Consider the following 137,721-nt stretch of genomic DNA (forward strand, 5'->3'; position numbering starts at 1 on the left):
TAATTAGAAAGCACAGAAAGACTATAATTATGTTGATAAAGAGCATTTTTGCATTGTAATTTGATAAAAATTAGACACCATTAGTAGCCTTCCCCCCCCCCCCCCCATAAAAGTGATTATTTGGATATAAGAATGGAGCAATGACTTCTAATTCCATTTTGATATTTTTAATTTGAATTCTTTGTCAAATATTAACTTTAAAAAATAAAACTGGCAGAAAAGGCAAAGTGACGTGCAAGTACATGTATATAAACAACGTACATATATACCAAAGTACACTGCAGTGTATAAAGCTACATACATGTATACGTAGGCCTACATACTGTACGTACAGTACATAACAGATCTTGTGAAACCTAATTTTATTCTACATTACATTATTGTTAATTGAAAGCATCATTAATGTAGAGAATCAACACGCCAGCGTTGACATCACTGCAGATGTGTATTATGTGCTAAACAGATGCATACCAGGTAATGTGATATACATGTATGTGTGTAATACATGAACATCTGTCGTTGGATTTGATTCATAAATATGATGTAATGTGCACACATACATGCAGTGGTGTGTGCACACATGGTGGCTACTAAGGAGTCTTGATGCATGCGCTGAGATGAAACGAGTTGATGCATCATCATGTTAAATCACTTTTCTCCTCCGAATGCCTTCAATGTCCATGTACAATGATGTACAGTATGAAGCACAATCATAGCTTTGTATCAAAATGAATTTAAACGTATACAGCCTGAAGGCTTCAATAACAGATCTGTTTGAAAGGCAACTGTAGTACGCATGCTATAGCCTACCTACATGCAGAATTTTTGCCCAGCTTCACCACTGCACCCTCTCAGAAATGCTCTGGTCCTACATGTACATGTAGCTTGTCTAGACCTGGCCTGTGCCTGTTCTTTAAAAGCAGTGCTAAAATAGCGCAGACTTCATGTTTTTTTTACCTATCGAACATACATGTAGTTTAATATTTTTAAACTGGGCAAAGAAAAGGTGTAGACTAGTCGCGGTGAAAGGCACACATTACAGTCCATTTGCGCTCTGATTTTTTAACAAGTGGAATGCCTCTGGCCGTCTCACCTGCATCACGCGATTCAATATAGCAGCAGTGCTGATTTTGAAAACTACTATAACTCGCACAAGATGTTCAGTGAAACTTGGTTACTCTTATTTCCATGTTTTATGAACTAGACCAATACACAGTTATAGAGATATGATGGCAATTCAACAAATACCCCCAACGTGGCCAAAGTTCTTTGACCTTACATGACCTTTGACCTTGATCATGTGACCTGAAACTCGCACAGGATGTTCAGTGATACTTGATTACTATTATGTCCAAGTTTTATGAACTAGACCAACACCCTTTCAAATTTATGGCTGTAATTCAACAAATACCCCCAATGTGGCCAAAGTTCATTGACCTTAAATGACCTTTGACCTTGATCATGTGACCTGAAACTTGCACAGGATGTTCAGTAATACTTGATTACTATTATGTCCAAGTTTCATGAATCAGATCCATAAACTTTCAAAGTTATGATGGTAATTCAACAGATACCCCCAATTCGGCCAAAGTTCATTGACCCTAAATGACCTTTGACCTTGGTCATGTGACGTGAAACTCATGCAGGATGTTCAGTGATACTTGATTAACCTTATGTATAAGTTTCATGAACTAGGTCCATATATTTTCTAAGTTATGATGACATTTCAAAAACTTAACCTTAGGTTAAGATTTTGATGTTGATTCCCCCAACATGGTCTAAGTTCATTGACCCTAAATGACCTTTGACCTTGGTCATGTGACATGAAACTCAGGCAGGATGTTCAGTAATACTTGATTAACCTTATGGCCAAGTTTCATGAACTAGGTCCATATACTTTCTAAGTTATGCTGTCATTTCAAAAACTTAACCTCAGGTTAAGATTTGGTGTTGACGCCGCCGCCGCCGCCGCCGTCGGAAAAGCGGCGCCTATAGTCTCACTCTGCTATGCAGGTGAGACAAAAATGTAATAGCATCTGATATGAACGTTCCAAAAGTAAAATCTTATTAATTAAAGTTCTGGATAGTTTTGATATTCTAGGCTTTTGAAAGCTTCCCGCAGGAATAACTGGTCATATATTGTGATCTTGCCATCAGCTGCAATTCAAAGCCAGACCAAGAGGCTTGTAGAATTTGAGCAGAATTTCAATTCTAAATGTAGGGCTACATGTTGTAGTATCCCTAGCATAATTCCAAACATCAAAGATAATTTTTCTTTAATATACTTGTACATGTAGCTTTTCTTATTACCGTAATGCAAATCACAATTTGTTATTGGGTCAAAGTCGCATCACATGGTGTACGACAGACTTTAAGAACAAGCGCTTTAATTTTGTAGGTCTACATTTTAATCAAACATATCTAGGCCTACATGCACCTACAACATGTAGGCCTTTACATGTAGTATGCAGACTTTAATTTCAGTGCCCTACGCATGCTATCTGTAATGGGAAATGGGAAAAATCTACCAGGACTGCTCTTTATATGAACCTGACTGTTTTATCACTTGCTGAATGTCAGAAGGACATTAACCCTTTGTAAAAATGCATGATTTAAAACCTTTTAGCTCTCAGCAGATTTTAAATAGAGGTGTAAAATAAGAGAGCGCCTTTATTCTGATTCAAACAAAGGGCTAGCTTTGTTATACAGTACTACATGCACTGCATTACTACTATTTTTGTGCCACTGACCTTGGACACAATGCCCATGTAAATGCCTGCAGTTCTAGCCTACCATACTGTACATACATACATGTACATGATTGCTTCACAGACCTGGAAGTTGTAGGCCCAATGTTTATACTGCCCTAGATCTATATTGTGTCAACAATGGAGGTTCATAAATGATTATAAGAAGTTCATCATTTCGCTAAAAAATGTCTTTTCCATTAAAGGAAGTAATTAAAAATGTAATGCAAATTTCTCTTTCATTATTTCAAATACAGTCCTGCAATAGTACTGCATTAAAGCACCGTAGGCAAACGTAGGCCTATAGCTGAACCCGGGGGCGACCATGCGTGACCATGGGGTCTCGAAAAGCACACTAAACAAGTATTTTACATATTCTGAAAATGCACTCCTTAACAAGTATTGGCGTGTGAAACCCTACCCTTAACAAGTATTGGAAACAAAACGATTCCCTTGGCAAGTATTCCCTGAATTGAACCTAAAATAAGTACAGCGATATTTTAACTGTTATATGTCAGGGACGTCGGTTTTACCTTTACCTCGTGCAAATCGGACTCTAAACACGTAGGCCCGTATTCTGATAGCAGGTTTAATTTAACCCTAGTCTAAAGTTAACCCTGGTTTAACTAAACCTCCTCTAAACCTCACCTCTGGTCTAAGTGTAGTTTAATTATTTTGGTATTCTGATAGCCAGGTTTAACTAAACCTGGGTTAAACCCGGGTTTAAAATTCTTTTGGCAATAATAGCCCTCTTTTAACCAAGACTAGCACTTTTTTGGTAAATTACTGCTGCAGGGATGACTGCAACAAAGTTGAAAAAATGTTACTAAAGTTGTTTTTTCTTAAAAATTTGGATTTTATGGAAACTAATTACAACTATTGTAGTGAAAGAAAAGCATTCATCATCAATATATGGTAAGAAATTTCCATTCACTTTATCTTAATTTTTGTTAATTACTAAAACATTTCAACCCCAAACCGAGTGACCTGCACAGTTTTTTGTGTATCAGTCCCATTTATTGCTTTTCATGTTTTTCAAAATCTAAATTGACTAGATTCCCCTCACCCACTCTAGTCTAGATTAGAGTCTAGACTCTAGTCCTAGATCTAAAACAATAAGTTAAATGGTCGACATCTTTATTCTAACTTTAAGTAAGGGAATTTTTTTGGTAACTTTTGAGAGTAGTCTTGGGTCTAACATTAGGCCTCTAGTTAGATCTAGCCTAGGTCAATTGTTTGGAGGAGAATTGAAGTTGAACATTGTTTTGACTTTTTTACTTTCCTGAAGCAAAACGTACGGTACCGTACCGTAGTCTATTTAGTGGAGCAACCAAGACTGTAGACAGGAATAACCGTCGTTTCTGGGGATTTATTCAACAATTTCTGACATTTTACTGTCGTAGTTCAGCGGAACAACCAAAATATAGAGACTGAAGCTTTTGGTCTACCAAGACTGAAGCTACATATTGGTCTAGGCTAAGAACAACATTCAGGACTTCGGCTGGCTTAGCCTTGGGACAGGGATAGATATAGAATGCTTTTCTAACCTTAGATCTAGTGGAATAGATCTGATTTGTCTTACATAGACAAAAAGCTTTGAACAGTCTCTGCATTGGTTGTTCCGCTGAACTATGACAGTCTACGTTGGCCTCTCTCACCAAGGCAATGTGATATGACAGTAAAATGTTAGAATTTTAAAAATAAATCCCGTTAGATCTGACTATCGCTGCATTGCTTGCCAAGTATTTAAACTAGGCCTGGCAAAATTTAGAATTAGTCCTAGACATCTCTCTAGTCTCTACTCCTGTTTTAGGTCCATATCTGTTTCTTTGAAGTTTTTTTTATTTAGGGGCCTAAACATTTTTGGGGACTCGTTTATTTAGGTTTCCAGGTCCAGGACTAGAAAACAGGCCTAAACCTAGACCAACGGCTCAGTCTTGACTAGACTAGGCCTGACCTAGATTTATGTAAGAATTTAGATCTAGGCCTAACGTTAGTCTGTGATATCTATTCATTCTATTTCTAATTTCTAGATTCTATTTCTAGCCTAGCCGGTAGCCCTAACGTTAGGACTGGCTGATCTAGTCTAGCCTACTGTATGATCTAGAATCTCTAACGCTGGCCTAGGCTAGATCTAGACTAAATAACTTAGACTAAAAGTAAGACCCTATCTAGACCTAGAACTAGATCTATATCAATCTAGGTCTACATGTAATAGGTCTAGATCTAGAGATTTGTAGACTCTCAACATGCTCAATGTATGTAGATTCCTAAATAAAAAAGTAGTAAATGTAGGCTAGTCTACAGTAGATCTTAACGTTACTCATCTAACGTTAGGCTTTTAAAGGAAGTAACGTTAGGCTAGAGATCTAACGTTGGATTATTTCTATTGCTAGATCTAAAGGATCTAGATCTACATGTAGGCCTAGATCTAAAGCTAGGGACTGTAGTTCGAGATCTAGAGGTCTAGCACCCCCCCCCCCCTTAAAACTAGAACTAAGCCTACACTACAGCTACATGTAGTTCTCTGTGTAGCCAAACAAAAGTTAGCATTGACCATTGTCTTAATCTTATTTTGGTGTGTGTAGTTACCATACAAACACATATTTTGATGAATGAGAAAATGTGTCTTGCAGATTATTTTACCTCAGTCAAAACCTACAAGCTACATGTTTGTGTTCTAAATTTCGTGAGCATAGGCCTATGTCATAAAATGAAGTAGTTCAATCCATTAGATGTATTTACACATAATATGCTGTCACCATGGCAACACAGTTTCCAACACACACAAATATATGTCTTGCAGATCTATACCTCAAAACCAATGTGTGAGACAAATTTTATAAGAATTGGTTGAAAACTAATGAAGGAGTCCAGATTTTCACCTAATTTCTTTATGTAATATGTTGTTACCATGGCACATCTTCAACTCAAGACTAATGTGTGGGCCAAATTTTATGAGCATTGGTTGAAAAAAGATGAAGGAGTTCGAACTACAAAATTTTCACCTTATTTTCGTTATTTAATATGTTGTTGCCATGGCAACATAATTTCTGATACAGGCAAAAATATGTCTTAGACATCTTCACCTCAACATTAATGTATGTGCCAATTTTTAAAGAGAATCGACCAATTGGAAACTGATAAAGTAGTTCAAATCACTAGATTTTCATCTAACTTTGATATTTGATTTGTTACCATGGCAACTTGATTTTTTTTATTACGTCATAAAATATATTTTGCACATCTTCACATCAAGACTAATGTTTGTGCCACATTTCATGAGAATTGGTTAAAACTGAGAAAATAGTTGGAATTGCAAGATTTTTAAATAGTTTTTGCCATAATATACCGTTACCATGGCAACACAATTTCCGACACATGCAAAAATGCGTCTTGCAAATCTTCACCTCAAGACTTATGTTTGTGCCAAATATCATGAGAAATGGTTTAAAAATTATAAAGTTATTAATATACCACAATTTGTTCACCTAATTTTCGATATTTAATATGTTGTTACCATGGCAACGCAATTATATACTTTAGGCATAGAATATGTTTTGCACATCTTCACAATAAGACTAATGTATGTGCCAAATTTCATGAGAATTGGTTAAAAACTGAGGAAGTAGTTGGAACAGCAAGATTTATACATAGTTTTTGCCATAATATACCGTTACCATGGCAACACAATTTCCGACACATGCAAAAATGCGTCTTGCAAATCTTCACCTCAAGACTTATGTTTGTGCCAAATATCATGAGAAATGGTTTAAAAATTATAAAGTTATTAATATACCACAATTTGTTCACCTAATTTTCGATATTTAATATGTTGTTACCATGGCAACGCAATTATATACTTTAGGCATAGAATATGTTTTGCACATCTTCACAATAAGACTAATGTATGTGCCAAATTTCATGAGAATTGGTTAAAAACTGAGGAAGTAGTTGGAACAGCAAGATTTATACATAGTTTTTGCCATAATATACCGTTACCATGGCAACACAATTTCCGACACATGAAAAAATGTGTCTTGCACATCTTTACCTCAAAACCAATATGTGCGAGCCAACTTTCTTGAGAATTGTTAGAAAAGTGATGAAAGTATTTAAAACGGCAAAATTTTGGCCATAATATACTGTTACCATGGCAACACAATTTCCAAAAAAGGAAAAAAAAAATTCTTACACCTCCTTACCTTGAGACCAATGTGTGTTTCAAATTTCATGAGAATCGGTTACAAACTGAGGAAGTAGCTTGTAATGCAATATAGGCATACATTCTAAAAAAATTGTTGGCCATGATTTGTTGGATTTAAACCAGGCTTAAACTACCCCCTGCGCGAGTTTAACTTTTTGAGGATTTATTACCACACTTAGACCAGGGTTAACTTAAACCTTGCTATCGGAATACGAAACTTAAACCTAGGTTTAAATATGACAGTTTATTACCACACTTAGACTAGGGTTAAGTTAAACCACGCTATCAGAATACGGGCCGTAGTGTTGACTTTTGAGACAAAAAGTACATCCTTTATAGAACATTTTAGTCTTTTTACCCTCGCAAATTTGACCCTTAACGTAGCTTTTCTAGCGAAATAGATACCCTTTTTTCATTATTTTAATGTTTTTGACACCCTTATTACGTTACGTACGTTACATGCCCTATCTTGAGAAAGACATCCTTTTTACATGTTTTTGGGGTCGCGCATGGTATCCGCGCGGCAATGTAAGTGCCCAGCCCTCCCCCGGGAACTGAACCTGTAAGGGTCATGGCTATTTGAAAAAGCAGTAAATTATATTGAAAAGAGGGTAAGAAAGCAATAGGTGGAGAAAATGCTTGAAAAGCAATGGAAAAGCAGTAGAGTTTGTAGGTATGAGTTATGTGTATTTTGCTTTTGTTTTTGTCTTGTCAATCATTTTTAAGATTCATTCGATAAAGTGCATCTATACATGTAGGTGTCTATTTGCAAAGTTATCTATTCTTTTCAAATATTTTTGAAGGCCCCTATCAAATCACAATAAAATCCATTTTAATCTATTGGTATACAGTATGTGTATCTCTCACACTTCACAGCATTTAATATGAAAGGCATCAAGTACAATTAAATTATAATTGAATTACCACCAATTCCTATTCACACAATCCATCAATGGCATGTAGACTACCCAATTTCATCAACTGGCATTAGGAAGTTCAAATCTAATTTGGCAAACAGCCCACTAGCAATTGTAATTCTTCCCCACTTCACTTGATAAAAGATTGTCATTTTTTTAAAACATGTTCATTTCTGATTTTTCCTGATGGAGAGACTTTGATCAAAGCTAATTCAAAGCCCACATTCATTGCACATGCACACAGTATGGATGAACTTTTGTTCCTGGATTGATCATCTATCCCTTTAATATTTCAAGACGTCTCCATCACCAATGACTATTCCTCAAGACTGCATGTACATGCAGTCCTGAGAAGGCATCACACGCTCTCCGCATCTGATATTAGCCAAGCAGACTCGTGACCCCAGGCACGGCATGCAAGCAATAATATTGCGCTTTTCTTCCTCTACATCTAATAATAGTGTCCTAGAAAGTACAATATTAATTTACCACCAAAATGTCAAATCCCCATGCCTCATATGAGGGCTAAATCGGTTTTGAAGTGTTGGACACTTTCTGGCCAATGGGGATAGAATACAGTGTACATGTACATACATGTACTTGATAAACCATGTTGCAATATACGTACTTGTTCTTTATGAAGGGTACAATGTATTCTTATTCTAAACACTAAAAATCTTCTAACAAACAATTGTCTTTGAGCTGACTGGACTTTATGTATGCAGAGATATTTTTTTTAAGTCAATTTTCTTACAAGGGATAGGGGATGATGCAGGGAATTACTATGCATTTTATGTAGGTATTCAAAATTAGTAATTACCCCCAAGAATAATCTGATTTCTTACAGTTTTTGACAGCGAAATTTAACTGTAACACATTTCATCACCCCTGATCTTCATACATTTTCATGGAAAATTGTTAAATGCCATAAAAGAAATGAGAATTTAACTTTTCTCAAGACATGTACATGTACGTAGGCCTAAATGCTAGTACAATGTATATCATGACCAATTCATTTTTAGATGTTGCTAGAATACCAGTGTTGCTCTGCACATAATCCAACTATTTTGGATATTAGATGTTTTCTTGTCGTCATTATCAAGATTAGAATAGCCCAACTGGAATATTGATACCAAAACCAGTATCTGAATCTGAAGTGAAAACTTTTTTTTCTGGAAGAAACAAGGAAACCCAACCACAAGACTTAGGGCCTTTTCACACATGAATCTTGAATCATCATTGTAATGATGAATGCAATTTGTCTTTAGAATCATCGGACCTTTCACACTGAAAATTTGTACAGTATGTTGAGTGAAACTTAACTGGAATTCACCTCCAGAGTAGAATTTTACTTTGTAATTGTGATTAGCATTCGTGATTTTAGTTTGGTTTCACATGTGCTAAAGATTTGTCATTACAGTATAGTCTTATTTTTCACTGGAATCATCATTCAAATTACAATTTTGTTTTACGTGTGAAAGGGCGGAAAGATTCCTGCAATGGATTGGTGATTAACCATTCATATTTTACACTCTAGACACTTTTTCACTTCATATCAGATGACATGGTGAGCACGGGAAGGTTCATCAAGTACAGGTAAAACATATTTTTAAGTCTGAAAATGATATCGCCCTGCTGGTTTTTCTTGTGAAATTAGAGATCACCACAAAATTTAACTCCCATGGAACCTAGACTGTATAATTCACAAGTGGTCATCAGGGGCCCGTCTTATAAAGAGTTGCGATTGATCCGATCAATCACAAATATGGACGGCCAGCAACGTCAACATCTAAAATGCATGAATGTTCAAAATGTTTTCTAGATATGATGTAAATTACATTTATAATTCATTGTTTTCTTGACAATTTGGTGTTTGCCTTTGTTTACAAAGTACATTTTGAAAATTTTAAGTAGAAAAATTATGACACTTATGGATTTCCATAGAGTTGCGATTGATTGGATCAATCGTAACTCTTTGTAAGACGGGGGCTGGGGCCCCATTTTACAAAGAGTTGCAATTGATCCAATCAATCGTAACTCTATTTTATATAACTCTATGGAAATCCATCAGTGTCATATTTTTTTCTACAGGAAATATGCACAATGTCCATTGTAAACAAAGAGAAGCACAGTGAATTTTCCAGAAAACAATGGATGCATGAGTATACATCATAGCTGGAAAATATTTTGAACAAACACGCATAATAGATGTTGACGTTGCTGGCCGTCCATAGTTGTGATTGATCGGATCAAATGCAACTCTTTGTAAAGACGGGGTCCAGATGTTTGCGAAAATTCTTGGAATTTTTGGAGTTTATAATCATATTTCTATGATGCCTTCATCCTTTGCTGTGTACAAGCATTAAAAAGTACAAGTAGCAATCTTCATGTACATTATATGCAAGCCTGTATTGTGTATGATTTGTATAAATTTGGTTTAAGGCATAAATTACTGAAAAAAGAATGCATGCATTTTAAAAGAAACACTCTTTCTATCTTTAAAATTGTGTGCTTTCTCAACTTTCAAATACTATATCTACAACAACTGTAGATGGCTCATGAAAATAACATTACAAGTCTGCCATTATAAATTTGATAATATCAATAGCTCACTTGTTAAGCAAGGTTTCCACTTTGGCGAGTTAACATCGCGAGTTATGGCGAGTTATAGCGAGTTGCCAAAATGAGGCACTCGCGATAACTCGCATAAAGCTCACCATGAAACTCGGGATAACTCGCGACAACTCGGCATGGCTCGGCGGAGCTCGTTCAAGCTCGGGACAACTCTCCTTGAAATCGTGAGCAGTTTCAAAATTTTTGAACATGTTCAAAAATTTTGCTAACTCGCTGTAACTCGTGCTGAACTCACCTAAACTCGTTATATACTCGCAGTACTCGCAATAACTCGTAAGAAGCTCGAGATAAACTCACAATAACTCGTAATAACTCGCCAAATCTTAGTATACGCGAGTGCGTTCCGAGTTTTCAAGAGCGAGATACGAGCATTGCGATCGTTTTACGAGTCAACTGGAGGTGCCCACGAGATTAGCGCGACTTTAGATCGAGCACCCCGAGTTACAGCGAGTTTCGTATGAGTTTATTCCGAGTGCGTTGCAAGTGCTCAGAGGCATGCCAGCTGAATGATAAATGTCCAGTGATCTATATATCCCCCACATATAAACCCCTCAAAAAAAGTTAGGAAATTTGAGTTTGGCCATTAATTTTTCCCAACTCCAAAATTTACACATTGCATATTTGACATCATCAAAAGGTCATCCAATTCTCTTTACAATGATACCATGCTTGTTATGATCATGCCATCACGAAAAGAGCAGGATTCAAAAGTGTTGGATGAAGTCTGAATTGAAAAGCTGCAAAACGAGCAAAAAAGTTTGGAAATCTGAGTTTGGCCATTAATTTCTCTCTACTCCAAATTTTACACAATGCATATTTGATATCTTTCAAAAGATCATTTGATTCTCTTTAAAATGATCCCATGCTTGTTTAATGATCATGCCATCAAAAAAAGAGCAAAATTGAAAAGTGTTGGATGAGGTCTGAAGTAAAAAGCTGCAAAACGAGCAGAAATAATCATGAAGGGTCAATACAGAACATGATTCTTTTGTCTGTGTCAATAAAGATGAAAATCCATTCAAATCAAACCCCTGCTTTTTCATTTCATAATGTTTTGTTGTGGCTTATGTTTGTTTGTTGTGTGTTTGCTTGTGCAGAGGTGTGTTTGATTCCATTTGAATGTTGATGTTAAGGTGCATGAAAACAATTGCTGAGAATCTCACATTTCAAGGCACTGCACCTCCATGTGAGCCAAAATCATATCATGGAAAGTATCATTTTAAAGAAAATCAAATGATCTATTCATTGATATTAATTCAACATTGATATTTACTAAAACCGAGGCGAGATTACCGATCAAACTCAAAAGAAACCGCTTAAAAACTCACTCATCACCACGGAAAAGGAACAGTAACTTTCAATATTGTGTAACTTTGCAACTTAAGTTTGAATTTTGACCTTGCCCCACATTTCAAGGCACTTCACCTCAATGTGAACCATAATCATATCATGTAGGGTATCATTTTAAAGAAAATTAAATGATCTAATCATTGATATTAATAATAATTGATATTTACTAAAACAGAGGAGGGAGTTTTGATTAAAGTCGGATTTCCAAACTTTTTTTGAGGAGTTTATTTTAAAGTGAGAGCACATTTTAACTGACCCACGCAATGTACACGTACTTTTAAAAAGGCTGTTGCAACTGCATTATTACAACTTTCAACAAATAAGGAGAGAAATATGCCTCGATCCAAAAGATCCAAGAGTTGTGGCCATTCAGGTAGGGAAACAGCGAAAGAAGATGACATTCAAACAAGGGTAGAAGAAGTGCAGGAAGAGACAATTGAAACGGAAGAGGAGGTCAATGACGAGCAGAGCCAAGGTAAAAGAACAAGACATCAAACTAGACAAGGTCCAAGTGGAGCGCCTCTGGCATTCTCACCTGCATCACGCTATCCAATATAGTAGCAGTGCTGACTTTGAAAACTACTATAAAATAATTATTCACAAAAACACCATTCATACAATGATACAATACTACGTTCATTGACAATAAATGACATTTGACCTTGATCATGTGACCTAAGACTTGTCAGTGATACTTGATTACCCCTATATCCACATTTTATAAACTGTATCTAAACTTTGAAAGTTATGACAGCAATATAGTATTAATCTCCAAAATGGCCAAAGTTCAATAACCTTAAATGACCTTCGACTTTGGTCATGTGACCTGAAACTGGCATGATATTTTCGGTGATACTTGACTACTCTAATATCCAAGTTGATGAATCATATCCATAAGCTTTCAATGTTATGATGGTAATTCAACAAATACCCCCAACATGGCCAAAGTTCATTGAACTTAAATGACCTTTGACCTTCGTCATGTGACCTGAAACTCGCACAGGATGTTTAGTAATACTTGATTACTCTTATATTCAAGTTTCATGAATCAGATCTATAAACTTTCAAAGTTATGATGGTAATTCAACAGATCACCCGAACATCACTAAAGTTCAATGACCTTTGACCTTGGACATGTGACCTGAAATTCGCACAGGATTTTTAGTGATACCTGATTACTATTATGTTCAAGTTTCATGAATCAGATTCATAAACTTTTAAAGCTATAATGTTAATTTAATAAATACCCCAATTGGCCAAAGTCCATTGACCCTAATTGACCTTTGACCTTAGTCATGTGACTTGAAACTCAAGCAGGATTATACTTTAATAACCTTATGTCCACGTTTCATGAACTAGGTTCATACATTTTCTAAGTTATGATGACATTTCAAAAACTTAACCGTAGGTTAAGATTTTGATGTTGATTCCCTAAACATGGTCTAAGTTCATTTACCATAAATGACCTCTGACCTTGGTCTTGTGACCTGAAACTCAAGAAGGATGTTTAGTAATGCTTGATAAACATTATGGTCAAGTTTCTTGAACTAGGTTCATATACTTTCTAAGTTATGATGCCATTTCAAAAACTTAACCTTCGGTTAAGATTTGGTGTTGACGCCGCCGCCGCCGGCATCCATCTTTGAGTGCCAAATATGTGCATATCCCGCCCCTTGGTCGTATGAAACTCTTATCACTCGTAACAAAATCTTTATAACTCGTTCATAGCTCGCTTTAAGTCGTATAAAGGTCACCGCAACTCATACTAAGCTCGGCCTGACTCGTTTCGCGCTCGGTTCACTCGTACAACGAGCGTAGTGAACTCGATGTTGAGTATTTTGTCACTGAAGCAAATTCCAGGAAAAAATGTAAATTTCACTAGAGCTTGTGCGAGCTAAGGCGAGTTAGAGCTCGCGCAGCTCGCGTATGACTCGCAACTCCAACTCGCCAAAGTGGAAACCTTGCTTTAGTGACTACCGTTGTAATATTTTTTTTTTACTATTTATAAGACCTTTTTATACAATAATGCTGTTTACTGAAACAATTAAAAAATCAATATCTACAGTAGATTACATATTATGCTACATGTGTGGTTATAGTACACACCACAATACATGCTACATACAATGATACATGGAAGCCCTTAGAGGGATGGTCCGGGCTGAAAGTATTTATAGCTTAATAAATAGAGTAGAATTCACTGAGCAAAATGCTGAAAATTTCATCAAAATCGGATGACAAATAACAAAGTTATTGAATTTTAAAGTTTAGCAATATTTTGTGAAAACAGTCGTCATGAATATTCATTAGGTGGGCTGATGATGTCACATCCCCACTTGTTCTTTTGTATTTTATTATATGAAATTAGGTTTATTGAATTTTTTTCCTCCAAGAACTAGAAAAATTGGATTGACAACTTATTTAGTGCATTAGATATTCATTGCTGCAACTTATTTCATTATAACAGAGACATATTATTCACACAAGTATAAAATAATGAAAAAATTATGATTTTATGTAATAACATAAGAAAACGGAAAGTGGAGATGTGACATCATCAGCCCACCTAACGAATATTCATGATGACTGTTTTCACAAAATATTGCTAAACTTTAAAATTCAATAACTTTATTATTTATTATCCGATTTCGATGAAATTTTCGGCATTTTGCTCAGTGAATTCTACTCTTTGTATGAAGATATAAATATTTTCAGCCCGGACCATCCCTTTAACACTTGTCTCAATATACTCACAACATTGTCAATTTGAAATTTTTTCTTTTATCTCATTTTTGAAAAACAACTTTTTTTATTATTTCTTGTCCAATGTCTTTCAGACTTTCACTGTTTTCCTTGTTTTCTCCTTTATGAACAAAAATTATTTCATTTCCAAGGTAAGATTTCTTTTTAATTGGTGCTGTGCCAGTAAGAAAACAAATAATTGCATTAAAAATGGTACTTACCAGAAAGTCGTCTGGCTGAATACCAAAGAGTTGTCTGAAATATCTGAATGCTATGGGAGCGTAGGTTTTGAATCTAAACTCAGGATATGAATGAGCAGGAGTGATGTTACTGCCCTCACTGAAATGAAAAAAAGAAAAGAAATAAAGATACATACAGTAAAATAACAAACTTTCAAGGCCTAACTGGTTCATCATATTATGCAAAGGAAATTTAATTTACAGCAAGTACAGACAAACACACAAAATGAGATAAAGACACCATAAATAAAACCAGCAGACTAAAGTATTTTATGTTCAGACCCATTGAACATGATTTTATACATTTTTTGAAAGACTAGACTGCAATATGTGTACTCCGTGCATGGTTCACTTTAAACAACTATGACTGTATACAAGTTTATCTTAAATTGTTTCTATAAAGGAAACTTTACTTGCACAAATTCCACTTAAAATCCATGTAGTAGAATATCCCATGCAGACTCTAACAACAATGATGAATTATTTCAATTTCTGTAATTGCATCAACCTACTATGTACAGTACATACATGATGTGGGAGGATCATGTTTGCAATCAACACACACACTACAACACACCATGCTGTCTGATAATATTTCAAATGACAAAGAGGGCTCTCAATTACCAGTATGATGTTATCTAATGTACTGTCATTAATTTTCCCCAAATCCTCTACGTTTGCTGATTTTCAACATGAATAAACCACACTTCCTCTCCAGATTATAATTGGTGATAAAAATGTGAGTTTATTACCAGCGTTCCAGGGCAGATATTTCCCAGTTTTCACATGATGATGAAGTTGAATTCAAAATTGCTATTTCAAACAGGTTTTTTTTTCCAAAATCAATTCAAATTCACTTTATGTAGGCATACTTCGTATGCACCCCTTTCAAACACGGCTTTGATTTCATATCAATAATATAATAAATATTATAAATATAATCATAAATATAAATCTCCCCAGTAATGTACATGAAGAACCATTGTTAGAACTGTTTAAGTCCCTCCTGAAAACCCACCTATTTTGATAAGTTTCACAATCCCATCTTTCGCTTCCATTGTGTTTTGTATGCAATTATACCCCATCAGTTATTTTGCATTGTTAATCATACTGTGTTTAGATTTTTTAAGTCGGATTATGTTCTTGATTTAATTTATTATTTGAATTTACTCACATAATTATCGACCCGTTGTATTTAAGTTGTGTTTTTGCCCATTATCTGTATATTTTGTACAGATGTATGTATTATTAATTTTCGTATAAAGATGTTTTCACTTTCAGTTTCTCTGTTGTTCCTTAACTGAGATATCTTGTACATATATTAGCGCTTTGAAACGCCTGTATACAGCGCTTTATAAATTTTGTATATTATTATTATTATCAAATTAAACTTACATTACTACATATTGTATCAGACATGAACACTATTAAAGTGGAAATGGTAGAAAAAGTACTGGCAGCCTGGTACACACAAAAAAGAAAATATGTACACTCAACCTGTACTTTACATACTGTACAAAAGAAATCATACATGGTACATGTAGACCTTGGCAACAACAACATCACTTCTTCATCTTAAACTAGGTCAATGCCTTACATAGGACTCTCTTGGATCAATATGTATTAACATGTGGGCTAATATCAGCTGACCTATGATTTGTACATGATCAAGAGCCATTTTTACAATGATCATTTTAATCAAGCGGATGATATCTCTGCCTAAAACGGGGCACACCCTCTTTCCACTCAGAAGGTAAACAAGTCATATGAAATGAGTCACCTATCACCATGATGTATACGTGTGTATTTTTTTACATGAATATGAGCTGGTTTTTTTAATATATTGTAAACTTCTGTTGAAATCTTCTGAATCTTATTGCATTATTATTTATTAACCACACTGTCCCCTCCTACATTGATGAATGAGTTGGTCCCTCCCCCCCAAAAAAAAAATTCTTGCATCATGGACACTGACTTGATTACTGAAATAAATCTTTGATGAAATTGTGCAATGTGTTATCAATTTTTTAACTATTCAATAGTTGCCTCCCAATATGTTTGTGTTTCTAATATCAACACCCACTTGTGAACATTACTACTCTGCAATTAGGATGAAAGGAAACACCCACTACAAGAACATATGCACCAACCTCAAAATAATGATGGAAGTAGTATTGCATTTACATGTACATAGATCCAAACATGGAGCAGTTGGAAAATATCTCATTAATCAAGGCAACTTTTGTGATTATTGCAATTTCATTCATAATACCAAAACTCATTAACCATGGACCTACTACTCTGTCAGAGTAGTAGGTCCATGGTATAACTGACTATGTACATTCAAAGATGGACGCTTAGATCAAACAATAAGAGTTTATTTCCCCCCCCCCCCTTTTCCAGTGTCCCAGTCTCCCAAAGAAACTAAATACCTAGTAGAGTAGATAAAGGGGGAAATGACCAGCATCAATATTGCTCTACAGTAAAGCAGAATCTTAATTCTTATTTAAAAGGAATTTGACAAAAAACACTTCACACTTTTTTCCTCAGTTGAAATCAAATAATCCTTTAAATTTCATTAAATTTATTGATCTTTTTCCATTCAATTATTTATTACCTACATTATCTTTAGTATTAACTCAATTACTAACTTACTACTTACTTAACTTTTCTATAAATGTACCGTACGTATTCATTTTCATTGATTTAATTGTTTATTCATTGAGTGATTGATTCATTTATTCATGCAATATGTAGTTTTTGTCGGTGCTTTCATTCATTTATATACTCATTCATTCTCTACACAGGTACGGTAGATAAGATCAGAATTAAACAGTTTTGGTCCTGGGCCCCGTCTTACAAACAAAGAGTTACGATTGATCCAAACAACCTCAACTGTATGGAAATCCATCAATGTCATTATTTTTACCTACTGGAAATTAACAAAATGTCTTTTGTCAACAAAGAGAAATACATTACATTTTAACAAAAAACAAAGAATGTATGAATATACAGCATATCTGGAAAATATTTTGAACAACCATGCGTTTTAGATGTTGACGTTGCTGGCTTTCCGTAGTTGTGGTTGATCGGATCTTTGTAAGACGGGGCCCAGGTGTGTGAATTGTGATTCATTAAGCTGGTCAATCTTACGAGTGACTTTACGCACAACGGTTGACCCTTTCTTGTGCTAAATGATAAATCCTTATGTATTACCAGCTTAGCACTAGCACTTAGCACCTACATGTACTATCAACATGTTCCAATTGTGCATAAAGTCTTGCAACTTTACAAACAGAATATGGAACACCCACCAGGTATTAAATGATCTAATTAAATCAATTTCCATGTTGTATGTAAAAAAAAAGTTTTAGCTTTACCTTGGAAAGAAGACACTTTCCACAACGGTGAAATCTTGCAGTAATACGTCTCTCTCCCTCTGATCTTTCTTGGCGGACAAACTTCCTACTGAATGGCCAATACCCAGTTGAATGGCGGCCATAAGAGTGGACGAAGAGGTCTGGCATATGATAAAAAGATCATTGTTCAATGCCACAGGTTGAAGCATCAATGAGGAAAGACACTGATGATTGACAACTATATCATCCATAAACATACCATGGACTTTCATGTTGGAAATTAAGAATTCAGCTTTTATCCAGAAGAATCATATGTATACAACTAAGTATGACAGCCAGCAAATAAATGGATATTAAAATGACAGGACAATATTGATAATGTCCAACATGGTTTCCTTTCTGGGCAAGCCTGACATCAAAATCCTGCTTCTTACTATGAAATGAGAACAGACAGATCTGTATTTTGGCAAGGAAAAATACAGACAGGGCCACAAAACAGGACAATCAGATTACAATTTCCACTTGTTTCATTTTCTATCATGTTAATATGAGGTGCTGACGTTAGTTCAGTACCGAAAAGGCTTTGACTTTGAGATGAATGTAAGTGATAAAGTTGCTATCATTTGAGCTAATTGGGGGTTATTGGAAACAAAGTATATTTAGATGGAAGTGTTGGAAAGCATGTATTTAAAATTAGCAGGTTTTCATGGGAGGAATTGTGGGAGTGATCTATAGCTGTAACACAGATTTTCACCTCCCTAATGAAAGTGATTGATGCTTGTAATTTAACATCAGATAACATCTCCATCATGATCAATTTGTGATAAAAATGAATTTCAGCGAGTTGTTGTTTATGCTACAATGAATCTGGGTTGATGATAGCTACTCCTCATTGAATTATTATTTATAAATCACAAAATCTGTAGAAAAATATATACATATATATACTTATTGATGAAGACACTCATTGAAATGAAAAATTTCCTTCACAATGAGCTCATTTCACATAATCTCTCTTTTATTAATCAAGAAAAAGCTCTTTCCTTCTGTTGACATAAAACTCGGTAGTTTTTTTTTTTTTCAATCATCCATGGAATTATTTTCCTGGTATCATATCACAAATTGCTACACATTTTTTAAAGACTGCTTCACAATTGTATTTTGTTTAAAACATATGTTTATATAAAATTAGGACTGTACAGAATTTATGTTGAGAACTATTCTGTTTATGACCAAATATGCTATTCAAATTTGGTAAGCATAATTTTCCATCACATTTTTTTTATAAAGCTTCAGTATGATCATTTCAGGAATAAAAAAAAGGGGCACAATCGGCAGAGATTGGGAAAAGGGAAGAAGAGTAGAGAAAGGCAGAGGGAACACTACGGAAATTATGAAGGTAACCGTGGCAAGACGGTAGGTATGATGTTCAAAAGGACACCAATGCTCCTCACCTTTTTATAAGTAACCTGTCCATGTGTGTCCACTCTCCTGTGACCAATCTTCTTCTGCTTATTGGTGCTCCCAGCACGGGTGGCATCAAACTCTGAAGTTGTCATGCTTTGCTACAAATGCAAAATATGCAAAGAGAAAATAATAATCAAAATGAAACGTTACTTGAAGATATACCTACAAGCACCATCCCCGACAACAGCCACACATGTATGCAGAAGTATTGCAAGGTGCATGTAGACTTTAGAGATGCAATAACGCTGTTTTGTTTTGGTACGAGTGGTTACAAAGTTTTGAATTCTTAAATCATTTTAAAAAGGTCATAGCCATGTGTCATCATGAAAGTTTACACTCTCATAAAAAACACAGTTGAATTCCAATTCAACACATGACCTATAGCCTACATAAATGTCATTTGCCAATAATAATGGAAGGTTCTTAGATCATCTAATATCACTTCCTGATGAGCAAATGTGTGTAGTCGAAGTTTTGATACACCCTGTATTCCTAAACTTGCTGCTCTAACAGTACATTGACCCCTGTAGATGGTGTTGACCTATTTGACCTTGACCATAGACCTGCCACCTATGGCTATGTCCATGCCTTGACTTTGTCAAAATATGGCAGCCTCTAGGAGAAACTCCTACATTGTACACTGTACTTTTATGCACATGCACCATCTGTAAATTTGTGTAAGGCTACATGTACTCTGCACAACTTTTAATGTTTTCACACAGAGAGACAGGAAATACACAACCTTATTTCAATAGACGGTGATTTAAAAAAAAATACATGTATAAACATAACCTCTATTTTTTAAGCCATCTTGTTTCATTCTTGTATAAAGAGTTATGATCTGTTCCACAACCAAACAAGTAACTGATGTTATTTCTTTAATACATTTCAATGAATGAAAAAAACATACATTCTTTTACCCTTCTGCCACATGTTACTTGATGAATCAAAAGTAAATTTTTATGGTTCAACCACTTCTGCTTTTTTTAAACTGAAAATAAATCAAATATTCTTTTTTAATCTTTTTTTTTAAGTTGGCATGAGTGTGATTACATGTGTAGATATATTCAAATATCAAAGTTTTATGAATGTATTGAAAATCTGCATCACACAAGAGTTCAGTGCTAAGCTAAACGGAGGCCTTTAATATGGATATCATTGTTTCAGAGATTATCTATGAAAATCTGAAATTGGAAAGTATTAAACTGAACATTATCAGAACAACATGGAGGGGGGGACATCTCCCTGGTATAAGGTACATGTACAATATACAAACATGTGCATGTACATTTCATTATGTGCTGTCACATTCAAAGAAACTGCAATACGGATGTTTGCAAGAAGTACACACTAAGACCTACCTAAAATCAGCATGATTATTCACAAATACATGTATTGTACCAGACTTGGAGCTTATGAATCAATACTCCCTTTAACAATCATTCATTGCTGAACCCATTATGACAACAATCACATCATATTTGATATTCAAAACTATTTTCATGGATAGTTAAACCATGTGCATTCCTAAATACGCCCACTCATAAAGACAAAGGGGACTGCTTGGATAGTGAATTGCTGTACTGTACATAAACAAATACTGTGCATGTGTTTTGTGTTTTTGTGTTTTTTTGGTTTTTGTTTGCATTTCTTTTTAAGATATATACCAAATTTATTTTTTCACTCCAGCACAAACCCCCAAAACTGTTAATTTCTATACTAGTAAGCCAATACGCTGTACTTCCATAACAGACACTACAGTGTACATGTTTGGGCTGAGTCAAAATGTTATACCAAACACCATTCAATTGACCACTATTGTAATAGTTTTTGTTTTGCCATTTTGTATACCGTTTGACTGTAATAAGATTTTTTTTCATAAATAAAAAATCTCCCAAAGTTGCTGAAATTTCACTTTTCACATCTTCTCATGTATGAAATTTCGATCTTTTGTACATATTTCCTTGAAATTAGTTTTATTTGCTGAAAATTACCCCGAAAATGAGCAAATATTCCCTTCTTTCTTGAGTATGAAAGATAAATATTGTGAAGTTTTATAATAAAGTTAAGTTGAAAGAACGGGACAGGATCAGATTTAGGCAAGGCCAACAATAATTTGCCAATATTGCATAAACTACATTTTATGCCAACTGACTTGATAATTAGCATCATTGATTTTCATCTCATTTAAATGCTTTGGGGCCTTTTATCTACTTTCAAAAATTAAGAAATAAGGAAACATTGTCATTCTATACTTTTATCAAAATTATTTTAAGGAAATATACTTTTTTCGTTCCTGTCTGTTTTACCAAATCCACCCATTTAAACAAATTGTTTCTTTTTTTTTCTTTTTTTTCCTTGAGTCCATGTTTTTATGTCAGGGTATATTGGTTGGTTTTCACTGTACACTGTAACGGGATAGTTCATACATGTTTGTATAAATAGCCAGCAGAAGGCGACAATTACATGTACATGCCATGATGCGATACATGAGAAGTACATGTATTTACCTTTATATTTGGATGTGGTGGCCCTTAAAATATGTGCATACATACAGTGTACACAGTACAGTTTTTCAGTACAATGTGGGCTTACTTGAAATCATTATCATCATAAATAATTCCAAATTAAAAACCAAAAAAAGTATCAAATTCATTGCTTCTTGATTGTACATGTACATGTAGTATACTTACATCCAGGCCTTTGGGTTTTGAAGATAACTTTATTGATGAGTTTTTACCTGCAAATAACAGAGAAAGAAGAAGGAAAGAATGATGAGCTGCCATTTGAAGAATTATGATCACATCATATTGTACCTATGATATATAATTACATCACCACCAAAATTTGAAAAGAAAACAAAATACATGATATGCAGTACATACATGTACATGTTGGCCTACCGGTATAAATGACATGTACTGTATGATATAAATTCCAGTTGTAATCACAAAATGAATTTGAACTGAGACCAACAAAATAACGGCCAAACATACCCTTTGTTATCAATGCATATGCCCTATACAATAACCATTGATTTGCAAGGCTTTTTCTGCAGATCATTACTTGCTCAAACTACCGTACATGTACAGAGTATTTCAGTTTGGTTTTATTAGCTATCCAGATAATCAATGAAAAACAGTGAAATGAGCCACTCAGCCAAATTCTCACACTTTGTAGACACAAATATTTCTGTGCAGCAGATAATCTTTACACAAGTATTGTAAATGCAATTCAATATTGTGCAGAATTTGAATGATAGGGACCAAAGAGACATTGCTATAAAATAAAAACACATTAAAGGCCTTATCACATACTGATGTCTTACAATACTGTCTGCCTCCATCCAACAATTTTTGTCAGACAGCATTGAGAGGCCAGGCAAATTCAATTAAAATATAAATAGCCTATTCTGTACATGAACATGTAGGTCTAGAATGATTTTGAATGTGAAGTGTGAGCACTCATTTCTCAAAAATGACATGGCAGAATACATTTGACAAGGCCTTTAATGACTGACTTCAAAATATTTTCGAGTTACACAGTAAAATAAAGGTGATTACATGAAAATATACACACTTTAAACATGGAGCTATCATTGAGGTACATGTAGAAAGCTCTTTATACAAGAAAAATACAAGTTTGTGATTGTACATTGTACCTGTATGTACATGTAAATTGTATGCATGCTTTTACAAATTAAAAGGAATAGATTTTTGTATTAATAAATATATCTACATGTAGATGAATAATTCATAATTCCATTCAATTTCATTACTGTCAGTGAGAAAATTTGTTAATAAAAGAGAATTGAATTGCATTATGAATAATTAATCTAGATATTTTTCATACAAAATGTAAAAAAAAAAAATCCTTTTTGAAAGCATGCATACAAATTACATGTACAGTGCATCCTAGAAAAAAGGAAACTGTAATTCAGTGTAATTTCTTCCTTTCATGATCATAATATTGCTTCATAAAATGTACATGAATGGAAAGATACATGTATGCCTCTCTTCTTTAATTTGAGACCCATCTCAACGTTCATAATGCGCACGTGACTGAGTTAGAACAACGGAAAGTGATGCTACTAAATTTTCATTTGCATGAGCAAATTACAATTTAGAGTAAGTTTTTCTGGCTTTTAGTTTAGAGTTCAGAGTTCAGAGTGAGACAATAAAGTTCATAACTTGAATATCCATCTTTTCCTCTTCCATATGAGACCTTAATATGCATAAAATATGAATGATGCATGGTCAAGAAAAAAGTTGCATGGTCAAGAAAAAAGTTGCATGAGAACATTCTTGATTTCTTCCTATTTGACGGATCATTGTAAAACAAGCATTTCATTTTCCCAACAAACAGCAGACAATGGAATAATGGTGAATGCTCTTCAGTATATAGCAATGGGAATTCATTTTGTTATATCAAATTGTTAATTGTCATCTCAAACTTCTCTCAGTCGTTTCATTCATTACTACACATTTTACAGTGGTGGCGGAACACATTTTAAGGGAGAGGGGTTAAACAGAAAAGGGGTATGTTTCACTTTTTACAAGTGTAGAGGAGAAAGCCATTTTTTGCTTGGAAGGCTATTTTTTTATGTGGGTCACCCCCCCCCTCCAACATTCCGCTGCTCCTGCCTCGTCTAATCATTTTTGTTCTTTACAAATGAGAAAGAATTCAAACATATTAATCAGCCAACCACAAATCACACTCACCGGTAGTCCATTGTCTGCAATCTAGTTGGAAATGCTTGTTTTTCAATGATACGTTCAACTTTTTCTCGACCACATTGAAAGACGAAAAACTTGGTATTCCATTTATGAACTTTGTATTCCAATAGATAGGTCAGTAAAATCCGGAAGAACTTCAAATCATAATTTGCTCATGCAAATGGAACTTTGGTAGCACAACATCCCATTGTTCTATTAACTCAGTCATGCGTGCATTATGAACTTGAGATTGGCTTCAATTGAAAAAAAGGAATCTTTTCATTGAGGTATATCTCATGTAAAGCAAATTCATAATTATGATGGCGAAAAATTACTCAGAATTACGGTTTCCTTTTTTTGGGACACACTGTACAATTATATTTTGTATTCTTCTCAAAAAAGCTCTCTACATGTACATGTACCTCCATGGTATCAAACATAATTTCCAGTGAAAACTACATGTATAGAAAAATTTGATTGTAAACATGTACATCTCACATGAATCAGGAAGAAAAAGTAAAACCATTTCCAATTTCTCAGACAAGGTGCGAGGTCCACAACACATTGCCATGGTAACATGCCCTTAGATTACTGTTGCCTTGGGAATGTCAGATTTGTCTTTCTTCGAGAAGCTCCATGCACAGCATAATGATTTGTGCACATTATGCACACAAGATGAATGTTGTCTTTGCCTAAATGTAGTACAATTTAATACTGTAAGGGGCAACACTTCATAATTGCATTTGCAAGTACTTTCACTGAGTTCTCACAGTGAAAATGGAATGAACCGATCAACTTTATGTAAAACAGGAATCAAGCTCTTTTCGGTATTCAAATACATTTGATGCAGCAAAGATTACTCCATTTTAGTGCATTAAATGTAATAAGACAAAACAGTATCTTAAACAACTTGTTCTAAACAAAAAAAAAGATCATAGATCAAATTTCTACTCGTACATGTATATGAACATGTAAATGTATACGTTAACTCTTTAGTCTTTGAAAAATTGAGACAAAAGCAAATTTCAAGCAATTTCTGAAAGACAGATGGAGGGTCTCCTGAAAGTATATAAGCGAATAAAAGATATTAATTCAAAGCTATTGTAGCAAAGATAGCAAACAATGATATCATGAGAAAGTCTATGAAATGAAGATTAAATTTTGCCACCCTAAAATAATACATTTCGACCTGGAACATATTTTTCAAATTATGTTAGTCAAATTTGTAAAATCATGAAATCCAAGCTGAAGATGTTCCCACCTACATGTAAGATGCCAATGATACAGACATGTACATGTGGAACAGTGAATTCCTGGCCAACTTCGTAACATTTTTTTTCCCATTCATTTTGACACAAATTTTGGTTGGCGCAATGTGTAATTACCATTTAAAAAGCAAATTTGTCCTTGTTCAATTTGATTTTTTTGGATGATATTAACTTTTGATGGAATACAAAAAAGAGAAAGAAAACTTTATTTAATTAATGTGTTAACATTCATGGGTAGTGTGGTCTTGTGGTTTGAGCATTTAACTCATAATTGCAACTTCGCAAGGTTGTGACTTCGAATCCACTTAAATAAAAAGACCAGAGAGTAATATCTGTACAAGGTCAACCACTATGACCGATTACCTGAGATGTAAAATGGTTTCTATGTACAGTGTAATTGGTTATAAAACCAGCTTGGTGTTTACCAGCAAAAAGCTGTCCTGCTGAGTTCCTACAAGAGTTACATGTACCATAAATAAACAGAAACATTAAAGTTTGACAAACAGCAGTCAAATTTGAGCAGGACACAAGGTGGTGGGGGTTTCAGCAGTAAATATCATGAACAAGCATATTTCTATTTTATTTGTGCAATGTACATGTATGTCATCTTCAGATAATTTGTCAATTATTATACATGTACAGTAGCTACATGCAGTAGAAAATTAAATGTATGTACAGGAAACACAAGAAAACAAAATAAAAAATATGACTTATTCATAGAGGAAACATGAATATGTTTTTTTTTTAACATAATCAATGATGTAAAAATTAAAAATGATCACAACAGATCAAGGGTTTTAAACAAAAATTCTGAAAAAGTAAAATCAAAAGGGAAACACTACGATATTATAACAGGTCACATCACTCAGGTCATTTGGCCCACTAGAAACAGAAAGACTCTGGTTGGATCCAAGTATTTGGATTTGTGTAATAAAAGAAGACAAACTATTGTGTATTTTGATTCAATGTTTGATTAAAACAAAAAGGAAGAAAATGTGAGTCTTTAAAGTGTACTAAATTATTTCTTTCATATACAATAATGTACATTTTCATGATATTACTGAATGTTTGTACACATATTTATTTTAATGTGTCATTAATCAATAATTTTCTTTCCAATATTATATGCATGTATTTTTCACACCATTCCTTTCAAATTACATGTAAACAGATTCAACGTTTGCAATTTTTATGTTGGTTCATGAATACCCCCTGTGAATTGAAAATTAATTTGTGAAGTTACTCTTCATGGCAAACAGTGTATAGATCTGTATCTGTAAATGAATAAATAAATAAACAAACAAGTGAATAAACAGATGCATTAAATAAATATTTTAGATTCTCAATAGGGAAAAAAAATGTTAAACAGTGTATTGAATGCTGAATGATCTGATAGATAAAATTGATTTTCTTGTAAAAACATTGAAGTATCGTCAGCAGTCATCCAAAGCATTGTATCACACATACAACATTGCAAACCCATTTTAGAGAAAATAAACTTCAAAGTTTACTATAATTTTCAGTTTTTCACACTTCCACAGCCTTAGAACATAATGATTAATCATGCACGAGAAAAATGCATGGTTGGAAAGACCAAGACAGTTGCTTGACATTGGTATTTTTATTTTTACACAAAACCAAGAATCAGAGAAAATATCGCAAAAGATACATACATGCTTGTAATTTCGATTTGAGCAGTTTAGATTTTCTAACATAAAAAACACCAAAGGCGAAACAACAACCCTGACTGCGATATCAATGTGCGCGATCAGTCAAAACATTGTATCGCTCTTTTACGTGCAAAGGCAAGGCAGTGCCGATACGACGGTTTGGCTGACCACGCATTTGCATATTAAGTGCGCACAGCTATTGCTTTGCTACAGTACACGTTTCCAATGGGACTTGCACATTTTATCAACACTTTGTATGGCATAGCTGTGAAAATCACCACACATCTCAAAAACTAAAATAAATTGCTGCGTAGAATAGAATAGGACCTTTACTTTAAATTTTTGCAAAAAATCTCAAAATCATTTTTTTTTAACAAAAATTGATTGATACCATAGTTTGGATGAACGCAATGATATTTCTGACTTTATTCTGGCCTTTTTCTGATGAATGTTATCATATACTGATCAAATACATATATATATGAAATGGATGTGTAGGAAAAATATAGTTCAATGGACAAACAGCCTCAGAATGAAAGACAAAGTTCAATAATGTGATAGGAAAATGTAAATTGTCAAATATGTGAGTATGGCAGAGAAAAGATAGTGACAAACAAGGGCAGGGGAGGGTAGCGACCACACCACTGACCTCTACAGAGCTGGATAAAAATGCTTCTCACCACAGATACCTGTTTCCGGTGATGCTTCTATTTCGAAGCTCTGAGATCCAGCGATAATAGTCTCTAAATTTCTCCCCCGACACTCAATATTTTCTTCTCTATTTTTGTACACAAGAATAATTGTTGTAGTGCCATCAGTGTAGTTTATTCTATAATCAACTGTATCTTGTTGTATGGTGAAAGGAAATATGCTTTTTTGGGGGGGAGTTGCTTCTTCTCTCGATCCGTCTGAGTACTATCATTGATATTATTATTCTTTTTTTTCATTTATTTTTCATATGTTCATTTTCATAATCATATATCACTTAAATTGCGAACCCCCATTTTGTACCGCCCTGGATTGATATGGGTGAAGGGTGAAATATCAAAAGAATGAAAAGGGGCAAGGAATTCAAGTGATAAAACAGAACATATTTTCCAATTTTTTTTATTGAGTTTTTTTTTTATCCAGGATGGGGGCACATCAGGCCCGTGCCCCTCCCCCTTGAAAGCCATAGAAAATATTTGTTTGGAATTCATTTTGTTTGATAATTTTTTTAAATATTTAATTTCATTTGATTGTAATCCTTTATGTTTGGATTTGAAATCAATAAAATAAACTTGAAAATTAAAACTTTGGTCATATTATGTGAAGCGAGGATCTTTTTTAATTGTCATAATTATTCATGACACAAATCATCTTTCTGTGAAAAATGTCCCCCGCTTTACCCCCTTGAAAAACCTGGATCTGCCCCTGAATAGGCCTTTGTGGTAAGAGAATATCTTTTTTTTTTTTTTTTTTATTCCGAACTTCTTCTGTTACGTTCATAATTTGGAAATTAATGCCTAACTTTGTCAAAAAGTATGTCTGTAATAAGGGCTTCTGTATCAAGAGTCCCATGACAGAAATCAATTTTTTTTTTCTCGAAATAACTGACTTTTTTCTTCATTTTTTTATTTCATACATTATCGATACAAAACAAAATTGTGAATTTGTCTTGAGGCTATCGAGACTTCCTTACCACAACTGGGCGTTGTGGCGTGCGCCTGTAATCCAAGCTGTGGGGAAGTTGCAAATTGATGCAGAGGTTTGAGGTTCGAGCCCTGGTCATGTCTTTCGGATGGTGACGTTAAAGGTCGGTCCCATACGTAAATAATCATATCTGATTGATACATGTCTGACAAAACTCAAATACACACACACCAGAATGCATTACGAGCAAAGTTTCATCCAAACCCGAGAAGTTAGTGGTCCAAACGGGTTGATAAACCTCTATGGTTTCGTGAGATCTTTTTTCTTTTTCGATTTGTCACTGTTAAACACCATAGACGTAAACGAGACAGAGAAATCGGTGAGTTTTTATTCATTTTTTCATATGATATCGATGACTTAGATGGCCTTTCCATCTAAAAACAGTTTTAATTAACACATTAGTTCAAGTTTGCATTAATTCGCGATTTTGGGCGAGGGGAAATAGAGCAATGACATATTTTCACAATTGGACGGTATGCTAGTGCCGAGAACAAAGTTATAATATCATATTTCATAACCTTGTCATGCTTGTTCATTGAATGAGTGGATAATTCCTTAAATTTTAAATGCAAGGCAAGGTTGATATACTTACCTCTCATAAATCATGTGCCTTATCATGGAAGTTGGTTGCGTGCAAGTCAAGCTGCTGTATCACAGAATTGTGTTAACCCCATTGGAAATGTGTAATAAAGAAATTGCACACGCCGGTGAATAAATGAAATCGCCTCCTACTCTCTCACTCAGTTCACAGTTCATGCATGCCCACTTTTCCTTTCAGTAAATATTGCGTTTGTAAGTGCCAATAAGGCTTTAAAAACATAACCATTGTCAATACTAATTTAAAGAATCATTTCCACTCACCACTTGTTTCTGAACCATGCCTTTCTCGCTCACGTTTCGCCTTTTCGGCGGCTGTATCCGCCATTATGAGATTCCCTATTTGGAAACAACGTCACCGACCGAATACATACGCACACCCACACACACCTGCCGCCGGTACTGTAGGGTTCACGGCCAAAGCACAGCACTGCCACTGGCTGGCACTGGTCTGGGACTGGGTACTGCCTACTGAGTACTGGGTAGATAATTTCAGGCCACACAAAAACTCTATTTTTTTTAAGAAGTCCTCTCCAGAAATAAATTTCACTGCGTTCCCTTGCTCCTGAAACATAAACGGCATAAACTACTTGTCAATACTGAATTTAGTTCGCAACAGCTTGATAAAATATATTTATTTATTCATGGGAAAACACATTCCACACCGGTATTTTTAATTTTGTACAGGCTGCCTAGCGCCTGGCGCTGGCCTGCCTGTTTTTCGCTTTTGTTGTTTGTCGTCATCTGTCGGCAAAGACAAGAGAATTTTGGGAGGTTCCCTCATTTCGGGTTTCGCCATATCCATGAGATAATAATGCAAAATAGAAGATATGTCTAAGAGTGTAATTTCTATTAAATCTTCTTCCATAGGTGGATCCAGGGGGCCGAGGCGGAGAAAAAATGGGAAGAAAGTAAAAAAGAAAAAGAAGGGAAAAGAGAGGAGAAAAAAAAAGAAGGGGATTCATAAAAGGGGGAAGACGAATGACTAAAATAAGATGAGGGGAAGATTTCGAAAATAATTTTAAAAATCTTTCATGTCACTATATACAATTTTCGCTCGAGCTTCACGCTCGCATTGCCTTTGAGGCGATATATATCTTGCTCAAAGTGGAGCTTAAAATATCAAATTTTGAAGTCAATATACAAAACACCTTTCAGCTCGGAAATCGAACTTTCATTATTTTGTTTGATTTACATATTGATATTTCTAATTGAAAGTGTTTTGTAAAAATTTGTGTTTTATGGTCTGAATATTAACATTTTCTGCTCGCAAAATTTGATTTGTCAGGTACCTATTATTTTTCTGTATTCCATAAAGTTCTCAAAATATCCCTATACAGGCAAGATTGTCAAAACGTAACAGCGCTACACGTTCGCAATTTAATTAGTGAGTTATGTATATCTCAATATCAATTCTATAACAAACTGCTTAAAATCCCCATTTCATTACATTTTATCAAAAATTTCGGCTCGCGATTTGCGCTCGCATTGAGTGTTGAAAATATATGAACTCATACATCTTATTCATAATAACAAAAGTGCTTTAAACGTCTAGTTTTCAGGCCATAATATTAACAGATTTCGCGCTCTCATTAGGCTTATTAAATTAATAAATAAGATATTAATTTAATAATCAAATTGTCCTTTTTTCAGAATGGAATATCGACAAGTTTCATCTTGCGCTATAGGGAAGAGAAATAGGAAGATAGTTATCATTTTCTTATGACATAATGTTCATAGAATTTCCCCCAATGTCCCGGTCCTATATGTCAAAACTCAATTATGAAACATTAACTCTTTTTAAATGTGATCCATATCCACCTCACAATTTTCCTACAAAGTGCTTGAAATACCCAGGACCAAAATCCAATTGAAACCAGTTGGATTTCCAACTGGTTTCAATTGGTTTCAATTGGTTTTAACTGGAATTTAACAATTTCCAGTTGAAACCAATTGAAACCAGTTGGGCAACTGGAAATCCTAACTGGAACCAGTTGGGTAACTGGAAATGACTTCCAATTGGAAATGATTTCTAACTGGAACCAGTTGAGTAACTGGAAATCCCAACTGGAACCAGTTGGGCAACTGGAAATCCTAACTGGAACCAGTTGGGTAACTGGAAATGACTTCCAATTGGAAATGATTTCTAACTGGAACCAGTTGAGTAACTGGAAATCCCAACTGGAACCAGTTGGGCAACTGGAAATCCTAACTGGAACCAGTTGAGTAACTGGAAATCCCAACTGGAACCAGTTGGGCAACTGGAAATCCTAACAGGAACCAGTTGGGTAACTGGAAATGACTTCCAACTGGAAATAATTTCTAACTGGAACCAGTTGGGTAACTGGAAATCTTAACTTGAACCATGTAGTTGTGTAACTGAAAATCCTAACTGGTACCAATTGGGTAACTGGAGATGACTTCTAACTGGAAAGATGGGTAACTGGAAATGAATTCTAATTGGAACCAGTTGGGTAACTGGAAATAAAACTGGAACCAGTTGGGCAACTGGAAATGATTTCCAATTGGTTTCCAATTGGAAATTTTCCAGTTACCCAACTGGATCCAATTGAAACCAGTTAATTTGCATATTATCTGCCAGTGTGCACAGATTAATGTTTTATGAGATTCATCATCATTAACAATGTATCTATTTTTCTCTTTTCAATTTCAAGTACCACACTTTTTAAAGATAAGTATTTAGAATACTTTGCAGTGAAAACCATGTTCATAAATGTTATAGATTATAATTAAAACAGATTAAAGGATAATTAGTACACCACTAACTATTACCAAATTACATCAAATAAAAATACATCTATCTGAAGATCTTCCATATAAATATATACATATGAAAGTCTGTATTTTATCAATGCCCTTTACATTGGTATCAATAGACATATAACACTGCTTCTGTGTTGGCATGAGCAATAGTTAGTGCAAATGCTAATTAATTTGTAACTAATTAAGTTCATTCCAACTGGAAGTTCCAATTGGATCCAGTTGGAAACCAATTGGTTTCAACTGGTTCCAGTTGAAACCAGTTGCCTCCAATTGGTTTCAACTGGAACCAATTGAAACCAGTTGCCTCCAATTGGATTCAACTGGTTTTAATAGGGAAATTGGAACAACTGGAACCAATTGACACAAATTGCCAACTGGTTCCAATTGCCCAATTGGTTTTAACTGGAACCAATTGGCAACTGGTTTTCAATTGGAACCAATTGGTTTTAACTGGAACCAATTGGCAACTGGTTTTCAATTGGAACCAGTTGTTCCAATTTCCCTATTGAAACCAGTTGGCCAACTGGTTTCAATTGGTTTTGCCCTAATTGGTTTTAACTGGATTTTGGTCCTGGGTACAGAGCTAAAAATTAACGTTTTTCAAATCGGAATATCAAATATTTTAAGCTCGCGCTTCGCTCTCGCTTTATTGCTTTTCATGTTAAAAAAGGCATTTAGAATGCCAAGATTCGAGATCGAAATCTGAAACACGCGCACATGTTTATTTAGATGCGCAACGTGTTCTCTATAATAATACTAATAATAATAATATAGGTATATTTACCCAGGGAAGCCACTTCAGTTCTAAAAACTGTTCTCCCAGCGGGCCCTGCTATTATTATTACCCCGGCTCTATTTAAATCATTATCCATTTTCAGATCATAATATCAACAATTTTCCTCTAGCGCTTTGCGCTCGAATTATTAATGTAGGAACATTTCTAATTACTCATCCTTTTCATAATTTACAAAACATGAATATAGTGTCCCATTTTTAGGTGTAAATCTCGGAATTTTTCCGTTCGTGCTTCGCAATTGCATCAATTGCTTAGTTATATACTTAACCTATATTCACGATTATAGCGCTAGAATTTCCAGTCATCAGGTAGAAATGTAAAATGTTTCAGCTTGCGATTCGCGTTCGCATTAGTTTGATTGCTGAAATAAGTGTAACGTCTTCATGGCTAACTGCAAGCAGCCGTTAACAGATCCCTTTTCCATGATCAGATCAAAACGTAGGCCTATACTAAAATTTCTGCTCCGGCGCTTCGCGCTCGCAGTAATTATTTAGTTGGATACACATCTCGTATAAGATCACAAACATTGCCCAGAATGTTTAAATTTTAGGACAAAAAATTGCTCGCGCTTCGCACTATTCTAATAAGGCTTATGAGATTATTATATATTTATGCCGATTTATAAGAATAAAGCTTAGAAGTGACTATTAGGACTATCCCTTCAAGAAGCAAACAAAAATCAACTTCGAGCGGCCAATCAGGGAAAATATGGCTGAAAAATATTCTGCCCCCCCCCCCTATTGGCGAAGGCTGGATCCGCCCCTGTTCTTCCGCTGAATTTATGTTTCATTATTTTTCCAATAAAGTTTTTGATAATTGAGAGCCTTCCTTGCAGCTATATTGTGTGAAAAAAAATCCATAAAGTGATTATGGAGCGAACAGTAGCGTACGTTGAAGCACTGGGAGTAAACAGGCATTAAACAATCATTAAACCTATGCATTTGCACGGTGGTTAGGGGAGGCAGGGGCAGAAAAAAATATTACTGAGTGCTCCATTCTCCCTTGTTCCAATCAGTTCATTCTCGCATTATCATTGTGGCATATATCACACTTGCAAAATATTTGTTCTTGAAAACTCCCCTTGGGTCCAGTTCCATTAAAAAACAAAACAAAACTGTTATCGGGAAATATTATGATTAAAGGGGAATCCAACCCAACTAAAACTTGTTTTTGTAAGGAAAAGAAAAATCAGACAAGTTGATAGGTGAAAGTTTGAATAATATTGGAAAAACAACAAGAAAGTTATGAATTTTTAAAAGTTGTAAATATTGGTAATCACTATACACATGGAGACTTCAAATTGGCCGCATATGGGATGTCATAGTGATGTAAGGCAAGGACTACTCTTCCATGTACTCCAATTAATACATATTATGGCTAAAATGTCATTTTCCCCAAAAGTTTTATTTCAAATAATACTTTTTTTTCATGAGGACATAAAACAATATACTACCTGGGTTATATTTAGATTACTGCCCCAGGGGAATTGGAACTTAGGTGAAAACCACAAATCCCTGATAATAAAGTACATGGCCTATGGGAAAGTTGTCCTTGCCCTTTGTCATAATTTACTTACCCAGTTGCCAATTTAAAATCTACATAGTATTAGTGATCTCAATTTCAAAGCAGCTGTAACTTTCTTATTGCTTGTCCGATTTCTTTCAAACTTTCACCATTCTGTTTAATTTATTTTCTCCTTCCCAACACAACATTTTATGGCCAAGGCTGGATTCCCCTTTAAGTGTTAGCATCTAAGTGAGGTTTCCATGGGAGTAAACATGTCTCCCTCCTCTCTCTCACACACAAACTCCTCCCCTCCCCTCGGCCTTGATCCCATATACTTTCACTCTCTCTCTCTCTCTCACACACACACCACTCCCCCCATCTCTCTCTCTCCTTTTCTTATACACAAACATACATGTACTCTCAATCAATTAATTGGATCATCCATTACGACATTCATGACCACTATGATTGAATAAATGCTCATTCAAACTTGCTACAACAAGCATTTGGTATACATGGGATATAAGACAACAAAACATGTTGCAGAAGCAGGATCTTTTTGGTCTCTCTGGGGCCCCTGGCTACACCGCATGGCGTACTTTGGCAAAAGGAAGCAAATTACATAAGTATCATTTGTTGTAGCAATGTGTGTTTGTCATTTACATAGGCGTCAATGCAATTTAACAGCATATTTTCTTCAATATCTTTCCATAGAACGATCATTTCTTCCCAAAATTTTGCCTGAACGTGCAACATACACAGAGTGTTTCAGAAACAACAATAACTCAAATTTGACTGATGTGTCACTTGCTTCCTTTTGCCAAAGAAAGTTTGGCAGTACAACTATTGCAGAATTATTCAATTTGTACAAATATTATCACTCTCTATGTTGCAAGGTTTTTCTGCATCATATAGGCTAACAAAGTGGAGCCCAAAAAAAAAAAGAGGGGGAAAATAAGGATTCATAATGGGAAAAAAACAAAGTTATAAAAAAGTAACACTTTTTTTGTAACAAAGCATACACATGTACAGCATATCATAAGTTCATATACAGTGTATTCTCATGTTGATTTATTGTATTTCAACAAAACCATCCAAGATGAATTGATAATCTCTTCAAATAGCTCATTGAAGCAAGACAATTATAATCATGACAATAATGATTCATGAATCGAAATTCATACGTGGTTCTAAAAAGGATTCTTTAGGGATTGAATTGAATTTATATTTCTAAAAAAGGAAAATTCTAAATCCAACCAATGTGTTGATTTGAATTGTACAGATACTGGATTGCATATTTTATTTATTGTTGCTACGATATTCTGACATTCATGAGTTCTGTCTTTGGATGAACATGTCATTAAATGAAATGAAACTTAAAGGTATTTCTATAACTTTATCTTTACATCATATACACATACTATTTACAAATAATTTACATATGTTGCTTTAAAAATATATGCATAAATATAAATACATCACAAAAATATATGTCGTTTAAAGCAAATATCACTTTGGAATGAAAAATGAAACAAGTGGTGTATTAATACACCCATATCCAATGAATTCATCATTAAAATATTGCAGTCTAATATGATGAAGCTTTAAATCAATTTTAGAGCAATCCTCGTAAGATGTTAAAGAAGAATGAAACCCTTGAAACCAGCTGAATCCATATCAAAGAGAAAAATCAAAGAAACATATTGTTGAAAGTTTGAGGAAGATTGAATGAATAATAAGAAAGTTATGAGCATTTGAATATTGAGATCACAAATGCCATGTAGATCCTCCCATTGGCAATGCGACCAAGATCTGTGATGTCACACACGTACAACTCCCTCATTACTTTAGTACTTATTTCACTTATATTCTCACTTTTATAGAGTCTATCACAAGGTGAGGTGTTCTCTTTATGAGAGGACAAGTACAGAGGTTTCACAACATTATATCATTGATGAATCGTTTGTCATATGATTAGAATGAGCAAAAAGAGATGTTTTGGGGTATATTTTCAGTGTCCAAAAGGGGAGAGTTGTTCATCTGTGACATCATAGATCTTGGTCGCATTGCCAATGGGAGGATCTCCATAGCATTAGTGATCTCGACATTCAAATGCTCATAACTCTTCTATTGCAAGTCCTATTTTACTCAAACTTTTGTTGATCTTATTCTTTGATTTTTCTGCTTTCACAAAAGCTAACTTGCTCCAAGAGTTTCATTCTCCTTTAATCTCTTCTTTGAATATGAGTGTCATGTAGAGCAAAAATGATAAATTTTTCTCAAATATTTTCTTTAAAACACAAGAGTATCTCCATTCTTATTCATATACTTCCAAATATATGAAAACAAATATACTTTCAATGTTTTGAGTAATTTTTTAACTCAACAAAATTCAGAAAGTATAAATTCAATATTATTTCTTTGATGGGGGGGGGGGTCTTCATGGTTTCCATGTAATAACTCTGACAGCTATCTCTGCAGCTTTCACTACCGCTGCAGACTCATCCTCTGTTCTCTTTTTGATCTAGAATTAAGAACAATGAAAGAAAGAAAGACTATTAATTTATGTAATGGCAAGCAAAATACCTGATTACTACACATATAACAATAGATTATCAACTGAAATACGGAAATATCAGAAATGAATAGGAAAGATTTCAGAGAAATACAGAAAAGATTTAACAGTCTTACATAAAATATATGATTTGAAATAGGGGCAAACAACTTATTGTGATCTTCAGTAAAATGCTGCTTAAGCTAATTTCTTACCAAAGTATTAACAATTTATGTCACAAGACACAAAAATCTACATAAATGCAAGGCTTGCTACAATTTATGAGGGATATCAATTTATTATATTAGCACTGAAATGTTTCAGTTCAGTACAGTTACATTACATCAAAATATTTATCAAATGTTTTTATATGTCAGAATATCAATGAAACTACACAAAATATGTTATCACAACTCCTTTTTTTAATAGCCAACAAATGTATAGTATTAATATATGAACTAAATAGCTGACATTCATAAGAGAGGTTAAAAAACTTGGAAAGGTACAAAACCATGGACTATGCAGATTTTGTGTATATAATTTCACTTATTTCAGCACATTCACCAAAGGGTGGTAAATTCATGCCTGAATGAAGTGGAATTATACAAAGAATCTGCATACTGTTAGTCTAAGGTTTTGTAATTTTTGTACTCCCACCGTGTTCCAAAACTTTTTTTAAATTTGGGTCTATGTGTATTAGTGCATGTATACCATGTATATTTTTTGTCATAGACAAACTGCTGGTATAGATAACTCACCCTGTCGACGTCCTCAAGCAGTTCTTTGCGTCCCTCAGGTGCTTCTGATAGAGTAGTAATGGCAGTGATGGCATTGAGCCGTACTTCACTACTCTCATCATCCACTAGTTTAACAAGCTCAGGTATGGCTCCAGCCTTGATAGCAGTATACTTGCCTTGGGTAGTGATTGTGATTCTGTCAAGGAGAAATTAATTTATTTATCAAGAAAAGAGATTTTTAAGCACAGTTTTTACAGTGTAAGAAATAATAAGAATTAAGAAGGGGTGATATGGCATGTGATTTACAACAGAGTGATTTTTTTTAGTGAACATTTTATTAAGAAAATGTGTTGATTGTAAACCATTCATCACAAAATACTTCTCAAGCAACCTACTAACCCTTTCTTATCCTTTCTTACAGTACAAAAAGAAGCGTTATACAAGTACAGAAAATTATTATCAAAACCATTATTTCTACTATCATAATTTGTTCGACATCACCTGTGCTTTGAGCAAACTGTATCAATAAGGCCGTCTGCACCATCCCGAGTTTTCAAATTAGCGCGCTATTTCTGATCCGGCAAATTATCCAGATCTGAACAATCTTGAGATTATTTGCAATGGAGACGCAATTATCGCGCTAGTTCGTAGGATTAATCTCGAGATTGCAATCCCAAGTCAACTTGGGATTATTTGCAAAATTCGTAGGTGCAGACGCATATGGGATTACTTATTCACGGCGTCAGACCATAATGCATTGATGCCTCGCTCGAGCAGGAATCGCTCTTCTTGTGATGGTGGAGACGAAGTTTCTTGAATCTCGAGATTAATCGCGAAGAGGGCCGATCGGGCTAAAATCTCGAGATTGGGCAAACTCGGGATGGTGCAGCACCGCCTTTTATGAACAATTTACAGTTATCTTTCTGACAATCAATAACTTGCAATCCTGCTTATCTAATCACAGAAACAAAAGAAAATATTGCATGGCCCTGGGAAGTAGGGGTGCTTATTTTTCAGGGGGAGCTGCATAAAGTTATTTACCATCTATATATGCAGCACCTAGAGCAGCACCCCCTTAAAATCAGGTTGACAAGCGGGGAGGGAGTTGCTCCCAAAATGGTGGAGAGCGAAGGCTGCAAGAGCCTTTGTCTTTTCCTTGTCAATTTTTTTCTGACAATTCCCTGAACTAGAACATCAGCATTCCCGTATCTTAAAATAGTTCCCAGGGCCCTGAAATATTGGGTCAACTTACGTCATGATGGCACCAGCAGCCTTGGCTCTGACATCAGGTTCATCATCAGAGAGAAGAGTGACAAGAGACGGCAAGCTATTACACTCGCATGCTTTCCTTTTACCATCAAGAGGAACACTGAAAGAAACCAATTTTCATTATGATAGATATTGTTGAAGATGAATGATCTGTGAAAAATTGAAGATTCACACCTTCAAGAGATCATTATAATGGGTGACAATAGACCAAACCTAACTCGTCTTTTTATTTGCAAATTCTTTGTAATCACACCCTTATATATGATGTAGCAACAGTTAAAACTACTGACTTTCAAAAAGTAGTTTAAAAATGAAGTTATCAATTGCATTTAAGAAATAAAGCTTAGCCTCTGCAACCCTCAAGAAAAATGTATGAATTCATTAAACAAATAAAATACAAATAGATAAATACATGAATAAATATACAAATAAGTATATGAATGAATAATCAATAATTCTATAAATACAGAAATGAACTTATAAAATTCATTTATAAATAGACATTCAGACAGACAGATAGATACCAATAATGCATATAGCATTTCCATTCATTTGAAAGCAGGATAAAAGAGCATTGTTGATTAAATGCCTTGCTCACGGGCAAAGGTGCCGCGGCCAGGGATCGAACCCCGAACTTTCCATGTATAGCCAGGCACCTTAGACCGCTCGGCCACGGCACCTGGATAGATAGATTTATCAATCAATCAATCGATTGATCAATCAATCAATCAATCAAAAAATAAAGAAAATGCAAATGGTGACAAAAAAGATTGGTTGAAACTTTTTTAAACATCAATTTCAAAACTGTTTACACTGCAAGATTTGAAGGCAATAGAGTAGAAACATTTTCTTTACAAAAACACAACAAAACACTGTTCTCAGCACATCGAATGCAACTTTCATATACATTGTGTATCAACTGAGCATACCTTAAGTCCATGACATCCCTTGCAGCCTTTGCTCTGATGATAGGTGAGTTATGAAGGAGAAGTTCTGTGAAGACCTCCATAGCTCCAGCAATCAGAGCCTGAACCTGATCTAATCTCATACAAAAGTGTAGGGTGTCCAATATATACTCCTGAACATATTCGAAGAAAAAAGGTAAAACTTGAAAACATGTGTAGCCTTGCCTGTGAAATACTATTTGTTCTTATAACAGATTAAAGAAAAAAAATGTGTATTCATTCATAGTTTATATAACAACAGACTACACGAAAGACTTGAAAGTTATACCAAATTTTAAGGGGAGGGGGTACTTGTGCACATTATGGCAACATGTTTCCACTGGGGTAATTAGAAAATAAAGCATTGACAAAATATTTTACCAACCTACCATTTCAATTCCATTAATTAAAGATAAAAACATACTTCTTAAATCACTTACAAGCTTAATATTTTTCACGAGTTATCTCTGAAAAATAGTTTCCTTTTAATTCCCATTCTATGAAAAGCCATCATACTGTTTTAAATAATACATCAGCTCCATATAACTAATGATTGATACTGAAAAGCAATTTCTTAGTGTCATCAAGAGGGGTAAATCAACAAAGGATGTGAACCCCCCCCCCTCTTAATCTGCAATAATTCTATTTTTACAAATCTTACCTTGATTTCATCTACTTCAATCTTGAGTTTGTCCACCAGGATTGGAATAAGATGAGTTTCTACCACGCCCTCTGCTCCAGGATAGAACTCTGTCAGCATCTCCATGGCCATGTGAGCATTCCTTCTCACAATATCAAGCTCATCATCAAATAACTTAGAGAGCGGGAATATAATACTACACTCAATGAAGGCATCTCTTCCAATGTTGTGACCTGGAGAGGGGAATATGTAATATTTATAACAGCTAGTCTCTCAGAACATTGGGAATCTTTATATGCATTATACAAATAAATATTTCATTCATGTTCTCTTCAAATCATTTATAACTCAAATGTCATCAGTCAGATTTTTAACTTTGTTGTATCTCCAAATTTTCAAGAAAAAACAGAGAGTTCAGAAAAGACTCTCATTTTAGAGTAATGTCATAAGTGACAAATCTTTTTGTGTTACATACTGGAGTTCTCTACAGGAATTAAAAGACTAATGCTGTCCTCAAAACAATCAGAATTTAGAGATACAAGGTTTTAGTTGCCAAAAACTATTCTTATTATATGCTTGTAACTTACACATCCCTGCAATATAATGCATTAGTTTAATCTGAGAAAAATATACTTTCAGTCGTCTATACAGTGAAAAAGTAAATTTAGAGTACAGAATGCTGAAGTTTCTTTTTTTTCTTTCCCAAAAGGATATCATGTCCATAATCAAAATATCAGTTATGAAAATACCATGATCAAATGTATGTTAGGCAATTACTTCATAATGAATTATTCATTAATCAAACATAGATATATCAATCAAAGAACACTACAGTCTATCTATCAAAGAAATTAAAGAAGTTTCAATATGGCTACACGGATATAGTAATTTCAAAACCATTATTCAAATACTGATGAACAAATGTTTAACATACTACTTCATCACTCTGTTACGTAATAAAATAAAGTGTAAATGAACAATACATCCTATTTTTAATGTTTTCACAGTAGAGTAATGTTGTATAATTTAGGGTCTGAATTTAATGTTCTATCAGTTTTATTATTATTGTATTTCACACAGCTAGTGTCTGTATATTTTTTCTAGGGAATATTCACCTGAAATGATGTATAATGCCTCTGTTGTCTTATGCCTAACTGTTCCATCCTGATCACTCAAAAGTGCTTTCAAACTCTCAGCTACACCTGAAATTAAAACACATAATGCTTGAATTTTAACATTTCAATTATTCAAATGTGAATCACAAGATCCTATAATACATGTACATTCCATTTGAATGACAAGAAATACTTGATTCGTTTATTTGTAAATATATCTATATTTGTCTAAACTAGGAACCATATCCAAATATTCTTTGGAATGAAAATAAAATCAAATATATTGTACAAGATTTCTGGCTCCCACCTTCCATGTATCAAGAACATTACTTGATACATTATAGAAAAAAAAAAAGACTGCCCTAAAAGGCTAATTGTCAAATTATGATTCACTGTTTACTTACCAACTTTGAGAGCTTCTGCAATATTTTCTGGATCATGAAGACAGTCACATAATGTCCTTAGTGCTCTCTGCCTTGTAATAAGTTCTGGGTCCTTCAGCTCACGATTCTGAATAATTGAAAAAAAATGAAGTAGTCATGGCTTAAAGCATGTAATTAATGCTTTGGTAGGGTTCAATGTGAATCATAATGGAGTAGATCACCATTTCAATCTCACAAATGTGTAGATTTAGTAACTCTTTTTTTTTTCATCTGGATTATTTATATTTCAAAGCAAACTCTCTTCAAAATATTTTTAATTGTCCTCATCCTTGCCACTCGTCACAATCTACCCATCAATTGCCAACTCAAAATATAGAGAGTAGGGCCAAGACTAAGAACTGAGTGATTTCATTTGTAGAACATTTTTGATTTTCTCATTCCTTGTCCGATTACTTTTAAACTTGTACCACTCTGTTTCCCTTCAATCATTTTTCCAACTCTGCTAGGATCTACAACAGTTATCCTAGGATTCTTGACCCAATCAAGTCCAGGTCGCTGAGGCTAAGATCCCAGAGTCTGGGTTAGACAGGCCAACAACCCTTTGCCAGAAAATTTTATCTCAATTTTCAAACATAGTCACTGACATTGATTTGATTTAAAAAAAATAATAGGTCCCCATCTAACTTAGTCTATTGACTAGACCCTACTTGTCTGATTTCTTTTGTACTTTTGATATTTCTCCAGTCATAATTGTCAGCACCGGTGTGTTGCCCAGTTGGTAGAGCATCCGTATCACAATCGGGACCGGGAGGTCGGGAGTTCAAGCCCTAGCCACGTCACACCAAAAGACATTAAAAGATAGAAGTGGCTGCTTCCCTGTTTGGCATTCAACAATTCAAGAAAAAGAGCTATGTTGATCTAGCGCTGCATAGTGGCTACCGGGCCTACGATCAATTGGGCAAAAATAATTTTCAGGGTATTTCTATTTTCAGATTTTATTTTGACCAATAAAATATAGATTTTCCTTTTTTTTTTTTTTTCAAATAAAGTGCTAAATGATAACCACGAAATGGTCATCTTTTTGTTTCTGTTCCATTGCAGATACAAGTTGACCCCGATCGCTTTTAATTGAATATTTGGTATCATTCAAAAGAGTAAATTTTGGTCTTCTTTTTAACAAACCTGCACAAAATTTTACCCCAAAAAAATATTGGGAAAATAATTTAATTCTTATTATTTCTTGTGAAAATTTCATGGCTTTCCCATTCATTTTCAATGGAAATCTAAAATCACTATTTCTTTTTTTTTTTCGAGAACTTTGATAGTTTATTCTGGTTTTAATTTCAAAACAAGAAGACAAGAGAACCGGCTCTGCTTTTTATATACCAGAACTGGATATTAAAAGATTCTATAGATTAAATTCTGTAAGTATATGGTAATGGTACTAGATTGGCTAGGAGATAACAGAGGTATGTCCGTGGTAATTTTTACAGATTCGTTGTCGGCTCTTCAAGCAATCGAATACAAAACAATCTTATTGTTGATATCTTGTATAAAATCAAAGTTTTACAATCATCAGATATTTATATCAATTTTGAATGGATACCATCCCATTGTGGTATTCACGGGAACGAAGTGGCAGACCTTTTAGCAAAAAAAGGGAGCATCAAAAGAACAAGTTGAATTAAACATTCCATATATCAAAGAGGAATGGAAAAACCACATGTCTTTGATTTATAAAGAAATCTGGCAGGCTCAATGGATATCCTCATCTAAAGGAAGACATTTATTTAGCATCCAACCCAACGTGGCAGATACAATTAGTTATCAAGGTCTCATTCGGTTTGAAGAGACTATGATACACCGGTTAAGACTTGGAAAATGTAAGTTGAATTATTATCTGTATAAATGTAATCAACATGAAAATGGTCTATGTTCCCATTGTCAGGTTCCTAAGACAATAGAACATTTTTTACTACAATGTAAGAAATATGAAAGAGATGTCCTGATGATTAATGATGTAATAATTCTTAGACTACTAAAATTGAGCTTCGACCTAGCTTCTTATATAAGTTTGCATACTATGAAGTACAAAAATGCACAATCTAATGGTGGAGGTAACTAATCATAATCATATTGCACCTCGCTATATGACAGGTCAGACTAGTCTAACATCGAGGACATTAAATTACCTGGCGCAGATAATCTACTAGATTGAAGAGCGCCAACTTAACTCCAACACCAACCAACCTCTAAAAAATGATGTGATATCATCTGAAAAAGAATGCCTTATGTTAACTTGTCAAAGAAAAGTCCTAGGTGACCTATATCCTTAACTATTGAAACCAAATAAAATACATTTTTTTGTAGGGGCCATTGACGGGTTCTTATTTGATGGATGTCCAAATTTTACGAAAGTTGGCTTTTGCCATTTTCGGTTAGGGCCTAGGCCTATCTCAATATCTGATATGGCAGTGAGTCCAAACTTCGCGCGTGTCCATACTTCGCGGACGGTCATTATCTAAAAAACTAGCCAATATCCTTAAAATCTGACATCACCTTGACGTGAAAAGCGACCTAAAATTACCCTTTGGTGTAAGTTTCTTTAGGATGAGTTCAGTATTCATGAAAATATTGGTAAAAGATTGGCAAATTTGTCGCCGTTAGCGCCCGTTTTGAAGAAATCTGATATTCTCAACAAGCATCACGATATCACCATTTTGCAAGCATAAATCATCAAAAATGTGAGTTAAATATGGTACTAACCGATTCTATAGCATTTTGCCATCAATCTGATATAAATTTTTCACTTTTTCAGCTTGAGTTTCTGTTTAAATCTCCACAAAAACTTTGGTCCGCGAAGTTAGGTCACACTTTTTCTGAACGGTTTTCCAGCACAGCGCGCATTCGCCGATCGGAATAGAATTTTGAGATCGCGATACCGGCGAAAGCCCTTGACCTACTTCACATTTTCGTCCATGATTTTATACTTTACGATCTTGCCGTCAATGTGGTAACTATTTCTTGAATTCTTTTTGTATGAATTATGAATATTTTGTGAAAAAAAATCAGCCTGATGAATATTTTTGAAAAGGGCGCGAAGTTTGGACACCCCATCATAGGCCTACTTGATAAGTCTAACGTTAGATGATTCTTGTCAAATTTATGAAGGAAATGCAAAAATAAAAGTGAAAGAAATGCTTAAAATAGCAAAGGTCTCCCTACATAGATCTAGATCATCTCAGAGTCATGGGGTTTTATGTAAACTTGAGAACTTAGTTTGGATTTTCTCAAATTGAAAAGGGATTTTTTTGTTTTTTGACAAGCCCAATCCAATGAAAAAAATATTTTCACAAATTAAATTATAGATCTAACTTAAGAATATTACCATACTGAGTAATTTGGGGGGCACCACTTTTTCTGAGGAAATTAGTTTTTAGAGACATTGATTAGATATTGAGATAATTCATATCATAATTCATAGTTTTCATTGTGCACACAATTTGGTAAACGCGCAAGATCAGATAAATAATTTCACTTCAGTCCCATGCGTTCGTCCTCGTGTTAGCATCATTTAGAAGACTTAATTTTCAGTCAAAATTTTTCGATCTACCCGGTGTTTCTCAGGAAAAATCTTACCAACTTTGGAAGAGCTCTATCCCCATAAGCCAAAGGTGCCTTTGTAACGTCTATGTTTGGCGGTAACTGTGTAGTTATTCGAGTTGTAGCCATTCTTATTTTCTAATTTGGAAATTTTGTCAAGCCGTCTTCTTGCGTTGCGTTGCTATGGGATTGAACGACGCGCGCGCGCACATGTTCGTCGCGAGTATATCTGGAAAGGGTCCGTACATGCATGTATACACTCGCCGTGCACGGGGTCGACGGTGCCCAACGTGGAGACCCTTTGTCGAGACCATGCACTGGAGCTGGGGGCCATTTCATAAAACATTCATATTTCAAACAAATGAAAAAAAAAATGTTTGCAAGATAAGCACGACTTTACACATAAAGGCGACCGCACACCTTACGACTGGTCTGCGACCCGATTTTAGAATAAAATGTAGTAGTATTTGATGCTAATATTAAGACTTGGAATATCTTACTGTGTAATGTTCTAAATCATCGTACGAATACCTATGATCAAATTTGTGACTATGCTATCATCCTTCTTAGAATAAAAGCGAATTTGATATCTAGTCGTAATGACGTCATAGCAGTCGTACGATTGGCTACGATTTGAAACTAATTTGGACTTTACTCCAAAATAAGGGCTTGCAATCTTTCAAAATGGTTATAATATTATTATTTCAATTAATTTTAACCTCAAATAAAATGATCTGTTCCATTCACATCTTCAAAAAATGAGCAAAATGCGATTTATTCCAAAATCGGTTCGCAGACCAGTCGTAAGGTGTGCGGTCGCCCAGTGATGGTCCTTTCTTGGTTGCTGCAGTGATTCTAAAAAGATAAACTGATTCCCATCACCTTACTATTGGGTGCTGCTCAATATTATATCCATCTATTTGTAACTCTTTGGTTTTATTCATAAAACATATAGGGCTAAAGTCTATATACAACATTTGAGTATAAAATTCAAGAATTTTCAATAGTGATTTATGGTAGTTAGGGTTATATTAAAACATCAATTAAAGCACTCCCAATATTATTAAAAAAATAGGGGAAATTGGGTTATTTAATTTAGTACATGAAAGTCAAGAGTGTTGGGCATATACATGTGTGTATATATATATATATATATATATATATATATATATATATATATATATATATATATATATATATATATATATATATATATATATATATATATGACTTGCATGTATCATATGAATTACCCTCACCCCTCCACTGGTGCAATCTGAAAGGAAGGTGGCGTGTAGGGGTGCTAGGAGGGAAGGTCAGGGTCGAGGCGTGAGGTAGAGCCCCCCCCCCCAAAAAAAAAAAAATGAATAAATAAATAAAATAAAAACACCCTAGCATATCTATCTATCCCATTATGGACAGGGGTCTCATCACAAGCTGTTTGAGTTATTTTTTTTTATAACAGGCAATGATAAGACATTTTACATTAAACTGCATTCAATAATGACAGACTAATCATCAATTTTGAATTGCATCTGTGGAAATTTTCTATAACAGAGAGATACAGAAATTTCTGAGGGTCTTATTAAATGACTGAGATGAGCAGTAAAATGTATAAGCTCTATAATTTGGTGATTCAAGTGAGATGTAGAAGATAACAAAGAAGAGAGGAAGAGGACAGTTTTCATCCCAAGACCAATTGATGTGCCCTTCAAGCTTTGTTTGGCAGGGGGTATAAATATACAATATTAAATGTGGCCTAGTTACATCATAGCACTAAGTGGAATGCAGGCTCATTCAGTATTTCATAGTTTTCAATTCAAGTACCTCTTTAAAAATCTAAATACACCAGTGGTTACCTCTCATTTTAGCCTCATTCATATATGATGCAACAAAGCTTAGTAATATTGTCTAAAGTGCTTGGATCTTGTGAGAAAAATTGCACCACTTCTGCGTTACACGCTTTTAGTACCATTTCAACATATTCAGCCTATATTTCTAATTATTTTAATATACTAATTTCCAGTATTTATCATTTTGTTTTGGTATTTACCTTATTTACATATAATGTTCATTGATATAATGTGTACTATATTGTTAATTGTAAACTGATCCTATAAGTTTGCTGTTGATCAGTGAGGAGTCTCAAAAAATGGTCAGAAATTGTGCAGTCAAATGGCACACACAGGAGGAAATGCAAACACAATTATAGACAATATATTCATATATAAATGTAGCGTCTACATATATTTACAAAAATAGATTACATTGACTTGTCCAAGCAAACAAGTTATATCAATACACCAGTAACAAATTATGTTTCATCAAGTAAATTATAAAATACATGGGAGAAAAATCAATGAGCTACAAGTGGCTAGTTGTAAAACTGGTTCAAAGAAACTAATGAGAGTCTATAACACCAACTGAGTGAGAAAAAAACTTAACACCTAAAAAATAACAATTAAATGAAAGAAAAGTCAGAAACAAAACTTTCACATGTATGTCCTGGAAGGCTATCTTCTTCATATATATATATATATATATATATATATATTCTATGTGGTATATGTTACGCTTGGATAATTAGGAGAATATGATCTGTTGTGATATAAAATTTGATTTGCATCAAAGTAAAACATGAATGCAGTGAATGAATGCAGATGTCCAGGCAGTCAAAATCCTGCATGATTGCAGTAAAGGTGGTTAAACTCATTGCAAAAAATTTTTTTTTTTTAAGTTAACATGATTGTGCGCAAAAACCTTTAAGTATTTATTCCAATGTTCATTAAATTGAAAATGACTTCTACTGCAACTTAATTGTGTAGGATTATGACTTCATGGACACCTGGATTCATTCATGCCTTACTTTGGCGCAAATCAAATGTTACATCACAGCAAAGAATACCTACTGATTATTCACATGTAATCATATACCACATACAAATGATACAAAATTATTCTGGATAAGATACTCTTTCAGGATATGAGAATTTTGTGTTCCGAACATGTTTTTCATCAAATTGGCATTTTTTTTGGTGTAAATTTTTTTTTAAATCAGTCAGTATATAGACTTTCATGATACCATTTATATTACAGTTTGGAACTGGTAAATTGTCACTTGGTCTATACCCACTTTGTCTACATTAGGTTTGGTCCTACCGCACAAGGTCTAATCCTAGATCGTCTACAAAACATTTGGTCTAATTGCCATTTAGCCCATTTACCATTTAGTGTAATTTCCAGTTAGGCTATACTAATTTCATCTAATATGCATAGTCTAACACCACTTAATCTATATGATTAGATGAAGTGTTTATGAACCATATTGTCATTTGGCAATGTGTAAACTTAGAAGTAGACAAAGTGGAAAATAGTATTGGAAAATTGAATACCATTGAAAATGGTATTAGACTAAACGATAACTAGTCTAAGTGAACAAACAGTAATTAGATCAAACTGATAATAGACCAAGTGGGTTCAGCCATGGTGTGAAACAATCTGATAACTAGACCACCTGCTAGTAGAGCAAGTGGATACAAACAATTTGCAATTAACTCCTTCAGACATCTTGAAATTACATTTCAGATTCTTTCAAAATACAAGATTGTTTTTTATTAGATCTTAATGAATCAATGAGATAGGATAAAAAATTGTTATTTGTCTGAATCCAAATTTAAAAAATTCTTTAGAATAATTTTGAAGGAGGGCATATCGTTCCTAAGAAATAATTTATAGGTCAAATAATTGCTAAACTCAAAGCATTTTTTTTTCTTAAAAAAATTCCACAAAATAAACTGTAATCATAATCAGCATCACAAAAGTGTTGGAGAATTGTAAAATCTGGAAAAGTAATTTTTATACCATAACCCCACTTTCCCTCTGCCATTGATTTAAAATTCAAAGACAACATTATTTGACAGCCAGTCAAAATCAATGATTCCCTGAGAGCACAACTGTTTGCAAGATTAACATCAATGAATAATTACTTGCAAAAAGGCTTCGACAGTGTCAAATCTGACCAAAAAAACAAGCTCTTTACAAAATGTTGTCATCCTGTTATTATCATCTTACATGTTAATATCTTTATCATCACAGTAGCTATCTATATCATTATTATTATTAAAATCAATATCAAACAATTGATCTAGTGTTTTTTTTTTCAGCTTTAAGCAACCTTGAGATTCAATAACTCACAAATTCAGTAATACTTGTATTACTCTCTTTTGTTTTATTGTCTGCATATCAGATTGCCATTGCCTATTAGCTTTCAGCAAAGATAAGTTTGATGGTAGACTGAAAAATCTGTCATTTCCGAGAATTTTTTAAACATTTTCTGTTTTTTCTCAGTTCTCCTCCTACACAGATGGAAGTGTCCCATTGGACTCATAGGCCCGAATTCACAAAGGTAGTTTTGAAAACCCATGGTTAAGTCCATGGTTTATGCAGATTTCCTGTATAAATTACGCTTATTTCCCGCGTATATTAAAAATATCCAATGCTAATGCGCGCTTTTGTCAGTGCGCAAAATTGACGCCTGTTGCCGTGGTTATCCACTCCATTTTATTCATGAGTCCACTGTTTTGAATAATGAGTCCACTCTTCAAACAGTGGACTCATGAATAAAATAGCGTATCTAACCATGGCAACAGGCGTCAATTTGGCGCACTGTGACAAAAGCGTGCATCAGCATTGGAAATGTTTTATACACGAGCCCGATACACGTTAAATTAAGCGTAATCTATACAGGAAATCTACATAAACCATGGATTCAACTGTGGGTTTTCAAAACCAACTTTGTGAATTCAGGCCAATATGGTGGTGGTTCACGCAATGTTTACCTACAGCGTCTATGGGGGGAAAGGGTGAGCTGCCTCACTCTCTTTAATTACTGCTTAAATCCCAAATTTAATTGGGCAAACAAAGCGGCAGAATGTTAAGTAATTTCTTATGGATACATAAATATTTGATGTAAAATACAAATTTTGTTATTTTACAAAGAGTTAAGAGTGACTTATCAGTCACGCTTAAATGCAATTTAATGCAATATATATAACAATCTTATTACTAAATAGGTTCATTATTGCGGAATGAAATAATCACTAGAGGGTATTCATTTGTCTCGCAATCTACTATGGTCAACAAGGAAATTTGTGATCACTCTCGCAAAAAGTGTTCACGAGCTTTCTAGGAAATTCGCACGTTCATGTTACCATTTCAGTTCAAGGATATTCATCTGCATTTTGGAACAGCTAGCAATGGCAATAGCATTTGATTGCACTTGCTTATTTTACTATTCACTAGATTGACCTGCGAAATAGTACCACAGTCACTCGAAGAACCAATCAGAACAAGAGTTATATCGGTGAATTTTAATTCTCTAAAAAAGGGTGACTTAGCCGAAGACAGACGTCTCTGCTTGGATGCTGATTTTTGCTATTTACGGTTAGTGTTATTTTCATCTTCTGTTTGTTTCTGTTATGGTAACTCCTGTAGGAACTCGGCAGGCCATCTTTTTGCTGGTATTGTTTTATCTTTAATTATTTTCTATGCTTACTGCCACCATGGCGATGCGTATAGGTTACTTCTGTCAATGGAGGGAAGAAATGCTCCAAAGCCAGGCAAAGTCTCAGGGGAGCATATATCAACTGTTTTTTCAGTCTGGTTTGATGGAGACTTTCTCTTCAATAAGAATTGTCATGACAGCTTCCACATTATCATTATAACCTATTTATACTTGTATTTCAATATTCATCCTTCTGTTTCTTCTAGTCAGCAGGATAAGTAATCCTCTCTTAGCTATCAGCGAATGTAAGTTTGATGGAGTCTCTCTCTTCCATAAGGAACTTCATGATAACAGCTTCTATATTATCATTACTCCTCATAACTTGTCTCTCCATGGCAGCACGGAAATCCTCCGTACCTCCTCTAGTAATTCCTCTTGTCACTGTCCTTTGTCTGGGAAGAAAAGAAAGAGAAATACATATTTCTTGAAATAAAACAGCAGCTAGAGTATCAAAAATATATGTGTATTCCAAAAACTAAACATGGTGCATACATTATAGACACTATTAAAATGTATGCTGAAGGAGCGAAGGCCTTATCATCCACGTATATGATAAAAGTCAGCATAATGCACAACAAAAAATTGTTCATAGTAATCCAATCAACCATAGTAGAACCTGCAGCATTTCATTTTTAAATACAAATTTAACACCCCCCCCATTAAAAAAAAGTGCAGAACAATTCTAATTTTCTTCATTTCTTTTTAGATTTATTTTTAAGGGACCTTCAGAATGAGTGACCATTACACATTCTCTTATTCATAAAATTTATAGATGATTTAAAAATGTTAATATGAAGGGAAACAATCAATTGAATCAAGTAGGATAACACCATCAAATAAAAAAAATATCATTCAAATCTCTCTTTGAGGTCAATAACAGTGGAGAACTGACAAAATTTTTTTGAGAGGGCACAATATGGCGTACTGGAGAAATAAGTGAGCTTTTCAAATTGAGAATCTAATTTTGTGATAGATTTTAACATAACATCCAGAAAATTATTTGATGTTTTACCCTTTTCCAATTTCATTTTCTTTCTTTTTCTTCTCTCCCTCCCCCGGATATTTCTAGGGGATGAAGTGACCACTACACCCATCCCCATCTGTATGCCAGTGGTCAACAATATACTCACCTTTGAACACTGGACGAGGAAGGCAGAATATCAAGATTGACCTTTCCTCCATCTTCTGTCTTCAAATGAGCAAACTCTTCCAGAATATCAATATCTATCAATAATTAAGATAAGGAATGCATCATTAAGAAAAAGGGTTCTTATCTACTACTCTCATGAAGAGACATTGAAAGAAATTATGCTTCACACCAATTTCTTATTTCCAATTAAATGTCAAATATTTGCCACTTACAATCGCTAATAAAAATTAAAAAAAACAAAAAAACAGAGATAATGAAAAAAAATCAAACAGCAGTATATTCAGAGGCAGAGAAAGAGGGGGAGATTACATTATCATTTTAAAAAATCCAAACAATTTACTTTTTTGTCAAATAATGCCCACAAACTATTTTTTCTTCCTTTATGATTTTTTTTGGGGTAAATGAGCAGTAAAAATAAATGAAAGAAAATATACTGGTTATTGATAAGGATACTGATGACATAATTGAGAAAACAGTGATAGAAGAAGCTGCCTTGTTTTCTGATTCTTCTGATAGCCTCGTTAAACAGTGGTTCTTCTCTCGGCCAATAATACTGCATCAAAACTATCAGGTGACCTAACCCAGTGTCGTTGGAATCAGCTCGGTGAAGGACACGTTTCTGGAAAGAAAAGAAAGACAAGATTTTAGAGAGTTGAAAATGCTTGATCATAATACAATCTGTGAGATTACGACAGACTATGAACTTGTTACAATTACCTATAGTGCAATATTGCAACTGGTAGAACTGGTCATACCTCATGAACCAAACATCCCTATAATTCAAGTTTGGTATCATCTAAATGTTTGTTAACTGACCATTCATTCCACACAATAGGTTTGTATGCTATGTGTGTTTGAATGGTGTGAGTCACTGAAAGATTTTATATAACATTCACAGGAAGAAATCATTTTGCGCAAGAAGTTATGACCTGCTTTCCTTCCCCTGACCGTAATTTTAGAAAAAACAAAAATCTGGAAAAATAATAGTTGAATTTATAAGGATTATATCTATTATCCAAAATTTGAGCTAAATATGCTGTTCTCCTGCTCAAAGTCACCATCAGAATTTGAAGGGTGACAGAGGATGGATTAATTAATTGTTAAGTTTTAACGACAATATCAATGCATGTGTGTCATATAGGATTAAAGGGTATCTCAAGCTCCTCTTTTTTATATGACGAGATAACAGGAATTAAGGTGTCATTTGATAAAGCAACATACTCGTTGGGCTCTTGATGGAAACTTATGTTGGATGTATTTATCTCTCTTAGGATTGCTGATTAGCATGATTTAGCATATCAAATAAACGATCACACTTGAGAACCAATGCCCCTATAACAAAAACATTCATTGCATTTATTAAAGTAACTGTTTTTTTTGGTGAGTGTTTATTTTCTTGCTAAGCATACTTGTTTGTGATATGAAAATGATTCAACCCAAATACACCAAGCTTTACCAAGCTACTTACCTTAAATGCAAGAAGGACCAGTTGAATACAGTAAGGTAGCAGTGTGGATGGACTAGCTGATAAGATATGAAGAAGTCTACCTGATTTCCCTGCCCCTGTCAATGATCCTTCACTCACTATACCCCTGTTAGGATTGCCTTCCACGTAGTTAGTCTTCATGATACCGATGGCTTGCAGAATACAATCACTAGCATCCTGAAAGGGGGTCAAAACTTTCAATTTTATTTCATTAACCAACATTTTTCAATCCTCCCTGATAAAAGCAAACTTGGCCTGATTAGTCGCTAGTAGACTTGCTAAATAAAAATGGTTTCATGGTATGTACACTGGCGATTGCTCCAATGGAAAATCTGCATACTGAGCCAAACTCAAACCCAACAGCAAACCTAACTTATCCACAATCCTCATATCCTGAAACAAAACCCAGATTACAAATTTAATCATAACCCTGTTTTGGGAGAAAGACAAGAGCAATTTTTGTAGGAACACATATTGGATAACAATAAAACATCCTCGTCTATGCTTATACATCATCATGTATTCATTGTTCAATATTTAAAAAGGCCCACGATTTGACAACATCAAATGATTTGAGCCCAGGGTAAAAAAAAACTTTGCATTAGAGACATCAACACTTTTACAAAGCATGAAATAAAGGTTCCATGTGAGTGAGCACTTAATTGCCACTTTCAGACCATTTTTATCAAATCATTTAATAACTTTTGGCCATAACAGATTTGGCTTTTAATGGCTAAAGTGGCTTTCAGACAATTACTAGTATATATTTTTAATTAATCTTCATTTAAAACGCACCAATGAATGAATACGAACTTAATGTTTTGTCTAAGTATAGACAAATGATGGATAATATTTGTTGAAACATTTTTAATGGTACTTACAATGGAAATTTACATTAAAATTGAGATCAAATGGAATATATAATGTAATCCTATAAACAATGCCTTTTAAACAGATTATACCATGTAGTAAATAAACTATTAATGTTTTAGAAAGATTATGGAGCAGTTTGATTTTCAGTGACCTGAAGGGAATAGACTTACAGCTAATCTTGCCATAGACTGATAGATACAAGCCAGTTGAATGAGAATTTTCATACGATCAGAGCTTTCAAGGTGTGTCTCATCTTGTTCTGCTTTTAACTTTGCTTGCAGCATGGCTATAGCTTGAACATTCTCACCCTGTTAAAAAAAAAGATAATTGACCATGAACAATCTAAAACATCTTGCTGGAAAATGAACTATGCATGAATAATAATTGTACCAGACTAATGCTCACAATTCATTACCAACACAAATAAGAAATATACCAACTTACAAGCAAGAACGGGAATTTTTTTAAATAAAAACAAGTGGTGAAAATAGAACAAAAATAACCCTTTTATACATCTAGCTAAATATTAATGACTCATTGTTCATTAATTATTTAATTCACAAAAATTAAAAAGGAACTGATTTATAGTTTAAGCTTATTGCATTCATCAAGGTTTCTTGTCCTAGTATTACAACTTATCCATATATAGGTTAGAATAGAATACTTTTGATGAAATGACAGTCACACATACCAGATATAGAAGCCTATCTGCTTGAAAGCTATTAAACCAGGACCATGATTCAGCTTTCCATCTATGCAATAACCAGTTAAAGTCTGTTCAAAGAACATATATAAAATGACCATCAGTATAAACAATCAGTTCTAATGACATACATAATATGCAAATAAATTCTGTGTATTGACATGATCAAGTTTTGAAATGTTCAATTTTTTCACATAACAATGAAGATTGTATTTTTGTTTTGTTTTTCTTCAAAAAAAGTGAATCATTCTGTGATTGTGCAATGAGTATCTATATGTGAATTCAATAAGTCAATTCCAAAAAAGAAAAGAAAAAACGCAAATTTGAATGTCCATAGAACAAATTCGTGATTATAAAACTGCAATAGCAAATTACAGAGGGCCAAAGCGCCAATAAAATATAGTATGTATGATGTGATTACAAGTACTATAAATTTCAACATAACATCATCATAATAATGGAAAACCAATAATCTCTAAAAATAATAATACAAAATCAGTACCTCTTTTAAAATTATGAAGTAATAACTTGGGCCCTGTAACAAATGTGTTTCAATGGTTTGTAAATATAAAAGACCAAATCTGAATGACCCTTAGGTGTTTGAAAAGAATGCTCATGCAACGATAATCTTCATTGGCCGCTGTCAATTGATTTCTGGCGTCTGTAATACAGAGCCCTGGGCCAATTCTTACAAAAGTTGCGATAGATTACAATCAAACTGCAATTGATGTAAAATCATATCTCTTAACTACATAAATTAAGATCAATTGCAGTTTGAGTTTGATTTTAATCTCACAACTCTTTGCAAGATAGGGTCCTGGTGATTCTTAGAAGATATAAAAAAAAGTTCTTCTTATATCTTAGAAGATATAAAAAAAAAAAGTTCTTCAGAATATTCAAACTGAAAAATGGGAATGAAAAAGCATGAATCCTAAGGTCCTTAATAAAGTGGAATTGGAAAATAATTTCAAATATCATATCACTGCCTTATGAATCAATGTGTACAGACCTTTGATAAATGTATCATTGGAGTTGAGAAGTTGCCAACAATTCATGGCAGTATGGAAGGCTTCTGTGATCTCAGCTGACAGAGGTGTATTCTCAGAAGGTTGGATCACATCTAAGACATCATCTGATCCATCAGAATCCTATAAAGGTTTATAGGCAGATAATACATGTTAGATTTGACTATACAGTATCATCATTTTCATCATCATCACCACCAACACCAACAGCAGCAGCATCATCATCACTAGCTTAATAATCATTATCACCATCATCATTACCACCACAATCGGTACCATCGTTATCATCATGGTTGTCATCATCACCATCATCATAGTTACCATCACCATCACAACCACCACCACTACCATCACTTCCACCATCATAATCATCACTCCACCCCTACTACCACCAACATCATCATCGTCGTCATCATGATTCATCATTATCATCATCACCATCATCACCACCATCATCATAATCATCATTATCATCATGACCATTATCATTTTCTTTATCATCATCACTATCCCCAACTTTAAATCCACTTCATCTCCATCCTAACTGCTCAGCTCAAGTGATCTAATCCTTCTTTTCGCAATATCTTGCTTGCTGGTATTTCAAAGACTGACAGAAAAACAAAAACACAAATCTATTCAGAGTTTACAGAACACAATATTTACGATATGAGTCTCTTTGTCCCCTTCTAACTTGCGCTTCTTGTGTGCGTGTTTGTGCTTCTTGGACCTTTTCTTTGGTTCAAGGTCTTCAAGTAACACATGAGATTGATGGTGATGACTGGATGATCCTGGAAAAAAATATAAAGAAGTCAGTCTCTAGTCCACTATAATAGTTTTTTTGGGGGTTTATTCTGTGACAAGTGACCATGCCCATGTATGGAAGCTGAACTGGATGAGATGAAACATATTGCTCCTATCAGAATGCTGTACCAAAATAAGCCTCAATCTCAACTCTTTGCCCTTTCAATGATTTAAATCTATAAAAGGAGGCTTTAGACTATGTACTCAGATCATGTTTAATATTGAGATAGTCCCTCATTATCAGTATATTTACCACATGCTGACGAGTATAACTGGGAAAACAATTTCTGGATTCACTTTCATAAAAGAAATATCACAGGCTCTTGAAATAAAAACATGATACAAAATGCTTAGGGGTTTACAGACATACATGTATATGATGTATCAACAGTCCTCCATATAAACTTACCACCATACTGCTGTGGACTCATGATGGATACATAGTGATAGGACGCCCTGAGAAGGAGAACCAGACTGGCATAGAAAGCTGGTTTAGGAGGTACCTTCTCTCCTTCCTCTCTGCTGTTATTACTGTGTCTCTGGACATACTTTTGAATAACTGACCAACTCTCCCCCAAACCACTGTTAGAGATAAGGATATACATGGTATTACAAAGTGGTATGTGTACTTGATAAGGCTTCTTTTCCACAATATACCAAATGTATTCTTCATCATATGATTAATGGTTATATTATGATTTTGTATATTGCTTGAATTATGAGCTGTAAAACTATTTTCTTTCCTCATTACTCCATTGCCAAAATGTGTATGGCAATATCTTGTCTCTCTGCCTAGTCTAAGTCTCTCCTCTTCTCATTTTTTCTTGTCATTTATCTTCTCTTTTCTTTTATTATCTGCTCTTTATTTCCTGCTTGCTCACCTTTTTTCTCAATTGTTTTATGTCCCATCCCAATGATGACTAGTGATGAGCTTGGTGATGGGGAATGTATCAGAACTTACAGATTGGTGTATAAATATAATTAAATATGAAGCAAAAATAAAAGAAGTATTCGAAGATAACCATGTTTTTCCATCAGGAAAGAAAAAAATAAAGGCGGTTTGAGCTTATCCTGAATGATAAAGTGACAGTTATGCATTCAATAGTACTTGACAAAGTACAGATCACAATATCATTTCCTTCTCTCTCTCTTCCTTCACTTCTCTTCCTCCTTTGTATTCAAATGATCCTCACCTTCCGGGTGAAGAGATGAAGCCACTCTCCCAATGACAACACTTGGCAAACAATTTCAGCATGTGTTGAAGGCTCACCCACGGTGACCCCCTGAACATCTCTGACCCTTCACCTCCGATCACACCATGGGTCATGTGATCCCCGCTAGACAGTTTCTGCGGGTTCGTTGCCATGGTGATAAAATACTCCATAGTCTTCTGCAACCATTTAGAATAGTCCTTAGAAGAGCAGTACTGACTCAATTTGTCCATAGACAATGCAAATGGAAGTACTTCATAAACTGTAGAATGGGAGATAGGATAGGGGCAGAAGGAAGGGTCGTTATTTACTTATCTAGGGACAGTGATTTTCCGCGATCGCGGAAAACGGACGGAATTCACGGAAAGGGCCTTTTGAAACGGAAAGTGGCATTTCAAACGGAAAATCACGGAAAACGTATTTTCCCTCAAAATACACAGAATAGCAACAGAAATTACTCCAAAATCACAGCAAAATGAGAATATTAAATGGCCAAAAAAACCCAGAAAACACGATCTCACTTCGCTACTATCATGACAATTCACACATCGTGACTGCACTCGACATCAGCACACTCGTTTGTACCCCGCACCGTACCCGTACCCGGCCGGCCGGGTTGGGCTTCACATGCACACATATCGTTCAACTACATGTACACGGTCGTGTGTTGCTGCCCTCTACGTTTGAAGATGTAACAGCACGATATCGTGGTCTTAAATCCAAGATGGCGGATTGGGGAAAAGCCGTTGACTGATGATAACGATGTCCAAAAACCCCCAAAATTATCGATGAAATATCATTTCACCGTGAAATAATGCTAATAATATGAAAGGTGAGGATGTATGCATGCAAAATGGGTGTGTAAAAATATTTTATGCACCCGCATAGATCCGATTAGAACGGATTTTATTGTGTTGTTGGTACAGTAGGAGATACAAATTTTGACCAGTGCGAGTGTGGGTGTTGTGATTTTGCTATTCAATGTGTAAACGGAATTGTCACTTTTCCGTGTGTACAAAGTCTATGGGGAAACGGAATTTCCGTTTTCTGACATGCTGAAACGGAATTTGAGATTTTCTGAAACGGAAAAGGCAATTTTTTTAAACGGAAAATCACTGTCCCTACTTATCCAAGACTAACTAGAATGTGTTATCAACTGTCTGCATGTACACAACAATTCTTTTTATTCATTATTCATTTATGGTGCTTCCCATGTGGCAGAATTTTTTACTTGTAAAGGTTTCTGAACAAAATGTGCTTTCAAAGAGTTCAACATCACCCACTGTTATAAGTTTTTTTTATAGGCTTAGTATATATTATCAATTCTTTAAACATTGAATATCTGATCCATGTGCAAAATTCTGTGAGACAAGTGCTGTAAGAGGTTAGGGATGACCATCTCACCCATTAGCTTCCTGTAAGGGTTAGCCACACTCTTGAATCCTTCTTTCCTCTCAATATCCAAGATACTGTTCAATAGAAGAGTCTGTCATCAAATGAGATAAAAGAGACAAAATCAGAAACAAATTCATTAACAAAGGTGATAGCATCATAACGAGACATTCCATATTTTATAAATTTACATTGTTGTTAAACTCTTATCTCATGAGATAGAGGAACAATGGTGGATAATAAAATTCCATATTTGCATATGAAGGCACTAAACACCGTGACAAATTATGGGAGATTTAGGTCAAGTGTTCCAAACATCCTAGTTATCATAAGCTATTCTACTGACATTCATTGATTTGGGTAGAAATATCAATTTTAAAAAATCGAGGCAATTTATATTTAAAAAAGCAGTGTTGTGCTCCTCGACATCGGCCTCAAGGACAATTGTGTGGCCTAGGATGTCTAAACCTTAACCCTGGCCCCAGAGGACTGAAGTTCCTGGTCTAGGGATTTTGGTCTCGGTCAGTCAGTCAATCCTTGGCCTTGTCCTTAGTATGGACAGTCTTTGCTTTCAGGCTTTGCACACAACACTACTAATGTACACTAGGTATGTTTGGTCATCATCTTGGGGGGGGGGGGCTTCACTGCAAGCAGGATTTTACATCATATCGGTTTCCTTATCCTCCATTTTTTTTATTCAGAGGATTTAGATTCTTAAAGACATTGACAGATTCCTGCTAGAATCATACCTCAAGTGACTCGGATATATGTTAATACGCCTCAATCAATTATCCATTATGTAGAAGGTAACCAGGGCAGAACCAAAAAAATATGGGCAACTTCAATTTCACAGAAAATATTCTTTAGATGTGATTAAGAAGAAAGGGAATTTGAAGAATTGCATTGCAGTATAAAATGAATAATACTGCAATGCAATTCTCTTGTTATAGTTCTAAAGCAGTGTTTAATCATACCACTTCTTTTGGTCCATCTTTGTTAAATCGTTGATTGATGAGTAGTTTGAGACGAAGCTCCTCTAAGTCATTGTGATTCTGTTGGCTTAGTTCTAGGTATGGAGAAAAAGAACATGAATGCAAACTAATATGCAAGCAATAACTTGGGGGAAGGCAGCAATATCAACATACATATATTTGGTCTTCAGCAATAACTATATGTAACAACAAAACAGAATCAATTAAAATACCACAAGTTTGTATATTTCAAGAACTAAATTAATCACATTATGTTCAGACAATAACTGAAATAACTGAACGGAAAAAACCCTACTCTAAATACAATATTTGCTTCACATGGTAATTGGAAAAGCCAACATAGGTACATTTATTATGGTAAGAACACACAGAAAACAGCACAAATTTATCAAGGTCACACTCAGAATTAGAGTCTTGCACGTAAACTTTAACATTGACCTGAAAGTGACCTTTGACCTTACATTGTGACCTCCGACTGTAACATAACATGCAGGTCCCCTAAGTACATCTACCATCCAAGTTTGGTTGAAAAGTGACTTGCTGTTGCAGAGTTAGGTGTCATAAGAGAGTCTTGCATGTAAACTTTAACGTTGACCTGAAAATGACCTTTGACCTTACCATGTGACCTCCAACTGCAGCATAACATGCAGGTCCCCCCAGTCCATCTACCATCCAAGTTTGGTTGAAAAGTGACTTACGGTTGCGGAGTTAGGTGTCATAAGAGAGTCTTGCATGTAGACTTTAACGTTGACCTGGAATTGACCTTTGACCTTACCATGTGACCTCTGACTGCAGCATAACATGCAGGTCTCCACAGTCCATCTACCATCCAAGTTTGGTTGAAAAGTGACTTACGGTTGCGGAGTTAGGTGTCATAAGAGAGTCTTGCATGTAGACTTTAACGTTGACCTGAAATTGACCTTTGACCTTACCATGTGACCTCTGACTGCAGCATAACATGCAAATCCCCACAGTCCATCTACCATCCAAGTTTGGTTGAAAAGTGACTTACGGTTGTGGAGTTATGTGTCATAAGGTTTATGACGGACGGACGACGGACGGACGACATTTGGATCCCTAAGTCTTGCCTTCACCTCTGGTGGGCGAGCCAAAAATGAATAATCTATAGATTTCTGGATTTGATTTATCAAGACTCTTGACATTCACTTACTTGCACAATGATCCAGTATTTCTTTCTGTATTTTAGTTGACAGCTGCTCATAAACATCTGAGAAACAAAACCAAAGAAAATAAATAATCATTAATCTGAAAATATAAGTATACATCCATAAAGGCACTCTATATTATGATTACATCTACAAAGTAATAAAGGAACTTGCTGTAGTCCTGGCTTGGAATAGAACTTTTTCTTTTTGACATTGCCAAATTTAGGATTTTATCAGCTATCAGACCTCCATCAATTAGTTTTAATCAATTTAATTTCAATAATGTTTATTTGTCCGGAAACTGAACATACGTACTGCATGATGTTCAACACATTGGTTGCATAATTCTCCCATAGTTATAATCTTTTAAACAATATTTTTGTTTGTTTCCCTTCCCGATGACAAAAAATAAAATATTCACCTTTGAGAAATGATGCATGTGTGTCCTTGGAGTCTCCAAGCAATGCCTTTGAGATAGCCTTCAATTCATCATCCAGTCTGCCATCCAAGGGGAAATTCCTAAACCTTGTGAAGATAAAACAAAAGAATGAAAAAAACAAATCATTTCAAATTTGAAAGGTCAATTTACACCCTGTCTGATAATTGATTCCAATAGAGTATGTAACTTAAAAACACACAAGACTGAAAATTTCATCAAAATTTAAAATCAGATGTAAAATAAGAAAGTTATGACATTCTACATCATTATTTCCATAAATCAGTTACAGTTATGTACAGGATCAGTGATATGCAAATGTGAGAACTGATGATGTTGCTTACTCACTATTTGTATTTCTTATATGAATACTGGAGCTCGTCATAAAATCACAATACATTGCAATAATATCAATTCCATTATGTTAAGGAAGAAATCAAATGTTGTTTCACATGAGAAAAATATAAACATTGAGGCAACATCACAAATTAATACCATCCACAAGTTTTTACTGTTTTGTGAAACAATGCAAAACTTTAAATGTCATAACTTTCCTAATTTCAAATCAGGTTTTTATCAGATTTTCAGTATTATGGTTGTTTGATTTTTCCCTATTTATTCATATTAATATTTTTAGGGTGATCTTGATCCTTAACCAACAAATATCTATCTGGATAGATAAAGAATCATATTATCACCAAATAGAAAACTTGTAAGTGATGTTCTTTTATATTTGTATGATCTAAACTATGGTAGTTGCAATCAGTTTTCATACTGTCATCTGCAGCATTGGCATACAAACTTAGATTCAGAATGCATAATAGATTATACTTACATTTCAAGAAGTATAGAGGCTGCCTGTTTGACATTGTGTGCTGTTTTCTCAAAGCAGTATGCCTGATACTGTATAAAATAATAAAATCAGGAAGTGTTTCATAAAAAGTATTGTTTCTAACAATAGTTGTTTATGAGCAAATTTGTCACTGAAAATCACTAAAGAAAACTATAATTAAACTTACAGTGAATACAGCTTGTTGTTCAAAGTTAGTACATAATATGGTAAGGTCCCCTAAGTCTGCTTAGTCCCCTTATCTGTGCACACGCATATCTGCGCAATTATAGTAATAAGAAGATACACGACGACCACAATTTTTACACATGCATTACATAGAAAGATATTCATTAAAAAATCTGACTCAAAATGGTGGAAAAATAATGAATTTCGGGCATTTCATGTGACAACCTCAAAATGCAGCCTTACTTATCAAAATCCCTAAAGTGAATGGGTGTGCAGACATGGGGCTCCATCTTTTTGTTTAATCCAAAAATGACTGGCCAAGGTTTTTTCCAAAAAAATCATATACTTCTCTCAAACTTTTGTGAAATTTTTGGCACACTTACTAATAAGAATATAATGAACATTATCAACTGATATTTTTGTGAAATTAAATAAAAAAATAAAGATTGGCCTCATGATTAATCTTAACTTTAATTCTAAGGTGTGCTTACATGCCCCCCCCCCCCCCTCCTTCATACTAACCTCAGTACCTCACAATAAAGTGCAAGTAGGGAGGTTAGACCGAGAGAGAAAATAATTATATTTTTGTTCATAATCAAAATGGTTTGCTGCATGGCTTACACCCCCCAAAAAAAAAATTAATAAAAGCAGTACAAAGAGTTAATATTTACTCTATCCAATGGTGCAATGATATTGAATTCAACTTGAGGATAGCATGAACAATTTCTTAGAGAAAGTTTGAGTGAGTTAACTCAAGGAGCTCTTTTATGTTGTCACCAGAAATCTCCACTCCGGATCATGGGTGCAATGAAAATAGTGAACCATCCAAGGTATTTATAAGCCATAAGGCAAAAAAAAAAATCCCCATTTTATTGCTAATTAATTTGACAAGAATTACAAGCTACTCCGATCCGACTAACAACCAATCCAACCTTATGCCTTCTCCAACATTTTGAAAATAATAACCATCAATCACTTTATTTTTTAATTTAGACAGACTGGATGCCAATTTTTCTTTTTTTTTTTTGTTAAAAAGAACTTGGAATCACAAAATGAAGGATCACGTTTTCAATTCAATTTATATGAGTAAACATGATGTCTGGGGCCGATTGCACGAAATGGTCATTCACTCATATCTTGCCATGGCATTGCAAGTGCAAGAATGGTTTAGATCTAGATCTATCTGGTAGATCTGAGCAAGTAAGGACAGTCTTTTGTGTCACTGATTTATTATGTGCTGTATGATAGTTTAAACCCCCTTTTGGCAAGAGTTCCATATGCATCCCCCACTAAAATTGAAAATAAAAATATGGAGAAGGTCCAAAAATAATATATCTAGCCCTAATATAGAAAATATATGATGGGAGAGTGGAATACATACCACAAAATGGCTTTATTCCGTGAAATTTCGAGCATGATCGATTCAATATAATTGCCCATAGACATCAGATTATTTAGTCAGTAAAGAAAGAGTCTGTGAGTTTAGACTAGTCAAACAATCGGCTCATAATCGCTAACAAGAGTGTGTCGCTAAGGCGAGCACTTAATACGCCGTCTGTAACATGGAAAATGGAGTTATTGGTCAAGCAAGAAAAGTAGAAAGTGGCGACTTCACCTTGACCTTCTGGCCTCAAAATCGATAGAATTGCTAGGATCTATGCTAGTATCATATGCACCAAATTATATGAGCCTAGGCTAAGTTAAACTGAAGTTATCGCATTTACAAAGACTGCTGAAGGGTAAGATGAAAACATGTCAGTGTGACCTTGACCTTTGGACCTCAAAATCAATAGGCTTTCTGAGATCCATGCTAGTATCATACACGCCAAATTATATGAGCCTAGCTTAAGTTAAACTTAAGTTATCGCGTTTACAATGACTGCAGAAGGGTAAGATGAAAACGTGTCACTGTGACATTGACCTTTGACCTCAAAATCAATAGGCTTTCTGGACTCTATGCTAGTATCATACACGCCAAATTATTAGAGCCTAGATTAATTTAAACTGAAGTTATCGCCTTTACATGGACTGCAGAAGTGTATGATGAAATTGTCACTGTGACCTTGACCTTTGGACCTCAAAATCAATAGGCTTCCTGGGATCCATGCTAGTATCATACACACCAAATTACATGAGCCTAGGTTAAAAGTTAAACTGAAGTTATTGCGTTTACAAGGAAAAGTTAACGGACGTACGGACAGACAGACAGACGGACGGACGCCGAGCGTGATACCATAATACGTCCCGTTGAGACGGGCGTATAAAAAACCTCTTTCGATATCAGCACTTCTCGCTAGCATAGCGGGAAGAAGTCTTGACTGCAGTTATAACGAGGCGAGTTCAAGTCCCAAGCAAGGTAAGCAACACTAAAAATCTGAGTGACAGAAAACAATCTTTTAATAGACACAGACATGTGTGGCAAGTTCGCCCAAGTCTGCGCAGCCCTATCCTTGAGGACTCCATGATGATGTTTTTAAATATTTTGACATATACTTCTTCATCATGGAGCCTTGACATTCATTCCATAGACGCTGCAGCGAGACCTACACACCCGGATGGATTTCCCTAGGAAATCCATAGTTAAAAGGTGAAATCAGTTTGTAGGGGTGAATTATTTATCTATGAACCTTCATGCGCCTAATGCGTATAAAGGGATAAAAATTATTTCACTATAAATGGTAAAAATGAGACGTTTCTTACCAGACCGATCTCGGGTAGATCCCTCGATCCGTTTGTCAACAAAGCAAATTAAATAAACCTGACCCTTGAACCGCTTCGTTATGAAGTACATCCGATTAGCGATGCCGTTTTGAAGAACAATTTATAGATAAAAATTATTATTTCACAAATACTAAAATTTTTAAGTGATTATAAATAATTAGTAGTATTATACTAATTATTTATAATCACATATTCAATTATAGTCTATGGAAAGAGTGTCAAGGCTCCATGATGAAGAAGTATATGTCAAAATATTAAAAAAACATCATCATGGTAGTCCTCAAGGCTAGCGCAGCCCCCCCCCCCCCCTCATGCCCCTCCCCTTGTCTGCACACACACGTTTCTTTACCTTTACCTTTACCCGAGATTCTGCGTGGTTCTAGTAAAAAGAAGATATGCAACAAACAAAATTTACACATGCATACATAGACCACGGAAATAAAAGGAAGGGGAAAGCTTGCTCCCGTCCACACTGCACGCATCGAATTGTCGCCAATTCAATGGCCCGGCTCTTTGCTTCAGTGCACCGCGCCGCCATCTTGCTAGTCCCCAGAGTGTCGGATCGTAATGTGCATGCAAGTAGCTCGGAATTCAGAATTTTCAGTGCAGAATTAGATTTCGGTCCAAAAAGGCCAAAATTGGCCCAAGCAAAGTATCTGAAATACTGACCATGGTCATGGAAGTACATGTACTATTATTTCCGTCCATGATGTAATGCTACAGAAAAAACAGAGTCTGCACGCAGGGGTAATTGTCACAATGTTTTTTTTTTTTTTTTTACTTTAATAGTAAAAATAGCTAAATAGTCTAATGTTACACCCCTGCTAGGAATTGTATAATTTTGCATAAATTGTGTGCATCTAATTAGGCCCTTATCTTTTTCTGGGGGGGGGGGGGCAGGTTTGAGGACACATGCATGTAAAAAAGTCCAAAATTTTTGGAACACAGACTTTTATGTGCAAAGTTTGCTTATATGTACTACAATGTAGTGTGTTTATGCTGGTTTATTATTTCTAACTCTTGAAAAACCATACTTGCATTTGTATGTAGGCCTATTATTAGACTATGAATTCAAGTTGTCAAAGTTATTATTATTTTATTTTTATAATTTATTTATTCTTTTTTTTTTTGGGGGGGGGGGGTCAAAAGTCTAGCTACGATATTTTCTTAGGGGTAATCACCTTCTGATCAACATCTCTGATGGTCATGAAATAGTACGGCCCAGGCTCTGTATATGGGTCATGTTACTCACTGGCGGATCCAGGGGGCACAGCCTGCCTGTGCATGCCCCCCCCCCCCCTTTGAGAGGCACAATTAAAATTTATAATGTAAAAATGCCGTTAAAAGAGAAGTGTGCCCCCCCCCCCCCCTTTTGAAAGTGAAGACTTTTTTGCTTGCTTATGTGAAATTTTTCCTAGGGGAAAATGTGCCACCCCCATCCCTTTTTCAAAATTTTCTATTTTTATTTTATAATAGGCCTCATTATTTATAATAAAACAAATTGACAATACTCATTATGAATTAATCATATAAGGAAACTATAAATTACAAGCTCTGCTTTTATTTTCCCTTATTTTCTTTCTTTATGTTCGTCTTTTATCTGCAACTTCAAGTAATGACCTAGATATTTTGGATCCTTCATTTTATGGGTAAACTTTTTTTTAAATTTGTACTAAAATGACCTCCATTTGGTACACGCATACATGGTAGATAATTATAATCACAGGACTTTTAAATATGTTCTTATTAAACATCGCCAGCCCATCCTGTTTTTAAAGCATATTCATTTTCTCTCTTTATTATCATAATACTACGAATTGATGATGATACTTATCCTAGTTAATAATATGAGGAAACTATAATTGACAAGCACTGCTTTTATTTTCCCTTCATGTGTGTGTCTCCAATCTGCAAACTTTAAATGATATTACCATTTTAAAATGTCTATTGAATTATGATATTGAACTATTGTATCGTTTATGTTTTCTTACTTGTCGAATATCAACCTGTTTACAAGCCTTTTATATTTCGCAGGATATGAAAATAAACCAAACTGAAACACGAACAGTCAAATCCCAACACTTTCTGCAGTATGCGGGACTACACTTTTTAAAAAGTTTTTCTGAATGACATTCTAAGAAAATCTGTCTTATTTAAAGATAAATTCCAGTTCTGGTAACGATCTCAAAATGACTTTTTACAGAATCTAATATAATGACCACCCAAGTGTCTGTTTGTATGAATAAAAAATATGTGCCAAAGGATTCTGGAAGAAATTGTGTAATTGCTGAGAAATAAGCAAAATAAGCGCGGATTCGGTCACTTCCGTCGGGTCTTTATTCCAGCAATAATAATAAACTGTCCCACGTGTGCCTATCTGTGTTGGCGATTTGCAGTGTGATCGTATTTCAGCTTAGATTTTATGATTTCACAAAGTTCAGTTTATGTAACTGTACCAGATCTAGATCCACGATGATATAGTCTTACTTAACCTTGGTTATACAGACTTTCTCACGAAATTAGTGTTTTACTGCAACTACTATAAGTGATTTAGCTTTAAAGGAAAGTTGAGTATAAACACATGTGAAAAGTCTTTCCACATCATTTCAGTTGCATATTGGTGTAGTTAAATGCAGAAAACACGACATATTTCCATTTCGTGTAGTAATTTCATGGAGCAAATTACACTCGTTTGCATTGCAGATAAACGCTAAACACCTGCTAAAGGGACGTGACTAGCAAGATGGCGGCAGTCACGTGACTACGTATGATCGCGGGCGACACTTCTTCACGCACGATCAGCTTCCCCTTCCTTTTATTTTCGTGACATAGACAGATAATCATTAAAAAATCTGGTTTAAAATGGAGGAAAAATCACGAATTTTTAATTTGGGCATTTCTTGTAACGGCCTCAAATTCAAAATGTCAAAATGCAGCCTTTTCTCATCAAAATCCCACAGTCGCGTGCAAATATGAATGGGTGCGCAGACATGTGGGGCACCATTTTTTGTTCAGAGACTGAATTGAAAATAAATCACAAAATGACTGCCCGAGCCGTTTCTAATTTGTAATGCACATGCACGACATCCACACAGATACACAATTGCACAACTACACAAGTTTAAACTCGGTAATCACTTCGGTCCCACCCATAGAATTTGAAGAAACTTCTCACTTACTTGTATTTCGAAGTCATGCGGACAGATGATTTTAGCTGTTAGGAGGAAGGCTTTACACGCATATCGATCATCTTGCTGTTTCAAGCAGCTTTGAGATTTTTCAACGAACCACTGCGAAATACTTTGCATGCTTCCCTTTTTTGTATTTTGTTGATTTTCTCCGTTGTTTGTCTCCATTCTTAAAATAACGAGTATGCGAAAGCGGACGGCAATGCAAGAACTTCGACGTAGATGGGGCTATAACACTTTTTTAGAGGGTCGCTGAAATTGTAATTTTAGTCTTTGCATTGTTGTTGATTATGATCTATAAACAATCAAAAACTGAAAAATTGAAATACCTACCCATAAATAAGTTTAACTAGCTTTGGTTATAGAGAAACATAGTTCTGTATTGGGATGAAATAAAGCCAGTCAGTAAACCATACAAGCTACAGAACTTCAATGGACTCCCCCAGGATTCAGCAGTATAAATACATTATAAGATCTCAAGTTTAGAAAAACAGTGGTGAACATATTGGGGGGCTTGGGGGCGCTTGTCCCCCTCCCCCAAAGTTTATAAGACCAAGAAAAAAAATAGAAAAGGAAAGTGAGAAGGGTGAAATGTGTTGTAATTTTTTTTAATAATATCAGTATCTACAAAAAAATAAAGATTGGATTTTTGTAATAAAAATGTAAATTTTTTATTGCTCACTCGCTCACAACTTTTCATAGATTTTTCCTGATATGCCATATCTAGCCCCCTCACTTTTTGACTTATTATGCCACTGTAGAAAAATAAATATTGCTGAATTTTTTAAACAATAACACAGAAACTATCACCATCACAAAGTTATACTTTCATCACTAGTGCTATTATCAATATTACTATCATCATCACCAGTACTATCACATACCTGCCAACACTGAAAGAAAACAAAATAAGAAATTTCCAGAAATAGGAACATAAAATTCTTATTCAATTCTGCATATATTTTTTCACAGAATTAGGAACACATGGGGTATAATGGAAATTTTCATTTCCCCAAAATATGAACGTTCCTATTCAATAAGGACACTTGGCAGGTATATCAACAATACTATCATCATAACAAATACCATTATCATGAATACTATCATCACCAGCCCTATCATCATCATCATCATCATCAATACTATAATCATCACCATTACATATTATAAAAAAAGACACTTGAAAATACCTGAAAAGTCTATGTCTGTTCAAAAGCAGAACATGATATATATTGGAGAATCTTCTTAATCCTATGTTCAAATCTTTGTAGAAATTTGAAGTTTACCTTTGATTTTTAATGCCCTCTCTCTATAGTGTTTTATTTTTGTTTAAAAAAAACCTCCAAATATATCAAATTTTTTTGGGTCATTCTGTGATTTAAAAAAAGGTTTTCTACAGAAAATGATAAATTCCAAGGATTTATTGTGGTCATAATCATTAACTCTTTCTTGTAAAATCACAAAATACATCCATTAAAACAAGTTTTTGACCTACCTTAACACACATTCGTATTATGTGGTAAATTGTGGGGGGGGGGGGGGTAGAGAGGCTTTCAAACAGATGATTTCTAAAATCTAATATACTTTCAATATCAACAAACCTTGTATAAAATTGATAAGACCATAACCTTACAGATTTATTAATAATCTATAAAGAGAAGGACCATTGATTTGTTGATGCAAATCAAAATTTGTCACCTCCCATCCATTGACTGATACAATATGAACTTATTATATCTGCACAATAATGACAAAACAAACATTCCTGAAAAAAAAGAGAGAATGAGACAAATGTGGATAGAGACAGGTGGTTTATTTATTTTAATGTGCTACACTCCAGGCATAGGACATACATCTCTAAGATCATGCCCCTTCAATCAAGGGATGCTGAAACACTTGAATCTTGTGACTTTCTCTTCAATGTGACCCATCTAACACAGTGGCGATCAAGGTGGTTAAACTAACACAAAACAAAACACAAATTCATTTTGGTTTATAACATTGGAATATTGCTGTATTTCACGAGCCCATGGAGGGAATCAGAAATGGGGAGGGAGAAAAAAATAACACAAAACTGATGCCACACAAGATCCAAAAGCATTATTTCTTATAAAGGGGTAAGCTCACATCTGATGTCTAATATTCATTCAATTTCATTACATGATCCTGCAATTATACTTTATACAGCGTAGCTGTTTATCTTGATTCATTATGCAGATGCATTGAGCACACAAAACAAATTTTTGCTGGTAATTGTATGCAAAATTTTAAAAACTGACCTAATCACACATAAAATATATGAAAAACAGTCAGTGCATTTTAAAGCAGTTTGACATATTTCATCTCAAAACACACACTGAAACAGCTTGACATAGAAACATTGTATCTGACAAAAATATGACCATCTATATTGTAAGCCTTGAATCCCTGAATACGTATTTGATGTATTGCTACTTATTGTGACCTTTTGTATTTATCTGGGACAAAATTTCTGATATATAAGTAACACCATATATTTAATAAATAATTTACACAAACAAAAAAGAAACATCTCTCATACCTGTCATTAATTTGGCATCATTAATTCCACTATAAACAGATAGCACTGCAAGTACAAAAAACAAATCACTTCAAAAAAAAAAAGGGGGGGGACGATCAAATAAATATTTCACATTCTTTTAAATATAGAATGGATATGTTCATATTTCTTCCAGGGCATTCAAAGTTGTAAAGTTCAAAGAGTATTATGCAATGTGTTACGCAGTTGGGTTACTGTTAACATGATTCAAATATCACTGTTTTTTCTAAATGTTTTATTGAAGCTGAAAATAAATTTTCATTATTTATAATTGCAACTGATAGGTCCTTGGAAAATAAAAACACAAATTTAACTGGAAAATCTTGAACTAAAATTTGAATGATTTCAGTATAGTAAAAAGGGGAATACAAATTCTAGATGTCCTTGGCCCTCCCTTACCACAAGTTCATCCCTTACACTAGGAATGATTAATATCTATGTCCAAACCTCCCACTCCAGCATACATCAAACATCCTTGCAAATGTATTCCAAGCACAACAAATACATCTCGTCCTTGACAATCAGACTTTCATTTCAGTTGACTGTCAAGTAAAATTCAAGAGGGTGTGAGAGTTTGTGAGGTGATATCTGTGTAGTATTCAATATTTAATCCAAGGCAACGAAGACACATGCTGCCTTCGTCTAGGGACGGGTTGATGAATGTATCTTTGGTTTGGGTTAGATTACATCTTTACTTCAGAGCTTTGTCCAGGTTCTCAGAGATGGCATTGAGGAAATCCATGGTGTTTAGGTAATGCTCTGGTTTTACGCTGCAAAAACAATGAAAAAAAAAAGATGACAGAACACAAGTTGAAATCGAGAGAGACTTTGTAATAAAAGCATTCTACTTGGAGAACAGTATACCATTTTTTTTAATTGACAGGTCTTAATGATTGCATTAACTATCCTGATATCAAGACTGGTTTCACTGAAAATTTTGTTTCTTCTAATTTTTACTCAAATCATTGTGATTTATAATATTCAATTATAAGTCAGAATGTGTTAATGTGCATCATAACAATAACCACTTTCTTTCCTACACTAAAAATGGCAACAAAACATTGATAATCCAATTTAAAGGCATGTCATGTAGGTGAATAAGACAACTTACTTCTTCAGCCCATAGATACAACCAGCCAAGTCCTTGGTCATCTTGCCAGAGTCTACAGTGTCCACGCAGACCTTCTCCAGGGTGGTACAGAAGCGCCTCAGGTCATCGTTGCCGTCAAGCTTGGCCCTGTGCTCCAGACCACGGGTCCATGCAAATATACTGGCAATGGGGTTGGTGCTGGTTGGGTTGCCCTGAAACAGGAAAGACGACGGAAGATGTTAAAAGCTCTTTTATAGATTACGTCCTCAGGAATGGGTGTTAAAAGACAATATCACAATATATCACAAGTTAAGGTATATGTATTTGCTTCCAAGAGTTTTCTGGGGGTCAATTTTTATCACTCTCTGAAAGTCTGAAGTAGGATGTCCTACTTTTGAAAAAAAAAAGACTTCTTGCAAAAAAACATTTAATAATGTGCTTTGGTCAACTTTTTGCTTGAAGTATGACAGGGCTGACCTATACAAAATAAAACACAACACAAAGTACATCACTGGACAATTGAACTATGCTGTACTTGGTTTCAATGTAGATAACTTTTATAGAAGTTAATTACCATAAAACAAACATTTAATAAATATTTAGCAAGTAATCAATTTCTCTCATGGACAGTAATTATATATTCACCAAACTCAACCGCAAAGTAGATCAAGCGATACTTCTTGAATGGAAATGTCTTTTATAAAGGTTTTGCAAGGTCTGGGAAAAGGTTAAGAACTGGAAAGTCTGAAATAATGTTATTTCAAAGTTTTAATGTTCCATCATTTGTCCATAATTTATGAAATCATGATCCCATGTGTTACTTCAAGATTACCTTTTGATGTTCTCTGAAGTGCCGCGTGACTGTTCCATGGGCTGCTTCTGCTTCAATGGTCTTACCATCTGGACATACAAGCACACTGGTCATCAATCCAAGAGATCCATAACCTGAGATGATAGACAGAATAGAACTTTTGTGATATAGAAACAATTGGTATGGTAATGTCTTTAGTTCACTAAACAGTTTTATTCCTAACAAGAATCTGGTTACAGTGGGTCACAGAATTACATGTGGAGAGCTGGGATGCAGATTACACATCATTTTTAATGAATTAATTAAAAATTAATCGAAACGATTGAGAAAATTGAGTGATCTTTTTCGTATTTCTCAAAAGCTGCACTTGAAAGTAGATAATTGCATTCAAAATGAGAAATACAGGTAACTCTGCCCAAGTCGACCTTCCATAAGTTGAATAATTGCCTCAGTCGAAGCAATTTTTAGACCAGATTAGTGAAAACATGTTATTTATATATACCTCTTCTAAGTCAAATTTTGCCCAAAACAAACAGATTTTGACTGTATTTCCCTTCTTTCTCTTAACCTAGATCTCCTCCTTTATTATATTTTAATAATCTATAGCAGAACACTGTTAACAGGCTTGCATACAAATTTCTTTCTACATTTTAATATTTCATGAGAGGATTTGACTCTATCCATACCTTGAGCTACAACATCTGATTGGACGTCACCATCATAGTTCTTGCAAGCCCATACAAACTCTCCGCTTGACTTGAGAGCTTGAGCTACCATGTCATCAATGAGACGATGTTCATACCAGATACCTGCTGCATCGTAGTCCTTCTTGTAGTTCCTACAGAAAACAGTACACCAGAAAATATATCATTGTTCTGCACTCAACCCAGGTGAGGTGGATGGGTACCTGGTAGGAAATAATTACTTGAAACGCAGCATGTGCAACAGCGTCTCTGCTAAAGGCAGGGTATTTACGCTGCATTACTGTATAGCGCTTACAAGCTTCTGATATAGTAAGTGTTAAGCACTATACAAGCAAGCATAATTATTCTAAAATTGTGACAAAACCACAAAATGGTCAAAGCTCATTGACCCTAAATGAGCTTTGACCTAGATCATGTGTTCTGAAATCCATGCCCAATGATCAGTGATTCTTGATGACTCTTATGTCACGTTTCATGAAAAAAGTCCCTATATTTTTTAACTAATGACATTCAAAAATCTTAACCTTGTTTAAGATTTAAATGTTTGTTTGTTGTAAGCTAATGATATCCTTGTATCTGATTGGAACAGAGTAAAACTGTCAGTGAACATCACCATTTTGTTTTATGAAATGCTCCATGGTAAAATTGAAAATTGACAATTATCAAGCTGCCTGTCCATCAAAGTAATAAAGCCACCAAACTGGGATGCATTGAAAATAAAACTAAAAAATGTCCACAGAAATTGATTTGAGAGAGAGAGAAGAAATACTTACGCTTGATAGATCTCTTCAAAGATATCTTTGAATCTTCCATCATATTTCTTGAGGATGGTATTCTTTGTGCTCATGTAAAGAGGCCACTTCTTGGCAAGAGCATACTGGAAACAACTGTGTGCAAACCCTGTGATGGACTGGGGAACACAAAACAAATGAAATTTTAATATTCCACATCTACATAATTTGATACACATAATACTGAGTAGTTAATTATGAATATATGGCATAAAAGGCTATAAATCACAAAAACTGAATTGTCACTACAGGGAGAGAGACAAGGGAATCAAGTTAAATAAGTTTGAACCAAATCACTAATTCACTATTAGTCACCGAATATAAATTTTTTAAAATCATATTTTAGATAATTCCATTTGCAGCTCTAAATGCAAAACTGGAATTACCATTTTGTAAAGAGATCTTGTTTTGAAAATCTATATTGTACGCCCAAAAAAGGAGAGTGCACTCTGCAAGTAAATAAATATTCACATTGTAGGCCTATATCGTGTATACTAGTAACAAGGGGGATAATGACAAAAACCTAACGATGAGTGATGGCGATGTCTTTACCTCATCTGTGTTGTACATGGCCATACCACATCCACCTCCTGGGAAGTTGAAGACCTCTGTCCTTGTGGGCTCTCCTCCACTGGCTGGGGTGAAGACAAGCTCAAATTTACCAGGTTCCTTGATCACCATGTCCGTTGCACGGTACTGAGACAAATAAAAAAGGATATATCATCAAACATTTATTTGTGGATATTCATCTCACATATTAGAAGTGGGCTACATAAATATAATTACCATGCTAGAATCAGTTTGGCCGGGGTATATTTTGGTTTAAAAAATCTATCTAAGGACACCTATTTAGTTACCTACTGTGCATACAAGGATTTTCTGCATTGGGGTATATTTTCCCCTCGAAATCTATCCACTTTACAATTCCTTCTGTATTGAACTCAAAAGTAATAAATATACAAGGGCTATTTTGAAATAAATCAGGTCTGCTTTGACATTTTGAGGGTATATCATTCCATGCTCCCAGGCATTTAAACTGCTAAATACATGGGATGCAATATGCAGAGTCAGTTGAACATCTTTGCAGTATTGTTCAGCAGAAAAAGTAGTAAATTATGTACTATTCATCTTCTTGTCATCTTGAGTTGCTCCAAATGAATACGTTATACTACAGTCACACGGATGCTAACAACTCCAAACCAACCTATGGTATGTAATAGGAAGTAGCATATCTGATATGGTCGATCTGGAGTTGGTTTTGCCAGTGTGACGGTGGCATTACACGAGAGGTTTCATGGTCTTACCTGGTCGCCAAAAGCATGACGGCCGATGGTGATGGCCTTGGTCCAACCAGGAACCAGACGGGGGATGGTATCACAGAGGATGGGCTCACGGAATACTGTTCCTCCAAGGATGTTCCTCAACGTTCCATTAGGAGACCTCCACATCTCCTTCAGGTTGAATTCTGTCATGAGAATAAATGGATTAGCAACCACATATCACTAGTTTTCCACTTTGGAGCACATCTTCTAATGATGTTCATTACATTGAGCTACTATTAAGTTCTTCTCTACTATTACAAATAGTATTAGTAATGAAATTTCCAGTATCCGCTTGAAAGAATAGTTAATTCTCTGAATTCAGATATAAAACTATCATCTCATATGGAAAGAATTATATTTGAACATGCCAGTGCTATTGATATTGTTCTCCATTTCCAGAACATGAAGTTCAGCATAAAATGTAACTTACGAATGAATTATCTTACAACTCACATCTAACTGCAACTATCAAGTAGTGATCTTGGTGCAACTTTGACTGAAATCCATGAGAAAACTTACCCACTACACGTTCTTCATCTGGAGTGATGGTAGCACACTTTATTCCGACATTGTGTTCCTTGATGGCCATAGCAGCATCGACGGTGACTTGGTCATTGGTTTGGTCACGGTAAGGAAGACCCAAGTCATAGTATAAGCATTCAACATTCAGGTAGGGAAAGATCAACTATGAAGAAAAAAAAATATAACTACCTGAAATAAAGTAATCTGATAATAAACCTGAAAGTTTAATGTAAATGTGCAAATTATAGAATTGTACCTCCTGTATGACACCAAGCATAAAAATCCAAATAATCCTTCTGAATGTTATGGGTGGTGGGTGGAAGACTAACACTTGGCACTTCAGTTGGCGGGCTATTTCAGAAACTTTCATTCCTTACTCTCTACAAACTTGACATGATGTTCATATACTGTACATGTAGAGTACACTAGGGATTGACCAAGCCAGGCTACATGTATGTCTTTGTTGTATTTACACAGAGTCTGCGATGGCAGCTTTTGGACAATAATCAAATCATGAAGGTCAGGCAGACATCATGATTAATTATTTTACAAAGCAATTGGCAGGTCATCAAAAAAGGGATTCCCTTTGGCAATAAGCCCACACAAGTCATACAAGAGGAAGCTCTCAAGGTAAGCATGCTATTAACAAGTTTCTTACAATACATGTACATGTAATGAGGCAAAAAACAACAAACAAAAGAGAAAATTTAGCATCAGACAGGTTACCAATATTTATGTCATTTTTTTAAATCAAATAGAACTCCATGTCAAGATCTACCCCCCTCCCAATTTCATTCACAATATTTGTTTTTTAATGAAATAATGAAATAATAAAGCTGTACACCACTACACCTGCATACCCGTTCCTAAATTACATGTACATAATATTTCAACTATAATGCCTCCATTGTAAAGAGGAAGAATACCTGTATATGTATTTGAAAAAAAAAGATAAAATCATAACTGAAGAATGAATATCTTAAACATTAAGCATATCATTTTAATACATATTGGGAAAGAAAAATGAGTTTCTCTCCATTCGTATAGAAATTGAGCAATCAAACAGAGCAAATTAAAATGAAAGAAATTAACCTCCCAAAACTTTCAATCAAATATTGCTATTTATCTACAAAATCTGCAGTGCACAAAAGTAGTTAAACTACACGTCATGTCTCTTGACTTTAATCAAGCCATGCTCTATTGAGCTGAGCGCCATGCATATGTTTGCTGATACTCTGAATAGAAGGAGATATATTTATCCAGTCTAGTCATTCTGGAAGGGGCAAATTCCTGCGTGTGACGTACTTTAACCTTTCCCTCTGCCTTGCCACTACAATGTTCAGTCCATTGAGCTGTTATTTGGTTCATGTTCAAAAGGGAATAGCAGGAGAGGAAATGGGTTTGCAACTTTGCATGGGACTATCAGTACTTACTACATGTAGATGTAGGTCAAATCAATAAGAAAAGACCTGAAACTTGTTTGTTCAATAAGTTCATTGTGGGAGCTAAATTACATGTACAGGTACATGCAATTAGGAATAGGCCTATATCTGTATGGTACATCAAATTTAAGAACTGCACATCTTAGACTATATCTATATGCCCTGATATAATGTTGAAAGTTAAACTATAGAGGTGGTTTTTGGTTGCATCTTGAAATCCCTTCTTCAAGGGTTACTCCGGGCTGAAAATATCTATATCTAAATAAATGACGTAAAATTCACAAAGCAAAATGCTGAAAATTTCAACAAATAATAACAACAAGTTTTCTTATGTTATTACATGTACATGAAATCATATTTGTTTCATTTTTTCATTCATGTGTAAAATGATGTGTCTCCATTATGATGAAATACATGCAAGTTGCAGCAAATGCACTTACATACATGTAATCAGTTGTCAATCCAATTGTTTTAGTTCTTGGTAGAAAATTTTCAAATAAACCTAATTTCATATAATGAAATACAAAAGAACAAGTGGGGATATGACATCATCAGCCCACCTAATGAATATTGAATTTCAAACTCCAAATATTTTAATTCACTCAATTATTTTCATTTTATTATGAATTGTACTGTTTTTTTCCTCCAGTACTTTATATCAATCAAGGACAATTATACTACTCTACAGAATTTGCTTTACTTGGCCAAAGGCACACTTGTCATACATATATGTAGCCAGTTATAATTAAGGTTCTTTCAACTCTAAATGCACCCAACTTTGTCCCTGAAGTTTGCAAGATCCATAGTTCACTCTGCCTCAGTTTCATTGATTACCTCTTAACTTCTTTATCAGTATTTATTGTAGATAATAAGACCATTTCTATATAGTGACAACAAGACCAAAGGGTATTCCTTTCAATATTGTATAGTAATTAGTATTCACCAATCACCATACACTGTATACACATGAAACAGTGAAAAAGGAGAAAATTAATGTTAAGTTTTTTTTAAAGACATTACACTTCAGTTCCTCTATCATTATTCAAAGCATACATTATTACATTTCAAACACCTTCATCAGATGAAATTGTACAGTATGTTTCAATTCAATCCTGCCTTTATTTGTTTTGCTCTGTACTGCATTGATAAATTACTGTATTTTTCCACCAAGCATTCAAAGGTGGCATCAATTAAAGTTCAATAGGTAAATGGGAGGAACCGCATGCATTTTGATAGCTCCTGTCTGAATAAGATTGCTGACGTTTTCATTCTATTATTTCTTTTCTGTTTGAAAAGGGCGATTGTTGAAACTTTTTGAACTTTTTAAGAATACCTACATGTAGTGAATGAATAAATCTGATTCAGGATCATTTCTATAGCTTAAATTACTGCTGAAGCTGTCAATTTGTATCTTTTATCCAACTTGGATTAGCAGGAAGGAGAACGATACCCATTTTTAATAATTTACTGGTTTTTGCCAAGTCTGCGCTAATATTTTTAAAATACTACACTGCACCACTACACAAAACAATAGAGGAATTATTATTCATAACCGACACATTTTAGGATGTGAATGATTAATTTGTAAAAGCACGAAACCGACTCAAACAACAAGTAATTTACAACAAAACCTCGATTTACAGATCATATTGTAAACATCATTAATACTAGTGAAGGTACATGTACATGTAATGGAACAAAATTGTTTACCAGGTCTTCAAATTGTAAATATAGGCCATCTTCCAAAGGTCAAGCCAGCATGATACAGCCACTATTGTCCAATATTATCTATCATTCAAAAAGTATCAATCAATTGATTATATGTGGGGTTTTTTCTTATAAATGGAAACATGATGATAGATTTTTATCATGAGCAAACATCCATTCACCTTTCATAATAAATAAAATATGAAAATGTGAAGAAAAAAAAAACATTTCAGGCCCACTAAAGCTGTATCAAAGATACACAAACCTGTTAATTCAATAGCATACTCTTGCCTGATTGAATTTTCCCATAAGTAAATTTTCAGGGGGTATGCCTATGCCTGCCAATACAACGTGTACATCAATTACACTCACGTACACTGTAATTACAAGTACATGTAGGCAATTCATCAAGCTGACATGTACCCGCTATCCCCACCTATTCTCTGCCCATGTGTAGCTTTGATAACCCTGATCATGACCTCAATATGATAGCATTATGCTATCTCCATCCATGGGTTTTGTAATCTCAGGCATGTGAATATACACAGATGTCTGATATGAGATAGTTCCTTTAGCGCCACTGAAGGGCAGCATGGGATAAAGTATAGAGGGTAATAGTGTGTTATCTCCTGCTAGCTGTGGTAGCAAATGATCAGCCATACCATAAAGCATTACACATGCACAAGGTACCCTTTGGGGTAGTTTTATTATTAAAAAGGCAATGAAGAGTGATCATGATGCCTGTGAAAAAAAAAATTAGGTATACTGATTGTGCTCTAAGATGGTGTTGTGGATTCTTGATATCTGACACCATCATTAAACGATTCTATGTGAAAATATAAATAGTGATTTTTTTTCCCCCTTAATATCAAGCACCCTATTTCAGTTTCTATTTTCCTTTATTAGGGCAATTTGTAATATCATACAAATGATTTGACATTAGAAAGCTACAGACAGAGAATGGTCCATATAATTTTCCACAGGTAATTAAATTCCTGCGAGATCAAGGCAATATCCCTTTTTTCACCCCACCCCCTCCTTTCCCTCTCCTTTTCCAAAACCACTATATCACAGCAGCGACAAAGAAGTCACCAGCAAGGTAAATATGTGGTTTACATTTTGGAGTAATGGCCATTTCATCTTTCTTCATTTAAATTATGGTTATGACAAATGGTTTGTCACATATCGAACTGAGTTGCAAAAAAAGCAATGTCAATTCATGTAAACCGCTCAGTAACCTGGGGGCCATTTCATAAAGCTCCCCGAAAGTTAAGAGAGACTTTAAGAACGACTGGTGATCCTTTCTTGTGGTAAATGATGTTCACCATTAAATGTTAATTGTTGATTATTTAGCGCGTAAGAAAGGTTCACCAGTCGTTCTTAAAGTCACTCTTAACTTACAAACAGCTTTATGAAACACCCACCAGGGGGCCAGAAAGACAGGTTCGTGCAACTGATTTCAGTTTCATAATCTGACACAGACTTACATGCTTTAGTGTATACTTGATTGTATCTTTTATATTACAGGAACCAGATCATATGATCATACAAAACCTCATTTGATCTGTCCTTGACTTATTATACATCATCATTTCTACGATCTTCATTCTATTGCTCTTACCGTTTCCTTGATCTTATCCCAGATAACTCTTGTCATCTCATCGCCATCGAGCTCGACCACAGGCTTGGCTACCTCAATCCGCTTCCTATCAGAATCTGTTTGATGAATTCATGAAAGAAAAGAAATAAAAGGTTACTTTAAGTCAGTGAATTTACCGGTGCATACAGTATAAAAACTTAAAAGATTTTAATAATATGGAGGGCTCAAACCTGATCTAGCAGTGGCATAGTGCCCGGGAAACTCAGAAAACCTTGTCTGGACGGGCGTGGGGTAAAGGTCATGCCCATGTTACATATGATTTCAAGAAACATTCCAGTGAATATCAAACGAGACAACATATATGTACCCTATGACAGAAAATGAAAATGAAATTCATCAACATTTGGGTGTTACTTATGTATTAATCAATCGCCATTTTAACATCATTATTCAATTATTATACTAAATACCATTGAATCCAAATTGAATCTTACAATAGAAATCAGAGTGCAATTCTCTTTCCCATATTGAGATGATGGTTTGAATGTTACAAGGGTTAGTGCAAGGTCATGTACCACAAGAAGGAAGTGGTCATTACCATACTGGGAGACAAGTGGTGAACTTGGAATAACCTGATGATGTCATCAGAAGTCTGCCATAGAGGTATTGAGGGATAAGACCAGACTGCTTGAAGAGTAAATTGAAAGTAATGCTAATACATGTACAGTACACTTCAGCCATGACAAGGGTTTCAAGATTGTGACATCAACAAAAAGTAGTGTATACAAACTCTCTGCCTGATGGACTTTCAGTCCATTGCAAATATTAGCAGATTCAGCATCTTGATACTGGTCACAAAACTTTATTGAACTCGTACATGTAGACCTACTAACTGTACATCAACATTTTTATCATTTTTTTTTTCTTTACTCATGGTTCCAAGCCCAAACAATTTTTTACTGAAGATACCGGTACCATAAAGATGTTAATATCTCCATTTGGTTCTGAACATATGTAACTGAACATCTTTTCTTTCTTTTTCTATCTATACTTGAAGGATGTACATGTTAAACTTTATAATAAAATTAATACCTGTTATTGTTGTCTCTTTTTCCTTGTTAGTACATGTACATGTTTAATTTTGTTGTTTTATTACAGTTTGAAATCCTATCATTGAATTTCATGATATCAAGTGATTGATCAGTTCTACCATCAAATTTCTTTTTAAATACCGTAATCAAATATTGTTTATTAAAAAGAATAAAATTTGTAGTGCCTTTGCAATTAACCTTCCAAGGCCAGATACATGTACCTGATACGGCAATAATCAACCACAAAGAAATTATGCAGGTACACGTATCACTGGTTTTAAGGAGGAGGTTTAGTAGAGATAGCAATGTTGGCATGAGTGAAACTGATTTGGATAATCTCACATTTCCCTGACTTGCAACTGGAATGTCCCAACAAAAGATAATCTGGTATTTTACCATTTTAAAATGATGGCATAACTCTTGTTTCCTATCTGATGCCATAGTCTTTGATTCATACTAGGCCGTCCTTGGTTGAATAAATGGATACATGCTTCATATGCTTTGTCACAACACATATTTCTTTGGTCTTAAAACATGAGCAACTATTCAAATGCTAACCAGACATGAACTTCAATATTTATCTAAACCAGCACTTCTCAAACGGTGGGCCGCGAAGCTCTCTCAGGTGGGCCTCGAGAAGCTCCAGGGGGAGAAAAACCATAGTATATATTTCACAGACCTGTCCAAACATGGTATGTCCGATCAGTCTATGCGGGTCAAACAAAACTAAAGCACGTTTAGGTATCATGCATGTTGCAAAGCATGCACATGCACACTATGATGGTTCTAATGCACTTGTTGCCCATTTACCGGACATTTGCGAATGAAGATTAGTTATCAAAATTTTTGTTTCAAGTGTGATTCAGAGCTTTGTGTTCAAATTTCACGAAACATTTTTCATCTAAATGGACGTTTTCTTAAAATTTTGGTAGGTGGGCCTCAAAAGAAATCTGAGAGTCAAAGTGGTCCTCGAGTAAAAAAAGGTTGAGAAGCGCCGATCTAAACTATACATTTTCTAGCCGTTCATGACCAATTTTTTTTCAAGTACTACATCACCTGAGTTTGAACTTTTTAATCAATGCCCCTTTAAAAGCCATTTTCATTAATTCCAACAACTATTAGAAGTTTATCCAATGCGTCAACTCTCCAATGACTACTAACTTGCATTTGCACTCTAATATTTTGTATTTCACCTTTAATTGCAGTACATGTACTGCATGTTGGCAGGTTCAATAAAACACTAAATATCAAGGTGTAATCAACCAGCTGATAACTGTACATTGATGAACCTTGATAATGATAAGCTTTTATTCACAATGCTCAATTGTTTACGCAGTGACAATGCAAAGGAACTGCTTATAATCTAATGGGATTAATTAGGCTTAGGATTAAATAGGTTAATTCAGTCTAGTACAGTCAGGTAACTACTATACAATAGGGCCGTCTGCACCATCAAAGTTTCAAATTAGCGCGCTATTTCTGATCCGACAAATTATCCCGAGATTATTTGCAATGGAGACGCAATTATCGCGCTAGTTCGTAGGATTAATCTCGAGATTGCAATCCCAAGTCAACTTGGGATTATTTGCAAAATAGCACGCTATTTTACGAATTATTGCGCTAATTCGTAGGTGCAGACGCACTCGGGATTATTTATTCACGGCGTCAGACCATAATGCATCGATGCTTCGCTCGAGCAGGAATCGCTCTTCTTGCGATGGTGGAGACAGGGTTTCTTGAATCTCGAGATTAATCACGAAGAGGGCCGATCGGGCTAAAATCTTAAAGGAGAATGAAACTCTTGGAGCAAGTTAGCTTTTGTGAAAGCAGAAAAATCAAAGAATCAGATCAACAAAACTTTGAGTAAAATAGGACTAGCAATAAAAGAGTTATGAGCATTTGAATGTCGAGATCACTAATGCTATGGAGATCCTCCCATTGGCAATGCGACCAAGATCTGTGATGTCACACACGTACAACTCTCCCATTTGGACACTGAAAATATACCCCAAAACATCTCTTTTTGCTCATTCTAATCATATGACAAACGATTCATCAATGATATAATGTTGTGAAACCTCTGTACTTGTCATCTCATAAAGAGAACACCTCACCTTGTGATAGACTCTATAAAAGTGAGAATATAAGTGAAATAAGTACTAAAGTAATGAGGGAGTTGTACGTGTGTGATATCACAGATCTTGGTCGCATTGCCGTTGGGAGGATCTACATGGCACTAGTGATCTCAATATTCGAATGCTCATAACTTTCTTATTATTCATTCAATCTTCCTCAAACTTTCAACAATATGTTTCTTTGATTTTTCTCTTTGATATGGATTCAGCTGGTTTCAAGGGTTTCATTCTCCTTTAAGATTGAGCAAACTCGGGATGGTGCAGCACCGCCTACTGTATGCCTTCATGTACATGTATTACCATCATGTGCTTGATCCTACTTGGATTTAATAGGTAATTCAATAGTAAAAAATTGGACTCTGGAATCTTAAGTTGGACTCTGTTGTAGAAGACATTCATGTGTGCACAAACCTGAACACTGAACCTGTGAATGTTCTTAAAGGAGAATGAAACCCTTGAAACCAGCTGAATCCATATCAAAGAGAAAAATCAAAGAAACATATTGTTGAAAGTTTGAGGAAGATTGAATGAATAATAAGAAAGTAATGAGCATTTGAATGTGGAGATCACTAATGCCATGTAGATTCTCCCATTGGCAATGCGACCAAGATCTGTGATGTCACACACGTACAACTCCCTCATTACTTTAGTACTTATTTCACTTATATTCTCACTTTTATAGAGTCTATCACAAGGTGAGGTGTTCTCTTTATGAGAGGACAAGTACAGAGGTTTCACAACACTATATCATTGATGAATCGTTTGTCATGTGATTAGAATGAGCAAAAAGAGATATTTTGGGGTATATTTTCAGTGTCCAAAAGGGGAGAGTTGTTCATCTGTGACATCATAGATCTTGGTCGCATTGCCAATGGGAGGATCTCCATAGCATTAGTGATCTCGACATTCAAATGCTCATAACTCTTCTATTGCTAGTCCTATTTTACTCAAACTTTTGTTGATCTTATTCTTTGATTTTTCTGCTTTCACAAAAGCTAACTTGCTCCAAGAGTTTCATTCTCCTTTAAAATCAACCTACTTGTAATAGAGAATTTGACAAATACTACTTCTTACCATTGTACTCATGATTTAGATGTATTTTGATAATCTTATTCCTGATTGTCATACATTTATGTCACCAAGAATGATTGAGTGGAGGAGGGAAGTGGGGGTGGGGGGGGGGGGGGGGTCACACCTAAATGTCCAATTAACAATGTAATTACATATTTTGTGTTAAGGCCTGGCCTACACATTTGCATAGTAACCTGGCATTTTGAAGTTCCTGGTAATGAGAAGGTGCAAACCTACTAGCATCCTGTGATCAATGTGTAAAACCCTGTATGAATCATTCTTCCTGAGAGCTCAGCTCTGCTTTGTTAGACTTTACTGATTTCACATTCCATGGCACTCTGTCTTTACATGTATGTGCTTCATGTGTATTGTACGGCCCATAGCATGCTACATGTGTCTGTAAAAACTAAATGTTTTTGAGGATATAAAATACTTACCTCAATTTTCACCTCATTTTCATGATGAAAGTCTTATTAGCCTAAATAATCATGCTGCACCCTTGAGCATGTACATGTAGGCATGATGTGCTGGGTTTATTTCCAATTTGTCTAATGCCAATTCGTCCAATTACCAACTCGTCTACTATCATTTGGTCTATCATCAATTCGTCCACTCACCAATTCCTCTAATAACCATTTGGTCCAATAGCCATCTATTTCGTCCATATACCATTTGGTCTAATTGGACTACGTGTTAATTGGGCGAAATGAAAATAAAATAAAATAGATATTAGACCAACTGCAGCTGCTTATGAGATGAAATGGTCATCTAGACGAACTGGTGATTAGACGAAGTGATGATTGGACCAAATGGTTATTGGACCAAATGGTTGTTAGACAAAAATGTTGATGGATGGAATGGCATTAGACGAAGTGAAGGTACACCATGTGGTGAGTTGGCAGTAGACGAATTGGCAATTTACTGTGTGCTGAAACATGAATCATGTATACAAATAATCATTCATTAAATTTAAAACCCCATACATGTAGGGCCTATATTATTTATTTACAAGGATCAGAGTTGTCTTTAATTCATATCTTTTTAATAGTCGTTACTCATTTTCTTGCTCTTGGAATCCATGGAAACCTCAATTAGAGAGCATGCCCAGAATCACAAGACAGGAAGTGATCTGTATCCTTTGTTGACCCCATGGTTTGAACACGAGCAAACTCTGATATGAAGTTCAAACTTCAATTCAGATTTAGCATTCTACACAGAGACCAAGAAAAGGGGTAGGAGTGATTCCCTATAGCGTTTCGAAGTGTGACGTCATCAATTTTCGCTTTTTGCATATCAGCGTTCTTGATTGATACCATATTTGAAAACGTGTCATTGTGACCTTGACCTTTGACCTTTTGACCTCAAAATCAATATGCTTCCTAGGATTCATGCTAGTATTATACACAACAGATTATATGAGCCTAATTATCGCGTTTACAAGAACTGCAGAAGCGTAAGATGAAAACATGTCACTGTGACCATGACCTCTGACCTTTTGACCTCAAAATCAGTACGCTTCCTGGGATCCATGCTAGTATCATACACACCAAATTATATGAGCCTAGGTTAAGTTAAACTGAAGTTATCGCGTTTACAAGGAAAAATTAATGGACGGATGGACGGACGGACACTGAGCGTGATGCCATAATACGTCCGGTCGAGACGGGCGTATAAAAAAGCTGAAATGCTAGAAAAAAGTTTTTTGTGAGGTCACCACTTTCGGTACTCTATATTGGAAAAGAGCTGCATACCTACCAAATTTTATGCAACTGAATTTCAGTTGGTAGGTCAAAGTCCACCCCAAATATTTTATTTGAATGAATATAATTTTTATAAGAGAAAAATCTATGAGCAGACCACTGAAAAATTCATAAAAATCAAATGAAAAATAAAGCTATAATTTGCTTATTTTCACAAACAGTTAAAAAATATCCCACAAAATATTTTTATTTTTTGCAGATAAAACAGTAAGGAAGCTCTTAATCGAGTCATAATATGTAAATGTTGCAATGATGACAATCACTCATGTTAAGGCAGGATTCAAAACTTTCATATCAAAACAAATGAAACAATACGATACATAATTTATATTTTATACAAGCTCTAGACCCTACATAAACTTTTTTTGGAGGTGGCCCGAATGGGCCACCAAAGCCTTCATATACTTTTTTGGTGGCCCGATATAAAAGTAACGGAAGCACGCGTCCATAACTTTGGGGAAGAACAATACATGTAGGAAACAAGAAGGAGGCGTAAACATCGGGCAAGTCTCCTCCGTCTTTTCATATTTTTCTCATTTTTTAAAATGAATTCTTGTTTAAAAATGAAATCGATGGCGTAGAAATGTCGGAAATAAAGTTGTATCCCATTGATATGCTTTTCATACTGCATTTCATTAACCCCGGACTATCCTTAACCCCATACTATCTTTCTTTCGATTCACACCGTCTTTCTTAACCCCGTACCATTTGCTTAGCCGGGGTTAACGCCTTAACCCCGGGCAATCACACAGCTCATAAATATTGATGATTTTACCATACAGAGCGCGATTAACGTGCAATTTCAACTTCTGTGATTGGCTAATGCTTAGCCCCACTTTTGCTTAGCCCTGTTTCGTTTCACACTGCATCTCTTAGCACCAATAAGCCAGCTAACCCTGCTTTTTTGCAGGGCCAGATAGTACCGTACTATTTACCGTGCTAGCCCACATTGCTAAAACAGTGTGAAAACAAAGTGGGCTAAGCTTAACCCCGGGAAATTGGTGGGGCTTAGACCCCCCCCCCCCCTTAGCCCCACCAATTTCATGGGGTTTAGGGAAAAAAGTGCAGTGTGAAAAGCATATTACATGATTTAAGGCTAGATATTTTACAGAAGTAGAAATCTCTGGGGCGAAAAGTTCAGGTTTTTTTGGCGGTACATGCAGAATGGGAAGGAATTCCTGGCTCCGTGGAGAGTAAGCAGTAAATGATTTTTACTCTCTATGAGCCTCCTGGCTAGGCATGATGACTCTGTGATATTTTCATACAAATTAACATGATTACAATAGTCAATATATTATTGTCATCAATACTAGTACTAGTGGAGCTGGGCCCGTTTCTCAACACCGTCATAAGTCTAACTTCTTGACTAAATCGGAGATAGTGAGCTACTTGTCCGCTAACCGTTTCACGAAGCCCTCTTTACCAAGATCGGGTACAACAACCTCACTAAATATTTATGACACCTCCGAACCTGTCATAACTTCTTTCTTAATGACGTAGTGGCATCACGTGGGTAGACTATGACATGCAAAAGTGCCTAGAAATTTTAAAATTATAATCTTACGTAATCATTCACAGAGGTTGAAATTACATCACAAAACAAGTTGGTTAATGCATTCAATGATAATTGTAATACAAAGAAACTATAAAAACTGTTGGTTAATCGCCAAAAAACCATTCATTTTGAAATAGTAAAATGATTTATTCGATAAAGATTCTACCACGTCAGGCCATCCATAACTGAACTCGTATTTGTTGTTTTCAGACCCCTATTAACAGTTGGATAAATTCTATTTCTAATTTATGTATGTAATATTGTATGTTTCGGTATCAATGATTAAAAATGTTTCGTTAAACCATATTTTGATGACGTTTGGAATCGTAAAAGACCGTATAATTATCATCATTTTACAAAGAAAACCATTATGGTTTACTTTCGTAAACTATTAAAATTGGATATCCCGGGGGTACCCATCTCAACGTCCACAAGTGATTTTTGAGTCATGAAATGAATTTATCATAATTTAATTAATTTTCTCTGTAATTGAATGCTCCAGTCTTTGCATAATTCACCTGTGCTATTATTTTCAAAAGATCTATTTCCCAATTCATCACAATATTTGCAATTTTGTCACAATTTTTCTTTTTGAAAATTATGCTATTTTGTGACTAAGGCTACGTCTCGTCTGCTCTTTTTACCGATAGTATCGAAATCAAGGTATGCTAGTTAGGAAGCCTTTCGAGAAACAGGTTTAGTAAGATCGGAACTAACTCCGTGGTTGGTGGATAAGATATATTATGACTAAGTAACTAGTCTGCTAGTCATGCTAGTAACTTGTCGATTGTCCATGTGTTGAGAAACAGGCCCCAGGATTCCTCTTTGCCTGGCTTGATCTACCGGTATGTTACGCTACATTGTAAACTAAACTGACGTCGTAAAACAAAAAGTGTAAGCAAGGCCCTTAAACTTTAAGGCTAAGAATCTAAGATAAGACGTTTTACTTTTAGGTTAAGCTAAGGCCGGTAAGGGGTATTGGCGTTTACTAGTTTTTTTATGACAATGTTGTCAAATGTCAACTTACAATTTCTTTGCTGAGTGGAACTTACTGCGACAGAAACAGGCTGGACACATCGAGGAGATTCAGTCCTGGCTGCTGCAACAAAAGCACGGCCTAATTTTGCAAGGGACCCGGCCATTTTTACGTTTTTCTGGAGGGGGCAGAAAAGGAGAACGTGCAGAGGAAGTACCAAGAAATGGATAACCTGGCGATGCGGTGTACGTACGGGTATAACGTATGCGGTGCGATTTCGCGGGTCACGTCAGCAGCGCAGTGAGTTGTCATGTCTTTGATCGATTTTCACGTGGTACCCACGCCGCTAGATTAGCTCGGGCAACGCTATAAACTCAATAGCTAGCTTGCCGGCGATACTATAGCGCAGTCAGCTGGTAACTCTGCGAGTGCTGCAAAACAAAGCGACAGCCACAGGAAATCATCATGGGGGAGGGAGGGAGCCCAGCCTCTAGCCCCGACCCCTGGCCTCAAACTTATATTTTTCACGAGAGTTACATGTATCCTCTTCGACGTGGGCTTTTTTTCGAAGCTCTAACTTTTACAAGAACAAGATAAACATTAGACAGGGACATTTGGACGGGGAGAAGGCTCAGTAGGCTATCCCTTGCATACGGACTATTAATTAGTCTACAAATGTATACCCACATCTGCGGTGTGTGTACCACAGCTGATTCAACGAGACTGCATAGCAGACTAGGTCTGAAATGGCTCGCTTCGCTCGCCCGTTCAGGCTGGTTTGCTTCGCAAACCAGATTCAGCGCGCTGCGCGCACTGAGATCCCACGTACCATACGAGCCATTCAGAGTCTGCATAGCAGACTAATGCGGACTCAAGTGTAAAAATCATTGCAGGGGATGATATAGCCACGATAGGATTTGAAAAGAATAAGAAAACGAGATTTAGATTGAAAAAAAAAGCATTAATTGATAGGCCAATATATGGGCCCGCAAGATAATCCACAGGCCTACTGGCATGCCGGCATGGCACCATCAGGCTTCATTTGTTTTGGATGCCCTCCGGGATGCCCTGCATGATTGACCTACATCTCCCCCGCCCCCTCCATTCACCTCTACAATGTGGTGTGCTTTTCAGTTTTCACATATACCTACTTTTCTCAGTTGTGCTTATTGGATCTACACTAAAAGTTGCCCTAAAAATTAACGATTCCTATTTTGTTCACATATTTATTAATCGCCTTCGCCAGAATCTACACTGGGCCCTGCCCTGCTTGTTTATATACTCTTCCACAGTCAATAGCCTATCTTCTCCTCGATATTCGCAATTCGCCCCCTTTCTTCTAACTATTTCTTTGAACTGTTCTGAACTTGTCCTATTCCTCCTTCCTCTTCTTTTCTTCTCGAGTCTTCTTATTTCTCATTTCATTGCTTCTTTCGATTGGCCGTTTTCTTAAAGATTTGGGGATTGGGAGGGAGGGGTAATAACCCCAACGAGGGTAATAGGCTAACTGGATCATAGCCGAGATATATGATCTGTGCGCGCGCTCGCGCGTCAACCTATACCCGGCATTTACGTTGGCTGTATGTGGGGAGTTCTATGGTCCCTACCCCTGCCAAATTAAGAAAATCAGCCTTCATTTTGATCCGGAGGCGTCACCAGTTTGACTTTTGATTGTCAAGGGTTTTGTGAGGTACGTATCCCAAATATTGTGTTGTTCTTTTCACTAAGACGAGAGTATTTTGGGGGGAAAATTGACACAAGTAATGAGACAGAGACAGAGTGACAACCTGGCGCAGGGGATCGGGAAGCGCGAAGAGGAGCTGCCGCTACATCATGCGACATGATGGAAGTCTACACTGCACTCTTGAGCAAGAATCTATACAGCTATGTTAGAGAGCAGCTTTCGGGAGTTCCGCCTGATTGTTAGGGTCTAGTTACCTCGGGCGAAGTTCGTGCAGGCTCCACTTCACTACTGCTACACTACGCTCCACCTACCCGAGGAAGGATTATCGATAAGTGGCATTATCGTGATCCAAGTCCCCGGTGACTCGGATCCACGGACAATTTTTCACAACGTAAAACATGTCCTACCTGTCTCTACCAACCTCGTAGTTGTGTGTTATACTTGTCTCTTTTCAGTCTCCACTTTATTGGCGTAATAAATCAGAATTTGCATCATTCTCTATTGCTTTAGTTCGTAAACTATTACTTTTCATATAAATAAATCAAGATTATATTTATCTTTTTATGTTTCTTGCAATATCAAATTTGCTTTATTTCGTCAACGTTTTTACTAAATAAATCAATAAGCCCTAACTTTATATCCTCTTCAGTCTCAATTGCTTTATTTCGTTGATTCCTTATTTACTAAATAAATCAGAATTGCATCTACTTCTTTTCAATCTCTATTGCTTTATTCCGTAAACTAGTACTTTTCATATAAATAAATCAGGATTATTCATCTTTTTTATGTTTCTCACAATATAAAATTTGCTTTATTTCGTCTACGTTTTTACTAAATAAATCAATAGGCCCTAGATCCCTCTTCAGTCTCCATTGCTTTATTTCGTTGATTCCTAATTTACTAAATAAATCAGGATTGCATCTACTTCTTTTTCAGTCCTTATAGCTTTATTTCGTCGTACTTTTTATGCTAAATAAATCTCTTTTCATATATATGTTTCTTATGATTTTGCTTTATTTCGTATATCACGTTTTTACTAAATAAATCAAATTGCATCTCCCTCTTAACAGTCTCCATTGCTTTATTTCGTTAGGTAAAAAGAATGTCTGCATAATTACTCCTCGTGATCCAAGTCCCCCCTCTAAAATAAAAAGGCAATTAACCCCGTTGATATTCATCTACCCCTCATTTCCCTCCTCTTCAAAACCACTCTGCCACTTTTAGACAGTTTCCTAGAGATGATAAATGAATATTTTCGATAATAAGAATCATTAAAATCAATGAAAATCACATTAAAAACACTATTTAACTGTCTAATTACTCCTCGTGATCCGAGTCCCCTTCCCGTGTTAAGACTGTCCAATTTCCCATAGGAGGGGACTTGGATAACGAGGAGTACTATTACTCGTGATCCAAGTCCCCTCTCCTAAAAATACAAAACGGCAATTAACCCGTTGATATTCATCTACCCCTCATTTCCCTCCTCTTCAAAACCACTCTGCCACTTTTAGACAGTTTCCTAGAGATGATTAATGAATATTTTCGATAATAAGAATCATTAAAATCAATGAAAATCACATTAAAAACACTATTTAACTGTCTAATTACTCCTCGTGATCCGAGTCCCCTTCCCGTGTTAAGACTGTCCAATTTCTCATAGGAGGGGACTTGGATAACGAGGAGTACTATTACTCGTGATCCAAGTCCCCTCTCCTAAAAATACAAAACGGCAATTAACCCGTTGATATTCATCTACCCCTCATTTCCCTCCTCTTCAAAACCACTCTGCCACTTTTAGACAGATTCCTAGAGATGATAAATGAATATTTTCGATAATAAGAATCATTAAAATCAATGAAAATCACATTAAAAACACTATTTAACTGTCTAATTACTCCTCGTGATCCGAGTCCCCTTCCCGTGTTAAGACTGTCCAAATTCTCATAGGAGGGGACTTGGATAACGAGGAGTACTATTACTCGTGATCCAAGTCCCCTCTCCTAAAAATACAAAACGGCAATTAACCCGTTGATATTCATCTACCCCTCATTTCCCTCCTCTTCAAAACCACTCTGCCACTTTTAGACAGTTTCCTAGAGATGATAAATGAATATTTTTGATAATAAGAATCATTAAAATCAATGAAAATCACATTAAAAACACTATTTAACTGTATTATTACTCCTCGTGATCCGAGTCCCCTTCCCGTGTTAAGACTGTCCAATTTCTCATAGGAGGGGACTTGGATAACGAGGAGTACTATTACTCGTGATCCAAGTCCCCTCTCCTAAAAATACAAAACGGCAATTAACCCGTTGATATTCATCTACCCCTCATTTCCCTCCTCTTCAAAACCACTCTGCCACTTTTAGACAGTTTCCTAGAGATGATTAATGAATATTTTCGATAATAAGAATCATTAAAATCAATGAAAATCACATTAAAAACACTATTTAACTGTCTAATTACTCCTCGTGATCCGAGTCCCCTTCCCGTGTTAAGACTGTCCAATTTCTCATAGGAGGGGACTTGGATAACGAGGAGTACTATTACTCGTTATCCGAGTCCCCTCCTATGGGAAATTGGCAGTCTCAACACGGGAAGGGGACTCGGATCACGAGGAGTAATTAGACAGTTAAATAGTGTTTTTAATGTGATTAATTTTGTTTTATTTAGTGTTTTTGATCATTGTTTCATCAACTTGGAAGAATATACAGCCACAGGAGAGAAAAGAAAAAGACTATTATTGTCGTTTGAAAAAGTGTCCGAGTCATTTGTTATTGTGTCAATGGGAAAACGTGTGGTGGAAGGAAGTCCCCGTTCAGTGAGAAGTTTCGCACCGTTTCGCACCGCGAACAATAGATTTCTTTTGAAAATCTGCCAACCGTGGATTCCATTGAAAGTTTGCTGATATTTGAGGTCTGTCTCAAGTTTGTCCCCAGTGACTTGGATGACGATAAGGCCTCGATAAGTCAGATTTTCAAACTTTTTTTGAGGAGTTTATTATAAATTAATAAAATATAAACTCCTCAAAAAAAGTTTGGAAATCTGACTTTGATAGAAAATCCCTCCTTGGTTTTAGTAAATATAAATGTGTAATTAATAACAATGAATAGATCATTTCATTTTCTTTAAAATGATACCCTACATGATATGGTTATGGTTCTCATGGAGGTGCAGTGCCTTGAAATGTGGGGCAAGGTCAAAATTCAAAAGTTGCAAAATGACACAATATTGAAAGTCACTGTTTTTTCCATGGTGATGAGTGAGTTTCTCAGCGTTTTTTTTTTAACTTTGATCGATAATTCCTCATCGGTTTTAGTAAATATCAATGTGTAATTAATATCAATAAATAGATCATTTAATTCTCTTTAAAATGATACCCTACAGGATATGATTATGGTTCACATGGAGGTGCAGTGCCTTGAAATGTGGGGCAAGGTCAAAATTCAAAAGTTGAAAAATGACACAATATTGAAAATCACTGTTCTTTTTTCAGTGGTGATGAGTGAGTTTCTCAGCGGTTTCTTTAAATATTTTCATGCACCTTAACATCAACATTAACATGGAATCAAACACACCTCTGCACAAGCAAAAACATAACAAACAAACAAACATGCATGGGTATTTCAAACCTCGACTCAAAGTCTCAAACGATGTTATCTCACAGTACCATCACTACAGAAGCAGGGGCTTGATTTGAATGGATTTTCATCTCTATTGACACAGACAAAAGAATCATGTTCTGTATTGACCCATCATGACTATTTTCTGCTCGCTTTGCAGCTTTTCAATTCAGACCTCATCCAACACTTTTGAATCCTGCTCTTCGTGATGGCATGATCATATCAAGCATGGTATCATTTTAAAGTGAATTAAATGATCTTTTGAATGATATCAAATATGCATTGTATGAAATTGGGAGTTGGGAGAAATTCATGGCCAAACACAGATTTTCAAACTTTTTTTGAGGGGTTTATATATATATATATACAGGGCGCGACAAACCTGCTTGCCCGGGACAAGTGAAAATGACGTGCGGGCAAGCATTTCTCAAAGTCAATTGCCCGATCGGGCAAGTGGTTGTTTTGGAAATAAAATATCAGTAGACCCTCTAAATTTCAATATCTTTTGGATAATCACAACTATCTCATATTTTGTCAAACCAGTAAAAAAAACCAGTGGAAACTGATGTAAAATCAGCGCCAATTACCAATAATTTATCGGCAGGTACCTCGTTCGAAAAACCGTGCCATCGCATCTTACGTTCTATGTGTGCAATGACTGCGCATGCGCTACTATCTTGCGCAATTTGCTGATGCAAACCAAAAGTGGCTGAAATTTCACATTTTGCAAAAATCCATGAAATGGCCATCTATTTTCCATATTACCTTGAAATTGTTTTGATTTAGTTGGAAACTACCAAAAAAATGAAGAATATTCAGCTCTTTCTTGACTCTTTCTTGACTCAGATTTATGATGATGTTACGCTCAGTAAATGTTCTTTATTCTTGTGGTCCCACTTGTAGACTTTCATGGTGTTGACCAAGTGTAAAACGATCAACGATCGTTTTCTGTTTAAAAAAACCCATGAAAGTCTACATGCGGGACTACAATAAAAAAATATTGACCGAGTGTAACATCATAAAATAATGAAGAAAAGACAAGAGAGAGGTGAATATTCTTAATTGTCTTGATAGTTTCCAACTAATTTTTTTTTTTAATTCAAGGAAATATGGAAAATATATAGCCATTTCATGGATTTAAAGATGCAAAATGTGACATTTTAGCCACTCCACTTTTGATGATTTTTTTTTTTTACATCATAAAACAATCTTTTTCAGAGTCAATAAAGAGCTGAATATTTTTCACTGGCTTTCTTTATAGTTTCTTACTAGATCAAAACAATTCTAAGGAAATATGGCAAACAGATCACCATTTCCTGGATTTAAAATGCAAAATATGAAATTTTAGCAACTTTTGGTGAAGGTATTTTTCTAAACCTTAAAGGAGAATGAAACTCTTGGAGCAAGTTAGCTTTTGTGAAAGCAGAAAAATCAAAGAATGAGATCAACAAAAGTTTGAGTAAAATAGGACTAGCAATAGAAGAGTTATGAGCATTTGAATGTCGAGATCACTAATGCTATGGAGATCCTCCAATTGGCAATGCGACCAAGATCTATGATGTCACAGATGAACAACTCTCCCCTTTGGGACACTGAAAATATACCCCAAAACATTTCTTTTTTGCTCATTCTAATCATATGACAAACGATTCATCAATGATATAATGTTGTGAAACCTCTGTACTTGTCCTCTCATAAAGAGATCACCTCACCTTGTGATAGACTCTATAAAAGTGAGAATATAAGTGATATAAGTACTAAAGTAATGAGGGAGTTGTACGTGTGTGACATCACAGATCTTGGTCGCATTGCCAATGGGAGGAACTACATGGCATTAGTGATCTCAATATTAAAATACTCATAACTTTCTTATTATTCATTCAATCTTCCTCAAACTTTCAACAATATGTTTCTTTGATTTTTCTCTTTGATATGGATTCAGCTGGTTTCAAGGGTTTCATTCTTCTTTAAACGCCCATTTATAAATAGCGAAAAGTTTTTTTCAAAATAAACATAGTGACTCAGGCCTAAGTTGCTGAAAATAAACTTTTAAATGTGTGTTCTTGTATACTGTACAAGATTCTCAATCGTTATTTTGTATGACCTTTAAAAATCAGAGTAGTGCCTTCATAAAACAAATTGGGCAAGCAGTTTTTTCTATCGGGCAAGCAAATTTTTTCATCACTTGCCCAATGGCAAGTGACGTTAAAAAAAATGTGTATATATATATATATATATAAATATATATATATATATATATATATATATATATATATATATACATATTAAGAAAAAATAGGCCTATGACATGCAGAATAAAGATTTAATAAATCCATGAATTTAAAACATTTTATGATGCCGTATATGTTGGTCAGTTTGTTCCCCCTTTAATCCTCCTGGTTCAGAACTGACTGATTTACACTGACTTCATTGATACTTTTTGCAGCAATATCTTGGTTTCCTATGAACCATTTGCCATGAAATCAGACCTTGAATATTCATTTTTCATCATGCTCTCTCAATTAAGATTTGGTATTTGAATAAAATGCCGAAACTGAAAAAAAAAACCTTTATGTCAACAATAACATACTCTATTAAAATAACTTGATATTCATAAGGGCAATTGCCATGGGGTGAAAAAATAAATTCATATTTTGAAATTTGTCACCCACCTAATTTTGTTCAGTATACCTCTGGGCATACGGAACAGTATTTTTTTTCTCCAAAAATTCCACCAAGAATTGCAAATATTTAACTGTGAACTCACAACTTACAACTTTATTGAGAAAAACAGTAAAAATTTACCTAAAGAATTCATTTGAATTAAAAAATAATTAAAGAATGGTCAGCAGAACTTTGTTTAGTTGATTTTTAGAATGTATGGAACATTAGTTTTGAGTTGCCAAAGACAAAAATGTCTTCCAATCCCATGAGTGGGTAAAAAGCATGCCACCCCATTGCTTAAACCAATGTAACGAGAGTAACAAAAAAACTGAAGAAGTTTCTTAATATTCCCTTCCATTCAAAATTTGCCAATGGAAGTACTCTTCATACTCCTTGTACCTAAAATTGACATTGTACGTGTATGTGTGGTAATTTTGCTTAAATGTTGATGATAAGCCATATAAAATGGGCTATACAGTAATTCTTGAGAAAAGAGGTTAACAAAACTGATCCATTTTATGCCTAAAATGATTTTAATAGTTAATTACATCTAAATATACATTTTCAAGCAAATATGGTCAGGAGCATGGCAATGAATTATGTTAAATATGTAACGTGAGTAACACTAATTTTGGTAAATTTGTCAAAGATGTGAAATGTTTCAAAAATTCTGAGCATTTACATTTGTGAACCTCTATACCAGTTATAACAATCATAAACCCACTACTTGTTATTCCACCCAGTATGAGGACACTTTTTGAACAAATTCATGTTCTTAACTTATGTGGTCCAAAAATGTAACGTGAGTAACAAGAATTTGCTTGCCTATATTTTCTGGATAGAATTGTCGAATTAAATTTTGATAATATACCAAGGTGTATTAAGTTATCATAAACCTTGTACAGAAAAGAGAGATTGTCAAACCCCACAGTTAGCAAAATAGGGCAATTACAATATGTTAAGGTGCCTAAATTGTGTAACGTGAGTAACATGTTTCATTGAGAAATGTTATATTTTCAAGTTGATAAAAACAAATACTAATTGATCAGCATTGTCTGTATTAGACTTTGGTTTGGAATCCTCATGATGTATTTTGGGTAGCCTCCTTAATCACCTTTAGGCATCCAGTTTTGGTCCAAAGTTCTGGGCAATATTCATTCATAGCCGTGCCGTATTTTCTGGTGTATTAACCGCACCTTTTTCCGCCGGGGAAAACCTCGAAAATGGGGGGTGCGGTTTATACACGAACACAGAGAAATCCGACCTCAGAAACTTAATTGACTTGACAAAAATTTAGCATATATATAATGAATGTGTGACATGTTTGAAACGTGGACTTGTAAAAAGATTGAAATAAAACTCACTTTACATCATCTCTGTCTTTCTCTTATCATAATTTAATGATTTTTGTCGTGGCGTTCGCGGGACGGCCAATCCATGTTCGGTGAGCGCTCCTCGGTAGCGCCTGCTGGCATGGCTGGCCGGCGCTGGGCGCGCCGCAGCCTAGCGACGTACAGGGAAACTGAAGGCGGAGCGTCGCGCAGTACCGTAGACGTAGTTAAGATTTTACCCTCTTCTGTTTGACCAATCTGCTAGTGTAATTGACAGCTAATGTCATACCTCTAATACTGAACAGTAGGGCACTAAATTTTTAAGCTGCCTACTATCGCTTTTCCAAACCAAAAATAAGAAAAATCCCAGAAAGAAACAGAAATCTTGCTCGAGGCCTTTCTAATGTGCAGCTAACTAAACTTGAAGACTGTACGTGTTGAAGCGCCATCTACCGGTATTGATTGCTTTTGCAGCAATGGAGAACGTCGCCAATTAAGTCAAGGAAGCAATGATTTTAGGCCTTATCTGCAGTTGATAAGATTTATATTTTCTTCGTGCATTTTACATTGAATTTGAGTGACTTTTTAATTTGAAGTAAAATATTGATTTCATATGAACAACGTCGACTCAAATTGGATATAGAAATAATTGAGAACAATTATATTATTATTATTATTGCTAGCGTAAACTGGTATATGTAATAATTCGAGCATAAATAATATGTCATTTACATTTTTTATCACAAATGTAAGAGTGCATTGATGAAAATATCAATTTTGTAATGAATATGAGTTTTTGTTAAATTTGTTGTATATGGTACACGAAGTTGTTTGTCATGTGTCAGCTTGTGATTTATTTCATGAATTATGAATTGCGTGTCGATGTCGCCCTGTAATTTGTTTGCTGGTATGTATTTTCTTTTAAGAACTGAATTGCATATTGATTGGTGCCTGATCGTCCCTTCCCATCCCCCCCCCCCTGGCTGCTGCGACTCACGAGCAACGCGCATGCGCTCCCTCCATGTATGCTCAGAAAAAAAAAGTTTAAAGCCGACGTGACTGCTCGTCTCGCTCGGCCAACAGTCCGTTCTCAAATTATTTGGTCATGTGATGGTGTTGAGTTGCTTAAGTAAACACAATCCCAATTCGTCGTCAACAGGTAATAAGTCTGTTTTATGAGTATTTGTGCAAAATTCTTACGTCAGGACGAATCCCTTTGGACGTACCAGAGGCAGAGCTCGGGGCAGCCGGCAGCTGCCCGTAGACTCAGCACCACGCACAGGCATTATCGCTGTGTATTGCATGAGCGAGATAATTGCGTCAAAATTGTTGAAGTAAAAACACTTTGCATCGAACAAATAATATCTTTTCGTATATTTTATTGCTTCAGTATCACGGAGAATGCATGAAGATATTCCTCCAAATATATAGAATATTACACAGATTTCACTATTTCTGGTTTCCTCAATTTTTTTTTTTTTTTCCATGAGTCAAAAATTGGGGGTGCGGTTTATACACGGCCGCGGTTTATATACCGGAAAATACGGTACTCCTAATAAGGGAAAAAATTTCTTTCATGTGACATAGCGACAAATACAAAGTATTTCCCATCGTCAGAATCTTATTTAATTATTCACATATTTGTTTTGTCTTTTTTATGCAGGCATCATGTTTCGCTTAATGCAGTCTGCCTGTCGAGTAGACAGGGTGGCCCTTAAGAAGACCTACACAGTTTCCAAGTTACGCTTCCGAGGGCTCAAAACATCCTTCATAAGGAGGGCAGAGGCAGAGGCTCCACCAGGTGCAATTCCTTATGGCGAACTTAAGATCGGTATCCCAAAGGAAACTTTCCTCAATGAACGCAGGGTAGCGGCCGCCCCCATCGCAGTCAAGAATCTCGTCAAAGAAGGCTACAGTGTTGTCGTAGAAGACGGTGCAGGGTCCAAAGCTAACTTCAGAAATACAGATTACGAAGAAGCTGGGGCAAAAATAGTAAGCAGAGATGATGCTTTCAAGTCAGATCTCGTTTTGAAAGTCCGCGCTCCTAGTATGGAAGAGGTTGGTCTCCTCAAAGATCGCACAAATCTCATCAGTTTCATGTACCCAGCGCAAAATAAGGAGCTTCTGGACAAATTAGCGGAGAAGAAGGCTACAGTGTATGCCATGGATTGTGTTCCTAGGATAAGCAGAGCCCAGGTGTTTGATGCCCTAAGTTCAATGGCAAACATTGCAGGCTACAAAGCTGTTTTAGAAGCAGCTAATAACTTTGGCAGGTTCTTCACAGGTCAGATTACAGCTGCTGGAAAAATTCCTCCAGCAAAAGCTCTTGTCATTGGAGGAGGTGTAGCTGGACTATCGGCAATGGGCACAGCAAAGAATATGGGAGCTATTGTAAGAGGGTTTGATACAAGAGCAGCTGTCAAAGAGCAGGTACAGTCACTCGGAGCTGAGTTCTTGGAACTGAAGTATGAGGAATCCGGAGAAGGAGCTGGTGGGTATGCTAAGGAAATGTCTCCAGAGTTCATCAAGGCAGAAATGGAACTGTTTGCTAAACAATGTAAAGAAGTTGACATCGTTGTTACTACTGCCTTGATTCCAGGTAAACCTGCACCAAAGCTTATCTCTAAAGAGATGATTGAGTCAATGAAGGAGGGATCGGTTGTAGTGGACTTGGCTGCTGAAGCAGGAGGTAATATTGAAACCACAAAGCCAAATGAACTGTATGTTCATAACGGTGTTACCCACATTGGTTACACGGATCTACCCAGTCGCCTTCCAACCCAGTCTAGCACATTGTATGGTAACAATATCTCAAAGTTTCTGCTCTCACTTGGACCCAAAGGCTTCTACCACATTGACCTTGAAGATGAAGTTACCCGAGGCTCTATAATTTTGAAAGAAGGTCAGCTACTTTGGCCTCCCCCACCACCCAAAGAAGTAGCTGCTCCTCCACCACCCCCACCTAAGCCAGCAGCGGTTGAGGCCCCGCCCCCAAATCCCTTCGCAGAAACCCTTAAAAGTTCCCTGATGTACACAGTAGGATTGTCATCTTTGTATGGCTTTGGAGTTCTGTCTCCAAATGCCGCATTCAACACCATGCTCACCACCTTCTCTCTAGCTGGAATTGTTGGTTACCACACTGTCTGGGGAGTAACACCTGCACTCCATTCACCCTTGATGTCAGTGACAAATGCTATCTCTGGCATCACAGCCGTAGGGGGACTCGTTTGCATGAGTGGAGGTTATTATCCTGATTCCACACCTGCCACCCTTGCTGCCATTGCAGCTTTCATCTCATCTATCAACATCTTTGGAGGATTCCTTGTCACCAAAAGGATGTTGGATATGTTTCGCCGTCCAGATGATCCACCAGAATATAACTATCTATACCTTCTTCCCGGTGCAATTGGCATTGGATCATACTTGGGCGCTGAAATGACAGGTTATTCCATGCAGGAGATTGCTTACCTTGCAGGTTCTCTCTGCTGTGTTGGTGCGTTGAGTGGATTGTCTTCGCAAGCATCTTCCAGAGTTGGTAATTCTTTAGGTATGATTGGTGTATCAACAGGAATGATTGCCACCCTTGTTGGACTCAAGGCTTCTCCAGAGCTGTACACACAGATGGGTGCAGCAATTGGTGTTGGTGGCACCATTGGTTCCATCATTGCAAAGCGAATGGCAATTACTGACTTACCACAGCTTGTTGCTGCCTTCCACAGCTTTGTTGGTCTTGCCGCCGTTCTCACCTGTTTATCAACATACATGACAGAAGCTTCCCACTTTGCTGCAGATCCAGCAACAGCAGCAATGACCAAAGCTTTCCTCTTCCTGGGAACGTATATTGGTGGGGTTACTTTCACAGGTTCTCTTATTGCATATGGTAAGCTTCAAGGTGTGCTTAAATCTGAACCTCTCCTTCTCCCTGGACGAAATGCTCTCAACCTGGGACTCATGGCTGCAAATGTTGGTGCCATGGGTTACTACATGACAAATCCAGGGTATGCTATGGATATGAGCTGTTTGACTGCAACCAGTGTTCTCTCATCAGTTATGGGAGTCACTCTGACTGCAGCCATTGGTGGCGCAGACATGCCTGTTGTCATTACTGTTCTGAACAGTTACAGTGGCTGGGCTCTATGCGCAGAAGGCTTCATGCTGAACAACAACCTCATGACCATTGTTGGTGCCATGATTGGTTCTTCAGGAGCCATCCTATCATACATCATGTGTAAGGCTATGAATCGTTCTCTAACCAATGTCATCTTTGGTGGCTACGGAACCTTGACCACTGCTGGCGGCAAGCCAATGGAAATCACAGGCACCCACACTGAGGTCAATGTAGAAAACACGGTTGACATGATTGATGAAGCCCAAAATATCATCATTGTCCCAGGCTATGGTCTTTGTGTTGCAAAGGCCCAATACCCCATAGCTGAAATGGTGGAAGTGCTCAGCAAGCGTGGAAAGAATGTACGCTTTGGTATCCATCCTGTTGCTGGTCGCATGCCTGGTCAGCTGAATGTTCTCTTGGCTGAAGCTGGTGTACCTTATGATGTTGTACTTGAGATGGATGAAATTAATGATGACTTCCCGGAAAACGATCTGGTTCTCGTTATTGGAGCCAATGACACAGTCAATTCTGCTGCTGAAGAAGATCCCAACTCCATCATTGCTGGTATGCCAGTACTGAGGGTATGGCAGTCCAAGCAAGTGGTTGTCATGAAGAGATCTCTTGGAGTTGGTTATGCAGCCGTAGACAACCCAATCTTCTTCAAGCAAAACACCGGCATGTTGCTGGGAGATGCCAAGAAGACATGTGATGCTCTACTTGCAAGATTGAAGACGGTACATGAATCATGAGTAATGTAAAATTAATGTGCCTAGAGTGTCAAATTCTTACCTCAGTTTATAGGCTTGTGGTATCAAAATGAAATGAATTTATTCCAAAAAGTATATAAAATCATGACACTGATGATTCTTTACAAACTCTCTTAATGAAATATTTCTTAGCACTATAAATCATGGTTTAAAATTTGAATGAAAATGGATTTACATCTGATTTATATTAATGCTGAAAGGAAAACTATTTTATGGAAGTAATGAATGAATGTTTTAAGTGAATATAGCATTACTTAATTTCAACATCAAGCTAGTAAGCTTTTCAGATATGCAATCATGTGTATGATTCAGGTGATATAGTCAATTCACCATTATTAACTTTGCTGGCTCATCTCACATTTCCTACCCTTCAATAGATTACATAAAGATGTGATCTTCTCAAACTTGTTTGACCCATTTTTACGCCTCTCTTTCTTTTGAATGATATTCAGGTGGAAGATTATTAATGAATTAGACAAGAAGGAAAGTAAGTTTTCATCAGATAAAGCTCAGATGATGAAAGGATAGTGAGGGTCAGGCTATCAGTGAAAGATTCAAGTACAAGAGATTAGGGAGCAGTAAGGGACAATTGACAAGACTTACAAACTTTAGTAAGATCAAATCTACAGTCTCGTTGCTGTAATTTTACATATTTTATCTTACAGGCCAAGATCTATGAAAAGACATTTGTACAATGGAGAATGATATACCTTTTTTACATGTACATCATGAATATGAATAATCTAGATTGTTATTGACTATTGAATTTAAGTTTAATAACATCCCCTCAAAAACAGAGTTATGCTAATTAAACATTAGCTGCCGCCCTTTTAATCTTGTACCATGTGTTATCTTCTTCTTGTTTTGGGGGTAAACATGATTCTCCTTTAGCTTTCTAGAAAGTATTTATAGCTGAAAAATTTAATCATCAAATTTCAGTGATTTTGATAGGTAATGGGTTTCAGAGTAGGATTTTGAGAACCATTCTCATTTTTTTTTAAATTCCGTTCTTACATCCAATGTGAAATGATAATCATTGAGTACATTGATAGAAAATTAACTTTTTTGCTTGCCTGCCTGCACAGTTGGGCTTTTGTGTGCTTTCCTCCTTTGATTCATAGTTCAGGTCACAAGGTGATGGGATTCATGAAAGTACACAAATGTTTTAAATGTTATTATTGACAAAATGTGATATACTATGTTTAACTTGTTGTTTTTTCACAGGTCTGACATTGTGAAAGTACAGTGAAAAGCGTTCATCATGAAATACCAAATTGGTTACAACATTCTTTAGATGATAATTAAACCAATAAAATAAATTTATGTGGTGTAATTTATGAACCATCTTGCTCATCCCTTCAAACCTTTTGAATATATGCCTACTACTCCCGTCATAATTTAATAAGCAGAAAATAAAAATTGATTAAAACAAATACATGGCAATATGAATTGGTATTAAATCAATCTAAACCACTGAGTTATAAACATGTTCTATATTTTATAAGCTTGATGAAATGTTATTTAAACTTTAAAAGCACCTAAATGTCACAAAAAAACAACAAATATGGTTCTTTTCATTATACATCTACTTGTTTTCTTTGTAAAGTTTATTTTTCTGCAATATAACGAAATCCTATTTTCATTCTCAGTTTTGGAATTTTGATATTCCTCTTTACTGCCAAAGCTATATTTTATTGTCTCTTTTTTTTCATGCATATTATGTTAAAAGACATGTTTATATCTGTTTGTATGTTTTTGGAATGTAAGGACAAGAAAGCTCTATAGATTCCCAAGTTTGATTATTTATTTGATTTGCAGTGATCTGTATTGATTTTACACATGTTTTATTGACATATATATATATGCACTTGTGAAGAAACCAAGACGCATTGAATCATGACACATAAGGGTAAATAATTTACAATGTAGTTAGTTAGAAATACACTATAATTCTGTGTTTTTGTTACAACAGAAAAGTATGTATCACATTTAAAAAAATGATATGTCCAGATATTCAAATGTTTAGCTTTAAAGACAAATTGAACGGTTGAAAATCATTGTGATCACCAGTTATTTAACTGATTATCTTTATTTCCTTCTTTACTCTGGTGATTTATGTTGATCATTTCCCTTTTTTTTTATAATCTTTTGGTTCAAGCAAACAATGTCCTTTGACTTCCCTTTGGTCTGGGTGTTGCTGTTTGTGAAGCACGATTTCATATTTGTCAGGATGTACCCCCACAGACCTTGAATATACATATATTTTCCAGTGATTGAAGATACTCTTATTGCTACTTATTTTGGGGTCCTATTCCTAAGGACAATTTTGACAATTCCAAAGGAGAGAGTGAAGAGCTTGAATGACGTAAAATAATTGTAATAATAATGTCAGCTTTAAAACCCTGTGTAAGTGTCCTCTATTGGACCAATGTATATTTTCTTTGCTGGATCAGTGACAGAATCGCTCTGACATATCATCCAGAAGTGAAAACGTGAGTTTGGGTGCAGAGTGTCAGAATAAAGTGATATATGGAGATGAAAATGATAATCAACTTTCCTATTTGTTGTTTTATTGTACCTTGGTGCTTTCCTGACCAATATATTTTTTGAAGTGAAAAGGTTGTTACATTACAAACCCCCTTCTAGCTTGGAAGAGCAATGAAGTTATTGATTTTGAATGCTAATCAGGGTGTGTTTTTGAACTGGGGGAGTTGATTTGACACCCCCCCCCCAAAAAAAAAAAAAAAAGTCTTTTCAGCGTTAAGTTACATTAAGTAGGGTGACTCTGGATGTGAGAATATTGAACTCTTGTGACTTTCTGTATTTGCATTGTGTTGTAACATCTCTGCTCTGTTGGAAGCCAACATAGGTTTTATCTACATGAACATGTGTCCATTCAATGGAAAGTCCTCACTGGTGCCAAGTTGTCTTAAGTAGGAAATAAAAAAAGAGAAAAACAGTTTATTGCAGGTTTGGTGGAATATGAAAATTTGATGAATTTTTTATTTTGCAATGATTGGTTTGTGTTTTGCAAGCAGCTCCCTCTTGTGTCATCTAATGTAATTCATGAAATATGAAATCATAAATTTGATTATCATGTATGATTACGAAAATCAAATCATTTTGTAGAGTGTATATTGATGTATGGGAGCTGATTGCATGTGACAATAATTTTTGTCAGTGAAAACCCATAAACAACTTCATTAATATATTTCTCAATTGATTCTGCTTTTATTTAAAGCAACCTTTACACCAGTGTGGCCTTTCCACTTTAAAATACATTGGATGGTATTCTGATAGCCATGGTTTAGTTAGTCTGATTTAACTGAGACCACACATTTATGGAGTGCCAGTTTTCGACTTGTTATCCTGCTAAAAAAAAATTGCCAAAAAATTGAGTTGTTAAATAAATGGGAAGAAAAGGAAAATACAAAAATATAATGAATTTTAATTAATTGGGGCATTATAATTGCCACAAATATGGAAGAAATATTTTGAAGCCAGCATTCCTGAGAAGTGTGGTGTAAAATTCTAGTCTAGACTTGAAACCCCTTTTTACATCGGGGTTTACTCAATTTAGTAGGTCTGTGCTCAAATTATGGATTGTCAAATACATCAGATAATAGTGTGTAATGTCCTTTTACGTTGTTTTGGGCTCTCGTACATTGATGATGAAGAAACTTTTTGTATTATATATTTTTCTTTTGCAATATTTGTTGGTTTGATTGCCTCAAAAATGGTAATAAGCTTCACCATGGTAACCCATTTGACAATCCATAGTTTAATTACAGATTTAGATGACAATTCAATAATACAATTCAGTATAGGCCAAAGCGAGATATGAATGGGAGATATTAGCGAATGTGATTACTGTTGCTGTGATGTGAACCGAGAATGTGTGACCACAATGTATAGTGGAAACTTGGTCATTTCTGAGTGAACGGACGATGAGATTTTAAATGATATCCATGATTTAGTAAATGGAGCAAAGGTTACTTAAGCTGTTAAGTATGAGTTAAGTATTGTTGGGGAATCTGAAGTGGGAGGAAGGTATACCCCCCCCCCCTTATCAAAATACAAGAACTCTTGACAAAAAAAATGACTTCCCCCTTCTCCTATTCCTTCTTATTCTACTCCTCCATCTTCTGATGGTCCTTCCTCCTTCTTCTCCTTTCCTCTTCTTATTCTTCTTCTTTCTTCTTCACCTCTAGAGTGAGCTATTCTGTTTAAAGACTTTAAATCCCCGGGCTTTAAATATCACCTTTCAATTAAATTATGCACAAACTATTCTGTTCGTTGTGTCGGATTTACCTGTCGACAGACTTGCATGCTAGTGCCTTTAGGCTCTCCCCCTCCCAATTTTTTTTTTTTTAATCGACTTTTTCCAGTGCGGTCAATCGGAAAATATGGAGACTTTGTCCGGTCCCCAATTGGCGAAAGCTTGATCTACCCCTGATATTGATACTTCTACCACCACTACTACTACTATACTATACTAATTAATAGTGATGATGGTAATATAAAAATCGTTATGATCGTGTAAAATGCTGTAACTAGTGAAAACGGCATCATGTTGTATATTTTGTTTGAAGGGTAAATCAAAACTAATTACACGCTTCAATTTTTACCAATCGAACAGCGCATATGGAATATAATGATTAAAATACAATACTAGGAATTAATCTTACTTGCATTTCTTACTTGTTACTATATCTGGCTAATCCTTAAGCAATCTTTCAGATTAAGAAAACAATTATGGAGGTTGTTCATAACTTAAGGCCATGTCGATCGTTGTCCATGGGGGGATGACTGACGCAGATTTTGTTTATTTTTTTAGGTTTTGGGGGTCAGTGGCGTAAAGGGCAAAATTTATAAAGAGCTGCGAGCGAGAAAAAGTTTCGATCTATTTAATACAAAAATCTTATTTTGCGTTAGATTTTGACATGATATTTATCATATCATATTTCACATTTTTTTTGTTTTCCGTTCCCTTCTTTTCTCCTTTTTTTGTTGAAGCTTTTAAGGGGGTCCACAAGTCAAGCTGTACACCTGTATTAAAACGGGAGGTGGGGTTAGTCCTTATTATCGAAGTTTATGTTAGCTTTATTTCTACCGGCGTATCTACGGGGGCACGTGCCCCGGGCACCACTTTTATGGGGCAAGGGGCGCAAATAAAGAAAAGGAACCAAATGAAGAGAAAAGGTAAAGGAATAAAGGCTCAGAAAGGGAATGCCACTCCTGTCCTCGGCATTCTATTTTATGGCAATGCAGTTCCCAGCACGTTTAGAAAAATGAAGCTAGCATGTCTTTACCCAAGCATGCACGGATGAATATTCGTGCCATCTTTGGTTTTCTCTTCAAGGATTCCAACAAACAGACCTTAAAATATTCTTTATTCAAACTCATATCATATAACTCATCATCTCTAGCTGAAGGTTTGCATTTTGATACGTCACTCTTCATTAATTCTTATACAAACAGTTCTGAAATACACATTTTTCTGGTTTAAGTGTCAAAGCTTTTCATCACACGCTGATTTGCATTTGATAAGGGAAATACCAATCCTCTTCATTAATTTTTTTTACAATCATTAAAATGTACCATTTTAGGCGAGGTTATATATATATATATATAAATCAGCTCGCACTCGCATTACGCTGATGAGATGCGTATCTTGTTCATGAATTGCTACAAATTTTCCCCTGTGCAGGTAAGTATATCATCCGGTATATCATGATTTTTAGCTCACCCCTCGTGCTTGCATTATTTTCCTAGTTACTTCTCCCTAAACTGTCCCGATTTCAGGTCTAAATATCAAGAATTTTCAGCTCGCACTTCGCGCTCGCATTAATTGAATAGATATGCATCTTGTTATAATAACAAAAGGTGCTTAGAATATTCAATCTTAAAATAATATTGGAAAAGAATAGGCTCGCGCTTCGCCCTCGTATTAGGTCGATTTAATGAGATACCTATCATTTCTATGTATTCTTAAAAAGGGTTTTTTTAATGTACATTTTTCAGGACTAAATATCAATAACTTTCATAACTGCTGTAAATTTTGAACGAAATAATTTTGAGAAATTATAATATTTCGTAGGTGTTTTTTTACACTCATTAAGCAACTTCCGGAGAAAAATGAGATTGATCGGTTGGGTCATGCATGGGTAATCAAAGATTGAATTAAAAATGACAATTTTTGAAAGTCACAAGAGTCGTTTTCAGATTGTGTAAATACAGAGTAGGGCAAAGGTTTTTTTTTTATGGTGTTATGCTGTTTTACTATAAATAAATTAGCCACTCCACACAAAATTTTGATAGGGTATGTTCATGGTTGAGTGAGCACAATTTTTTGTGACGTATCATACATTTGTAGGGGTTTCAATTAAATTCAATTTATATTTCATTCTTCAACATAATACAAATAACGGATAAATTAATTCAATTTAAATAAAAGCATGAACAAAATTCAACATTGAATAAATGATATACATATTCAATATGTGATTCAAATATGAACTAACGTGCATGTCAAATTTAAATCAATATAATCAATATAATTAGATATAATTAAATCAATATAATTATATATCATGAGAAGAATGGAGGGGTCCACTGAAAAGCAAAGCTTGTAAAATGTGGACCCCTCAAAAAGTTAGGATAGAAAGAATATTGAAATATACGTAATATACGTTTATGGTAGTATCCTCTGTAACTTGTTAAAACACGTTAAAATGGGAAAAAGTTAGTGGCTCCCCTCCCCAAATTTCTTGGCCCCTCTCCACTTTCAAATTCTGGCTCCACCACTGATTTGTCCATAAATTCTGCTGATCCTGAGAAATTGTTAGGAAAAGATTACATTTATGCAGTAAAAAGAATGCATTTATGCAGTAAAAAGAGTATTAGTTTTCGAGTTCATAAAGTGCGTGGTGACAAAAATGATGGATGATAAAGGCAACAGCAATTAAGTAACATTTGAAACCGAATTTGCCCCCATTACTCACTTTATTACCCCTCAAAATGAGTCTGTGACATTAAAAATGCCCCCTTTCCCCACTTTGATGCGTGCTCACTCATCCATAATTAAACAAATCGATTTCATATTTGCATAAAATTCTGCCCATAGGTTGATAAACATTAATGCCAAATGACATTGCTAAAGACAGCCTTGAAAACAAATTCCACCTTATTGAATAAGGGGTTATTTATTCTTAAACATATACACCCATAGTGTACACAATGTCTATGAGAGAGGAAATCAAAATCTTAACAAAAGTGAAATGAGGGTTTGTTTCATGGTCGGTTTTTGTTACTTCTGCCAACAGTTTTTTCATGAAACTTCGCACATGGCTTCAGAGTAACACTATCCAAAAGGTGCACACACCAAAATAATCATTCGAAACGGCACAGAGTGGGACCAAGGCCTTGAACTTTCTTCTCATTTGCATAATTTCTTAATATTGTGTGCTCACTGAAGCATTAGACATCGGGATTTTTATAAAAATAAAATCAAATGAACTATGCAAGGAGGTTTGTGACAGATATCCATAGAACAGCAATTGTATTTTTTCCAATAACGTAAAAAAGAGCTAATCACATTCCACATGTTCTTTCAAGCGTGAATGTTTAATTAAACGCCTTTGAATCATTGAAGCATGATAATTTGTCATGAACATAACGAAAAATTTGAGAAAAGATAATTTCAGTTACCAAAATCAAACAATACTTGCCTATGATATTTGAAAATCGTATTTTTGTTTTCATAAAATTTGAGAAAAGATAATTTCAGTTACCAAAATCAAACAATACTTGCCTATGATATTTGAAAATCGTATTTTTGATTTCATAAAATAATGTTCGTTGAACAGTGAAACGATGAGTATTGTTGAAAATACTCTTCCCCGAAATATCTGTCATCATATTTGATCATTTTTATGGATAGAAATGTGTAAAAAATCTAATTACAGCAAATTTTATTCAACCGTAAAATTTAGCCCAAAAAGTTATATCGTCCTTTAGAAAGTACTCGTTACAAGCCTTCTGACTATTTTTCATGATGAGAATGTGGAATTCGTTCCAATAAAGTGGAATCAAAGTCATGAAATTTGGCTTGTGACTTTTGAAAAGTGACAATTTTGCCTTCTAGCGGTGCTCACTGAAGCATGATATGAAATACGTCCATAACATTTGGTTACACTTCGTAATTCCGAAGGTTCTTTATTCCGAAGGTTCGTAATTCCGAAACACGTAAATTGCCTATACCTCGATGTTCGTTAATCCGAAAACGAAAAAGGGTTCGTTAATCCGAACATTTGTGGCGTTATTCCGACGGTTCGTTATTCCGAAGGTTCGATAATCCGAAAACGAAATAAGGTTCGTTGTTCCGAAGGTTCGATAATCCGAAAACGAAATAAGGTTCGTTGTTCCGAAGGTTCGTTAATCCGAAAACGAAGTAAGGTTCGTTGTTCCGAAGGTTCGTTAATCCGAAAACGAAATGAGGTTCGTTAATCCGAAAACAAAATAAGGTTCGTTTTTCCGAAGGTTCGTTAATCCGAAAACGAAATAAGGTTCGTTAATCCGAAAACAAAATAAGGTTCGTTAATCCGAAAAATGAAAACCGGGAAAGCAGAGGCAAGGGGGCGGGGGGGGGCGGGGGGGGCGGGGGGGGGGGCGGGGGACACTGTTGCCGTTCAATTGTTATGAGGATGGGAAGGCAAGGGCGGCCGAACGAATTTTCGTTCGGGGGGTAAAGCCAAAAAATGAAACTCATACGTCAAAATGGGCACTTTGGTGATATTTTCACCTTAAGATTACCATCTGCTTGAAGTCATTGTGTGTTTGATAGTGATTAAGTAGAGAAAAACTTTTTTTGAAGTGACTTCTTTTTATGGCAAAATGTATATTTAGGCTTTATTTTTCGGGAGAGAGTATAATGAGCGAGCGGCTTGGTAAAAGAAAATTAAAGGTGAAGTTGTAAAACTCGTTTTGGGGGTCAATTATTCTTAAAGTGGCATTATTGCGAGGTGTTGCGAGCGTGAATCACAAGCTAAAAAAGGGTATTTCAATAAAAAATGAAATAAGTTTTTAAAAATCCGAGCAGATTTCTGCTGTCATTAAAAAGATGTGCATCTAACTAAAGAATTAACACGAGCGCAAAACGCGAGCTTAAACATACTGACCAGAAAAGGAACCTGTTAAAGAAAGCATTTAGTGACCTCTTTAGGATACATATTTCTCCAATCGAATAATTGAGAGTGCGAAGCGCAAGCTGAAAATTTGCAATATTCCAGCCTGAAAACTTAACTTGTATACTTTAAAAAGAGTATTATATTTCGAAAAACGTGAAAAACAGCATATTTATTTTTGAAAAAGGAACTTTCCCATTCTGGAAAAATATGCATTTCCCTGTTTTTTATTTCATTTTTGGGGTGCAAGTGCCCCCTGCCTCCCTCCCAGCGGATCCAACTTTTGTCAAATAGGGGGGGGGGGCAATTTTTTTTTCCAACCATATTTTCCTCGATCGGCAGCTTAAAGTTGATTTTTGTTTGTTTCTTTGAAAGGGTAGTCCTAACAGTCAATAATTAGCTTTATACTTATAAAATAAAGTAAATATGTAATAACATGATAAACCCTTTTTAAATAATGCGAGCGCGAGCTAGATATATTTTTTTAATATGATGGGCAATATGTTTGTGATCTTCAAAACGAGATGCCTATGTAACTAGATAATATCTGCTAGCAAGAAGCGCGAACAGAAATTTTAAATATAAGCTCTGACCTGATCTAAAGTGGACATTTTAAGAACTTTTTGCAGTTAGCCATGAAGACGATGCGTGTTTTTAAACCAATGGCGGCGGAACGTATTTTCCTTTTTTTTTTTGGGGGGGGGGGGGGGGGGCATAGCCAAAAAAGGGGCCAATAGGGGCGTTTTGGTGCAAACGGATATTTTCGCCATAAGATTATCATCTGTGTAAAGAGGTTGTGTGTTTTGTAGTAATTAAGTTGAGCAAAATTTTTTAAGTGATCTCTGATTGATAAGTTATATATTTACGTTTCATTTCTGCGAGCGTAGCGGGCAAGCGGTTTGGGGAAAAAAAATCAAATCTGAAGATGTAAAATTCACCTTTTTGGTCAATTACTGTTAAAAGGGCATCCTTGTGAGATGTTGCGAGCGGATCACGTGCTCAAACTTTTGGAAATTTCATGTAGGCCTAAAATGATAATGATAATTATGATATGGATATTATTTACCCAGGGAAGCCACTTCAGTTCTGGAAACTGTTCTCCCGGCTTTAGCTGGGCTGCTTAGGCGCCCAAAGGAAGGCATTAACGAATTTCTACCCATTCACCTCACCTGGGTTGAGTGCAGCACAGTGTGAATAAATTTCTTGCTGAAGGAAATAATGCCATGACTTGGATTCGAACCTACGACCATCTGCCTTAAAGTTAGAAGACTTATCCACTGGGCCAAAACGCCCCACATAAAAAGTAAACGTTCCGATTTTATTTCGTAATCATGAAAAAAGGATGTGAATTTAACTAAAGAATCAAACGCGAGCGCGAAGCGCGAGCTGAAATTTTTCATATACTGACCAAGAGAGGAACCTTTTGCATTTGGTGACTCATGAATGGGATATGTGCTAGGCCTACATATCTCACCAATCGATTAATGCAAGCGCGAAGCTCGAGCTAAAAATTTGTGATATTCTATCCATGAAACTGGACATTCTAGGAATTTTATTTCACCAGGATCAGAATGACTACCTTAATGAGCAATAATTAGTGCGAGCGCAAAACGCGAACCAAAAATGTGTGATATTCCAACCTTAAAAGTGGACATTCTATGCATGTTTTGTTACCAAGAACTGGACGAATACCTTATACCAAATAAAAACTGATGAGGAGCGAGCTTCTTTTTTTTTTTTTTTTTTTTTTTGTTGAAATTTCATGATGGTCATTAACAAGACGCGTATGGAACTAATTACTTCGAGCGAAAAGTGCGAGCTAAAATTTTTGATGAACTGTCATAAAGAGGGATTTTAAATAGTTTGTAAAAATTCATATAGAAGTCGTCCTTTACATGCTAATGAAAATGCGCGTAATGCCAGTTGATAAGTTTTGACGATCAGACTTGAAAAGGAATGTTTTGAGAACTTCATGGAATACATGAATAGAATAAATACTTAAAAGAATAAATAATGGAAGAATCGATTTGTTGTAGAGAGTTTCTCCGTAGTAAATGCGAAAACTCTTTGTTATCTCATAGGGCACAGCTTTTTGAATGTCGAACTTGTGGTAAAGCGCCAACCTCATGAAAATTAAGTCAGAATGCCAGCGTGTTAAAAAATTACCCATTTCTACATCCCTCGAACTCAGTGGCGTAACAGGCGGGGGGGCAGGGGGACAAACTGCCCCCCCTGGCGGATTTCACCGGGAAAATAAAAAAAAACGGGAAAAAAAAAGAAAAGGGAGGGAGAAAGAAAGGGAAAGGAGGAAAGGACAAGGGGAAAAAGAAAATAAAACGAAGCGAAAAAAAATAATGGAAAAGGAAGGAAAGCGGGAAAAGGAACGAAAAAGAACATTTGAGAAAGAACAAATCATTCCGAAATAGGCCTATGTAATGCAATTGCATGATGGGAAATAAATTAAAAAATGGCAAACAATAGCGGGAAATGAAGGTAGAATGGAATTTGTCAAAAACTAAATTGGAAAACAAAGAAAAGGGACAAGAAAAAAAATAACACGACCGGGCTGCCGAGGATTGAAAATAAAGAGCGGGAAGAAAGATGGACTGCATACAAAATTGTGCTATAAGCTTGCTAAATTTTATGCAAATAAGGCTTTGCCCCAGACCCCACGCTGTAGGGGTTCTTCATCTATAATTTTCAAATGGCTCTATAACGCCCCCTGGAGGGACCCATCATACATTAAGCTTTACGTTTAATCACTGGCGTACAGGCGCGGGGGGGGGGGGGGTCTTGGTTCCACACCCAAGAGGAAATAAAAGAAATTATAGGAGACAACGTATAATGAAATAAATGGAAACAATGAAATGTGTTATTCACTGAATATAATGGAAAAATCTATCACAGAATTCAATTTCATCAGGCATTTTTTTTCCAGCTCGCTTTGCTCGCTGGCGACTTTTTACAATTTTTCCACATTGCTTTGTTTTGCCCCCTCAAAATATTTGGTTCAACTGGGTTGAAGAAGAGTGTTGTGTAAAAGCTATATTCTGTATATACCCGCGATTTGATTTAAAATAGCGGCAATCTGCGAGGTTTAAATGGCTGTGATATCAAAAAGTTCCAGGGGCTCCGCCCCGGACCCAACCGCATAGCACTGCCGTATAGGGTTGGGCCATGGTCCCCAAAACTTCTACAACCAAGAAAAAAAAGGAGGAAAGAAAAGCAAAGGTAAAGTGTAGAATATGATTTTATTTACTGAACATAAACTAAAAAAATATCTCAAAGTTAGATTCTCATGAAAAGGGGATTTTTTTCTCGCTCGCTTCGCTCGCTCGGAACTTATATTAAGCAGCTTTTTAGCACATGCTGCGCTATACTGCGCCCCTCGTTTTTTTTTTACTCTTTCACATGCACTATTGCCGCAAATAATCCTGTTCACAGTGGCGTACAGACCACAAAAAAATGAATGGAAAGAGCGAAGAGTGATACATTATTTTCTGGATATCACGTCAAAATCTAACACAAAATTGGATTTTCGTATTAAAAATGTCAAAATTTTTGCTCGCTCGCAACTTTTTTTTTAAAGATAAAATCTGCCTGATACGCAATATCTGACCCTCTCAAAATCGTCGCCTTATTACACCATTACGCCTGTTCATATGATATGACAGGGAATTTTTTGGCTCTTGCCCCCCCCCCCCCCCGGCCACCGACCCCTGTTACGCCGCTGCTCGAACTGCCAATTCTCTCTATAATTTCTCAGGGGGTGGTAAAGTGGCACCCAAATAGGAATCTCGCAGTGTGAAATTTTAAGGATGCAGAATTTGCCACTTTTTCTTTTGTGAACGATATTAATGTTTAACTCGTTATAATCATACGACCGTTGATTACGACGAAAACGACGATGATGACTACGACGATGTCGAAATTAATCATAAAGATGATAATTCTGTTTCTGTTTATGGTAACCCCTGTAGGAACACGAGAGGACATTTTTTTGCTGGTAAACGCCAAGCTGGTATATAACCAATTACGTAAGAAAAATTTTACGTCTAGGTTAATCAGTCATAGTGGCTGAAGTTATAGACAACATATATAACTTTCGGGTAGTTTTTATCAAAGTGGAGACAATGGCAGAGTGTGGATTCTAACTGACAACCTTGCGATTTTGAATCCAATTCTCTAGCCACTGGACCACACGACCCATGATGATGAACAATAATAATAATAATTATTGTGAAAATGATAAACTTTTTACCTCAAAATTTTGGGTTTTGAGGGGGGCAAATGTTTGCCTCTCCCCATTCATCTTTAGGGCATATGCCCTCTCTTCCCCTTGTGACGTGTGCGCCGTATGTACATCCATTCCCCATAAAGGACCCTGCCTGCGCCCCTATCTCTAAATATAATATCACATTAGTTATATTTATGACTTCATTCCAGCATATCAAATATTTAAAACTCTTTGCATTCGCATTAATTGTTTTGTTTAGATGCTCACCCTATTCATAATTACAAAAGGAGTTTAAGTTGCTAGAGCTAAATCGCCCATGCTCCAAAATCTTGCTCGCTTCACTCAGGGGTGGCGGAACCGGGGACAGGGGGGGGGGGGGGAGTGGATACTTGCCCCAAAAAAATCCCGTCGGAAAAAAGTGACCTTTTCAAAATGGAATACCCTTATGGAATACTCGCGCTTATTAGCACTTGCATCAATTATTTTTTTTTACAAGAATGCTTAGAATGTCCAGTTTTCAGGTTGGAAAATCGGAAAAATTTGGCTCACGTTTCTCGCTCGCATCAAGTATTGTTTATTGAGGAACTCATTCTATTCCTGGTTACAAAAAAATGTATAAAATGTCAAGTTTTCAGGTTGGAATATCACAAATTTTAAGCTTGCGGTTCGCGCTCTCATTATTTAGTTCGTGAGATATACTATTTATGAGTCACTAAATGCAGTCCTTAAAAAAGGTTACTTTCTGAAGCATGTTGCATAAAACTTTTTACCTGAGAAAACTCTGGTAAAAACTGAAAACTTAGGTTAGTCTGATTTCCGCCATTGACTTTAGCACAGGGCAAAAACTCCGGTAAAAACAATCTGAGTTTTCTCAGGTAAAAAGTTTTATGCACCGGGCCCCAGGTCAGTATATAAACAAATTACAGCTCGCGCTTCGCGCTCGCGTTAATTCTTTAGTAAGATACACATCTTTCTCACGATTACAAAAATGCTCAGAATGTTTAAGTTCAAGTCTTGTTTGAGCTTGCGATTCGCGCTTTCAACATCTCACAAGGATCATTATTAGTATTATTTTTATTTTTATTACCAGCAGAAGCTGTTATTAAAAATGACACCCCCTCCAATACAAATCCTATTATCTGGAGGTTACTCGCACGCGACCAACAAACTTAATCCCCTACATCCTTAAACCATTTGCTAAAGGCAGCAATTGCTCAGATAAAATCGAAATTAGCCAAGATGCTTGATCCGGGCGCCTATTCTTAATGAAATACATGCTTTTGGCCACAACACACGCATGTATCATCGATCGTTATTAGTATCATTGCATAATATATCGTGTTATCTTGTAATGACAACACCGTGTTTGTTACCAAAATGGATAATTTTCATTTTCGGAAATACTTGTATCAAATATACAAGCACGAAGCGCAAGCTGAAAGTTATTGATGTTCAGACCTGATCAAAGCTGAAGATTTGAATGATAAACAGTTTCCGTTACCCATTAAATAGATTATACGAGCGCGAAGCGCGTGCAGAAATATATATATATATATATATATATATATATATATATATATATATATATATATATCTACACACACACAACAAAAAAGTAAGTCCCCCTAACCTAACCCCCTACCGCATACATTCGTAATTCCGAAGGTTCGGTTATTCCGAAGGTTCGTATTTCCGAAGGTTCGTAATTCTGAAGGTTCGTAATTCCGAAGGTTCGTTAATCCGAAAACGAAATAAGGTTCGTAATTCCGAAGGTTCGTCAATCCGAAAACGAAATAAGGTTCGTAATTCCGAAGGTTCGTCAATCCGAAAACGAAATTAGGTTCGTAATTTCGAAGGTTCGTTAATCCGAAAACGAAATAAGGTTCGTAATTCCGAAGGTTCGTTAATCCGAAAACGAAATACGGTTCGTTAATCCGAAAATTGTTTTTACCGGAGTTTTTGCCCTGTGCTAAAGTCAATGGCGGAAATCAGACTAACCTAAGTTTTCAGTTTTTACCAGAGTTTTCTCAGGTAAAAAGTTTTATGCAACATGCTTCAGAAAGTAACCTTTTTTAAGGACTGCATTTAGTGACTCATAAATAGTATATCTCACGAACTAAATAATGAGAGCGCGAACCGCAAGCTTAAAATTTGTGATATTCCAACCTGAAAACTTGACATTTTATACATTTTTTTGTAACCAGGAATAGAATGAGTTCCTCAATAAACAATACTTGATGCGAGCGAGAAACGTGAGCCAAATTTTTCCGATTTTCCAACCTGAAAACTGGACATTCTAAGCATTCTTGTAAAAAAAAATAATTGATGCAAGTGCTAATAAGCGCGAGTATTCCATAAGGGTATTCCATTTTGAAAAGGTCACTTTTTTCCGACGGGATTTTTTTGGGGCAAGTATCCACTCCCCCCCCCCCCCTGTCCCCGGTTCCGCCACCCATACAAGTTAAATATTCTCTTAATTTACAGACGGTACTTTAAACTATCCATTTTTCAGGTCAGTATTTACAAAAATCGCTCGTGCTTCACGCTTGCATCATTTATTAAATCCTTATGACAATATCTGATCTAAAATGTCTAACGGAAATAAACCTGAGATGAATTCAAACTTCATTTTTTAAACTTATATTTACTTTGATCTTCGCGCTAACATCAGTGAGATTCATATTCCTGTCCATAATAAAAGCCCCATTTATGCGTCATATTTTTTTTTTATCCGTAGGCCCTATATTGAGCTCTCACTTCGCGCTCAAATTATTTGTTTAGTTAGAAAGATTCCCTAGCTATTTATGATTACTGAATGTCCCGTTTTCAGTTCTGAAACCAACAATATTTTCAGAACACGCATTGCACGCGCATCATTTTATTAGAGAGAGAGAGAGAGTGAGAGACACCCGGAGAGACAATATTCCTTTGATGATTCCATACAAAGAAGTCTTAAGATGTTCCTGTGTCAGGTCAGCTCGCATAATTCATTTGCATCATTATTCATTTGATTCAGAAATAGCATATCGGGAGATGGTGTTATATAGCAATTACTAGCGTTCATATGGGGGGGGGGCATGGACCCCCAAATTTCTGTAATAAAGAGAGAGAGAGAGAGAAAGAAAGCAAAGGAAAGGAAAAAGGGTGAAATATGATATTTTTTACGATTATGTCAAAATCTATCACGAAAGTAGATTTATGTCATAAAAAATGTCAAAACTTTTGCTCGCTCTCTTTGTTCTCTCACAGTTTTTTAAAGAGGTATTCCCCCTACCTACCCCATGGCTGCCACCCTAAGATTATTGGCTCATTACGCAACTGATTATGATATAATTAGGTAGAAGTTTAAAGTAGCTGAAGAGCCGACGAGGTGTTGTGCCCTCCCTCCGGCTCAAGTTCGGAGTAACGCTCATGCCTCCCCCCACGGAAATATTGGGGATCCCCCATCCCCATCAGCAACCCGCTCATTGTGTCAGTCTTCTATGTTCACAATCTGTGTTAATTGTTTAATTTAAAACAAAAATGAAAGTTATTTACCCTTGTATTTAAAAAAAATTGATCATATATGAAAATGCGTATTCTGTATATTATTTTGTATCATATTTTAACACATAAATGAATTCTATCAAAGAAACCAACAAAACAAACTTTTTGTTTATAATGGCATATTCTAAAATTAAGTCAAATTGATAAAATTGAATATGTTGTTAAAAATTCTATTGGAATGCGATTTAAAATATTTATTTTAGTGACCTGCATGAAAAGGGGGGCATTTCAATCGTGCTGAAGGCACATATAGTTAAGTCAATATACTTAAGACGAATGTGCAAGTAATTAGTAGTACATGTATGTATATGCTTTAGTATTGCAATAATAATTAACTGACCCTAATTGGAATTTTAAGGAGTACATCTGTTATTGTTGTTGTTATTTTGAAAGGGCAAACTAGTCAGTTTTGACTATTGTTGCCTTGCTAATTTGCTTCCCCATTTCACTATAATTTGTTTTTGTTGAAACAGTGACCGGGAACAGTGAGTCTATTAAACTTTCAGTAAAAGTTCTCAGGAAATCGTGACATGCACCTCTCATGCATCATCTCCTGCCCTGTTTAACTTCAAACTAATGAATATTCATGACTGTCTGTCAATCAATTCCAGCTGATGGTCACATGATCACAACATATCGTCGGCCAGCTAGTAGTACGTTTATCGTTGACACAACTCGATCTCGAACGGCTGCGACTGCGAAAGAGCATAAATTCGTTTCTTTCTGTGAGAAATTACATTTAAAACATTTCTAGAAGAAGATCAATTTTGGAAATTCGGACGTTCACCTCATGAAATCTCAAAATTCTACTAATTTAGCAGAAACAACTGAGATGAGAGAGAAAACATGAAGTCGTCAGTTGGTAAGTTTGCGCGGCCGCGGCCGTGGACTTGTTTATACCATTTCTATTGAGGAAAGAGCCCGCTTGCAGCTGGCGAGCTGGCCGCTCCTCCCGAATAGGTATTGTTGCTGTCATTGCTGTGAATAGAAATTATGTGATTGTGAAGTTGTGTGTTCTAGTGCACACCGTGCGCCTGGGGCCGATTGCACGAAAGGGTCTTTCCAAGGACCGTCTTTCGTGTCGCCCATCTTTTATGATGCGCTATAATTATAAGGGGGGTAGGCCTACGTGTTTCTGAAATTTATGATAAACAAATAAAATTCGTAGGCTAGCTTTTAAATCAAATTTTATACAATTTCATGAGATATCACATCATTTTATAAAAAATATCTTTGTTTATTCTAACGGACAAATAAAATATATTTGCAGATAATTTATTTGAAATGCGTTTCACATGGCGTATCATAAAAGATGGGCGACACGAAAGACGGTCCTTGCAAAGACCCTTTCGTGCAATCGGCCCCTGGTCTACTGTGTATTTTGGCAGCTCAAGTAGTACTGCACTGCCGGCTGCACTGCTGGCTGGACAAGAAATATATTGCATCAGAAATTTAATGGCACTTAAAACTAAAAGTAATGCTAGGTTATCATGCCACAACATGCCTACGGCCTGGCCCTGGGCCATTAACATCCATAAACATGAGTTACAAATGTTAATGAAGACCCAAGATTAGAACAAAACCATCTGCCAAAACTCATTGTCACTTTCGCCATCCATGGGCATGGCATTTGCCATTCGTAGTGTATTCTATTGCCGGACACCTTTATTTCAGTGCTTTCATCTAGCCTACATGTAGGGCCTAACTTGTTACTTGTTAGAGGAAATACAATAAAAACTGTGCACTTGCTATTCAAAATATGAAAATTATGAATATGATAAATTATTTTATATTTACCAACCGTTTTCTTTGCATCGCACTTGCTGCATACCCCTCCAAGAAAAAAATATTTTTGTGCGTGACAAATTACATCATCATGATTCCGAGTGGGTAAAGATATTCTTAACTATATAATGATGTAAGAAAGAATTGGTGTGATTTTTTTTCATACATGTATATCATCCTGAGTAAAATTCTTTTTTATTTGCATCTTATTAAAATAAATTTGTGTTTGCTAACTAATTTTATTTTTTTCTTTGAACTGCATATGTTCCATGCCCCATGGCACTTTCCAATATTATGCTTGTTCGTATCGTGACACTCATCAAGTCCTATCGATGCGCTGTCAATCGTCGACGGCTCTAATAAACCTTGCGCACAGGTACCTTGAGAACTAGCCGTCGACGATCACCCACAATTTACTCAAAAGTCAAAACCCATCTTTTCCGAAACTCATAACTAGGTGTAGTATACATGTAGGTAATTATTTTATAGGTAATTGTAAGCTTAGATATTAAGTTATTCTGTAATTCACAAGTCTATTTTCTTTGTTTGCAGTATGTGTATTTTGTTTCCTTCATTATAAAGCGCTATATAAGAGAAGTATTATTATTATTATTTATACACCTCGATCGAAGCCCGAGTGGACGAGATTGAAATTCGGCAAATCAGGCCTACATCATATTTCCGTCAGAAAATATATCAAGCTATAAATAAGGTAAAAGTTTTATTTTTTCACCTTGATTTTGCAATCTTGTTCTATTTATTGCTCCGTGAAATCGAACTGCGGAAGTCTTACTGTACAAAATTGTTTTAATATGCGTGTGTGGATTCATGATACAGTAGTGTCCGGTAATACATGTACAATACTTGACTATATATAACGTATTTTGTATGTACAGTAGATAGACTTTACATTATTTTTGTTCCTGATTATTTTTTTTCTATTTCCTTGGGAAAATATAATAAATTTGCTCCTTTTGAAAAAAAAATGGAGAGATAAAAAGATTGTTGCAGACAAATGTCTCAGCCACATGTGTAGTGGTGGGTCATTGCAGTCATTTGTGAAAACTGGATGTTCAGCAGTGTTGCTCTGATCAGGACTCTTTGTACTAAAATTGTAAATGGGGGAACCAAACTCACTTCAACCATGCTGACATTAGTCTTACTGTAATTCATGTACTAACAGCTGAGTTGGGATTTGAATCCCGTAAACCATGGTTTAAACTTCAAAGTCTGCAAACTTTTTCATTCACACTGATCCACAGCAACTTATTGAACGGGTATTAAAAAAGTGAAAATGACATACAAAGTCCTTGGGCCAAATTTATGTCAATGCTAAAAATAGCCCTGGGAAATTAAATAAGAGCCTCACAAAATCCCCATTCACTGCAATGCGAAAGCTTATCCAATGTTCCAGATTGTATGTTGTGAAAGTAGTCCTGTAAAATTTAAAAGAGAATCATTTTTTTACCTGCTGGAAAGAGAATATAAACTGAATGTAATGATTTATGTGTTAAATGAGAAAAACCAAACAAAAAATACTATGGTAATTTAAGTTTGAAAGAAATGGGGCAAGGAAAGAGAAAGTTACTTGTACATGTACGTATGGCTGGTTGAAAAATTTGATTACCAATTTGGTAGGAAACTACAATACATGAATCAATATTGTGTCCAGTCGTATTTTCTACCATTTTTGGTGTGGAAGCACCTGTTAATGGAATTATTTATTGTAATAAATATTGATTGTAATTAAAATTGATTCAGATAATATTAATGTTTTTGTATTATTTGCCTGATCTTGTTCCAGACTTGAACCTATTTGCTATTCTTTTACTTTTCTTTTTTTATACGCCCGTCCTATACGGGACGAATTATGGTATCATGCTCGGTGTCCGTCCGTCCGTCTGTCTGTCCGTCCGTTTACTTTTCCTTGTAAACGCGATACTTCAATTTGACTTACATGTAATCTAGGCTCATATGATTTGGTGTGTATGACTATGATACTAGCATGGATCCCAGGAAGCCTAGATTGATTTTGAGGTCCAAAGGTCAAGGTCACAGTGACATATTTTCATCTTACCCTCTTAAGTCCTTGTAAATGCGATAACTTCAGTTTAATTTAATCTAGGCCCATATAATTTGGTGTGTATGATACTAGCTTGGATCCCAGGAAGCCTATCAATTTTGAGGTCAAACGGTCAAAGGTCAAGGTTACACTGACATGTTTTCATCTAACCTTTCTGCAGTCTTTGTAAACGCGATAACTTCAGTTTAACTTAACCTACGCTCATATAATTTGGTGTGTATGATACTAGCATAAATCTCAGCAATTCTTTTGATTTTGAGGTCAAAGGTCAAGGTTACACTGACATGTTTTCATCTTACCTTTCTGCAGTCTTTGTAAACGCGATAACTTCAGTTTAACTTAATCAAGGCTCATATAATTTGGTATGTATAATACTAGCATGGATCCCAGGAAGCCTATTGATTTTGAGGTCAAAAGGTCAAAGTTCAAGGTTACACTGACATGTTTTCATCTAACCCTTCTGCAGTCTTTGTAAATGCGATAACTTCAGTTTAACTTAATTAACCTACGCTCATAATTTGGTGTGTATGATACTAGCATAAATATCAGCAATTATTTTGATTTTGAGGTCAAAAGGACAAAGGTCAAGATCACAGTGACCTGTTTCCAGATCTTAGTGATCTTACCCTTCTGAAGTCCTTGTTAACGCGATAACTTTAGTTTAACTTAACCTAGGCTCATATAATTTGGTGTATATAATACTACCTGTAGCATGGATCCCAGGAAGCCTATTGATTTTGAGGTCAAAAGGTCAAAGGTCAAGGTTACACTGACATGTTTTCATCTTACCCTTCTGCAGTCTTTGTAAACGCGATAACTTCAGTTTAACTTAACCTACGCTCATATAATTTGGTGTGTATGACTATGATACTAGCATTAATCTCAGCAATTCTTTTGATTTTGAGGTCAAAAGGTCAAAGGTCAAGGTTACACTGACATGTTTTCATCTTACCTTTCTGCAGTCTTTGTAAACGCGATAACTTCAGTTTAACTTAATCAAGGCTCATATAATTTGGTGTGTATAATACTAGCATGGAACCCAGGAAGCCTATTGATTTTGAGGTCAAAAGGTCAAAGTTCAAGGTTACACTGACATGTTTTCATCTAACCCTTCTGCAGTCTTTTGTAAACGCGATAACTTCAGTTTAACTTAACCTACGCTCATAATTTGGTTTATGATACTAGCATAAATCTCAGCAATTCTTTTGATTTTGAGGTCAAAAGGACAAAGGTCAAGATCGCAGTGACATGTTTCCATCTTAGTGATCTTACGGTAAGAATCTTACCCTTCTGAAGTCCTTGTTAACGCGATAACTTTAGTTGAACTTAACCTACATGTACATGTAGGCTCATAATTTGATGTGTATGGTACTAGCATACATGTAGATCCCAGCAATTGATTTTGAGGTCAGAAAGTCAAAGGTGAAGTCACCACCTTCCACTTTGGATAGTTTTCTTGCTTGACCAATAACTCTATTTTTCGCGTTACAGGTGGGCGTATTATGTGCTCGCCTTAGCGACACTTGTTATTTTGATTTTTTTTCTTAAAAAAAAAAAACAATAAAATTTGTGCATATGGGTGGCAGAGTAGGAATGGGATTCCACTATAATTCAATATGAGCATTCGTGCAAAATGTGTCACAAATTTAGGGAGTCAACTTGCCCACTTTCAATGTTGGTGGAATTACTAGTACCGCTTCTTGATCTGTCTTGTACACAGTAAATTTTGAAAACTAGATGAGTCTGAGATTATTTGATTATATTATTATAATCATTATACATGCATAGTGTACTCTGTCAGGTTTCAGTCATGAAGGAATTTACCTTGTGACTCATACATACTTCTACATCTCTGTTTTTGTAATGAGAATGACTCATTGTGATAAAACATTTTAAAGGTATTCCTTTAATTTTCTGTCATGTGACAGATCAAAACCAGAAATAAACATGCTCATCTACAATAACATGACCTTAAAGTGGAAAGCGAGTGTTAATATGTAGGTCTGATAACTTTAAACCCAACCACACCAACAATAAAAGAAGTACATACACATGTAGGCCTATCATTCAAAGTAGGAATTTCCATTGTCAACAGGTTTAATTTCCTTTTCTATTTTCAATCAAACAGTTATTGCCCCTCCACTTTCTAAAATCAATATGGTAAAAGGAAAGTTACCTTTTACTTTTTTTCCCATTTGTTATATTAAGGGAAGAGATAATTTCTGGGCCTTGGACCACGCTTGCTGGAGGCAGGAATCCATTCTTTTCAGTTTTGTTCTCACAAGAACTTAAATCGTACAGTAAGATCTGTTTGTTATGAACATGATTAGAAAAAAACGGTTTGCACCTTCAAAAGCTTACGCTTATCGAGCAAAGGTAAGAGAAGAGCAAGAACAAAAATATCAAAATTACATTGAACATAGACACATGAGACATTTATTTGAGGAGACATTTATAATCATGATGGAGATCTGATTGGATTCAAGAGTCAATGACCATGCAAAGTCTGCACATATTCAAAGTCATGTCAGGTAATCATTAAAGTTCACGCCAATGCAAAGCGGCTGTGGCGCCTAGTGTCGCCAATAAGGTGCCTAGTGGAATGCAGTGGCTCAAACTGCCTTCCGACTGGTGCTTGGTGGCGCATAACATCGCCAAATTCAATTTTTTGCGATATCGCGCCACCATGTGCCATTGTGCCAGTTGGGAGGCAGTTTGAGCCACTGCATGTCACTAGGTACCTTATTAGATACTGTTTGAATTAATGACTCCACAGCACTATTCAAACAGTGGACTCATGAATAAAATTGCATACTTAACCATGGCAACAGGCATCAATTTGGCGCACTGTGATAAAAACGCGCATCAGCATTGGACATTTTATAATGTAAGCGGTAAATGCGTAATTTATACAGGAAATCTGTATAAACCATGGGTTCAACTGATGGTTTTTAAATAAAAACCACCTTTGTGACTTCGGGCCATCTAGAGGCGATAGAACTTTACTATGGCTTTGGCTTTTTCACAGGTTTCCTTTACAGCCTTTGGAAAGCTACAACTCTGTTGAAAGTTTCCTGTAGAAAGCCAGTTGAGAAATCATATACATGTACCTTTATCTTCTTGTTTATGTTTCTTTTTAAACGCATTTTGCCAAGCCCCATCCCCCTTGCTTCCTGCACCCTTGCCAATTTATTTTTTATTTTTTGCGGTTTGAGTGTACCTCTTTGCCTGATGTACATTCAAAATTTATGTTTTATTCATCAAAGTAAAAGTGATTTTAAAGTGCTCTTTAGCTGTAGGCACTTGCAACATTATGAGGTACATGTAGGCCTGGGGCCTTTTTCTAAAAATCATGGAAAGTTATATCTCCCAATCACAGTGATCCATTGTAGCTTCAATCTTAATACTAAACCCGCTTCACGAAAGGCTTCTTAACTAAAGAACTAACTAACTTGATATCGATACTATCGGCAGAAAGACCAGACGAGACATAGCCTTAGTCACAAAATTGCATTTTTCAAAAAGTAAAACCATTATAAAATTGCAATTATTGTGATGAATTGGGAAATACATGTACATGTTTTATAAGAATAATGAAATTTAGAAGAGGCAAAATATGCATCATACATAAACCTACTTAGAGTCTAGAGCATTAAAACTATTTATGATAATAATTCATTAATAATTCCATGACTATGTGGATGTTGAGATAGGTACCCCTGACATGTATCACATTTTCCTACATGTAGATCACAGAAGTAAACCGTGGAGGTATTTTTAGTAAAATAATGATAATTATAAGCGTTATATGACTCCAAACAATCAAAATAGTACAACAATAATTATTTTTTTCTGTAGACACCAAAATATATTGATTTAACAAATTCCACACTCGATTGACAGCCTTATCTAAATGTAGCATTTACAACCATTTTAATGGTTCGATTCAAGTTGTTCGATTTAGCTTTAAATGCAACGTTGGATATGACATTTGGAAAAGGTTGTCACAAAAACATTTGGAAAAGGTTGATTTAACATTTCATTTTTTAGAGATATGTATAAAAGTAGCTGCTGATAGTAATTTTACTACACGTATTTCTAAATAAATGGTTTTGTGGCATTTTATCAATCTCAAACTTCTGTGTGCACATAACAATATTGAATGATCTAGCCCACTTGTTTTGCAATGTAATTTGAACTTTTTATGGCATGTTATGTTGTAAGATTATAATTTCAAATTTTTGGGACACTTTGCAAGTTTCATAGTTTACCCACATGATGGCACTACATCATTACAAAAAATGTTATGACAAGGTCAGGATGTCATAAATACCTTATAAGTCAGGTGTTGTCCCGGAACTTGGCAAAGAGGGCTTCGTGAAACAGTTACGGGACATGTACATGTAGGTCACTATCTCTGATTTAGTCAAGAAGTTATTATGATTTCGAGACACAGGCCCCTTTATTCTATTATTGTGATCTCTACAATTCTGAAATGTTCGAAATGTATGGGCCTTTTTCGAAAAAATGGGCCACTGTATTCCAGACTTTTTATTTTTGTGCCATGTTGGTTTATTTTATTGTTGTAATCTCTACATTTCTGGAATGTTCGAAATGTATGGGCCTGTTCATATCCCTTATTGACAAACTAATTTGGCAGGTAAATATGACTCATTGTGACTGCACGATGAAGTATTTGAATCAGTTCTTTTTCTTGTACAATGTGGTTGTGGACAAAACAACACAAATGGATGCACAGGTAAAAACCACTCCCAGTGTGCAATTTAGGCCGACACTGTATGCAGGTCAGATGTAGTGATTGTTTTGAACTGGAACACACTGAAGGGGGGAATGATACAATAATTCATTCTAATCATATTAATTTTTTCTTTTCATATTTAACATTGGTTGAGCTCAACAATTTTTCCCATTGATCCTACAGGAATGTACATGTAGTCAACCAATCATCTTTAAAGGTCAAGTCCACCCCAGGAAAATGCTGACTTGAATAAATAGAGAAAAATCAAAAATCAAACTAGCATAGTGCTGAAAATTTCATCAAAATGGGATGTAAAATAAGAAAGTTATGCCATTTTAAAGTTTCGCTTATTTTTCACAAAACAGTGATATAATATGCACAACTAGGTGAGTCAGTTGATGATGTCCATCACTCACTACTTCTTTTGTTTTTTATTGTTTGAATTATACAATATTTCATTTTTTATAGATTTGACATTAAGGACCAACTTGACTGAACCATATAGTATTAAACAATACTAATTCCACATGTTCAGGGAGGAATTAATCGTTGTACCACTTGACAATGAGGAGAAAATTAGAATATGTCATATGTCATATGACAAAATACAAAAGAAATAGTGAGTGGATGACGTCATAGTCTCCTCATTTGCATACCAGCGAGGATGTGCATATAACTGTTTTGTGAAATTAAGCGAAACTTTAAAATGTCATAACTTTTTTATTTTACATCCGTTTTTGATGAAATTTTCAGTGTTATGCTTGTTGGATTTTTCTCTTTTTATTCAAATCAACTTTTTGTTGGGGTGGACTTGTCCTTTTTAATGGCCCAAATTGAAATTTGATAATTCAATTATCCAAAATATAGAGGAAAATATTGAAATAACTGAATATTAATTGTGGGCCCTGACAAAATCATTTCTATTGGTCACATCAGACTACAAATTTGTCAAACTTTGAAATTCACTGGCCCTGTAGACCTAATGTACATGCATTTATAGGCCTGATATAGTTGTGTTCAAACTTCAAAAGTTACTAAACCCCAAATGCCAAAATGCACTCCTTCATGCTTAGTGTTGAATATAGACACCGTTCTCACTACCTTCCTAAAACTAGTTTAATGGAAGCTAGTTTAACGTTTAATGAGAATGGGCAATTCCACAGGTTGATGGACATGAGCTTAAAAATTCAAATTCAATATTTTCTTGAATTTTTTAATACTTTAAGTCCTTCATGCTTGATAGTTTCAGGAACAAGAAATAAAAAGTTTATTTTCATATGTATACTTTGGAAAAAAATGGTCAAAATTTGTGTCTTCCATTCTGTACCAAAATACAAGAAAAATAGTGAAAAATGAAATATGCCTTATTACCATTTTGTTATTGCAACAACATACCACTTTATATATTTCTGAAGTTTAGAAGAGTAAAATTACCTAAAATACACAACAGCTTTTCAAGTAAATTTGTAGTACTCATTCAAAAATGAATATTGCAACCTGCTCAGGTGATGTAACGTGAGTAACCGAAAAAACTGACTTTGTTTTCTGAGAGAAAAATTCTGCACAGTTAATTGGTGGGATTTTAAATTCTCTTCCTTCAAACAATCTTTGACACAGTGATGACTAACAAAATCATTAAAAAAGAACAATTTTTTATAAAAATGATGAAGAAAAACTGTAATGTGAGTAACTTTGTAACGTGAGTAACCATCATGTAATGTGAGTAACCAGTAAAAATTATGCAGTTAGGTAAAATTTTCTGTGGGATGTCAAGTTTTAAGTCTCATGGTGAGTTGTGAAGTTATTTTTGATTAATAAAAGCAAAATGAGGGTACACCTCTTTGATGTGACTCTTTGTTCATCAAAATATCAGTGGTCATACAATCACACAAAAAATTGAATATTAGTAGAAGTATTCACAATGCGAGAGTGCATTAGTAAGACTTGGTTTCGATTAACCAAACTTTAAAGAGTGTTCGAACAACACATTGAATGTCCTTACCTGTAACCCTATCTAGGCTGGGGTATTTTGGGAGTTAATATGGCCCGGGGGGGGGGGGGGGGGTGGGGGGCCTCCTAGGCCCCCCTTGAGATCTCGGCCTTTGGCCGCACGATCACGCCGAAAATTTGCACGCAGGTTGTCTTGGACATAATCTACAATACTATCAGTAATTTATTTCATGCAAATTGGTATTAAGCAATAATGCTAATTTATACATAATTAGTAAGCAAAATCATACTTTTCCCTCTTAATCCCTAATAAAGCTCCAATTGTTCAAATTTTTTGTATAAAATCTCTTTTTGATGTTCCTAGCAATGAATTTTACACGCATTATTGAATTTTTAATGACATTTGTGTTGTTATTAAACCATACATGGACAAAATGTAATGTGAGTAACCGTAACCATATTATCTGCACCCCAAGTAAAAACCATGTGTTCTTTATTTTTTCAATTATGTACAAAGTTTGTCTCCCTAATATACTTCTTTGAAATGGATATAAACAACTTTCATAAAAGCCTTGTATGAGGAGACTTTTCACTTATGTTGACTTTTCATTTTAAGCATGTCCAAATCATGTAACGTGAGTAACCGACACATTCCAAAGATTTGCCAGGAGCATAATAAAATTTCCCAAGTTTTGTTTTTATACAAAGGATAGTCAGACTGTGTACTTTGTTGTGATAAAGAGATGTTTAGTTCCTATCAATAATAATGGAGTTACAGCACTAAGTATGAGTCAAGGTGTCTCCAAATGTAACGTGAGTAACCGTGGAATAGCCCGAAGGGTTGAAGCAATCTTGGAAGCAATATTCCAAACCGGTTCATAAAACCACCTCGCGATGTAGTTTTTAAGATCGCTTTGCCTCGTTAAACTGGTTTTAGTGTAAGTGAGCCTTAGTGAGGACACAACTGTTCTTTGGAAAGCGATCTTCGCACATTTTGAGCACGGTACTCCACACGACAGGTGTAGAATGCCTATGCTGTGGTTTTGAATTTCGCGCGAAACGTGTGACCCCACTGAGAGCGTTTCCATAGTAACAAGATTGCTTTACATGAAATGATTTTGAAAACCACTTTCGTGTGATCAAATCATTCAAATGGGAACGCTAGCAAAGCGATCTTCCTAACTGGTTTCCTGAAAACTAGTTTTAGAAAGCATAATTAGAACGATGTCATAGACAACAACACTACAAAGTTCGGTGAGCCCTGCCCAGATAAACAAACTTTATTGAAGGTAATAATATTTCATCACCTGACTTCACAATCAAATATCTACTTGGCAGAACTTGAATACTTTAAATGTTCATTTTCTGGTGGGATTCACTAACTTTTGAGCACCACTGTATTCGAGTTGTGATATTTAAACATGTACAGTGGATGTCCATATCTTTTTTTTCTTCATGTATCGGTTGTGTTGTTTGTTTTATAAAACACTTTTGGCATGTTAATGCCAAAAGTTTACAATGTTGGGTATACATGTAAGCTAGGGCCTACAATGTACATGTACATGTTGTTAAACCAGTTTTTCAGTACCGGTAATTACATTTAGCCTAGATATTATCGGCATTGGTAAGTCCTGTAATTCCCAAAATGATATCACATTTACACTATATTTCTTCTTTGCCTTCCAAATTTGAAATCAATAATTGGGCTTGTATTCTGTTCTTTCTTAGTGTAGTGTACTGTGACATTCTAGACTTCCTCTCATGCCATATAATAACCTTGGATTGACTGATTATGCAGGATGACCTGTGTCCTTTATATATCCTTCATTCCTATTGATTCGCCCTTCCCCCAGTGAGTAGCCTGTCACGCTTCTTTTTTTTAATATTGCAATCTGCATTATACATACCAGGTAAATACAATATGTTACATTACTGAATCCTCCAACATGCCAAACATGTTGCATAGAATTATGTCCCTGTAATCTTTGCCCATTTATACATATCTACATGTAGGCAACATTGTACATGTACATGTACATGCCTATGCCTGGCACACACCAACTGTACCTTTTTACACAGGCCTACACTGTACATAACATGTACAGAGCTCTTACCATGTTCAGACTGTTCCCCTGTTCCCTGTTTGCCAGGGCAAAATAGTGGGAGAGAAGTGATCTACACTGTAGGAGGCTTTATACATACTGACTCTGGTATTATCGCAACTAAAAATTTGGTTCCCTGCTCCCCATGTCAATAATCAGGAAAGGTTCAGGGCCTACAACATGAATATTCATAGTGGTAGATCAATAAACAAGTGAATAAACAGACACGAAGGTTGTGTAGGTGATCTTCAGTAGTCTAGCATGCAGCCTGCATGATGCCTGTTTCTTCCTCCCTCCATGGTTCAATCTGTCTCAGTATCTGGACTGTGAGGTTATAATGATTCACAGTTAAATGCCCTCCAATAGGGCTGAAAGCCATCCTCATGTATACAAACAATTGATTACCCCTCCAGTTCGTTTGGGCTCAAAGGTTTTTTTTAAATTGAATTATCTATTGAGTCTGTGCTTGTAGACTACTGCGAGTGTGTGTACAATAAAGACCAAAGACCTGTTATCCCATATCACAGACAGAGGTAAACAAAGTGTTTTGTATTTACAGTCAATCATAGGAGTGTCCCTGGTGCCTGATCCATTCAAAGAGTACAAATATCACATAACAATTTGCATGCAATAGCAGCATGCATACAATTTTCATGAAGTCAGAAAAGAATAACAACATACCATCATTGTAATTAGGGTAGAAAGCTCTTGAAAATGGAGTGACATTCAACTTGTTCTGGTACAAAAAAATTTGTATCTCTATATTAGAATTCAGAATATTGGAAGATCAGAGTGAGGTAGTGAAAACTGATATCACAACTATGGGCCTGAATACTGTTTATGTGCATCGCACATATCTGGTAACAAGATTTGGAAATCGATATTACCCGTTAGTAGCCTGATCCAAATATTGAGGAAGCATTACGTTTATCAAAATGTCTTTTAACAACTTTTATTGTGTTAAACAAATCCTTTTCCTATTACTATCTTCAGAATTTCCATTGTTGATTTTGGACGTGTTTGTATCTACCTAGGGTATCTACGAAGATCTGTATTCCCATCACATTCATAGGCCTATACACAAACATTTTATACAGTATTTCACATGCAGATAAGAACATCCATTAGGCTTACATCATGTTACTGTATGTACATTGTCTAATTACATACATGTAAATAATTTGAAGAAGTATCAAGTGAAATTACATGTAGATTGATACATTTACATGTAGGCATTCACTGTGGTTAACAGGATGAAGAGTAGTTGTACATGCAGGGAGTTCTCCTCCCAACTCCCTGGTACCTGGTATGCTTTCAACTGTTTAGAAAAGAAATGGTGCCTACAATATACATGTACATGTACCGTACTTGCATACATGTACTTTAACAAATGCAGGTACATGCGTGTATACCAAATATGCCTATTTCAACAATACTCTTTGCCAGAGCAATAATGCCCACTTCATGGTAGCCTGTACATGTAACCGTATAGGCGGAGACTACTATAGTACATCTTTGCTGTAACATGAGCAATACATCTGATACGGTGAGACAACAGTGCAAAACAACAATCACCCTACAGCTAGGTGTACATGATGCTATGCAGAGTTTTCATGCAAAGAATTGCCACTTGATATCCATAAATTATAAGAAAAAATGACAAAAGCAAGACAAGGGTACAGCTGATAGGCGATAGTTGCTTCTCACTATACATGCATAGTCACATTGCATCCAACCATGGAGCTATTCCATGATCCGACCATGTATCGCTTACATACATGTAGCATGACAGCAAAGACATATGGGGCCAACATTGTAGCTGCAACCTATGCCTACATGTAGAATCTGGGCTATTGGAGGTGAAATCACCCATACAGTACATGTACAGTATGTAGCATATTGTGCACTACATGTACATCTAAATCTTGTGCATGTACATTACATATTTACATGTACTACAGGTTTTCTACATCTCCAATGCATAGAGGCTTAAAGTGTCGGATTAAAATTGTTTTGCTATTTTTCTGGGATATATTAAAACATGTCTGCATTTTAAACTGAAAGTAAAGATCAAAGCACTTGTAAAATATTTTTGAATGTACATGTACATGTAAATCATTTCTGTCATGGTAGCATCTAGTTTGAATGGAAATATCACTATCACCAAGCTGTTACAATGTTTTTCTTGAGTGCACAATATGATAATAAATAATAATATATGTAATTTATTAGGTGCCAGATATCCAACAAAATTAGAAGTAACAAAAAAAAATCATTGATGATCTGAGTTAATATGTATCTTATTTTCATAGAAACTTTTAGGCGTATTCAGACTGACTCAAATGTTGAAAATACCAGGGATTTTTGCCAAAGTCAAAGCAAAATACTTGTAATATTCCCGAAGGTTTTTGTCAAAGTTATAAGAATGTTCGAAGGGATCTTTCCAAGGTCGCAGATAGTTAAAAAGCAAGTTATTTGAACTTTCTCAGCTCAGGAAGGGATTGGGCGTTGGCACCATGGGCTGCTGAGCAGCAAGTTTGAACCCTACTCTGCATGCTTGTACATGTAATTGCAAAGGCCCCGAAAGGGTCTTTTTCGGGTCGGTGTGAATGCAGAAAATACATGTTAATAGGCCCTATACTATAAGATATCTTGAGGCCTGACCAAGTTCTTGTACATGTAAATTGGTAGGCCTACATGTACATCTTGTGATTACGTTGGTCTGAATATTCCTTTGGTGCATCATACTTTCATATTTCTATTTTTTCAGGGGGGAGGGCAGGTTTAAGTTTAACAGGCACGATAATTTTTGCCTATCAAGTGTATCAAAGAGATCTTGCAATTCAATTCAGTATTTTTATATACTGTATACATGCTTCTCCATCTCTAGGAAGACAATTTTTTACCTGTATTATGTATCTAACAAAGGACAAAGTCAGACCGGTAGCGAGGTTTATTTTCATTTTGTCTAATGCCAATTCGTCCAATTGCCAACTCGTCTACTATCATTTGGTCTTTCATCAGTTCGTCCACTATCCACATGGTCTAATTGCCATTTCTTCCACTCACCATTTTG

The 137,721-nt window shown here is 35.5% G+C and overlaps 5 protein-coding genes across 5 annotated transcripts; 1 reads left to right on the top strand and 4 right to left on the bottom strand.

The window, feature by feature from the left end:
* Positions 1–14,641: 14,641 nt before the first annotated feature.
* Positions 14,642–30,291, bottom strand: LOC135153737 (phosphatidylinositol 4-phosphate 5-kinase type-1 alpha-like). The gene is made up of 5 exons (XM_064097860.1): positions 29,869–30,291; positions 22,356–22,402; positions 19,650–19,760; positions 18,217–18,356; positions 14,642–14,936 (listed from the first exon to the last, which is right to left on the bottom strand). Exons 1-5 carry the CDS (start codon positions 29,930–29,932, stop codon positions 14,642–14,644), a joined length of 657 nt encoding a protein of 218 aa, XP_063953930.1. The 5' UTR covers positions 29,933–30,291.
* Positions 30,292–35,729: 5,438 nt separating this feature from the next.
* On the bottom strand, positions 35,730–46,134 carry LOC129257630 (radial spoke head 14 homolog). Its single transcript, XM_054896002.2, has 8 exons — positions 45,972–46,134; positions 42,354–42,459; positions 41,950–42,036; positions 40,856–41,067; positions 40,180–40,328; positions 39,234–39,350; positions 38,003–38,177; positions 35,730–37,214 (listed from the first exon to the last, which is right to left on the bottom strand). The coding sequence occupies exons 1-8, from the start codon at positions 46,062–46,064 to the stop codon at positions 37,131–37,133; spliced, it is 1,023 nt and encodes a 340-aa protein (XP_054751977.1). The 5' UTR covers positions 46,065–46,134; the 3' UTR covers positions 35,730–37,130.
* A 2,535-nt stretch (positions 46,135–48,669) lies between these two features.
* Positions 48,670–69,869, bottom strand: LOC129257629 (integrator complex subunit 10-like). The gene is made up of 16 exons (XM_054896001.2): positions 69,652–69,869; positions 63,569–63,636; positions 62,719–62,822; positions 62,303–62,359; positions 61,114–61,205; positions 60,152–60,233; positions 58,730–59,009; positions 57,946–58,118; positions 57,399–57,523; positions 56,720–56,858; positions 55,699–55,781; positions 55,178–55,315; positions 54,117–54,311; positions 53,102–53,267; positions 52,629–52,722; positions 48,670–51,890 (listed from the first exon to the last, which is right to left on the bottom strand). Exons 1-16 carry the CDS (start codon positions 69,826–69,828, stop codon positions 51,728–51,730), a joined length of 2,136 nt encoding a protein of 711 aa, XP_054751976.2. The 5' UTR covers positions 69,829–69,869; the 3' UTR covers positions 48,670–51,727.
* A 1,585-nt stretch (positions 69,870–71,454) lies between these two features.
* Positions 71,455–91,477, bottom strand: LOC129257621 (isocitrate dehydrogenase [NADP], mitochondrial-like). Its single transcript, XM_054895996.2, has 10 exons — positions 90,867–91,477; positions 82,249–82,343; positions 77,476–77,641; positions 76,939–77,099; positions 76,187–76,330; positions 75,617–75,753; positions 74,826–74,977; positions 74,161–74,273; positions 73,350–73,540; positions 71,455–73,008 (listed from the first exon to the last, which is right to left on the bottom strand). Exons 1-10 carry the CDS (start codon positions 90,979–90,981, stop codon positions 72,930–72,932), a joined length of 1,353 nt encoding a protein of 450 aa, XP_054751971.1. The 5' UTR covers positions 90,982–91,477; the 3' UTR covers positions 71,455–72,929.
* An 896-nt stretch (positions 91,478–92,373) lies between these two features.
* LOC129257626 (NAD(P) transhydrogenase, mitochondrial-like) lies at positions 92,374–107,546 on the top strand. Its single transcript, XM_054895999.2, has 3 exons — positions 92,374–92,505; positions 101,784–104,965; positions 105,451–107,546. The coding sequence occupies exons 2-3, from the start codon at positions 101,789–101,791 to the stop codon at positions 105,463–105,465; spliced, it is 3,192 nt and encodes a 1,063-aa protein (XP_054751974.2). The 5' UTR covers positions 92,374–92,505; positions 101,784–101,788; the 3' UTR covers positions 105,466–107,546.
* Positions 107,547–137,721: the final 30,175 nt, after the last annotated feature.

Source organism: Lytechinus pictus, chromosome 3 (assembly GCF_037042905.1).
Source record: "Lytechinus pictus isolate F3 Inbred chromosome 3, Lp3.0, whole genome shotgun sequence".
NCBI lineage: Eukaryota > Metazoa > Echinodermata > Echinoidea > Temnopleuroida > Toxopneustidae > Lytechinus > Lytechinus pictus.

Coding starts and splice junctions, on each gene's coding strand:
- LOC135153737 (XM_064097860.1), bottom strand. CDS start 29,932: ATGGCGGATACAGCCGCCGAAAAGGCGAAACGTGAGCGAGAAAGGCAT. Junction 18,357..19,649: donor GACAGGTTACTTATAAAAAG/GTGAGGAGCATT, acceptor ATCATATGCCAG/ACCTCTTCGTCCACTCTTAT. Junction 14,937..18,216: donor GAAAGTGTCTTCTTTCCAAG/GTAAAGCTAAAA, acceptor TTTTCATTTCAG/TGAGGGCAGTAACATCACTC.
- LOC129257630 (XM_054896002.2), bottom strand. CDS start 46,064: ATGGCTACAACTCGAATAACTACACAGTTACCGCCAAACATAGACGTT. Junction 42,460..45,971: donor ATAGAGCTCTTCCAAAGTTG/GTAAGATTTTTC, acceptor TCAATTATTCAG/AATCGTGAGCTGAAGGACCC. Junction 40,329..40,855: donor TTGAAGTAGATGAAATCAAG/GTAAGATTTGTA, acceptor GAATATGTTCAG/GAGTATATATTGGACACCCT.
- LOC129257629 (XM_054896001.2), bottom strand. CDS start 69,828: ATGGAGACAAACAACGGAGAAAATCAACAAAATACAAAAAAGGGAAGC. Junction 63,637..69,651: donor CGCATGACTTCGAAATACAA/GTAAGTGAGAAG, acceptor TATTTTATACAG/TATCAGGCATACTGCTTTGA. Junction 57,524..57,945: donor GAGTCCACAGCAGTATGGTG/GTAAGTTTATAT, acceptor ATTTTTTTCCAG/GATCATCCAGTCATCACCAT.
- LOC129257621 (XM_054895996.2), bottom strand. CDS start 90,981: ATGGCCGGGTCCCTTGCAAAATTAGGCCGTGCTTTTGTTGCAGCAGCC. Junction 82,344..90,866: donor TTCCACTCAGCAAAGAAATT/GTAAGTTGACAT, acceptor TTCATCAAACAG/ATTCTGATAGGAAGCGGATT. Junction 73,541..74,160: donor ACTTCAGAGAACATCAAAAG/GTAATCTTGAAG, acceptor TTCCTGTTTCAG/GGCAACCCAACCAGCACCAA.
- LOC129257626 (XM_054895999.2), top strand. CDS start 101,789: ATGTTTCGCTTAATGCAGTCTGCCTGTCGAGTAGACAGGGTGGCCCTT.